The sequence below is a fragment of the Lates calcarifer genome, linkage group LG7_2, assembly GCF_001640805.2.
Source record: "Lates calcarifer isolate ASB-BC8 linkage group LG7_2, TLL_Latcal_v3, whole genome shotgun sequence".
Classification (NCBI taxonomy): domain Eukaryota; kingdom Metazoa; phylum Chordata; class Actinopteri; family Centropomidae; genus Lates; species Lates calcarifer.
In genome coordinates this window covers 8,098,871-8,215,188 of record NC_066854.1, presented here as the reverse complement: position 1 = coordinate 8,215,188, position 116,318 = coordinate 8,098,871, and the positions used below count along the sequence as shown (strand labels likewise).

Below are 116,318 nucleotides of genomic sequence, written 5' to 3'. Positions count from 1 at the left end.
GTTTGTGTTTGTGTTTGAGGGGGGAGGGGAAGAGGAGTTGATTGAGTCTGTGAGAAGCTGCCACAGGGAGGTTACAGTCAAGAGAGCCAAGAGCTGTCACAGATGATGAGCTCTGAAAAATATTATCACAGAAAATAATTAGCGTAAAAGCTTTTATTTAAAATTTTTACATCTGGGAAGTGTGAACTGTTACGCCAGCGTGTGCCCTGCGACCTGCGTTGACCCCGCGGTTGCCGGGGTCCCGCGGTCGCCGCTCCCCCGACGGGCGCCGGGTGCGAGGGCCCGTTCAACGCTGCTCGCAGCTTTAATTTCCATTGTTTTTCTTTTCCCTCGTGTAAATAAACTACATTTTGAATGCAAAAAAAGAAGTGTAAAAATGAGAGACATAGGTCATAAACATTAAAAATAACACAGTAAAGATATGTTGAAAATAAATATGCGGTTACGGCTCCAGTTGTCATCAGCCGATATATATCATTGATTTTTCTTAAATTCCAAAATCAATATCTGCCTCGGCCTCAAAACTGCTCTGTATTGGTCAGGCTATAGAAATAACACCTCTCATACCAAGCAATTGAGAGATTTGTCACAGTGAATACAGCTCAAAGAAATGCTGATGCATCACCGTTCTCAGCGGAGAGTGGAACAACTGAACCTGAGCTGGACAAAATAACAAATATCAGGCTGTACAGTGACAGCTAAACTTACAGTTCTTTGTGGAGATGGGAAGCTTGTCTGCCCACATTGTAATGTAAGAACAGCACCAAGGGAGTCAAGTAACCTACAAAAGGCTTCAGTCTGTTATGACATTAACTTTTAATCTCTCTACCTAAATTGTTGTGGTATTTTATACCAGTTTACCACTGAGGATTTGCAGATTATACACCCATACCAACTTGGAAATCAAAACAATTTTCAGGATATTGATTGAGTTTCACCCTGATTTGGCCAGTGCAATATGATATGGTCTAACAGTGCAGTTAGATGGTTGAATTACCCTTTGAGTTCTACAAATTAGCTTCCCCCATAGCTCTGCATTGGGTGCAGTTTTCCAAGACAGTTTGGTGACTGTGATCCAGTTTACTAGACACAATCCTTTCATGGTTTTCCCTCAAGGGCTAATGTGAACTAAAAGTGATCAAATCTCCAGTAAACATCTAATAGGCAGTTACCCTTTGTTCAGACAGCACGCAAATCCTACTATAAAGGCTGACTTGTCCTTTCTGTCATTTCCAAGCTTTCACAATGGATTTGTGTTTGGACAATATAATCTTTTGTTGTCATTATTATATTGGTTGTCGTAGTAACAGAGCATTTGTAAATGCTGACTGGGATTATGCTTTCTGACTGTAAGGCCGGGTGCACCACAGTGTTTGGATTTGTTGGTGGCAGCGCTGTGAGACAGTCATGAAACATCTCAACTTTGTCTCCATTCGTTCGTGTTTGCTGTCTTGTGGTTATCTTAGTTGGATTCATTTATTTTTCTTTCTGAGCTGAACATGTCGGAGCATAGCTTGAATTTTTTTTTTTTTTTTGTTCTCACCCTGCTATATATAGTTTTTAATGAATGAGAGCACACTGGAGTACTCAGAGGTTTTGCTTACAAATCATAACACTGCACCTGGTTAAACCTGCTCTCCATAATTAGTTAGCATCTTTTCCTGGAATCACTTGGGGGGAAGGTGATGTAATACCATGATACAGTGATAAAACTGCACATCCGTAGCCACATTTGTAATGTTGAACCAGACTAGTCTACCAGCTCTGGGACCGGCTCTCCCAACACTACTTTCCCAGTTTATGAATTCTCCACGAGGACACATCGATCCACTTCTGCTTGTAGGCCAGACATTGACTCCGTGCTCCAGCTAATCAAAGAGCCAATTAATGCAGGCAGCAGTATGCAGGCCGAGCCGCAGCGTTAATCAATGGCATACTAAGCCACACGGCCACAAAGACTTTGTAAACTAGATGAGACGAACAGTGTCAGCTGCTGTGATGTGATCTTGTTTGAATTACCTTTGGTTGGTATTCAGGAGGTTTGTTCTTTTGTATCCCATTCTGTTGACAATCGCAAATCAGGCTCTGTTGATTCTAACAACAGCAAAAAAAGATCAATGTTTGTGCTCCTATGGCAGCAATCCAGACACCACTGACCATTCATTCGTGGTCACCTGGGGCAGCAGCCTTTCATGACCAAGAAATGAGCAACTGCAAATGGGCAGTGTTTTTTTAACACTTAGAGTCATTTTTAAAATGTATTGTCGTCTTGTGTATTTAGTAAAGCATCATCTCCACAGGCAACCCTTTAAATCACACTCATCTCCTGTGGTCTATATGCTGTGAACGTATTAACTATATCTATAATGATTGATCAAGGCCCTGGTTTTACTGTGAGTTTTCTGGTTTCCAATATGGGCATATGGAGCTACGGGGGAAATGACTGAATCAATAAACTCCACTTACGGGGCTGTAAAAGTATTTTTGTCCTGTAAATTTCTGCTATCAGTCTTTTATTGCCAGGTAAAGACAATCAGTCATCAGCACCACTGCATTAGCTCAACAGAGAAAAATGGCAAAAATTGGCGAGGGATATCTGACCAGAGAGTTCATTCTGGCTCATCTGTTGCTTAAAAATATTCCCTCTTGTCATTGGGATCATGTTTAACCTTGCTATTGCTAGACCTTCAGCTCATCATTGTCAGCTGGTCCTGGTAGCACCCAAATTAGAATGAATACTGGCACTGGCATTAAGTAGTTTGCAACACCTGTAGCTTCATTAATGCAACTAAGATGTAACTCACTGACTGGAGTATTTCAGTCACAGGTCCATTCAAGATAGCATATCCAATGTATATCTATGTTAATATCTGTCTATTACTTTTTTGTATCTCTATTCTATTCAAGAGTGCTGTCACTTTGAGTGTGAGTTCTCAAAGAGGTAGTGCTATCTGTACAAAGTTCCCAGCACATTTAACTATAGTAAAACCCCACTATTGTCCCATAGAGGCAGGAGCAAATACACAATGTATTGAAAGAAGTTGGATCACCAACACGGCCAAATCCGCAGTCGAGCCAAAGCTGTGTGTTCAGCGGAGACTAAGCAGAACAGGGCACTTGACTAGTTCACGGTCCATCTCATCACCAAGTGTCTTTGGCTCTCTCCAAGCTTTGTCATTGTGCAGATAAACATTCAAGTGCCATGTTTGGTCACCCGTAGAACAAACCAGCTCATTCATACAGTCCAGTACCCCCAGGGTGGATGAAAGGGGGCCACTGCAAATAAAATGCCTTCCATTTCAACCCCACCTTCTTCTCTCCCAAGTCACCCCCTGTCTTTTCTCCCTATTCAGACTCATTTTCTTGAGCTTTGGTGTAAGACAAGGAGGTGGCGAGGAGCCAGGTTTTGGCTGTTGGGGAGCTGAGACTTGAATGCCAAGCTCTCGAGTCCTCGGCAGAGAGATGGGATTTTATAGTTGGAAAGTGGGGGGGTTTGGCTGGGCATGAAAAAGATTGGACACACTGGCAGTTGCTGATGCCAAGGCCTCCAAGCTTGAGACCCTGCTGGGCTCCAAATATGGCAAAGACGGTGTTAAAACCGAAAATAATTTGAGCATAGCACAAATAGTTAAGACATCAAAGGATTTTTTGGGTGTATTAAAGCAATATTTTAATATTTAAATAAAAAAAAAAAAGTCTTTTCACAGCAGAAATGTTTTGTTTTTGGCAGAAGCAGGAGCAGTTTATACGGAATAAAGAAGCAAAAACAAGTGTTACCTCCAGAAACTCAAATATGTCCACTTTTAATTCACTATCTAGTCATCTTTTGCCTTCTCCAACACCCTCATTCTGCACTGTGACTGTCCACAAATTCACATGTGCACTTCGGGTTAGTGTCATGTATCCAAACCATCCTCCACACGCTGTTTCACTTCATTTTAGCTCACCACCAGTAGCTCCAGGTACGCAACTGTCACATCCAGATGCATTCACAGACACCTCCCTCTCCACACATGTCAGCACTGATAAGGGAATTGAGTGTGTGGAATCCATAAGGGGTGAGGGGATGGACTGGGAATGTTATGAACTGTGTGACCACAGCAGTAACGGCAACCTTAAAAGGTTTCTGTTGGCTCAGTCAGAAGTGAATAATGAAACGTTTCGTCCATATTGAAGAGAAAGGTCAGTGTGCTACCAGGATTGCTTAAAACCTAATCTACAACAGATAAGCATCATTTAGAGTGCCTTGGGTCTCATGAATAAAGTAAAAGAATTCCTTAAAGTCAGTATTGCTGCTGTTATTGAGTCCAACTTAGGTGATTCTTTGAAAACATTCTCATGTTTTCTGACCTTTTCAGCTCACAAAACCATTTCAGATTCATACAAAGAGAAACATGAATTGCAGTGAATATCAGTCTGCAAGACAAGGTTGTTTTTCATAGATTTTTTTGGGAAAAAAAGATGTTTCATATAGTTAGTCTTCAGCACAGCTATGTTTTATTTATCTTGCACTTAAGTTGTAGATTAATGCCACTCAATCAGCCACAAAGAAATCCCACTGACTGCACCGGCAGTTGAATGCATTTTATATCATTACTCAATATTTAGAGCTGTGTGTGTTCAAATGCCAGCCTTTAATGAACCAAACACTTTGCAGCAAGCGTCATTACTGTGTCAGCAGTTCGAAAATAAGTCGACAACGATGTTTAAAGCAGGCAATCGCAAATATAACCATCGAAAAAGAGTAGCTTAGGTAAACACACATGTCCACCATAGATCTCTATGTTCAGCATTCAGCTTAGCAAAGTTGTCTATAATTGATAACAGCGTATATACACTATTTGTATTATTCATTGGCCCTGTCAGTTGCAATTTTCTTCAGACACATTGCATTCTAGTGGAGCACGGGAAGGTGTTTAACGCTGGAACCTCACAGAAATTCATACAGACCAGAAGGAATTCAAACAACTTATCATATGGAGTCCAACTGTCTTTTTTTAATCTTTGCTGAAGAGTTAGAGTTAGAGCACATTTACATACATTACAACCCAGCAGAGGGAGAACTGTAATGAAGAATCTTTGGTCTCGAGGCATCTGAGAGCACAAACAGAAGTTAAGGCTGAATAATTTCACAAAAAACATTATTAGGATACAGTTTAATGAGATACACACCCCTGTCAGTCAAGCTGTTGCTTTTTTACAGAAGTTAAGAATCTGCAAATTGTTGCTTACATTATTTAGCATTAGCAAGTTTTTGACAGCTCAAGCTAATAGACCCCTTGGGCTTGTAATTAAAGTGGCCCAATTAATTTTTTTAGACATGAAGACTTAATTTAAACTTTATGTACTATCTTACATTTTATTTTATAACTAAAACCAAAGGTGCATCCTCATAATTCAAATATTCTGAGGTCCTCGCGGCGACTAACAAATGCAAATGCATTATGATGCATCCAGTTCAAATGTAGAACATTGCCATCCATAATATGAACATGAGTCCAAACAAGCAATTTATCCATCAGCTCATGTACGTAGAGAACAAAGAATAAATTGGATGATATTTCGGTCTAAATAAACAAAGGCCTTCCGGGTACTTGCAGCATACAGCTAACAAGCTAGTGGTAAAACATAAACATAACATTCTGTAGATTTGACATGCAAAAGCAGCAGCAGATAGTACTCTGGTTCACTGCTGTAAAATACTCAAACACACCCTGATCAATAGTTAATTAGATATAACCAAAAATCACCATTTAAATTGGTATAAATGTTGAGTTAATGTGGAATCAGTGGACAAATAGCCTTTAGCCCATGAGATGGATGGAAACACATAATTTACCTTTTTGTACTTAACTGTATGTAACCCCATTAAATAAATTAGTAATAAGCCACTCAAGTCCCTAATTTACAGCTATTTTGTTATATTAAAATAACAGATAATTATAATTCTGTTGTTTATATATGAAAAATTGGTCTTTTTGCGATGTTCTTTCCAAAAATCCAGCACACTATTTAAATACAGTTAAGCTAAAGACCATGTAGACCTATAATCAAGAATTTTCAATTCACCAAATACAAACAATACAAAGCCAACCAAAAGTCAGTGAACACCACATGCAGAAATTCAAGCTGTAAACTAAAGACAAAGCTGTGCAAAAGCTGCCTGAGACAATGACAGTAGCATACACGTGCATTAAGCTCCCACGCTTGGACCACATGGAGCAATCAAGCCCCCTAAACGCCCCCACCCCACCCCATCCCGTCCCGACCCACTCCACCCCTCCGATGTATGACATCCCATTGTGCATGTGCTATGAGGAAAAGAAGAAAAAAAAAAGGACTCTAAACCTATTGCCTCTAAAGGAATGGTCCCAATGAAAGTGAATTAAGCAACAAAGGAGGCACTTACATTCAAAAGCCTCACATGGTCCTCCGACAGAAAAGAAGAGAAACGTGCAATGATTCCGGTCTGGAAAAAAACAATAGTGAGTAACCTTGAAGAGTGAGAGAGAGAGAGGGAGAGAGATAGAGAGAGAGAAAGTGCAGGAAAAAGAGAGAGAGTGAGAGAGAGAGTGAGTGAGTTAGAGAGATGGAAAAGCAAGGTGAGAGAGAGAGGACGCAGATTCATGCATCCACACACCCAGCGCACACGCAAATCAAAACACTTAGATTCTTTTCTTGCATCTCCCCTCCTCCTCCTCCTCCTGTTCAGCCAACCCCCCCCACACCCCAACCCCCGGTGCCTTCGGGTTTTACTTGTCATGTGTTCAGGCTCAGGCAAGCGTGAAGCGGGCTGAGGAAACCAGCGTTCCAAGTGCTTTGTCCAGCGGTTGGGAAACTCATGCTTCCATTACGTGGAACACTGAGCTCCTTGGCCCCGTTCTGTGTGTTTGATCCAGAGCAGATGGACAGAGAGGCAGGAGACGATATCCAGCATCTTGGCGCGTCTATCACACCTTTCTGGGATCTCATCCTAAAAATAAAAAAATATATTCATATATTCAAATTAGTGTCTCCTGTGGAAAATGCAGATAAATCTCTCTCAAATGCGTGTATCCAGTTTCCAAAATCAGTTGGCTACAGTTGCACATCTCAGTTAAGTCAGTCCCAACAAGGATAATCAAAGTCCCAAGACTTATTCTGAATGCAGACACATACCCACATTACCCCAATTCAATTAAATGGACGGTTCTTGCTGTGCAGCCAGTTGCTGATTACACAAGATATTACGCTCCATGTATTCCTTTTTCTCTCACTTGAAAAGCTGATGCAAACTGTCTCAATTTTTAGTAATGTTTGCAGTTTTTTCCCAGCTTTGAGTTGCTTTTAACTTTCAGCGGTTGTCACCCAAGGGAACAGAGGCACAGAGCAGCAGATGTTTTTATATTCAAACTCAAACTCCACAGTTTAACTTTGAACGCTCTGGGCTGAAACTGGCTCTTTAAAGACTAATAGACTAAGTATTTGATTTGCCAATAGCTGGTATTTAAACTGCATTCTCAGTCCAGAAAATAATACATGATTATTTTATGACAATGAATTTGGTATTGGAATCAGCTTGGAGACTAACATGCGACACTGAATGCTTTTAATGAAACTCTGCTGCTTATAGTTTCAAACTTTCTGCTCTATTTTTACTTGTTCTAACTTCAGAATGCAGTTTATCACAACCATTGGTCTTAATTTTAATGATATGCTACCTTACCAAACCAAACTCACTGTTTGCCAATGGTATCATCACACACTATCGATGAAGAAGGATCTAAATGAGCTAGAATGGGTTTGAGATTGGGTAACTAGCAAGAATAGGTGTACAACCCTGCTAGTAGTTTGAATGTCATTAGGTATTTGGTTATAAAGAAACTGCAAAGATTAACTGATGCGGGCACCAGAGGAAATGTTAAGGGATTACCAAAGTGTATCGTGTGGAGAACATGGACATCTGTATAAAATTTAATACCTACTCATCCAGTAGTTGTACAGGAATTCCACTCCAAACCACAAATGTCATCCTCGTGGTACCTCGTGGTAGTGCAAGCAGGAAAGTCTGGGGAACCTGGTTGCCTGTTGACTCCTGATAAATGACTTTGACCTCTTCCCAGTCGATGCTGTGGCTGATTTTGGTCTGCTGTGCACAGATGTTAATCCTTGCTCCTGTCAATGGTCCTTACCAAATAGTGTGCCCTACAGTTGTTGCACATGATCGCATACAGCAGCGGCTTGATCTTAAGTAAGCAACCACCATGACTGAATATTGACACTGTTGTAAATGTGTTAAATACAGCTCCGATCATAATGAAATGAAGAAATGAAGTCCAGATGTGAACAGATTAGTGTTTTAGTTCCCAATGTCACTTTTTTTGACATGGCTAATAGAGTTAGTAATTGTTAAGATGTGGCGTGTGGGCATGTTGGCTTGATTGGCAGGTGTCTCAGACTGTCACACTCAGCTGAGATGTTTATCCCCCTTCAGCCTCAGCCAGTGTTTGGATTATTTTGGTATCTCCAGCATCTGACAAAGATAGTGAGAAGAGATGAACTGAAATCCAACCTTCAAAACATTTAAATCTCAAACATGTCAAAAACATTTCTCTGCAATCTGTGGCAGAAGCCTTTTTTTGGCTCACTCTGTACCCTCCCTCTGATGTATCTGATGACAAGAGACCTAAGGCTGGGAAATCAGGCTTCAGGTCAGGCTACAGATTTATCCACATGAACCAGGCCAATGGGATGAAACGAAACTCAGCATAAATGCATGAATGAGGATCCTCTCCTTCTGGTTAGCATCATTTTACGGTCATTATACAGCCAGCACAAACGTGTCTAGAGAGGGCAATTCATATGGCTAAGTCATAGAGATTAACCCATTTGCCCATATTCTGCTTAAGCAAAGCAATTTTGCCCCCCCTCGCTGACGGCAGTTAGGATTTGAATGACCTAAGCTGTTCCAACAGCCCTAACAACATGATCAGCGGCTAAGTCGGGCTCCACCAGGGAGCATAAGACCTGCTGAGGCCAGAGATGCCTAGTCATCTGCTTCAGTGCAGGAGAAAGCAGATTAAAGTGAATACTGAATGTGCCGTGCTTTTGAGTGAGGACTATTTCATAAAGATTACAGAGGATGTAGAGCTGATTTTCATGTCTGTATCTTCTCTCCCTCTTGCTCATGGTCACATAGGGAGATAATCTTAAGATGCATTGGCTTGCCAGGAAAGTGGTTGGTTAATCTTACATGCCACCCAGGAGAAGGCCTTTGGTTTTTCATGTGTATTATCTGCGTCAGATTATGAAAGTGCATCTTTTTTTTTTTTTTTTTTTGTATTTTTACTGAAAGGGTAACTCACCAGAATGGCTCTCTTGCCGCACATTGCTTTGATAAGGGCTGCCGTTGTGCGCTCTGAACAATGCTACAAGAGCGTTAGTGATCGTTGGGGGAGGAATAGACAATGTACAGTGCAGCTCCCATGAGACACTCAAAGACATCTCAAAGCTGTATTGCTTTTGTCTTTTTCCAGGTTGCAGCTGTCTCAGTCTCCCCAGAGCTCAAAGATCAGTTCTAATATGTTCCACTCCAACCTCTGGCACTTTTTAATGCTTTCATCCTTTCTTTGCTACAATGGAACATATTATGAAAGACTTGTTGTGTCTTACATTATTTCAACGGAGAGGTGAGTGGGGCTTGTCTTTTTTTTTACCAGTTTACCAACTGTGGCAAGCTGTTGTTAAACTTTTGTCACTTGTCCAGCTCTGGGTGGATTTTGAGGGTTATAATAGGCAATGAAAAATTGACATAGCATTGTTATTTTTACAGTCTGATTCCAGTATTTTCACAGGAGCATTGTTTTGACAAAGGACCATGAATACTTCCACTAAATTCCATGGCAATCCATCCAAAGGTCATTCAGCTATCTCATAATAATGACTGGCTTCACCCAGAGATGAACCTTTGGCACATGCCACCAGCCTCTAATTAACTTGGAAGGAGAATAGAAGGAAACTGCAGTTTAATTACATGATGTTAAGTGACTTCTGGGTACTGAAGTTTTACAGTTCACTAGCCCGCTGCCTAAAGGTACAAGACTGCCCTCTTACAGCAGGAGTTTGCTTTATACCCTCCATAGTACATGAAAGAGGATAATTAATGGGATCAATATGTTCCAAAGTGAGATGTTAGTTTATTTCAGTGCCAGCACCACTGTGCGCATGTATCCCAGCTGCGTACTGTATACAGTTTGAAAGTGAAACAAACAGGTCAAGGCTGCTTTTAAGTGAGCGTCAGCAGCTTTTTCTCTGCTGAATCTCCACAGGCAGGAGGTCAGCTCTGCACCAGAAGGGAGTCACTGACACACATCCACCGTCTGTTGACCTATTTAGCCCATCTGTAAGGCAGAAAAAGGCAAAAAAAAAAGAGAACGTAATTGATATTCAGAGGCCTCGCAGGTCACTGTTGTCAATGTAACAGTACGTCCCAGTTACTGTTTCATATCCAAATTGACTTGAACGTCATAAAAAAAAGTCGTTCACACATCATCACACTAAGTTAGCACGTGAGCTAAATTACGGGTCAAAGGCCAATGACACAGTAAAATAAGAACATACTTTAGCAGCCTGGCAGTGTTATTATTCTGGATTTTAAAGGGAAGAGTTATGATAGCACTGTCTATAATATGTCATTTCTTACAGCAAAACTAAAAAAAAACAGTCTGTGAATATAACAAAAGCATTCGAATATTGCAATAATGCAAGAGGACAGGGGATATGTCCACTTCTCTCTTTCCTGGGGACAAAGAAAACTGCTATTGTTGTATATATTTACAGTAAACAGGGTTACAGTATGCCCTCCCACTGAGTCATTACATAAATATTTCCCATACTCTATCAGCTGAACCAATAACAACAAATATTCTTTTCTATTTGAAGAGCCAGGACATGGCTGACTGGACAGGGCTGCTCAGTTCAAACCGGAGATTGAATATTTGTTGATACATACATTGTGGGGCCCAAAGACAGACACGCTTTATGTAATGTGTTCTAACAAGCTAGGTGGACCGTGATCAACAACTTGAACAAGGCAGTCCCCCTGTTTGCTCACTCTTTCCCACATGGGTTCTCCTTATATAAGTCAGAGAAATCAGCAGGAGTTAATGGGTATGAAAGCTCAGGGATGATGCAAAGCACAGAAGTCGCGATGTCCTCAGGGACTAATCTTAGGAAGTATATATCATAGACAAGTCGAATTTGACTTTATTTAAGTAATTGTGTTGCCTTCAGCCTATAAAACAGCGCACGGGTGACCTATTTGCTCTTGGTAGTGCAGTATGTCTAAGTTTATTGTATTGTGTTGAAGACGCTGCAATTTCAATGACACAGTATTGTCGCTGCTCTCTATCCAAAGCCTCTGCAGTGTTTCCTGGTGTTTTTATCCTAGGCTCCCCTGCTGTGCTTACCTCCTTGGTCTCCATGTGTGTGTGTGTGTGTGGAGGCGTGGCGCATCTCCACACCTGTGGCTCTATACCTGGGGCTCATGGGGCTATCAGGAGCCCAGTATAGGAACCGAGGCGACATTGTTAAAAAGAAGTCAAACGGTGTCAAATACATGAGCAGTTATGTCATTATAAAAGTTTGAAGCTATTAGAGGATATTTCCTTGAAGTTGAATCTTTCTCAGCCTCTTTAGGTTGCGCTGTTAAGGCTATAAAAGGCGAACCAACTTGTCGTGAATCAAAGTTGTCACTGAGCTTTATAATGCAGTTTTCCCACCATTTTTGAACATGATTGAACATTCCCCATTCCACCTAATGGAAATATTCTAGACATGTTTTGTGGTATTTTATACTAATTTCCCCAAAATTCATACATGTGGCCTTTGGTCGCTACTCATGTAGACTACACTAGCTCCATGTTTGTCATCAGTATTGGTTGATCGGGAAGTGTAATTTCCATGTTTTTGTTGTTTATGGATAATTAAATCCAACCCTGGCCCTCTGGGTAGTTACTCGAATTTTCAGGCTTCCGAAGTAACATCATAGAGCAGGTTGTTTGCATTGCTTATTCAAACAGAGGTTGTGTTGTGTTGTGCCCTGACCTCTCTGTGTCTTGGATGTTTTGGCAGTGTTGCTCTCTCCTCATGTTCATTTTTCCTCCCTTCCACCGTAATGCAACACCACAACAGGAACTGGCACTCACACTCTGCCTCTCCATGCCCAGTCTTCTGTGGCTTTTCCACTTGCCATATTACTCAGTATGCATCTGCCTCCTCACTAAGCCTCTGCACCCTTGAGCGATGCCTCTGGGTTTTGGAACATGTGTGTGTGTGTTTGTGTTTGGGGGGGTGGCAAGCATGTCATGACCGCTTACTCTTCGTGCCAACCTCTCCAACTCCCAAGACCCTTGGACTGCCTTTAATTATCCTATATGTGCTGTGCTAACAGGAGGCAGCAAGACTCAGCTGTGAGAGGCAAACATGCGAGCTGACCTGGAAAAAGCATGCCTTTACTCCAAAGGGCCCGGAGGGTTTAAAGGGCACTATACTGTATAGGAGAGTGGCTGGCAGGGCTGAAAGCATTGGCAATATCTCTCCCATCAGCCCCGGCTGTGTTTGTTCACCGTGAACTTCTGTTTTGAAACCAGTGTGGTTAAAAGCGGATGCTGTCCTTCACATATAAGACATTAGCTGTGCTGCAGTTTTGCTGTCTGCAAAGTCTTTTCGTTTCTTTTTGCTAAATCCTGATATTATAGTACTAAGTGAAGGACTCAGAGGACACTTTAAGACCTTCGAGCATCCCCATGGCTCTCATTCTCATTAGAGAAGGGATTGAACGTTCGCAAGGCTCTGCTTTACAGGGTTATTTCCTACTGCTTCCTCCTCCGAGCGTGCGTGGTAATTTAATTAAGTCCACTGACTTTTCTAAAGGGCAACCGCTAGAACCAACACAATTAATAAAATGGGTGACTCCTCTGCTCTTTGTTGCTCTTTGTTCCCCTTTCCTCATTTGAGTGGCTCAGCACAATCCCCTCACGGCCCCTGGCTCGATTTGCATTTAGAAAAGTCAAATCCGGCCCCTCTCCTGTAATTATTCATAAACTTAAAGTACAAAGTAAACAGAACATGAAGAATTCAGCAATTGGAGTTTTGACAAAATTTCTCTTTTCGGGATTTGGGGCAGAACATGGAAGCTACAAAACTTAAGCTTCATAGTTGTTATATTTTTACAATAGAATGCTGTTTTATGTGTTATTTCCTGTGTTTAATTAGCTCCAAAATTTTTAGCTCAATGACAAGTGATAGTGCGAAATGCTGGCGTGTCAGATTGTGGCTTCAACACATCCGCGGTCCTCGGGGAGCCTACTTATCCTTCTCAGATGTCAGTGTTTAACTGATGATGTGGCTTCCAAAATGGCTGCTTCTCTTTGGGATTTCTCTCTAAAAACTGAGCGTTATTAGCAGGCTGGCTCCAGCTCATAGATGGCTCAGGGGTCCCATAGGACAGTTCAAAGTGTAACGAGGTTAATTAGCAAGAACCACGACCTAGACTAAAGAAAAGTCTTACACTGTACATTATGAGCAGTTGTGGGTAATTTATAACTTGTTAATTGAGGACTTTAGACAAAGAGCTATATAAGTCACACATTATACTTTTGTCAATTTAAAGTGGGGTTGAGTGAAATGGGTTTTTCCAGGCCAGTGTTGCTGGCATCCTCAAACTTTACCATGTTAAATTCCCAAATCAAACCCAGATGTGATCAAAATGACGAATCACAAGCCAGTCTTGCTGAAAAATGTGTAGTTTTCATTACAAATACAATAAATATTCAATTAATCTTTAGGTTATCCATCATATCAGACATGAATGATTGCCCTGCAGGCATTTTCTTTACACTGGAACAAAATGTGAAAGCACATTTGGGTTCAATCCATGGCACACAAGGAGAAAATCACAGTGATGTACAAGGCTACACTTCACACTGGCCACACGTGCCTGACATTAAAGGCATAGTAAAGGTCTTATATGGATATTTGCCGACGCTGAACAACTGTCCAACTTGCCTGTTACACCAAAAGACATTGTTTATATCATGTAAAGTTAAATTTAGAGCATGGAAGACAAAAAATAAAAGATGAAAATCTGGAAATTCCATGAAAACGGATTCAGACCAAGACTAATCTGAATGCCAAGCTGTATGGAAATCTGTGGTAATAACAATCACAAGCTTTAAAGAAATCCTGCAAGGACAGTCAGACAGATAAATCAACAAGCGTAAAAAATCTGGGCTGCTCATTTATTCAGCATAATCCAGCCAGAAATCCCTGCCCACATGCCACACACACACACACATACACACACACACACACACACACACACACACACACATACACATTAGGTTGAGTCCATAAGGGTGCTTTGAGGATACACTGGTCATGCAGCCACAAGCAGAAGGTCAGAGTCGAGAGGACAGTTCCCCACGGCGGTAAAGAGAGAGGTTTTAAGGTCAAATACAAAACAAGCACCCACACAGGGAGAAACCAAGTGTGTGAGAGATTGTGTTTGTGGGTGGGTGGGTCGGTGTATGTGTGTGATCAGCTATTAACACATATTCAAATGATTTGATTTGTGGTCTTGCGGCTTTGTCAGCCCCTGCTTCTTCTGCCCGCCCGAGCTTATGCGCCGCACATGTGTGGCACTGTTGACACATGCGAGACATGTTGAGAGCATTATTGGTCTCTCAACCTCACAGTATACCAACATCTGTTTTCCATTGCATGTTTTGAATTATGTATCTCCTCACCTGCTTTTAGCATACAGTCAGACGCACCGATTTACAGACATGCAGTACGTATGGTGCTTGTGTGTATTTCTGTGCATCTGTGTGTGTTTTTTTTAAGGTTGTAGTGCATGGGGAGGTCACTTGTGTAGACGTCATTTGAATTTCAATTCATTATTTAAAATTATAGCTGTGGTTAACCAGCCTTTAGGAAGTGTATTTTAAATCTAAAGGTTAAGTTCAGAAATTCCAGTAAAAAAAAAATAATATTTAACTCATAATCATTATTTTTTTTATTTTATTTACCCCTTTTTAACTTCCTTTAATTGTGATTTATTACACAACAGCACTTCTACATCTTCTGAATTCAGCTGCACTGGACAGTTGAGCATTTGTTTCTGTAGTAAATTGAAAAAAAACCAAAGGTGCTCTGTTATCCCATAGCATAAAATAGCATTTCTATATTTGCTTTATCAGCCTCCTCTCCTAAATTCCCAATTGAGATCATGTTGAGAGCTTTTCAAATGAAAGGGCAAACCACAGCATCCACTTCCCTACATGTATATTTCATGCTCTCTGATTCTTGTACTGTATTTCTACATCTGTATAAGTCTATATTTTTACTTCTTACCAAGCAGGTCCCCCTGAACAATGCAGCCTTTGGCTCTTAGGAAGCATTAAGGTCTGTCAGATGAATCGGAAAACTCACGCTTCGAGGGGGGAATGAAAGGCTCTCAAAAGCCACATGAAATCTTAAACACTTTTTCAGCACTTTTTTTTCCCCTTTTCCTTTTCATTTGGTGCCGAACAAACTTAAAGGTTTCACTCAGTGGGTGTTTGACTTGTTTTCTGATCGGGTGAGAAATGTCGACTGTCAACAAGAAGCAACCAGAACGTGTGAATTGAGAAAGTGAATGTTTGTCGTCTTTTTTTTTTGTTGTTGAGGCTGGATGGAGCTTGGTCTTGTTTTTGTCACTGAGAAAGTGTGAAACTAGCAAATGTGTTCAGTTTCGTGAATAAGTCAGAGATTGTAGTGCACTCAGTCACTTTGATGCCTTAAAGAAATATGACGTGAAGTTTTTTTTTTCCTTTTAAAAGGGACTTCAGGTATATTGAGGGGTTATGTCTACTGATGTACCAGCCTTGAACTTAGAGATAAAAATCCCATTTCACTGTCATATTATTGTCTACTTAAATTTTCTGCCTAACTTCACTCCTGTACTTAAATATATAACTTTGGGTTGGTTGGGTCTTCCCTACTTTATTTCCACTCAGCAGACATAGAGCAAATTTATGAGGTGGTAGTTAATTCTCTTTAGTTCTGATCGTGCTGTTTCAGCATTGCTCATTGCATTTCGGTTCCTCAGAGCTTGCTAAAACAGAAAACCACAACAGTAAGCTAAAAGAGACTAAAAAGCTCTTTAAAGCTTGAAGGAATTAGAAAATTAGAAGTAGTTGGATGATAATTCTCTGTTTATCCATCACTGTAAGTGACACCTTTCAGATTACACACGATCATCTGTTCCATCGTTGATATAAATATACAGATTAGAGCAGCTTTAAAGTTCCAACACAGTTAACTACTTCCACTTATACTTAGTACTCAGCTGCAAATTAAACTGGACTTAAGAGATGTACAGTGACACTTTAAAGGAAAAGGAAATGCTGCAAACACACTTTTCATAAACTCAAGATTCACACCATCAGCTTGTAACAGTTGAATTCTAAATCTCTTGAAACACCTAAAAATATCTTTGGTCGACAGGTCATTCAAAGGGCAATTTATGCAAACCTGTCCTAAAATTAGTTCCTCTGCAAAGTTTGCTGAAAATCCTCTTGCAAGTGCTGATTTAATGAGCTTACATCTTGCACTGTTGCCCTCGATATGGAAATATCTGACAGATTGTGCACCCTGAACACATTGCAGTTACTCCAGGCATGAAAATTGTGCGCTGCAGCACGATACACTGCCTCCACTGCTCATGAGGATGATACACACATACAAGGGCGTGTTTGCATGTGTATATGCCACAGGACAGAGGTGAGCAGATGCAGCCTGTTTTTAAAGTAAATGCACAACTGAAGTAAATGTGGATTTGATGTTCAGATCTGTTTGTAAGGAGGAAAAACATCTGTTCCTTACAACAAACCAGCAAAATATCAGGATCCTCTGCTTCTCTGAAGCGTATGCACAGAGGATGTCAAGCAAAGTTTTTTTTTCTAAAACACTTTTGTGGAAACAAATATCTGAAACATGAAGAAAAAAATAAAACAAATGATAGAACAACTGAAAGGTCAAATACTTCAGTGAAGTCCTCCCTCAGTGATCAGACCAGGTTTTTACGCTTGTGGGGACTTAATCCTTTTTTTGGGAGTGATCCTAATATGGGATTGAGATCTTTGGTTCTTTGGGCAAGACTGGAACACACACACACACCTTAGTCACTTTTTCCACTGTATTTCCAGGAGCCTGTGGCTATCTTAAGCAGTTTTCTGGCAAGTCTGAAGCCAAACAATCTTCATGTGCTCCAACTTTCCAGTAGTGATCTTCTGTCTACAGATGAAGAGTCTTAAAGATGACGGGAATATCACTAAGTTTCAGTTGCCATTTTTTGGCAACACTCTGTCTTATTACTGTATCTCTACAGCTCATAGATCCAGAAAGTTAGCAGAGTGGCATGACCAGCATAAAAGTGAAATTGCTTTGCATTTTGATACATAGCTGACCTTTACATGACTGGAGCAGAGTTTGCCTGTCTGATACAATGATTCACACAATGGCAAGTGGATAAAATTTATCTTTAGTCATGCTGGTGGCACAGCCGGCTCCAGGGATGGCAACACAGGATGGATAAATGGATTCCAATTCAATTTTGCACATCCCAAAAACTTATCCCTTCTCTTTCCATCAGAAATTTAATTAGTCTGGTATTTTAGTTTGTGGCTATAAATAGTCTCAGAGGGTGAAAAAGGAAAAACATTATTCCTTTTTATCACCAGAACCTTAGTCTTGTCACTGTTCGCATGCAGGTGTTAGCATTTAGCATGTAGCTTGAAGCCACGCTCACAGCGCTGCCAGCATGGCTGCAAATGCTTCTTGTTTCCTCGAGGCTTTACAAATTGTGTTTGTAGCAAAACTGCTACAATGCATTCAGTACTAACACTTAATTTTGGTCTAGTCTGTTGTATCAGAGCTCAGAATAAGCAGCAAAATATGTAATCTGTGTCTGTAATGTTACTTCAATAGTCAGCTTCATGAAGCTGTAATTCACTGAAATTCTATCCAAGGTGGGTTTTTTCAGCATGTATAATTTATAATCACAGAAAAAAAAAAGAAAAAGAAATTTGCATGAAATTGCACAATCTGTGGGAGTCCACAAAGACAGTTTACTTTAAACAGATACAGAATGACACAGCAAACTGAGGTCTTGGGAAAAAGCATGTTGGACTGAAATTGATGGCAGATGTAGCTTGAATTGGGTGGATTCACTCTCTAGAACTCCGACTATAATGATCACTTTGGATTTCCATCAACAATTGACAGAACGAATGTTTGACATATTCAAAGCTACAGCATCGTGTGATCGTGGTCATGGTGAAAACAATAAGACAGTTGCTCTCTGTCAGGGAAATGGAAAGGACTGGATGCTGATGCAGTCATTTCTGACTCGGTGAAAGACCGCAGATGTGGACCGACACACCCTGCTCAAACCACACACTGGATATTTCCACTCACTGAGGACATGAAGAATTTTTACTGGACTACTTCAGGCAAAACAAAAAAAGTAGCAGAGTATGATTTTATTTAACACTGATTTTACAAATTTAGCTTTGATGCATAAGGGGAATAAATAATGCAGCAGTGTTCTAGTAATGCTCTTAAGGTATTACAAGCTGGGTTTTTCTGAAAGCAACTTGGTGCAAAGAGAAGATATCTCTACAGAATGTACCTTTAGCAAATTGTGTTGCTACAGCAGGACAACTTATTTAAATCGACTCTTCCTTCCTGTCATTCATCGTCCAGGGATAAAATGTCCTCTGGAATGGTAAAGAAATGTATTTTTTTTAAAAACCTGTGTGACTGTGAACACCAGGTCATCCTCCATCAGCCTTGAACACACCTTTTTAATTCCTTTTTGGCTGCAAAATTCAGGTATGTTTGCAGTCAACACTTTATCTAGCAGGTGCTTTTGAGATCTGCTATTCAAGGCCAGACAGATTTTATTGAAGCTGTAAAAGAGAATACAAGAAGAGGTGTGAGGTTAGATTCATGAAAAAAAAAAGGTTAGATCAAGCCACAGGTCATATTTGATGATGACTTTAAAGTCCTTTTACCTGAATTTCCAGCAGATATATTCTGTCTCTGTGCTGTTGAAATGCAGAAACCCTCTGCTCCTTCTGCTCACTCCAGCTACAGTGTTGTCTAAGTGATAAAAACCGAGCTGTCCACATAAATTGTCATTTTAATGTCGCTGCGCATAGGATTTTAATGTCAAGACATTAATTCTGAGACATTTGTTAAATTGCTATAAAGGGAAAAACAACTTTGCCCTAAAAGATCAGCAGCTATTAGTCTTCCAGCTGAAATTGTCTGGGTTCATTTATTGCTGAAGGAAGATTGTTATTTTACTATAAAGATGATAAACAACTGGATTTCAGTTGCTCTGCTCAAATAGTAAGCAGTAAAGTTTGACCGGGGGGTGGCCCCAGAGAAGACTGCATGTTTTGACCGAAATCACATGGGTTTTATCCTCTGTACAGTGGCCAGTTTAGGTGATCTATGACTCATCTCTGCATTGTCAGACCTCACGTACCTTTGTTAGCCTCGACCTTTCGATTGTGACGGGATCCAAACTTTGGTTTCTTGCTAGGGAGCAGCCAAGACCTCCTGCACTGGCACTACATGTTTTCATTGTATGGAAAGCGTGCTCTGTAGATTTATTCAATAATCGTGACCTTTTTGTGGCATCAGTTGCGAAGTCAAAGGATCACCTAGGTGTTCTGGGTTCATCCTCATGTTCTGGGAAAATGCAACAAACATGCATGGCATTTGCATCCAGCCGCAGTACTTATATTGTATTTCAGCATGAACCAAAGTGCTAGACAGACTAACCGACTTTGCTGCCTCTGTAGCAACACCACTATCATGGCTAAAAATAACATAGCAAAGGATCATATAAGAGATCATATCCCAGAGGGGAAAACCCCGTATCAAGTTAGATGTACCATAACCTAAAAACTGTACAGTAGAATACAAGCTCCTGTGGCTTCCATGCCTTATATTTTACCAATTCATGAGGGATCCTTTTCTCCTTTCCAGTGAAAAAGTGATGAGGGATACTTGAAAAAAGGAAAATTAAAAGGAAAAGTCAGGCTGGAAAACACAGAGAGAAGATGGAAAAAGTAGAGCACAGGCGACACATAGCTCAGCAATGAAACATTAATATGCCCACTGTTTATGGCATAGGCATCTCTGCAGTTTTCTGTCAGACTCATTTCCTGTTGTAAAAAAAATGGAACCATGCTTATGCTACATTGTATGTATGAATCAGTTAAACACATTCTCACAAAGCCAAATTTTTACTGCAGGCATGTACATTTTTGTACCGTTTCCTCAGGCTTCATAAACACAAGGTGGGCTGGCTGTGGGACAATGAAAATGTCAGTAAGTTTCCCCTCCAAAGAAAAGCAAAAGCAGACCCCCCCCCTCCCCGGAAACCAGCAAGTGAATTCAGCACCCGTGTGCTGGAATGTTAAATGTTTTGCGGCGCTTGATTTTTCTGATATGCTGGGCACAGAGAGTGGGAGGAATTGGCAGGAGTGGATGAGGATGTCATGGAGGAGGATGGTACTGAGCAGAAATAGAAGGCATACAGCGAAGATAAGCACACGCCATACGGTTATTTGATGGGTACAGCTAACTTGGCTTTGTTATCAGCCTCTCTTTATGGTTGTTAGCATTATGAAAGAACTACTTCTGAACATTTCAAAGTCTGATAACAGCAGAATATGTCAGCATTTTGGTCATTGTAGACTACGAAAATTAAGGGGAAGGAGCAAGAGAGGAGAAGCAGGGGAACATGAACAATATGCTACATTTTCCTCAAGAAATAACCTCAAACTAAAAAAGCAAATGTCTTTTGGGGTCTGTAGAGAGCCTGACCAGGATATTTAAAAGCATCCAAAAAGAAGAGAACAGGCTCTGGAGGAGGAGTGAAGAGGTGTAGAGGAACAGAGTAGCACCATGCTAAAAGAGGAGCAGAAGTGACAGCCAGGTTCTCATATCCTATAATTATAGCTGTGCCATCGCTTCTCCTCTCTTCACCTCCTGTTCCGTCAGCCCTCCTTTTTAACCCCCAACCTCTCACTTCCTCAGTCGCCTCCTCACACGTCCTCCCCTGCCTCCTGCTCTCTCTTGCCCTGTCATCTGTCATTTCCATACCACTCTTTCTTTCGCCGTGCCTCGCTCCTCCTGGAGAGATCTGATCTGGGCCACTTTTGTGCTCACGCATGGGAAAGGCTCGCCTGTTAGCTCGCCCAGCAGGGGAAGTCCATATCTGGGCTGCAAGAGGACCGCTGTTTTGTCACACATAACTGCTCTGGCAAGGCAAACATCGAAATAAATTCAGGATGAGAGGGCGGTTAACTTAGAGATAGCTTCATTTAGTTTTGTAGTTTAAAGGTGCTATGTGTCCAATACAAATACTGTTGCTACCCTGGCTGGCTAGGGGAAGGGGAAATAACAAACAACCAGGTGGAAAAGGCTGAAAGCAAAATGATGTACATTTATAAAGAACAAAAAGACTGTAATATCAAGGGCCCAGTGGGTGCTACTCAACTCAAAGTATTAAATAATACAGCTAGATAAAAAGAGGACTCCAACTCAGCTAGTCTACTCATCAGTGATCAAACAAAGGCAGATGCACAAAAACTCTTTATCAACCTAACAAAAAGTACAGCTAGAGTTGCAGGTCTAATCTAAATGTGTTTATACAACAAAACCTAGCAAAGTGTGAGAATGACTACAGCCTGGCCCAGTTCTCCAGCAAATAAAATAAAATAATTTAATTAAGTGATAAATCACTAAGGTGATTTCAGATACACAGATGTACAGGCAAGTGACTGTCAAAAGTTTAACCAGTACAAGAAGAAGCAAAAGCCGGCTAGCAGTTAGCAACCAACCGCTAAACCAACAGCCACAGAGTCACAGCTGTAATGACTGGCCGCTTGACATAAATTTTAAACCGGTGATGAAATTGCTGTGTGGTGCGGGGGGAGGGACACCAGTCCAATCCTGTGCAGAGGCAGTCGACGGAGAAGCAGCAGAGGGGGGCGGGCCATCAGTGGATCAGACCAATCCTGGACAGGGGCCTGCACATCGCACTTTTACATAATTTTATATTATTAAAGTAATAGTATACATATATAGTATTATATAACCAGCCATTATTGTTATAATACAGTAAGGACAATACATTTGACACTATAAAATATCCTCTGGATTCAATTACAATGTCATTTTACCAGTATTTTTCAGTTTTTACTTCCTTGTATTCTCTAGCAACCCTCCAAGTACTCATATGCACATACTTCTGTACTCTCTGCTGCCAGTTTATTAGGCAAACTGAGCTAAAACTAATGCAGTCTAAAAAAGCTGATGTTTCAAAGGTCAAGATGGAACCTAAGCTCAACATCATGGTTATTTTGAAAACACACAATATTCCCACCTCAAATATTTGCCCCATGTGCTGTAGGAATGTTTTCTTGTATCTGCCCCCTTATTCAATGCACAACTATTTTGCCAAGTTCTGAAAACCAGTCTTCAAATAAAGGGCCCTCTTGTGATTTGGCTGTTTCTCTAGCATAATATCCAATCTGATGCAGCAGTCTGGGCCACCTCCTTAGAGTCCTCAAGTACGTGCAACTTGAGGCTGAAACCAAACTAACTTAGATAAAGTCATGAATCCGCTGCCAGTAATTGTTAAGTGTTGGGTACTTTCACTTTATATGTATGAAAGTGCCTAAAACTGAATAAATATTACATTTTTCTGTAACAGTTTTTCAATCAATTATACATTTATATGACCCATATTATTATTAGGAAAGATGTTCAGTAGCTGTTCATCAGCAAATGGATTTCCCACTTGTTAGTTTAGGTGATTGCTAGACTCAACATCAGCTCTGTCAGCATACTTTTCACCTTTATTTTGTGCCATTAGCAATTCCATTAAATGCAGCAAAGTCTGACCAAGGCTGAATGATAAGTATCAAATTTGTTCCATCTGTAACAAATTCTATTTCAAATGTCTCAGTCCATGTAGTGTTGAGCAACCTTTGGCAAAAAATGTGGCAAAAATCAGACCTGAAGCTTGCTCATGTGACCTGAGGAGTGTCTTTTATCTTCCTGGGCATCCTCAGTTCATCCAGAAAAGCAAAGGAAAAACCAAGGAAACTCTCCATTCACATCCTAGAAGTCAGGCAACATCTACACAACAACTTTTAAGTGGTGAATCAATATTTCACAAAGTCTCCTGTGCTGTGCCTGGGGGCCACGGAGGGCCTTCACCAAACAATAGGATCCTGACCTGCATTATTCATCCCTCACTCGTTCACTCCTCTCTGACTCAGACACAGAGCACACAGGGGAATCAACTTTCCCAAACTAAACTTCAGATAAGAAAACCTTTCAAAACATCTGCCTCTCCATCCTTGAGTCTCTGTGGTATTTTGAGTCACTTCATACCATCCCTAATAATGTTAACCACCATGAATAATGCAGTTGCTGATTCATATCGCACAGTTGGGTCATGCCAGAAATCCCTCAGTTTGACCAAATGTCAATGAGCAAAGCAAACAAAAATTTATTGGGAATTTTTACGATCTTTCAGTGATTTCAGTGATTTTACTACCAGATGGTGAAAAAAAAACAATCACCACATGAACCGAAGTTACATCATAATTGTATCAGAACTGCATAAAATCATCCATCTAATAGACACAGATCTATATTTAGAAGTGCTCCAATCACCATTAAATCTAACTTTGGGAACCCAATAAGCGTAACACAGTTATTACAAAATGGCTCAAATACTGGCAGCAGATTTTTAATGAACTTGACATTCAATGCTTCATGGCTTTTAGTAGGTTTCCCTTAATGTCTTTTCATAACGTGTAATTAGGCACGGACTTTAAATAATGTGTGCGTGCAAAGGTTCCTAACAGAGGAGATGAGGATCACTCAGCCTCAATCAGTGTATTATCTCCGCACCAGACCATTACTGAGGCTGGCTACATAATAGTCCCTGAATTAGATGTGGATCTGATTGCACATTGATTATAAGTGAATGAGGGCAGTGGATGTCAATCACAACATCTAACATGACTTTAAAGAGCATAGAGAGAGACACAGAGAGAATTTTGTAAATGGACAAATGTGTCAGGGTGAGTTTTATCCCTAAAATCTGTCACTAAACTTAATCTTACAATGCTACTTGTAAAAGTGAGGCCGAGGCAGAATTATAATGTCACTTCTCACTGAAGGCCTCGAACTGAAATTGGTTCAGTCAAAGATAGAAATGCAAGAACGGCCTAATATACACCCTCACACCTTGTGAGTGTTGAGGTCTTTCCACTGATCACCTTTTTCTGAAATAGCACCTTAAATATGTCAAGTTCATTTCCAATGGTATGAAGGTGAAAGAACCATTCACAGTATATGCACTGAATTACTTTAGGTGATTACAGAACTATAATATGACATCAAGAATTTTGGACAGTGAGTTCTGGTTATTGCAATAAAGGGTCTAATGAATGCATTATGGGATATGTATAATACAGTGTTTTTGAAAGAAACTACTTTAAGACTTTACTTAAACATGAATATTCAGGTCTTGTTACATTACTTGCAGTTTCTTAAGAGATTACAACACATTACTACACAGATAGAATTATATAATTTCAGAAATGTAACCTACTATGGCAAGAGCAACACTCATAGAAACTCACTCCATAGCTGGTTAATATTGCCTCGGGCTATGAAGAAGTAGGACTCACGAGAAATCAAACTTCTTCCAGTGCCAAACAACCAAAGGGAAGGGAAGCTATGATACTGCTACAGCAACATGGCACCAGTCCCTGCTTCCTCTCTTTATGACTGCGTCCAGCTTTAAAAGCCAGCAGGTGAACGAGAGGTGAAGTGACCTCAGCGGCGCTCTGTTTGGACGGCCGTATCACATGCAAGCCAAATGGTCAGCTATGATGATGTGCCAGAGACTAACTATAGACAGGATCTTCTCACTGTCACAGCTCTGCACACACCACAGCACTGAGGAGGATTCAACAAAAATCACCTGGCAACCTCACTTAGAAGCTCATCTGTTAAAAGCACACTTGGATATTTTAGTTCAGCAGGATTTTCAAAAGGTCTTTTTTTGGAGATTGTACACTCAAAAATATGCCTGACAAATAAACATTTCCTCAGCAGTAAAAGAAAAGTAGGAATAGATGAGATCACACGTACACACCTCAATGCATTTATTTGGTCACACTATAAATAGCATCACTGCAAGGAGTGTCAGTTTTGCTAACATCAACATACAGCAGCATAATGTTGTATCTTGTTGCCTTCAAGGGCTGTAGGGAATTTGTGACAGCACACAGGGATTTTTGAGCTAGAAATTCTTACAAACATGAACATTGCAGCTGGAGCTGTAATCCTTTAATAGTAAAATGCAAGACTTATAAATGAAGATGCTACACCACTACACATGTAAAGTGTGCTGACTAAGCTGAGTAATTTAACAGCCCTGAAATTGAACTCTTCATCTGCAATTTATAATTCAAATGTTTTACTCAGCTGCAATAATTTATTCAAGTAAATTTATGAATGACTAACAAAGATCTTTCATTTCTCTCCCCCCACACACATACCTACAGTATGAATCACCAGGCACATGGATTTACAGGATATGGAGTGAAATTACAGTCTTCAAAGACAGCAGAGTTTCATTATGATGTCCTTCACATCTGGCGTAAAGTGCTCTCTGCATATGTCCTTATGCTCTGTATCCAAGTAGCACACACACATCTGAAGGCCGATATAAGTATGTACCAGATGAAAGTTTCAGTTTATTTAAGATAATGTAGTCAAACTATCATTTTTGAGTGTGTTTTATAACTTACTGATTCAACTTTTTATTTGTAAGAAGAAGAATACTTCTGTAAATACTTTGATAGTCTGACTTTGATTATAATTTCTATGCCATAACCATTTTTCTGCTCATGGAAAATATTCAGTTTTGACTTGTTTTTTCAACTCATTTCTACTCACATGCAGCATTTGCTATTGCAATCATTCTCTCTGCGCGCGGGGCTGTTGCTTGCCAGCTCAGAAAACAATGAAGCATGACTTTGTTAGCAATCCAGTTGACTGGAAATAACAAACTGACTGCGGCAATTTATCTGTCAGGCTTCTCCTATACAACTGGGCCACGCGGTCAATGGATTGGCCCATTACTTTCTATAAGCATTAGCTGCTGAGAAGGGCTGCATGTTGATATGTGTGGGTGAACATGTGTATAGCATGCCGTGTATTGCCAGTCCTGTGGGCAGATCAGTATAGACCATGTCATGGTTGGCTGGATAGTGCCCTCCAGTCATGTGGTTACAGTAGTCACACTTATCTCTTTACAGTAGCTTTTCTACAGTTACATGTGTGAAGTTAAGTCATGGTGCATTTTGAACTGTCTGTTTTTATTTCCCATCATTTTTCAAGTAGTGACATGGTTTGTTGAGCCACGCTGTTGCACTGGGTGACATGTTCCGTCATAACCACAAACAGGGGCACTATAGTTTGTTTTGAGTTCACATGTACATCATCCTGGTGTATCATCATCCTGTGCATTCATCCACAGCTGAAAATAGTCCTCAACAAAACTCACTGTTTACTCCTGTTTGAGTAACATTTACTAAAAACTACATTGCCTAGTTGCTTTGAGAAATCAGTAAGCCTTTTAAAAAGAATGCAACTATATATTTGTGACCTACTTGTGAAGTATTAGGAGCTGAATGCCTCAGACAGCATAGAGACATAAAAGTACTGCAAGGCTAACACATTATTGATTTTTGTTTTTGTTGTTGTTCAGAATATTTCAGAATATTAGCAATTTTATCATTTAACAGTGTGACAGGAAATTCTTGAACATTTTTGTAACTGTCTGTTCTGAACTACAGCACTTACTTGAACAAAAAAAGGGGCATAGTTTTCAGCAGTCGTCTATCGCTAAGAGCATTTTCATGCTGATCCAGGTATTTGGAACTTTTCTTTTTTGATTTGTGCAGGCTTAGTGGAGGTATGTGAAGTTTTAAGGTGAAATATGATTGGAAAATGGATTTAAAATCCTAGTCATCGATCTGTGCATGAGAGAGAATGTACTGTAGTTGGGCGTAGAGAATGAATATATGATGATGTTTGTGTTTGATTTTCTCAGGCAGTGATGTGATTTATCCAACAATGAATTACAGATGGGTTAATTCAGGTCAGAATCTCTGCTAAATTTCTATCTTCAGGCCAGTTTTTGTACCGAAAGAGGCAACACATGAGAATGAACCAACTGTGCCTGCTAATGAGGACCTTGTGGGTACGAATTCCTTTCAGGATCTGTTTGTGGCCATGTGTTTCTGCATGTGTAGGCAAAAGATAAAGTATTGCACTGCTCAAATTGTTGTGCTCATAAAACATGCACTACCTCACATGCCCCTTTCGAAAAGTGATACAACAAACTGAAATCCACATTTTGTTTACTGCCATGCATGAATTCTTAACTCCCTCCAGGAGTGGGGTTGAACTCTCACACTGGCAATTACAAGTGTCTCTGTGTGGATGAGTTCATGCATACCTACAGTATTTGTGCATGTGTATTTTTCTGGCAAATTGTCTTTTAGCTTGGCCAACTGGAGAACGTTACTCCGGGCCAAGTCATTAGCCACCGAAATAAAGCAGCTTTGTTTTGTTGTCATGGTCCACAAAATTCTATTTAAAATCAGGCTCCCTTCCAGTAACCCACCAAAAAGACAAAAGAAAATAGAAGAAGCGCACTCAGAGGTACAGTATCTGAGACAAACTGCCTCTGCGCCTTCACTGATCACAATTAATCAGAATCTCCTCGAGCGGAACATGACATACTCATTTCAAACACCACAGTATACAGTAAAAGCTTTAATTGCCGTTGTGAGGGATGGACCTTGGAATGAGAGTGCATTTCCTTGGATAAATAGCAGAAGAGCTAAGTGGAAAGAGGTAGCTGATAAAAAGGGAAGAAAAATGCAACTAATAAAAGGTTCCTCAGGTTGTTCTTGTTGATCAAGAAGTGCGTGTATCTGATTGGGGGACACAAGAAAAGATTGTAATTACTTTCCAGAGTTGCCAGACTTTGCCAGAGTAGATCAGAACTCTCAATTAGCTGCTGGTAAGAGAATGGTTAAATTGACTCTATTCTTATTATTCCAGAGTCCATTAAGAGAAATGAGAGAAAGTAAGTTAGAGACAGTGTGTAGTTCCCACTACACACTGTCTCTATTTCAATTATTAGCTCACTCCCATTGTCAGTCGCATACTCTCAGTCTCTGTCCCCTCACACACTGAGGTAGACACCCAAATGCTCATCTATTACCTTTTCCAATATGTCTAATGGTCTGCTAGCAGTTAATTTCACTTCTCTGGAGGTCCACAAGGTGATTTAATATGCTATCAGGCAGGACTGAGGAGAACTGAAACCAAAAACCATGAAATCTTTTTAATCTCTTTTTTTTTTTTTTTTTACTTTTCCCTTCTCTCTCCATCACAAAACCATTAAACAATTGGCCTCACCGTTTTTCCTCTTCTTTTTCGTCTTTTTTTTTAGCATAGACCTGTCTTCATTTGTCACCTTCAGAAACTAATTTTGTTCATCATCAATTGCACTTTGGGAGATATACAGTGAAGGAGGAGAAAAATTGGTTCAATTGCCTTTAAGAGATACAGTATCTCAAACTTGTACACGCTTACAAAAAGCTATTCAAGGCTCTTGGCTGACCTCTAGTGGCGTAATCAGGACATTACATTACATACAACACCCCACTCTTTGTGCTGTGTAGTTCCAGATCATTTTTTCCAGTGTTGCAGACAAATTTAATTACGAACAGCTGCTCAAGGAATGAAAAAGATACTCCGTTAAGATGCCGAAAATTAAGAAAACACAGATATTAATTGGGTTAATAGCATATTAGGCAACTGTGGGGCAACAAAACAGTTACAGGAGGCCTTGGATTGCTATTTCTGGTGTTCCCCCTGCAGGAATGTGACATCATTTATCCATGAAAAGGATTATTATTTGGTGTTTTTGAGACAGCCATGGGAAATGCCACCCCAGGCACAGCTACATAATTTCCCATGAATGCTGAGCTGGCTTCAGATCTGCTGACTTATGGTCATATTTGCATCAGCTTCACGCTTAAGGCAGTAAGTGGTCAAGTGAATAGAGGTGTTTCCATCCCGGAGGACACATGAATACCAGAGTAACTTATTAGCCTGCACCTTTCCTATTAAGGGGTTAATAGAACAGTCAGACATCTCCTCCATGGGAAATAACCTCCCAGACTTGTTGACTCGCTTTGGCCTGAGCCCTGCATATACTTTCCTGCCTTTTCGGGAGATGACTCATCTGACCATCTGACATTTTTCCATTGCTCACTAGATGGCTGCCTCTATTCTTTGCACCACTTCACTCACAGGCGTGTATATTTCAGGTGTAATAAGGGGTTTACGCACTATAGCCCAACTACTGTACCTTGGTCTGTCAGGTTTTTGAAGGAGAGACTGTGAAAGTGCCTGCTCATGCCACACTTGACATTTACAGTCGAGTGACTCAGAGTTGCTTTTTTTTGTGTGTGTGCATTCGTCCCTGCATCTAAAGCCAGAAGCACAGCTGTCAGGGTAAAGGGGTGAGGATGACATCTTTCTGGCTCTTGCCGCTTTAGTCGCTGTTCTGCTGTCTGGTTGAGGAGCCGTCATGGCTGATTTTTACCTTCTATCTCCTACCTCCTCCTAACTATCAGCCATCCCTATATGTTGCTTTGATCTCACCTTGAAGCCTAAAGGCATACATACAGAAACTTTATGGCCTCTCTTTTCCAAGTGCAACTCAACACTTTTCAACGCTGTGTAGCTATTTCAAATATAAAAGTTTTTGTTTCCCCTCAATTCTGGGATAGGAAATAGAATTTTCCCTGCAGAACATTTTTAATTTTTCAAAATGAAAAATGGCTCTTCATCACATAATGAAAAACACTGTGAAAAGTAATGTTCAATTTATCTTTCATGAAAGCAAAACCTGATTAGTTAGTGTACTCTGTGTGAGTCAGGGAGTAGAGATCTGTGAATCCTTGAGTGGACCACTAAAGGGGAAAAATTACACAGCGGAAACCGCACCACCACACAAACAGCCACCCACCAGGAAAAAAAACATCCCAGCTGTTTGGAGGGTGTTTGCACTGCTGGCAGACACACCCAGGACATGTGGTAATTTGGGGCTCTGTGGGGACCTTAAAAAAGTAACTAATGTGTGATCTGACTCAAAAAGCAATGGTGTTATGTGGCCTTAGAGAAAATATAAACATCAGGCTGCAGTCTACAGTGCCATACTATTACATAATATTCCATTATAACATATTTTACTCCAGCACTGTGTGACATAATGAATATAGCACTCTGCATATTATTAATGTGCATATAGTACTATGAAATAATGCACTGCAATGTACAAATAAGTAATTATTATATTAAGAAATACTCTATTTGTAATTTTTTAGTGTAGCATCATAAATATTATAGTGTAGTATCATGAAGCACTGACTCGAACAGCAGGTGTAAACTTTATCATATTTAATTCCATAGTAGCATATTGATGATGACACGCAGTACAAAAGCAATTACCAGATATTCCATTACAACTTGGACCCAGTAAACCCCACCAAAATATCAACAACAACAACAACAACAAAAATGTTTCTCTTAGTTTCATAGTGAAGTCAACAAGACATGTTCTTGGTTTGGGGACACAAAGCTAGGACCATTAGGATGAATCGGTTTTTCTTCTTCTTGAATAAAAATTGTTATATTGTATTTATATATTACAACACTCAAAAAAAAAAAAAAAAAAAAAGTAATACAAAAAAATTCACAATATGAACCTTGAGCAACGCATGGAGAAACTTTTAAGAGTGAGATCTATGGCACGTTTATTTCCTCACACAGATCTGTACATTTTCACAAAAGGTGCTTTTAATCACAAGCTTTGATTCTAAATTGAGAGCAGATGGATGCCATGGAAACTCTGTACCAGGGAAGCAGCAGCAGCAGCAGCATACTGGTGCACATGTTCTGACAATAGATGGCGCCATAACACCTCGCAGTAGTCCTTCCACTTCTTGCACTTGCAGGGCTCACTTCAATTGTCTCCTCAAAGTTACTTACAAGTGACAAGCAGTTAAAGGACGACATGAGAAGATGTCGAATTAAATACAGTGTGTTTCCAGACTTAATGCGGTGAAGTAGCAAATATTACACCAAAACTTGAGAAAATGTGAAATATTTGCCAGCAAATACCCACTTGACTGTGACATGTGAGAGGATCTGGACCTGTTGGTTGTGGGTCTATTCAGAAAGCATATTTCCAGCTGGATTTGTAGCAACACTGCATTTGAAGTTTCTTTTCTAAGCTCCTTAGTTAAATTTTTTAGACTTTTAATGAGGAAAAATTCATCAAGCCTTTTAGACAGGTCATGAGTCTACACCCAGTTGGAATATTCAGTCTTAGATGAGAGATATAATAAAAAAAGGATCAGTCAGAGTGTCATTCATAAACGTTTTACTGTTGTTATGTTTGAGCATCTTGATTTAGTCATTTTATAAATAGTTGGAAATATGATCCTCACACCAACCTGATGACGAAATATGTGTTGTAAATGTTTTTATGTTGAAATTCCTGCCAATGTCCCAAGCTCTTGAGTCTCCTTAGAAATGAGCAACTGGACGAAATTAACTGTATGATAAATATCCTGAAGTAAAAAAAAAAAAAACAGACTTTGGCACATTGTTCCTGCAGTGCAGCAGGTGGCAGGAGCACATATAAGCAAACTTACAGCCAAGTGCTTTATAATTAGGTCTAAGCATTTTGCCATAAGTGAAGCATTTTACATTCAATATTAAAGACAGAAAACAGCAGTCTGACAAACACCAACATTCAGACTGCCTGTTAAAGGGCTGACTTACTTTTAGGTAGATTGGCAAATTATATACTTTACATGTCAATTTACATATATATTGTATAAGTATGTTTGTCAACAGTTTGTGTGTGTGTATATATATATACAGTCAAACATAATCTGACACTGAAAAGTAATTTAACATTTGATCTTTTTAGACAGATGTGGCTGAACTACATGGAGAGTACGCACACACAAAGTCTACATTTAGCAGCAATTACTAATGCATACATCTTAGTGTCTTATGCTGAAACCTTAAAAAAATGTAACAAACTAAACAAATGGTGCTTTCCTATTGTTCTCAATTGAGATATGAAGACTGAACTCTCTCAGAATAGAAAATGTGGTCGTGGTAACATTCTGACGAATAGTTTTTTGAGGTATTTCTTTTGGGCATTTTTTAATGCTCCCAACTCGTCATTATGGACAAAAACATATGGGCTAGGAACAGAAGCAACATTTGAATATCCATACAAAACAAGGAATACTAGTGGCTCTTGGATGTAAAAGTCTGTATAAGGCAGCAGCTGCACACGTAAACAACAACGCCATGGCGCTAAGATGCAGGAGAAGCACAGAAGGTTCAGGGAAAGGATGGAATCCGTGGATAAAAGGCAGGTCAAGAGGAAAAATGGGGGGTAAGGGTGAAGAGGGATTGTCAATAGGAGGGGTTTGATTATGCCACTGGTTGGCTAGCAGAGCAGAATCGCTACAGAGATTAAGCTGGAGTCTGTGGTCTGAGATCACACCAGCGTTTCAGGGAGTGTGTCAGCATTGTCTGAGGACAGCAGTTGCCAGATCTGCCACCGGTCCCTCTGCCAGTCCTGCCACTCTGGGCTCTGCGGCACCATTTGGGCCTCCGTCGTTGAGGCTGAATTACTCTGCGCTGCACCGGGCCTCCCGTGCTGCAGAGGGGGCCGCTGACCCGCCGCAAGCTGAGGTGAACTTTGAGAACTAGCCAGTCGATGGTGGGCGTTGTAAGGGGGTGGTGAGCGGGCATCGTTGAGCGTGGCTGGGCCACCATCGCTTGAAGCGTTCACCCCGCCTTGAGGTCTGGGGGTCGTGTTAATTCCGCTCGCCTGCTGGAGGCCCTGCGTGCTGTTGTGGTGCGTCATCGCAGGGGGGTTGATGTTTAGCTGCAGGCGCGGTCGCCCCGACTCGACGTGAGGGCCTGTGCACACTCTGGTGACCGGGGGGTGGGGTCTGCACTCGGTGACGCTGGGCACTGTCTGGGTCCGTTGTAGCGTTGCCTGATGCCTCCCATCACCATGGAGTCCGTCGAGACCTTCCTGTGAGCTGCGGGAGCTTCCCTCTGACATGTTGCCATGGGAACCTAGAAACAGAACATCAACAAGGGATACACTCATCACAAATAGGTGCTTGGCATACAAACATACAAGGAAATACTCCAACAGAACTTTGTGCTTTATTAACTATCTGTTCATTCCTGTATCAAAGCACTGCTGGTTTTCAGTCCTCCCAGCTTCTTAATTAGTTGAACATATTCACCTGGCAGCACAGGTGGAAACGGGCAACTAATCAGGTGATTGAAAAGGCTGCGATTTCAAGGCTTAGTGGCTTAGTTTCCCTCCTGCTTGAACCAAACACCATGTGTCAGGCATATGCTGCTCTGGCTCATTAACTACTAGCACCTGAAATGAGTGAAAACTGTTTACCTGTGTATGGTTGGTCCTTGAGTGTTGGTTTCAGAGTGCTGTGCCACGTCCCCCAAATGTTTGCGTGCTCCTCTGATATAGTGTCTGAAGGGAGAAAAGAAGGTCAAATACGTCGTCATCCAAAAAGCACATGTAGCATAAAAGCTATCTACGGACCACTTACCTTTAGCACCCCACATGTCAGCTGCCCCGGGGTCTCTGCTCCAACCAGCTACCTGCCCCACCACCGTGTACTGCTCGGGGACACTGAAAAGCTGTTCGCTGCCCGGGCTCCCCAGCTCCCCCCTCCGCTCACTCAGTACCGGGGAGTTGTTGTCGTAGGGGGACACCTCGCCACTGGACGCTTTGTTAGAGTCACTGGATGAACGGCGCTCGCTCAGGGTGAAGGGCTCCTCAGACTGCAACAAGTCAGGACTCCTGTCAGGGGGGAGAAAATGTGAATGAAAAGGAGAAAAAAAGCAAAGAGAAACAAGACCACATGCTATATGCGTGTGTGTGTAACTCACTGTGATGCTTTTCTCCTCAGAAGGTAGTCCACTACATCTGGATCTGTCTCCAAAAGACTCATCAGCACCTCATTTTGCAGATCCGGAGGCACCTAAAACAACAGCAACTTGAGCGAAATGAATAAAGAACCTAATTTAACATTAACATCACAAATAAAACTCCACTTGTTCCATCTAATAAAACAAGAATCCAGCTTGGCCTTCATCAAGCATGGATTTCATTCAGCATTTCTGCTCTCGTTTATCCTGATTTTATTAAAAGATCTCAGAATGTCTCAGATCCGTCTTGTCTGTCAGTCTGATCTTTGGGTAATTAGCTGGATTTTATGCTTATGCTCCTCCAATGCTTTGAAAGTAAAGGCTGCCAGATCTCTAACAAATTCAGACATAAGCAGGTTACGAAACAGCTTTCAGATGTCACTCATAGAACTTGAGCTTCCTACAAATCTGTTTTTACTCACCGAGACTGAGCAACTCAGTCCCAATTCACTATATGCGATTAATAGCTCTTCATTGGCTTACTGCAGGAATGTAAGCCTCGAGGGGAACAGTGGTGGCAGGTTACAAAACATTACGGTTTAAGGTTTCGGACCCGAAATGACCCATAGTGCCTGTCTGCGCTGTTTTGAGAACAGAAGGGGGAACAAAAGCAAGCGATGAGGCGGCAATCCGTACAAAATTGTGACCCCTCCTGACACCACTGCAGAGGATTTCATGCCTGAATTTTCTGCTTTTATTTTGGAAAGAACAAGTTCAAGTATCTGGATGAAAGGTTTTTTGATGTTGTTGTCAGCTAACTGGCAAGAATTTACTTTCTTGTTACAGTTTCATGAATTCAGGCGTGATTCTGACCAAAAACACTTCCCATTCATTTGTTATCCTCCACTCTCTTTCCTGTCTTTATTCAGTTTATTTCTGTCCCTTCTTTCTCTCTATCCACTGAGCTCTGTTTTGATTAACTAAGACACAACCATTGTGTGTCTTACTTTAAGTCTACACAGGAATGTACGAGGGAAAGTGTGCATAAGCGAAGTGAGTGTGTTTCCATGAAGGGTAAAAGAATGAAAGGAGGAAGTGAGGAGAGCTCAGTGACTGACCATGAAGAGGGTCTGGTAGCTGGCGATCATCCTCTGCAGCACGGCGATGACGGCCGTGCTCTCCTCGGCCCTGGCTGAGCTCTGGACACTGAACTCTTTGTCTGAGCTCTTCTGCTTGTGAAGTAGGTTGGGGCCAAAGATGGTGGCCAGGTTTAAAGACGTCATCTTGTTCCCTGTGATCTGGAATTGGGAGGGAAAAAAACAAATAGTTTTTAGTCAGATACACAAAAGTACAGCCCTGTTAATGCTACATCATCAGGTACTGACTCCTCCACCACTGAGGAGGCTTTAAAAATTAAAGTCCCACCCAATGTTGAAGCCACCAGAATACAGTTTCAAAATAAAAGCATGAAAAGTGTACTTGAAGCAGTTTCCCATTTAATTTAACTTATCCACAGCGCAAAATGCAGACAGCTAATTAAATCCAGAAAGACATGCAGGCTGGTTATGACAGTATTTCATAACTGAGTAGACTGCACCACAATTTGAATGAAGTAACGAGCAGAATGATGAAGGGAGAGCGGAGCAAAGCCGACCAGATTATGGTGCTAGACGTGTGTGCAGGCCAAAGAAATATTTAAATCCTTCAGCGTTCAGTTTACAAGCAGTTTTACATGTGATCTGTTGCATCTAACAAAACTGTTGCTAAATCAGTGCATTTTTTTTATGTTTGCCCTATACCTTTGCACATAAGGTCTGCATTGCTAGAGATATCAGGGACTGTTTTCTTCCTTTTGCAAGAGAAAAATACTTTAAAAAGCTTAAAGTGTTGCAGAAATGACATCATAGTGTTTTTCTGAGATTACACAGTTTTTGGAAACGCTTCCTCTTGTCCTTCCTGACTCCTCTTTTCTTCTCCCTCTCCTCCTGTTCCCACTCATATCTCCATTCTGCATCATCTTTCATGTTGATTTTCTCACCTCCCCCTTCCACATTCTGTACGTCTCGTCCCGCCCCTCCCCTCTGTGTTTTTGTCACTTTGAGTGATAGATGGATAAAGGGTGGCATCATGGGGTTTGTTAACACTAAAAGTGTTGGAGTGTGCGACAGCTGCCTCTGTTTCCACCAGGGTTGGGTGATGATGCACATCCTGTGACACAATTACCATCCAAAGTTACAGGCCCTTCAAAGCTCGGACAACTCTTTTTAGCGGTAAATTAATTTTTTCTGCTTCTTTCCCCACTTTCCTCCCATTCCACTCCCAGTCCCAAAGGAGAGATGGGAGTCACAAGTAGCCAAAAGTATTGATGTGTTGTTCCAGGCCGAGTGTGAAACGCTCCGACTTCCTGTCACGATCTCAGATACAGATACTGGAGCCATGAAGTCGTGAAGGGAAAAAACACACACACATCAGTGTTTGAGTCCATTCTCATGTGTATACGCAAGGAGACAACAAAACATGCTTCCATCTGCGCATACACATGCCAAAATACACTCTTTTTCACACATATAGTACACACACACTTTGCACAAAGGGGTGAGACTCATACCCACGCACATGCAGAAAGTTTCTCTCAAAAACACACGCACACATGCCAGAGTCCACAATTTGGGAATTAGAGAGGGCTGAAGGGCTTGTGGGACTGGGAAAGAAGAGATATTTTAAACCATGACGGGTCTTGATAACAGATCATGATGTCCCTCGTCTATCTTGACCTCAGCTTCCCTCATGGCTGCTATCACAGGATCAAAATGCACAGTTTCTAAATAATATGTAAGGGCACAGTAGGATTTGATTTGATAAGAGTTCCCAAGAATTGTTCAAAATCACTTGGCTGAAAAGTAGTGGTTTCAAACTTGCATTTGTACAGTTACTTTTTGTCACATTTACACTTTATTGCTCAAATTATGTAGACACTGGAACACAGTACACAGTATGTGGGCACCTGAATTTTACACCCTTATGTGATTTTGTAAACACCACATACCAAATCCATGGGCATCACTGTGCTGTTATAACAGCAATTCTGGGAAGGCTTTGTGCAAGATTTAGGAACCTGGCTGCAGGTATTTGCTCCATTTCAGCCACAAGAGCATCAATGAGGTTGTGCACTCATTTTGGGCTATACAGCTCACAGTCTGTGTTCAAGTTCCTAACAAACTCATTATTTATGAACCTTATTTTGTGCATGTGGCCATTGTTGTGTTGAAACAGGAAAGGTCCTTCCCCAGTTGTTACCATAAAGTTCTAGACTGTAGGTTTGAGATTCCCTTAAATTGGAACTAAGGGGTCCAAAACAAACCATGAAAAACAGCCTCTGACCAAAAGTGTGTAGATTTTTGGCCATATAGTGTATCATGCAAAAGGAAATCTTGACCCTTATCACTGTCTTAGGGAATCCTTAGTAACATAAACCTTACATTCCAGTCCTGACCAATAGTTTCGTTGTGACTATATCCTTCAAAAATTTGTTATAGATTACAATCATTCTGAGCAGCACCAAAGAATATTTTGAAGTAAAACACCCTTACACAAGCTAATCCTGTTGCTTGAGGAAGTTAGAGAAATATTTACTTTGACCTGACTGCCCCAAGTTAAGGTAGGAATTTATTCTCTGGCCTTCAGACTTGTTGTTTCCTTGTACATGTTACAGCCAGTAGCAGTAGAAAAGCTGAATGTCACCCCCAGTCTTGCAGAGTGCAGCTTTGGAGTAAATGCAGCCATTCACATCATGAGGGTTGTGATAATCAACACGAGGCTATTTAGCAATCTTACATCAACGCTCGTGCTGCTTCAGGCCTGACGGGCAAAGAGAAATATGTGCACATACCAACCACACGAACTGATTCCTATCACTTCTTTGGTAATTTCCTCCCAATGAGGTGGAAACAGACGGCAAACACAAGCTGCCCATAAGTTGTTGGCACGTGTTGCATGCAACTAAAAGCAACTGCATTTGAACATTTTGGACATGAATGTTTTCTGTCATGTTTGTATTTTTTGCTACTACAGTCATGGGACTGACAAAGGACTTTTTAAAAGTTTTATGTCCTGTTCATAAAAACCGGAGCTCACCTCCTGTCCGTGTTTGTCTTGTCGGTCGTGGGCGTGATCAGCCACAGTGGACAGAAACTCCAAAAGGCGATGAAGCGTGTCGCTGTTGCATGCTGGGAGCAGGTAGACCAGAAGCTGGGCAACATTCTGCTGCTCATCTGGGTCCAACACTGCATAGATATGGATGGTTTGGGTGAGAAAAAGGATCGAGGACAGGCAGAAAGGAGGGCGAAAAGGATGGTTAAGCTTACATGTGGTGTTGATGAAGGCAGTGTAGAGCTCCTTGGTCAGTAGAGGGTCGGGCATGTCCCTGAGGAACTCCTTCAGCAGAGCGGCCACATCGTGAACGCTGTGCTCTTCATCCAGCTGGACGTCAACACCACGATCAAACTCCTCACGTAGCTGAAGGAGGGACAAAGAGAAAAGAGAGGACAAAGGAGAAAGAGAGGAAGAAGGGGGGTATTCAGAAACATCCTCTGCACATAACAATGGACATTATATTCTAGGTAGCGCACACTCCCACACACGCTCACTTCCTGTTGGTCCTCCAAGTGACCTGGTAGACTCGCGGTTCAAACTAGTTTTACCAGTAGGGATTTCTAATCTCTACCATCTGACCTTTGGATGACTTCCAGAAAAATAGAAAGTCTATTGTCAGCCATGATGATGGATGCACATAGGTCATCTGGGTGCAGCATATATATACCCGTGTTCACATTACATTTATAGTAACTCAAGCCAATAAGCTGACAATAGTAGCAAATGCATAAGCGCTGACATTAGATTGTATCAACACAGACTAGTATAGATTCCAAAATGAATATTTATACTTGTCACATATACAGATGTGTGAATACAAGCTGTTTCACATAGTGAGTTTATAATTAAGAGGTGTTATAAACATAGAGAGGGGTAGAGTGGTCCATCTAACCACAGTAAAAACATTACTATTATATTTATTGGAACCAAATCTTAGCATGTAAATGGTTCAAAACAAAAGCTAATTTTTAAGGAGTAATTTGTACATCTGCTTCCCATTCTTTAAATAAAAATAAATAAATAAAAAATGCAACTGAAGACACTAGCGTATTTTATGAGCAGAATCCAGCAGGTCAATCTATTAAAAAGAACAAAGACACATTTTGGTGACTAACAAGAACCAGAACATGAAAGACAATCTCTAAATTCCTCTTCAGAGTAATAAAAGGAAAACAAAACACTGCCTTCCATAACCAGAATAGCCTTTTGTGAATGCTGCTGCTGCTAAATGAGTGACAGTTGACTTCAACTTTGAATGTGTAAAGTCTATATAAACTGAACTTCTTACACTAAGAAGTGCAAACATGTTTGTGCCTCCCTCAATAGCCGATACATGTACTCTAGTACTCTAACTGCTACAAGCTGAAATCAATGTTATAAAGACACGAAACTGAAAATATTATGTAAAAAAAAAAAAAAAAAAAATGCTACCCACAGTGATTGACCCACAAAGCTTAACCCTGTAAATGTATTCTTTGACTGTTTATCCACTGGTGTCAAAGGTAACAGATAATGAAAGGTGTAGGAGTGAGGAGAATAACTTATTTTAATTGTGTGTATTGAGGTTGGTGAGAATATATTTGCTTGAATAACAAATACAGCATTAGGACCAGCTCTGTTGGATTACTCTGTGTTTTTTTTTATCCTCTGGAATATTCAGCAAGCGTGTCTTTGTATATGTGAGCAAGGCTGTTGACGAAGCTTCAGTAGCATGAACGGCACATTTTGGTGCAATGTGTTGGTTATCACACGATCTATTCTTAGAGAGGAGGTTTTGTTTGTTGGTGTCGTTGGGAAAGAATGTGTGAGGAGGGTTTCGCACAAGCAATTTCACTTTCTGCAAAACTGGACTTTGATTTGTTGGTGGGAAACATGGTATGGTGCTATGTGGCCTATCTGTGGGTACAAATGATACATAATGGCGTGATACTTGATTTCAAGGGCTCACTAAATGAGGTTTGATGAGCATCCAAATGATATGAGTCATGTGCTAAGGCCCTCCCAGTCAGTAGCTCTCAACCAAATTGAGCACTAATACCCTAGAACTCTCACCTGTCGGACTCTCTTCTTGGAGCTGCCCACTCTAAAGATCCCCACAGTCTGCAAACCTGAGTGGAGAAGGGAGAAAAATCTGTCTCTTGCAGCTGTCATTGCAGTAACAGATGACAGGTAAAGGGGTGGATGTACATACATGATGGCTACACTGGTAAAGTAGCTACTCACCATATTTCTCAATGTGCTGACAGCAGCTGTCGACCACCCGCGGCACCTGACGGTAGATGGGATTGAGGCTCAGCCTTTTGTCCCGGTGCTTCTCCTTTTTACTCGGCGTTTCAGCCGGCAGGGAGAGCTGGAGCGCCTCGAGCAGCCGTGACTGGTTGTCATCCAAGTCGGTGATGGAGTCCACTGACATGCCTCCCTGGAGGTACAATTAAAGCATTTGATTCAAACAGGGAGTGGTTTAGCCATGCAGTTCAGCCCGCAATGAACTTTATTATCCAGTCTCACCCTCCTGCGTGTTCGGGGTGCAGCTTCGGGGGTGTTGGGCGATGTTGACTCATTGGCAGTCTCCGATGTAGAACTCAGTGAGGAGTTACTGCTGGATAACTCCTTATTGGACGGCCGCTTGGTGGCAAACTGCAGGACACATGATCCAAGAGTTACAACTGGCTTTTTCTTCATATAGTGCAAATGGGACAATTAGCCTTAGTCTATGTAGTCCAAGATAATATTTGTCCCCATTAGCCCCTTGTAGATGAATTTACAGATGAATCTATACCTGTAAAATGGACGAGACGAGGTCAGAGGAGTCCTTGTGCTCCTCTCGCTGTGGAGGGTCCTGACGATAGCCGTCCTGACGCTGCCTGTGTGTTCGGTCATTGGCGATGACCTGGGAGAGCGGTATACTGAAGGCCTGCGGTATGCATTCTGGAAGAAGAAAGGGAGATAGTGTTGGAAAAGATGGTAGAAGAGGAAAAAGGCAGAAATATGTAGAGAGAAGAAGAGAAATAAAAGAAAAACAGGACTCTATTAGAAGCATCCAAAAATAGCTGTGGACTTGAAAGAAGATCAAACACATCTCCAATTAAACTCTTTATTACTTCTGTTGGAGCTCATTTTACATGTGATTAAAGCATAACAACACATGTTTACTATGTCAGTTAAAACTCTTATAGCACTACTACAGCTGTTTTCCAAAATAAGACTTCACAGAAAAAAAATCTGGCTACAACAGACCAATAATTCCAGTGCCTTTGACCAAAATAGCATAACTTTGATGACTCTCAGCCACAAGCAATGTCATGTTCTCCGTGTAGGTCTTTTCTAGAAGCAGCTCAGCACTGACACATGTTAATAACAGCTAACATGTTTTCTAGCTTACGCCTTTGTTCCATTTTCCCTCCTTTTAAAGTATGACGAGATGGAATGGAGTTTGTTTTGGCCAAAAGTTGCAAATGAAGCAAAACCATGGCAATTAATTGGGGACTTGTCTCAGATGCAAATTTGAAGCACTTGAAGATATGCACAGGACATTATACACAATCCCAAAGCCTGAGCCAATAGCTGAGAAAAAAAACAGCCCAGCTGTTCAGTGTAGAAAAGAGAGAGAGAGAGAGAGAGAAGGCGAAATGCATTCCGCAACCACAAGTGGAGGGCTGTGGTTCATGAACAACATGACCACTAACACTGTGACACAACAAATTTGCTCTGCAGCCTCACAGCGTTAACAGGGCTTATGTAACCTGCACACACACATATGCACAGAAAGGACATGCACATGTACACAATCTGGATCGCGTAATGTACAGGGGCTTTGCCAACGTAATGCACAGCGCGTCCACAGCCAGACCACATTTATCAAGACATGTCAGATTTTCATAAATCTACATTTTCCAGGCCTACAGCGTCTCAGGAACAACAGTCTTAGTTTTCAGCACTCTCGCTATTTCTTATTCATGTCCATGTAGTGTGTTTATATTAGCTGGATTTGTTCTCAGTCCGTGCAGAGAGCACCTCAGAGCCTCAGGAAAGTTCTAAATAACATGAAACTTTTGTTTTAATGTGCACAGATGGGCGCAGTTTACCTCCCAAGACAAAACAGTGAAAAAGCTGAAAAGTATTTAAAAGACCAATTAGTAAATCCCTGCTTTGACTGACAGCTTGATCGATATTATCTGAAGTAAAAACTCACCCTCAGGGAACTCAAGCAGATTGTAATGGCTCTTAAACCTTATTTGCAAATATAGTTTGACTGAGGTCTGGTCACAACACATGCAGCTCACATTACTGTGGCTGCATCAACAGAGAGAAAAGAGTTTTCCTTTTCTCTCTTACAGAGAGACAGCTGAGCCCCGCTTCAAGAGTGAAATGCAGGGCTGGTATTCAGGGACCCCAGGAGAAAATTAAACTTTGAATCCGTTTGGCAGTTTGGACCACAGATACATCTGAGCCATCTGGGTTCTGAAGGGGCTAGAGGCAGGCATGTAGTGGAGGCAAAACCAAGCTACACTCAGTTTCTATTCACAGTTTTACCCTGACATAAATCTTACATAACATATATCCTAAAGTATTTGTTCCCAAATGGATTTTTTTCTCATCAACTGGAGGTCATAGGCAACCTGCCAATGTATGTATTTACAGTTGCCACAGCTGTCACCAAAAGTGCTTGGTTGTGATTGGCCAAAGCATGGGCAGTATTTTCAGACCACACAGCTGTAACATAGCATCACCATTCTAATATAAAACCCAGAGCTCAACAGCTGTTTCTTCCACTTGTTGGAGCAATAAATTAAACTTTGACACAGCTCTGGCAAAAAGTTACATTTTAATGGTTTATATATAAACAACATACATACATACAGCAAAATGCATGTCTTATATGATTTCTAGGTATTTTGGTTATTTTTGCCTCCTTGGCACAGTCAGAGGATGTTTTTATGGATGAATAATCTCAACTTTGACCCTCAGTTTATCTTACATTAGCTCAATCGTTAAAGTCTACAAAATCCAGTGGCTGCTCTCCAAAAATAATCCAATAAAATCATTACATCCTGTATAATACTCAGAAATTATTATAGTAATGGTTTTTAAAGAGGTTGTTAGTTTGTCATTTCCATAAAGTTGGGAGGTTTCTGAGAGGCAGATTACAAAAAAGAATGGTCAGATATGCTGATTTGTAGATCCTACATTTCCCATGATGCAACTGGACAGCATCTTTCATTCCTGGCAAACAGCTGTGTCTTTAAAAACCCCACACTTTATGCATATATTATCGCATTAATGCTGACCAATGCAAAAATCGGCGCTGGTTTAAGCATAGCAGCTTTTCAGAATTAGTGGATGTGTCAGGTGTGTGTATTTATAGTAAACAAAACCTGGGGTCATCACCCTTTTTTATTTTATCTCTTTCCCCTCTTTCCATCTGGGCTCCTCTGACTAAGATCCCTTTCCCTTTCTGCCAAATATGCTTTCCTCAGTACAGCAGAGTGGCTGCTTCTCAGTCCCCTTACAAGGAGTCCCTCCACTTAAGCTAAATATAAACTGTCAAAGCCCTCGCTGTTCACCTGCCTGCAGATTATCCCTCTGTCTTACTGTCGTGAAAAAGAGAGACCGAAAGAGATGAGATACAGAGAGAGAGAGAAACCCTGTGAACTGGCACCGTGTCAGAGCGCATGTTAAAAAGAACTTGGCGTACCTTTGTCTTTACTCTTCTCTTTTGCTAGAGAGTCCAACTTCCTCCTCAGCGACTTTTTCCTCTTCTGTCCATCTGTGCCGGAAAAAAACAAGAAAATAAATCATCTGAAACAAATGGTCTCTATAACGGCCGTATCTTATCTCGCTTATTATATCTAATAAGCGTATGTCAGGAATGCAGACATAAATTAATCATGGGGGGCTGTCTGTGAACTTAAATCAATTTAACTCAAACATCAGACAGGGTTGGCTACGGTATTAGTCAGCAGAAAAAATATCAATCAAAACACATTAAATCACTAATATTTATTGTCTACACTGGCATGAATGTGTTTGCAAAGTATATTTCCCAGTATGCAATGGGTCATCCATAGATTTTGGATCATAACATCTCAGCTTTACCCTGATTATGTAAAGATGACTTGAAAAATGTAAAGAAAGCAAGAAGTTGTAATTCCATCTATACAGAGCTTATGGTGCAGTAAAAATGAAAATAATTATTGTAAACCTGAGCCTGATGTTGGTTTGGAGGGTTATTAGTGTGCCTTGCATATTACAAATAGACATATCCAATGTGTTACAATTGCCAAAAATGTAAGGAAAAACAGCCATTGCAAACAATCGTATCAGTTCCTTTGAAAAATATGTTTCTGCGTGCGTACGTGAGTGCTTTACATCCAGGTTTTGGGGCTTTTGTGAAAGGAGGAAAGCCACTTTGTCAGCTGTCGACATGATGAATGACTCCTGAATTTGCTGATTGATGATCAGGAAACTCTGGAAAAATGCGGCACACGCAACTTTAAAGCCTCGGAATTCTCGTCTCAAGGCCAGGATGTCAGTTGGTGGAAACCTCAGCAACTTTTTATGCGATCATTCGGTCACTCTGCTGTTTGCTTTACGGGCTATCCAAAACCAACTCTTTTACACATCAGATCGTTTTAGACTCGTTCGGAGTGTTTTGACTCGATCTGCTGCTTTAGCAACCTCGTTTTGAACCCCAGATGTTCCCCTCAGCTGTATCGAATGAGTGACTTGTGGAGCTCAGGAAATTTTATCCAGCTCCCACAAAACCCCTGACAGTAACGATAGCTTCTTACGTCAGGGAGCAGGTTCAGTTTCCCCATGTGTCCAACCATTTCTGACAAATCTGAACAAGTTGCTGTTCTTTGATAATAAATTTATTGCCACTGTGGTGATATATGAGAAACCTGCATGTCCTTTAAAGCTTGAAAAGTGAGAAGGACAAGAGGTGAAATCTTAAGGTGTAGGAGAGAAAAATAAGTAGGAAACAGCGAGGACGGGGTGTGAGATAGAAGGAGAAAGAAAGCAGATGTTGTGATGGAGAGCAAAGGCAGTGTGAGAGTGAGAGAGAGAGAGAGAGAGAGAGAGAGAGAGAGCGCAAGGCGGGAGAAGCAGAGATAGGAAATGGTTTGGATTTTTGACAGATGGCTCCCAAAGCCATACGGAAATCCCCCGAACCTCCAAACCTCCCCAGTTCAACTCCCAACCAGTTGTGAAACTGTCCGATGAACCTTTTTGCTGCTTTTCCGTCTCATCACGCCCTCAACCCATCCCTCTTCGCCCCTCTCGGTTCTATCCTTCTTTAATCTGCTTTTTGTTCTTGAAGAAACACTAGAAACATGACCCCTGGCACTCAGATAAATATGAAGAACAGCGAGGCTGAAAAGCCCACATTAGCGGTGCTGAAACAGCACTCACACACACACATTCTTACACACAAGTTGAAATATTTCCCTCACTAGCACATGGCGGCCGTCAGGGGCTCTGGAATTCATAAGCAACAGAGACAAGTACGTATTAAATCATGGTGGGGAGAGGTTTAACCTTCAGCTGGAATGCAAGGCCCTGGATAATCCACTATACTGCTGCTATGGCAGCCACTCCACTCCTATACAGTGCAGAGAGGGAGTGTTGTGCATAATGTGCATCCATGTGTAAACACGGACTGAGCATTCTAATAACTTGACTAGATCTTGAGTAGAGAGTTATGGTAAAATTCAGCAGTTTAGCCAGATTAGCTAAACCAGTGGCTTCCAACCTAGGGGTCAGGAACCTCGAGGAGTCACTAGAGGCATGTGAGGGGTCATGGACAGAAAAGCAGAAAAAGTTTCTTTTTTTTCATCTGAATCACAGGATAATTTTACCCTCTCTGGCCTTGAAAAATCATTCAAATAAATAAACTTTGATAGGAAAATTGACTTATTGGCTAACTGTGCACAACTAGAATCTGTGATAAGAGGCCACAAATAGACAGTATTTAATCACAAACCAAAAACATTGGGGAACTCTGACATGGGCACTTTATTGGGTGGTGAAACCTTAAGTCAGCATGAGTTACTGGGTAATAATTTTACTTTTCTTTGACTAACCTGAGATTTTATTAATTACATGTCTGACTGCTCATGTTTCTTGTTGTCTTCATAGCTGTTTCCAGATATTAGCTATTGCCCTGTTGGGTGTCATGTTAATTTTACTGGGAGGAATGATGGGAAAAATAAGACCACAGTTCCCACTATCCCAACATGTTATTCATTCATGTATTAGTATTCAGTGTACTGTGTGCTTTGCTTAACTTATTATGGTTTGCCCACTTCTTTGCTATAAACTGAGTGGGGCTGTGCGTGTATATATCTATGTATATTTTTAGTATGGGCGGGCCTAGTGGGAAACAAACCACCAACTCCAGCAGTTTCAGCTCAGTGCTCTGCCTATTTCTGCTATATCTGGCTTAATATGTCTAATTCTGTCATTTTCCAAACCCATATTCACTTTAATTGTTTGGTTTACGAGACCAAACTTTCAGATAGGACCACACAGATGAATACAGCCTGCTTTTTGCAACATTTAGAAGTTTTTAAAAGTCTGAGTGTACGTGGTGACTAGTGGGTTGACTGCACTCCGCCTCAGCTGCAGCAGGAAAGGGAGACGTGTGTCGTTATGGCGTGGGGGGTGGTGGTTTCAAACAGGAAGCGCCCGATCCTGATGTGAAGTATGGTTTACATCTAAACTTGCGTGTTGTCACAACTTCCCCAAACATAGTCCATACATGACTTCCCTTAAATACACTTGAGGGATGACAAGAGGATGTGGTCAAAGACTTCTACTTTATGGGACACTTGAAAGTATCTGCACAGGCTTACACGGCAAACCTGGATTAAGAATGAGTGGTGTTTGCAGTTCCGGAGTCAGTAACAGATGCATTTTGCCACAGTTAACAGTCACATAAACGTCAGGGTCTTGAAAACCTGATGCTATCTGAGGTATGTTGAAGCAGTAAATTCCACCCATCCGGAACTCACAAGCATAAAAATTATGTAACACTGTTTAACTCAGGTCTGCAACATGCATAAAAACACACACGCTCCCACCTTTTGGCATGGTAATCTGACATCCCAGGTCGTAGTCCTGATGTAAACGGGTGTAGGCCACTTCCTGCAGCCTGGCCCTCTCCAGCTCTGACAGGCTCTGGATGGCAACTGGCGTCAGGCGCACACTCCGTCCCGACAGGCTGCTCCAGGTGAAATCACCCTGGGGTAGACAAAACATAACACATTAGCAGGTAGAATACACAGTGTAGTGGGTTTTCATGCCATGTTCTGAGTTTTGACCTCACAGGATATATTCATCTCGGTAATAAAAATTTAAAGTGAAAAAAAAAATCTATGGCACATTAAGGTTTGCTGGACTTAATGCCTGTGAAACTGAGTAAACTCATGGCCTCTGCATTCTTTCCATAATAGAAGAAGCCTTTTTTATGTGATTCTTTAAAGAGAGAGATGATAGACTTGGCAATATAGATAAAATGCAGTGTAACCAACAATTACCATTCCATAAAATGTTTAACAAAAATGGAAAACCTAATGTTACTTTTACAACCGTACAATATAAGACAAACTAAATGTATAAAATTGATGTAGCCTGCACAGAAAGATAAACACAGACAGCATGTACCTAGGAAAAAAGTCCTGCATTTCTCTGAGGAGCAACTGAGGACATCTTCCAGCACTAAAGTGGCCTTCCACTGATGGATTTCCAATATGCTCTCCACTCATATAACACATTACGAATGCATAGCATATGTGGAGGAGGAGATGTGGTTAGCATAGAGCCAGAGCATATAGAAAACACTCTGAGTCATCACACCTATTTTGTCTGCAGCAGACAGGTTTACTTTGCAGCTTTGGCTTAATCTGTGCTCAAGGTGGAATTGAACTGAAGTGAATGGTAATGAATTGCTGGAAACCTGCAGACGGCTTTGGCCTTTGATGAACATTTGAGTCATCTGAATCTCTGGTCATGCATTCCTCCGTGTCTACAGAGAGAAGAGGTCAGGAAGAGGTAGAGGTTAAGATAGAGGGGGAAGAGAAAGAGAGGAGACATAGCTCCAATTTATCTAATGCTTTATCCAGACAGAGGGCTTACAAGTGGACTCTAATGTGTCTGTGTTTATATGGTCTTATTTTGTGCTCCTGCAAGGAGAGAGAGACCATTTACATCAGTTTATATCTTAAAATTTCATCACGTTACCCATTGAATGATGTTTATTCTTCAAATCTTCTAGAAAAGTGGGTTTCTCAGAGACACACTGAAGACTTAATGTCAAGAAAATCACTTTGCTTTTCAAAATTAGACCTCTATCAACAATATTTTGAGGTCGTTCCACCCGCTGTTGACTCAACTTGCTTGTTATTTGACCCCACTTAGTGCAGTGAAGCAACAGAGCCGTCGTTCAGCCATGGGAGCAAAAACAAGATGTGGACACAGGCAGCCTGGAGAGCCACCTGAGTATGTGTGCAAGTGTGTGTGAATGATCCTGTCACGAGTCCAGCGAAAAAGAAGTTGCATGTGCCCCCCACCCCTTAATAGAGCATTTTATCCAGCCAAGCTGTATGTGTGTGTGTGTGTGTGTGTGTACGTGGTCGCTGGTGGAGGAAACCCTTTTCCCTCCCGCTTGACCTCACACACAGCTTGAGGGGCACACACATGCACATGCCCGTACACACCCACGCTGCAAAAGAAAAGACAAACAGTTGGAAAAGTTAAATAAGAGGCCTCTCCTCGGTTGAGCTGGTTCTGCCCAGCGGGATTTCTGAAGGGGATGGATGAGCTTCAGTCCTTAAGTGTCAACCTATGAAAACTGTGGAATGCCACAATGACACAAGAGCGAAGGGGGCAGACTAAATCCTGGTATCACTGCTGAAAGCTTGTGTGACCTGCAGGGGCAACCATTCAGATTTACAAACCGAGATGTTCCAAAGCCAACCTGCATTGTATAATTGAAAGAAGCACATTTTGAATTGATTTTAAACTGTGGTAAATGATTGTCGTGCAATTACTATCTCTTATTTAGATTTTTTCTTCACTGAAAGTTCATTTTAAGATAAGTTCTTAACCTTTTTTAGTTAAAATGTTATAATAGTTTGTCATCTGCATAGAGGAGTGTTGTAAGATAATAAGATTGCACATTTATTATAGTTGGACTTGTGGTCGAGGTCGGTCTTATTACTCTGTGTAATGGCTCTCTGACTAACAGTGCAGCTCCATTTTGAGCAAACCATACCAGATTTGACAAAAAGATTTGAGAAAATTTGAAGAGCATAAATTTTAAGCATCATGCAGAATGTGTTACAGATCTCAGCTTTGAACAAGCCTCTTTTCCACATCAGCACTCCACTTAATGGAGCAAAAAACACTGATTTAAGGATCCACTTTGGCCTCCGAGCCACTGAAGAGTCGTTGGCCAAGTTTACCCAGTCAGACATCCAAGCCTGGCCTTAACAGCGGCAGACACAAACACAGAAGCCGATCGCCATGGTGAAAAGTCACTCAGAGTTCATGGTTCAATTTTCAAGAGGAGAGATGTTTGGATTTATTCTGTTATCTACCCTCCCCAATTTGAAACACGTTCAGTAACACTCATCATATCAAGAGCTCGTTTTCTCACTCCTGAGATCACGTCTGTCAGCTACAATTACACACCACAGCTAGCGCTAATTTGCTCGGCTGTATTGGTGGAGTTAATAAGCTACAGAGCACGCATGGATGATATGAGCGTAACTAGTCTCCTCACCCACAGAGGTTAATGGGGTCACATGCTACTGCACCACAAATCACATTCAAAATCCATTCAGGCATCCCACAAATGCCAAGCCGCAGCATACTGTAACACCAAATGCCTTTAAAACATAAGATTTCATTATCTCAGATCTCAGTATGACGTGAATGCTTTAGTGAGATGTTTGAATTGCCTGTATAGAAACAAATCTACCATGCAGTCGCTGTCACAATCATTTAACTCCAAATGTTTATCTCCAAAATATTGTTGGTTGCTAAGCCTTTACACAGCTGCCATCATCTGTTTTCCTCCTGTATTTCTTAGAGCTATTGAACCCCCCACAGATGATACTCGCTGGAATGGTCGCACAGATCTAATCAGATAATCCCACCTTTAACAAATGGTATTTTCTGCCTGTTTGCTACACTTGATCCAATTTTGCATAAGCAGAAATAAATCACTATAAATCATGAATATGCTTTGCAAGGAAGAAGGAATGAAAAGTATTAGACACACGGGGGTAGAAGAATGCAAGGTGATTTATGTGTGCAGATGAAAGAGCTTGGTGAGATGTGTATGTTATATAAAAAGTTATGTGAAGCCTTGTGCAAAGCTTCTGTTAAGCCTGGGATTCAGCACTGGTTGTGTTGTCATTGTTGCTGTTGCTTTGTGTTCCCATCTGACAGATGTTACCCTGGAAAAGATTAATGACTCTAGACTGGCACCATGCAGTTAGATGACTAATGCCGTTTCTTTTTTTTTCTTCTTCTTTTTTTTTACAGTGAACTGCAGTGTGTGGTTTCTGTTGTGTTTCAGAAAGGGACAAATGGCGCAAAAAAAGCCACGGGCAAAAAAGAATATGTCAGTTTCCGTGGCAACGCATACACAGAAAATCAAAAAGGCCAGGAAGTGAGAGAAATATTACTATGGTAACGCACCTGGAAGACACATACACATACACATGCACAGGCAGTGGGACACTTGTTGCTGTGATGCACTGCGTAAATCAATTCCAATTCAAGGTGAATAACATCACTGTGACGATGGAAAGCCACTTAGGGGTTTTACGTCAGGCTGACTTTTAAAAAGTAATGGCATCCTTGAACATGTGCACTCATAAAACAACATCTTAATATCCATTCTTCCAGTCATTCAGCATATATATTTATGTTTTTCTACAAAAAAAAAGTTCTGTGCCACTTTATTTGACTCTCCCCCTGCATCATCATTGTCCCCAATACATTATTGACAGCTCCATACAGTAATGTAGCCAATACTAAACAACCCAGCTCAATATTCCATGCACCATTAATAGCCTGGGACACATTGACAGTACTTATTGATCCCCATCTGGTCATACAAATGTGTCTGTATGACTGTGCATGTATATGTGTGCATATGCGTTTGATGTGGAATAGAGAGGAAGGAAATATATGCATAGGCACACGCTGCCTTCAAGTGCTGTTGGAAATATCCTAAGTACAACTGTAAATGGAGACAATGAAGCAAATCCTCTTTTCAGGGAAAAGAAAAAAAAATCTGCTTTAAAGCCTTTAATCCGCTGGTTTGAGCAATGAACTGGGCAAAAATCTTGCAATGAGTTTTGACCCTAAAGGAAAGCCCATATGACACATGCCAAGGCTGAAGGCGGTGAATTAAGGCTTTTCAATGTGTTCCATGGAGAGCCTTGTTTTTCATTGTGATAGACTGCGATAGCTTTTTAAATACCAGATTAATGTGGTATGGTAAAATATAATAATTATAGGACATTTAATGCAACCACAGTGTCAGATTTTTAAATTCTCTAATATTTTGGTTTATGACCTAGTAGACTTACAAACAAAACATTTTTTATGGCCTTATTAAGATGTGTGGTTAACTACAATTAAAGCATCACGTTACATCATCATTTCCTGTAAAACTGCATCAATACAGTGACAAGAAGTTATGTAATTGCAGTCATAGATCTTCCAGTGGATGCTACATTGTCTCAATTACAGCTGTTTTATATTTTTTATTAGCACCACATCCACACTCACATAATCGTCATCTATGACAAAACCATGCTGGTCGGCTTTGTATGAGCCACAATCAAGAATGACATGTAGTGATATTCCAGGAAGAGACCACTTAAGGTGAATACAGACACTTAAAGGAGCATTCCTAAATTCTCCACAGTGTGTTTTTGTGTTGCACCCAGCTTCAAATGACCCTTGAGCAGAGTTTCTGTGCCACAACACTGAACCAGTGGAATGCACAAGTCTTTTTTTTTTTTTAAACAAGTTGGCTTCATGCATGTAATAGATTGCTTTCTCTGACCTGGAACCTCCTCTTTGGTTCACATCTGCTTGTAATTACTGACCACCCTCACTTGTCAGCCACGCTGTGCCGTTGGTGTGTCTAAGTGTGTGTGTGTTTGTATGTATACCTGTCACACACGAACGATTAATAGGCTTCCCCGCCTGTTTTGGGTCATCCTTGATGTTACCTGAGGCGACACAACCGCCAAATTATGGATCCCTGTTATTCGCTCTTACATAACAAAATGTTAGAGTAATATAGCAGCATCAGGCTTATCTTTGCTTGTAAAATGTGGGGTTATCAACATGCAGTATGGCAGGTCATGCAGATGGAGTATTATGTGAGGAAAACAACCTGTTAAGGCTGTAAATACGATTAGCATAGCATCCATTCCAACACAAAGAACAAGGCAGCTTATGTTTGGACATAACTGGTTGTGTCTATATGCAGCTATACCAGTGATCAGTACATGAATCAGTGCTGAAATGTTAAGAAAGCTATCTCAACACTTTTAGGGGGATGCCATGATCAAGGGTGCGGGAGAATTGGGTAAAATTGCCTGCTATTGTTAACGATTCATGGTACATACTGTACAGAAATTCAAACAAAATGTACATTACGGTTACATAACCCAGGAGTAGGGGTGAGTATACTGTAATAAAATACACCTCAGGAACAAAATGCACTCACTCACAAACTTCTACAACATTAAGCCAGATTTGTCCTTCCCAGCATCAGTAGAACAATGTGTCCAACATATTCCTCTGAGAATCACATCGTGACAACAAAAGTGATGTTTACTTCAGCATAGTGTGGTGATGATTTATTCTTCTTCTTGCTTCAAAAGGAACCAAAACACAAAACTTGGCCGGGCACAACTGTCAAAACAGCTTTTGGTGTTGACTTCCACATTTGATGCGCTTGACTTCATTGAAGAATTACACAACTTATTCCAACAATGCACAGCTTGATTCAGTTTGAGCCCTGCGTAAAGTATATTTCACAGTTTTATATGCACGTTGGGGAATTATTTTATTACTTTTTTAATCTATTTCTTCATGTGGATACAAGAATCGTGACATTTTTAAGATTTCAAAATCCCCTGCCAGCAAAAGTTTTCACTTTGGTTCAGTGTCAGTGTTGCATCTCCTAGTTGTATTTCAAATCATATATGACTTTATGTATGTTAGCTGGAGAGAAAAGTGCAGTTTTAATTCTTATTTTATTGACAGGTTGAGCAATGAGCGATGCATTTAAATTACATTTTTCTGGCTGTGGGAGGCCACCACTCATTAACGAGGAAAAACAGGCACTAATGTGGACATCAGTTTCACCATATACTGTTTTTTGTCTGCCTTTGCATTTAATGAGGCTCAGTCGCAAGAGTGAGCAACTTGGAGTGTGCGCTCCAAATACCCCCCCACCCCAGAAAAATCATTGGCAAGCACATCTAAAGCCTCGGGCGAACTTCAAACATTTTTAAAGACAGATTAATATGAAGGGCCTGCAGCAATTATGAGGCCCGACCTTGAAGACTTGGGTTCTTGCATAATGGTTACGTAAGCTGCAAAAGCAAAGAAAATCAGGTATTGTATCAACACCACAGTTGATAGTGGAAGGAGAAGTTGAAGTAATGTGTGTGTGGTTTGTATGTGTGTGTGTGGTATTGGCTCAGAACAATCTGTAGAAGGCAGGGCGTCCACAGATTACATCCAAAAATCTGTCAGGGTATTTCTCTATCAGCTGTCATTGGCAGGCGGGGTTTATGTCAGAGACATTATACTCCTGTTTGCAACACTGAACTTTATGTATAATAACTACCCAAGCATTTAAACTGTGTGTGTGTGTGTGTGTGTGTGTGTGTGTGTGTGTGTGTGTGCGCTGGAAAAGAAACTTGAGACATTTGCAGTCTGTACACAAGCTTCTAACCCTTTCCCCATTTCTGGCCAAGACTACGACGAGTATTATTTGTCTCTCAGAAACCGTCACAACTTTTTTTTAACCATTAATGTAACATTTTTGTCATAGTTCTTGGTCTTTTGTCTGTTTCAGAACTTGTCTTTCTACATCGTGATGCTACCCAGTTCTTTCTGCATACATGAGAATTGTGGGAGGTGAAACATCACAGCTTAAGTGTGAAGATCCACATTCAAATTTTCTATAATAATTTAGCTCCTGCTGCATATTATGAGCTAATACCTCAGTACGGAATGTCTTTAAAAGACACTGTACATTTAATAGTGCTGTCGATAGGGAGTGACGTGTTCACAATGACGTTGTCTGTCAAGGGAAACCAGGGCGAGGTAGAGTGCAGCTGTGTTTAACATGCTAGGAATTGGTCCTCACCCCTACTTTGCCTTGCAAAGAAAACCCCAATGATTTGTTTGCAAGGCGCGCTGGGAAACCTTTAAGTTGCTTAAGAGGGTTCAGGATCCAGACTATAAACAATGGGTAACTTCACTGTTTTAGTTCCTCTCCGCATCCTGCTTTGTCTCCTTTCTGCACTTTTTTTATCCCGTATCCAATTTCCACAGAGGATGGGGATTTTCAAAATTCCATTTTGTTCCTCCCATTTTTACAGTTTCAATGTGATGTACTCACTAATATCTCTGAACAGTGTCCACTATCTGATGTCGATACCCTCATTTTCAGTTATTACCATGCACACAGACCATGGTAATAATAACTCTGTAATTTCTTTTTGACTCTCAGGCAGTAAAAACGCTACTATGCAAATACAGTCATCTATGATAAAGTCTCAGGTGTTAAGTCAGGTGAACTATATGTTTTGAGTGGTGTTACCACATTACTTTACTTAATGTCTATCTGCATAGCAATTGTTTTTTTGTTTTTTTTGATAGACTACTAGTGTTATTAAAAGTATGATAACTAATTTAAATATAGTGTCTAATGAATGAAAAATGAAAGGAATAATATGAATATAATTTCAGTAATTTTTCCACTTCTGCATCCTTGTCCATATCTATTACCCCCCACTCTTTCTCCTCTGCTAATATCTTGTCTGCCAGCGTTTCATTTCCCTCTCCTTGTTAGACACACACACACACTGACCCTATCCAAGGAATGTGTGTAATCTCAATGCGTGTAATCTCGACTGTATACAAGACAGTAAATTCTCCTCCTCTGTCGCTAACCAGACTGCCCAGCTGAGCTAATGAAGTTAAGGTTAATCATTACTAATCCTGCATGGAGAGAGTAGAACACTTTTAGAGATTGTTGTGAGTGTGTGTGTGTGTGTGTGTGTGTGTGTGTGTGTGTGGAGAGCTGTGGATCATGTGCATCCTTGCATAAACAAGTGGAAAAATGCGATGCTTGCTCCACTTGAACTGAGACAAACTGATTGTGGCCTGATGGCACCGGTGGGGACTGAGATGGTTTGAGCAATCGGCACTCGGTCCGGCGTGCATGTGTGTGTGTGTGTGTCTGTGTTTGTTCATGTGAGTTCCTCCATGTGTGTGTTATGGAGTGATGTGAAACTCAAATTAAGGTCACAACTCAGCGGTAGTCTAACCACTGCCAAACAGAACTGAGCAGATGGTAACTGAGGTTTTTCAACCAGCAGAGGTGAGCACGATTTTAGTCAAAGAACACTTAGCTGCAGAAATTACAGACTAATGTGGCATTTTATATTCAGGCAAAACTTGTTCTTATTCTCTTATTTTCTGTTTGTTTGTTTCTGATACTAGCTTGTGGCTTCAGCTTTACTGTTGTATTTTACTGGTCAGAGTAGAATCTCCATCTCACAGCCCTGTGCCTAGCTTCGTGTTTGCTAAGTGAAGGTGTCTATTTTATATTTCTGGACAAAATGTTCAATTCCAACTTCCCCATTCTTGGTTGATTTCCTAGCCTTGCATCATTTTGCCTGCATATTTGTGACATTGTGCTGACTTTGCTAAATCCATTATCCATGATACATTTCTCCTTTTTATCTAAACAACCATAAATGAGTGCATTACACAGTTTTCATCTGCTCACTGTGAATCAGCAACAGTGCAGCTGGATATAAAGTATACTGTTATGGTATATAGTGAAATAGAATTGTTTCAATTCATTCATATTATCACAGATTGACATTCAATACATGTATTGTACAGTACGGAGTGTGTCTGTGTATGTGTGTGTGTGCAATTTATCTGTCAATCAGTCAAAATGGTTGTGTAAGTAGCCCCATGGGCATTATGTTCCCATCGAACCCTTTGCAGTCTGAGCGCTCCACAATGTCAGCACCGTGAGAACGGGATCTCACACACACACACATACGCACACACACATGCACAGACTTCAGAGAAACCACTCCCAGAGAAATAATGCACCACTCCATCAATCCTGGAATGTTCTAAAAAATAGATTCAGAGATTAGAACTGGCATCTGCGCCAAAGAGCCGTAACCCGCCGGGCCTCAGATGTAAAGCTGGAATTTGGTTTACGCTGTCATGGATTCACCTTCTCTTATTCTCCACAACATGTTTCCTCTTATACACACTCACTCACACACATACACTTAACAGCTCCTAGACCTCCAACAACTTTTAGACAATGAGATGTTGAACTGTTTCAATCGGAAAACTGATGAGGTAACACACAAGAATGTACACAAAGACCCACGTGAAGATACACTGAGCTGTCACATAGCGATACCAGAGACCCAGACAACTTTGTCCCACTACTTCCTGCTGCCCAGACAGACACGACAGCTATGACGCTGATTTTAACACGAGCAAACAACCAGGGTTCCACTGTTTTCCAGACGCGTCCCAAAGCACGTCATAAATTCAAGAATTTCTGGCGATTGATTTCTCATTCCAAACGACTACTCGTTAATCTGTCATTTCTGTAACAGCTGCTGTCCTCTGAACACTTTTTTTTTTCCCTGTCAAGAGCCTGACATTTTTCTCAGCTTGTTGAATTTCACGACAAAGTTGATTTCACACAGCAGAAGTTTCAGTTAAAGGGCGGTTTTGCAACCGTGGACGGGGGCCTCCTCCTCGCCTAAGTAGATTTCCTCACTGAGAACGTCCATGCAACTAAGCCTCGCATGTAGGATGTGCTAGACTTTTTTTTTTTGAGGAAGTGGGGTGACAAGTGGGGTTTAAGATAAGTCTAACATCTGACTGAAGCTTCATAAGCACATTCCTTTGAGTTGATAAATGTAGTTTCTTCTGTGCCCTTTCTTCTCATCTTTCTATGTAGATCCAAACACCTTGCATTATAACAGATCAGTGGGGGCGTATTTACTTAACACCTCTTTATTTTTCATGGATGTAAGCGTGTGCAAGCTTATAAACTGATCCTATTAAGTAATAGTTAGTTTATTTTTCACGCCAGTGGCGAGAGCATGAGCCGACGAAAGTACAGGACATTCCCTTGGTTTTCCCTCGCTGTGCTTCTTCTACCGTATCCATTTAACACAGTAGGATCAGAGTAAAGTCTCCATAAGACTCTTTATTTTCCACATGGGTGCCAGTTACCACCCCCCGCCCCCTTCCTGCCTCTTAATCCTGCGAGGTAGTTAAAGAGCAGGGATTATAACATGCTGGTCTGCTCCTCAGGATCCGGATGATGTTGGTGATGAAGATGACAGAGTTAAGATGGCAGAGCCGCGGTCACTTTTTACGAGGCACATGGCGGCGCTTACGCACAGCTTAAACGCAATGCATGCGCACATGCTGCACATATGTTCAGAGGATTGCACACGTATGCTCCACGTGAAAAAAAAACAAAGGGGGGGGGGGGGGGTGTATGTGCAGAGGAAATAGCTGCTTGGAGAGAAAGAGTTTGATGTATTAAACCAACTGGTTATCAAAGGAATAAAAGGAGAGAAATGCCAGGGTCAGGTTTTCGGAATGTAGAAGAATCCACCATGCAAAATCTAAAGCGTTAAAATAGTAACTGTGGCGACATGAATCCTTCACCGTGTCCGGCCCGAAGCTGCCTTGTTGTTGTTTTTCAGTCAGTATCCCTGTATTTTCAATGACACATGACAATGTGACTGACGCGTTCCACTTTATTTTTGACCCACAACTTAAAAGGCCCCAAGGCTCTTCCTGCAGGAGAGGGTGGAGTCTGGTCTGAGTTTGTAGCTTCTGATGGAGACAGAGAGACATCCATGACTGGACTGGAATGTATGACCAGGCTGAGGCATGGCAGATTTCAGCCCCTGTGGCTGTAACACTGACAACTGAACAACTGGAGAGCAAGTCCTTCATGCTCAATGCTTTCATTTACACTATAAATGTTACACAAGTAATTCCACAAACTGCCTATTCTCAGCCAAACATGACCAATAAGAATGTGTCAAACAATTGAAAAACAAAGAACCACTGAATAATGGAGAAAATACGTCAAAACTAATTAAATTGACGTTTCAAACCATCAGCCTTGTTTCAGTCCAGGAAGTTTTAGCCAAGTGTAACTTCCTGGAGACCCACGCCACGCCCGCCACTGCCCAGCGGTGCTTTGTTCTCTCCGGACAGTGGATGTGACAGTGTGTATTTGTGTGTGTGTGTGTGTGTGAGTGTGCATGCTTCATGCATGTGTAACACAGGTCATAACTGGGTCAGCTGGTCTATTATTGATTTCCTAACGGAAAGTGAACGAACACAGCGCTCCATAGTGCCACTGTCCTGCCGAGCACACCAAGCAACCTTCAACCAACTGAAACGTGTATGTGTCTGTGTCTGTGTGTGTGTGTGTGTGTGAGAGAGAGAGAGAATTTGTGCCAGTAAAAAACGCTATAAAGTGTTAACAATAATGACTAGGTGTAGAATGCTTTAAGCAGATGCTGATAAGTGCTAATGGGGTGTTTAATGAACACGGTAAACTACTTATCAGCTCCCCACTGGCACTGCTCTGTGTGAGCCATCAAAAGTCAACCAATGTCTCCTTGGGTCTGTTTAGTGTAAGTTTGATTAGCGGTGAGAGTTGGGAAACTAGATCAACAAAGCACCTACCACAAGGTTTAAACAAGATCCAGCACTGAAACATGATGACGATGAAATGGTCCAAATTTACTCCACAGTCTCTTGCTTAAACTTTGAAATACAGTGAGTGGAAAGGACTGTGTTAAAATTACTGGGGTGGGAAGGGGGGATGACTCTTAGCGTTTTCCCTCCTGAGATTTATCAACATTTGCTTTGAACACTACCCCGAAAAATAAATGCAACATCCTCCCCACTGATGCCCCAGCTCCTCCCCAATTTCAGACTTAATGTGTCAACAATGAAACACTAAGCTTTACAGCAAACTGCACATTAGGAGTGGAATCAGCGACTGGAATTGCTGGGAAGCCAATGAGGGATCATGTTTTTGGAATTGTGTGGTTAGCACTGTCGCCTCACAGCGAGAAGATTCTGGGTTCGAGCCCGGGGCTTTACTGTGTGGAGTTTGCATGTTCTCCCTGTGCCTGCGTGGGTTCTCCCGTTTCCTCCCACAGTCCAAAGACATGCAGCTTAGGTTAATTGGTGACTCTTAATTGCCCGTGTGAATGTGATTGTGACTGGTGTACCCTGCCTCTTGCCCAATGTCAGCTGGGATAGGAGACCCAGGGATAGGCTCCTTAACGATAAGCGGTATAATGGATGGAGTGATAGTGCATAGTGCTCTTTATTTCTGAACCAAGAGCTACTAAATAATTGTAACAGTTGTTACCACTGTCACTGACTAACTGAATGCTGCAGATGCAGCAACTCTGTGGCTGCTAAGGGAACATAATATTTCCACTTCAAATTTCCACACCCATTAGCAGAATATGGTGGTTGGTGCGGAACATAATGTAAATCACAGGTTAACTTAATATGATACATTTAACTTCACTATAGCTCTGTTATGGTGTAGAATAAAGGCAACTCATTGCTCATGAGAAAATAATTCCGACCCATTTCTGACCCCTCCCTCCCCCTAATAATTTTCATACACTCCCTTACTTGAAGTAGCTCTAAATCTGCGAGTCATTACCTCCATCATGCAGGTTACATTTTTGATCTTGTTGCCTGTTCTTTATCAGACTATCTCAGAGCCCCCACTGGAAGATTTCAATGAAATCAGGTGAAATGTTAGGCTAAAGGCCAAGGAGCAAGTGCTTTGTTTTTTATGTGGATCCAGATCCAGATGTAGATGCTGGAATGTTTAAAAAGGTTTTATTAACTTTGTAACATTCCCCCCCACCACCCTAAAAAAAAAAGAAAGGAAAAAAAATCTGGCCCAAGCGATAGTGAAATTTACACAAAACATCTCAGCACTTTCCAGGAATTACTTTTGCTGTTTTCACTGTTTTTTTATCAGAGCTGCAGAGTGGATTTTCTTCCCTGATTTGGACTGCAAAGTAAACACTAACACTTTTGACAAACTGGGCTTGTGAAAATAATTTTTCAAACAACATAAGTCCATTAATAAAACTAAAATAGTGTTACTTTGGACAATGCTAGTTGTAGACGCCAACTATCAGTCAACACAGTGTTTGAGTTAACATGAAAAACTGTTAAAATGTTCCTACTCTCTTCCACCTGTTTTAAGAAATGAACAAATAGGGCCTTGTGTGATTACTTCAGCCACTTAGAGGAGACTAAAACCCATTCTTTAAAACATTAAAAAAAAAACCTTTTTACACATTGGAAATGGCCCAAATAAAAGGAAACTGTCTACTTTGTTTCCTCATCCAGCGTAACTTTGACCTTCTAACAAAGTCTGTCAAAGATTGTGAGGAGATTAAGGAAGAAACCTAAAACCTTTAAGAGCCTGTTTGTTCTGTTCTTTTCTGCAACACAAACATGAGGGTTCTGTTTTCCAAAAATGCCACCAGGAAGACGAACAATGGCTGTGTTTTCAATCCAATTTCAGTTGGACTTACAGTTGACTTTAGTATTTGAGCAAGAGGTTGTGACCTGTCACTGTTGCAAAATGATGGTGAGGCTGATGTAAGAAATGATGAGGATGCAGCCCATCTTGTGTTGAACGTTAGAAAACAACGCTGCTTGATGGATGGGCACATCCTCTCATCCATCAATCAGCACGTGCACACCCTCCTGACTTTTCTTGTTTGCAAACTCTCATCATTTTACTATAAACAAGCGTCTACCAGGATGATAACACGCCCTAAGGATTCCTCATTTATTCTTCTTACTCATTTGTTCATTCTTTTATGTATTTATTTGTCTTTTTTTCTGATTTGGTGCATGAGAAAATGAAAACTTTTTCTAAAATAAACTGGGCATTAAGCTGAATTGACAATTTTTTAGAAGTTAGTGCTGTAGTTACAGAGCTCTCTGTAATGTCCACACAGAGTCATACACTGATGTATAAAATGGTAAAAATAGCCGCCTATTTCCTCCTGCTGTTAGTGCTGGTTTCCTGAAATCCAATTTATGATATTCCCAGTGAGAAAAGAGAGAGAACTAAGGGAGAAGAGGAGCAGAGGAATATTAATAGACTGTAATAGACTGGAAGGTAAATGGTGAGCGTGCCAGGATGGAAATGTGTGTGTGTGTGTATATGTGTTTCTTAGTGCACATTCCAGTGGCAACCTTGAGAGCAGCTAATCCACCCGTAGTCAAAGGCCTCTTGAACTCCAGGGTCGCATTTCTTAACAGTCCACACACTCATATGCACATAAGTTGCAAGTTAAATGCATGGGCACACATGTTACATACCAGGCACATGAATGCATACATCCGCTGCAAGCCTAAACTGCGCCTGATATATCTGATGTGTTATTCCTGTCGCATAAATGTGTGTTATTCCTGGCATCATTTGTGTTATTCCTTCGTCTGGGTTGGATTATTTCTCCTTATCAAGGCTCTCTGAGATGTCACCAGACTGGAAACTTGACTTCCGCCTTCCCGCCTGTCAGATCATCTGTCTCTATCTGTCTGGGCTCGACTCTGTCAGTCCATCCGTCTGCATCTATTTATCTGTCTCTTCGAGGGGTTCTTTACTCTCTCCAAACAAAATCACGAATGATCAATGGAAGGAGCACCTCAGGGCAGGTCAGGTGGACGTGCTCGGCAGTGACTATCAGATAATCTCAGACAGGCGACCGTCACCGTTGTGACACTGACTGAGAATGCGGCAGTTTATTTAAAACCACATGCTTGTTCACACTTGTTGGTAAAAATACCTCCATGAGCCATCTTGTGAAAACTGAAACAACATTCTATTCTGATGCAGAGGTTGCCAACATCTGCATTTGCTGTATCGCGTTATCTGAATTAACTCGACTGTAAGTTATGCTTTGAGACTTTGACACAACTTGCTGTGCCAAAACAGTACAGCAAGTTGTGCACACAGCATTAGCGTAAATGGAAAACGGTGTGTGGTTTTCTGGGGTAATTTGCATGTTGTTTTCTGAAGGATTAGAATGTTTTTGTCTCCTGAACTATGCAGAGAGCATTGTGAGATAAATACTGCTAATAGTAAGCATGGAGAAACAGCTTACTAAGAATGTTCCCTAAGGTGAGAATTGATGAACATTGATGTCTGTACTAATGCAACCATTAAGAGATACATTCTTGGAGCATGTACTCACCTCCCACAGAGACAGAGTATGGATGCTGTTCTCTGTAGTTTTTGGATGCAAATGAATGCTGTAGTACATAATAATTTGTCCTAGAGTATGGTTAATAAACAGCTGGAATAAGTTTTATTTTTTTCAGAAAGACAGATGAAAGTAACTCTAAATGAGAAATTGCATTTGTACTTTGGCTCCCATCAGTAAACATGATCCTGAGCCGGATCTCTATCATGTGGACGGTAATTAACTCCTCCTCAATCAATCTGCTGGATGTCTGTCTCATGGATTATTCTGTTATTTGATACAAAGACATCCACTGTGAGGTTATACAGTATGTGGCACAGATTAGTACATGAGCAACCCCCACCCCCAACAAAAAAGAAAAACACATGCACCTTGTTAGAGAAAAGCACTCCCAGACGCACTTTGCTGTATGCCCTTCGACCTTCGGTGACACGCCGAAGCAGTAAAACAGATGACTTGATGCTTGATGCCAGCCTGACGCTTCTGACTTGTTGACCTTGTTGCGCCCCCCCATATGTGGGTAATTCTTTTTTGTGGACAAGTCTGCGAGAGTTACCATCCTTCTGAAGACTGGTATGAGATCCAAACACACTGCTGCAAGGCCGTGAAATGTATTCTGCTGAGATTTTACAGCTTTGGCTAGTTTTGGCATAGCTGCGTTGCTAAGGTCACCCAGAGAGCAACAGCTGTCTGAGGTGTTGAAAATATAAGCAGGGATTTCTCCACCAGACAGCACAGTCTGTTCTTACAGTTTAGCATCTAATTCTGCTTTGTGTGCATGACTCATGTGTATGCATGCATCCATGTGTGGCTGTGCTGGTAGAGTGCAAACGCCAGTGTGTGTGGAGCAGTGGATTGCAAAACTCTTAAAGCCGAGGATGGTAGCTTTGATTAGGTCTGTCTTGGTTCCAGTTCATTATACTGTTCTGCAGCACAGGCAAATCAAGGACAACATGTTGTTATGGTCCTTTAAAGTTGCCAAACAGTGATGTAATGCTTCTGCACTTCACACGGCAACATGGAGATTGACATCATGCCCTCATGTGCTGCGGCAGAAACAGCCAGGAAACATTTCTAACCTTTTCTTGAACCCGCTGACCAACTCCCTTAAATTGCCCCCCGAAGAAAGAAACACCTCTGGATGAAGTCATGAAGAAACCAGGGCAAGAGCCTCAGCTGTAAATCAAACTCCTTAAAACATCTAGAGTGCATATTTTCTTCAGGCCCAGAGAAAAGACTCCCGCCTCTGGAAGCACAGCTCCCACGGCAACAACACTGGATCAGATCCTGCCAGAACTCTCTCTTCTGCGTTTCCTCGACTCTGTCCCCCCCCCCACCCCCTCAGCCTTCGTCCGTCTCCATAAAAAGACAAGTCTTGAGGAGGGGCGGACTTCTCTTTCGCTGTTGATAATAAAAGTGCCTATCCCTGACAGGGTCTAGAAGGAGGAAAAAAAATTAAAAATGAGGGACGAACGGTGTTGTCATGACAAGCCAGAGGTGACGGCTGGGGAACGCGACAAGGCCACCTTTCGACTGTGTCGCTTCCTTTTTCCTGCCGTACTGGAGTGGTGCTACACATACAACAACAGAGCAAGAATCATGTCAAGTGCCAGGTTAATAAATGTACAGGAACATGTCAAGAGTGGCAGCGCATGACCTACATGATAAGGGGTCAACAAGCCCTACAGCTAACCTGAAAACCTGCAATGATTTTCCCCCCAGAATTGGACTGACAGGCTTTTGTAGTGACACCAAAAATTTTAATTCATTCAGCATCTACATGCATTCCTAGTAACAGCACTCCCTTGCGGACAAAATGTCCACTCCTGCTAAGTTCTCCCTCTGGGTCAGAGTGTGCTTAGAAAACTTGTGATCACTGTAAATAAACTCACTGAGCTGATGACTATGGAGCCGTATGGATGGTTGATGCCATCCGCCCACACAGGCAAACACACACTTCGTTTGAGCACCAAGGATGGGCATTCAGGAAAATTCCCTACTGGGTAACACTTAGAATCAATAAAGGTTAATTCTGTCTGTAAACTGACACAATTTGCCACAAGACTGAAGGCTCTGTGGCCTGTTCTGCTAGAGCTGTTTGTACTGGGAGTGGCAGGGGAGTAAAACAAACACACCAACTGCAGTAGAACAAGGTCACACATCAGCAGGTAAAGAGACGCAGGTAGAGAAGGAAAGGAGGAAAGAGGAGGGTTTTTTTAAGTTTCTGAGAATAATTGAGTGCAGCAAAGTCAAAAGTCAAGGGAAACAGCAAAGAGGAGACAAAAGGAGGGAATCTGGCGCTTGTCTAAACAGGTAGCTCCTCTCAGGATGACGAGGGTTCCTGCACGGCTAGAGGAGTACAGAGCATTTACTATTTGGTCATTGGTGAGCGACAGACTCAAACAAAGAGAGACAGAGTCGAAGATGAAACAAATGATAGCGGAGAAGGGCAATCAATCATTTCATCAATACTTCCTTTGTGTCGCCTCAGTGTCAGCCATCGCAAGGGCACCTTTTGATCCAGTGTAGTCTGAGCTGATTAAAAAATCAATTTGACATCTTTTCGCACTCTGTGAGCCTCTTGGGAGAGAACTTTTAGACATTACAGCTCTAAATGCACCTTCTGCAAAAGGATGTAGCATTGCATTCTTAAAAAGTCTATAAGTGTAAGAGTTGGCCTAACACTTGTAAGCACAAAACGAGGTTTCAGGACAAAGACGATCATTATTTGACTACTGGCAAAAGCCTCAGCGCTGGCTGGCTCCTCTCCAGGGTTAGCTCACTCAAATCAAACTCGTACTCTAAAACTTCCTTGTTCTGTCATTTCTCTGTTGTCATTACGTGTCACCCAGACAGCATATTCCTTCACGGCGCACATGACCTTTGACCCAACTTCACTAATCGCAGAGCAAAAGCCATTGTTGTTCTTGCTGGGGCAGATCGGGTTGCATGAATCCAATATTTGCAGGACAAACTCAGAGCGGGCCCTCCAGAAAAAACAGAACCTATGAGTCATATATTACTGCGATATGAAATATTTAATGTTACAGGGTAAACCCTTTAAAAACAGATTAAACAAACCACCTTGTTTAAAGAATCAAATGTTATTAGTGCCTGTTTGGATCAACTGACAATCCCCTGATGTGGAGTACATGACTTAAATTTCCTGCTTCGTCCAATGCTTCATTCATAATTTGTTCAGTCGCTAAATAAATTAGTTAATGGCTTATCTGCTGAATCTAAATCAATCTACTGGACTGAACGAACAGTTTAGTTGTTCAACTGATACAGACAAGATTGATTCATTTGTCCAATTGGTTCGATTACAGTGTTAGTGTGTGAGGCAGTAGCCACAAAATCCATGAATGCGATACATGATGATACGATGCACTTCAGCACACACATCAACAATCAGTTGCTTCCTGTTTATAACGCTGTGATGTTACATCACACCGTGATGCTCTTGACTTTATTTTTAAATTTAGGTTGTTGCTAGCTGCTAGCTCAAACCATTCACCGTTCTTTCAAAGTTATGTTTCATGTCATTTAGCAATTCATTAATCCTGTTCTTGTGTGCACCACAAACTCGACCAACAGAATTTTACACCAGCTTCTCTTAGATAACAAGTTTGGCTCCAATACTTCTGTGTTTACTGATGCTACATGGGCAAGATAGCAAGTTAGCAATGGCGTTTAGTGGACTTACTGGAAAAAACAGTCTCTCACTGACTGTAAAAGCTAGCAAGCATGAATTTAAAGCCAGCTCAGCTTGGTATTATTATTGCTGATAAACCATTCCATTAGGAATGATTTATTCCTCTTGGCATTTTCATTGCCGTTGCAGGTGATGAATCTTCCTTCTGTTGACTAAAAAGGTTGCCCGTGTATTATTCTCGTAATCCTTGTAATACCATGTAAACCTGTAATCTGCAATACTGGAGAACAAATTCCATCAAAGACAAGAGCTGAGTGATCAATCCCAAACTGTTAAATGTTATCCCTGATGGTATTCCATCAGTACAATGCCCTGACGCCATAAGCAGAATACATCACACGTCACTACAAGTGGAACAAATGCACGGCTGCCTCAAGGGGGGGATTAAACGTTTATGCACTGGCAACCACAAGGTGCTGTTACACATTTCTCTCACTTGCTTTCTGGGCTCTCTGTCTCAGTCTTCTGCATCCCTGTGTGTCTCCAGTCTGGTAACCTAGAATCTGAAATATTTATCTGCCCTGGCAGGAATGATGACAGCCCGCATTTGTTTATCATCGGCAGCCGAAGGGCTTCTTGAAGGGGCATAATCCTCCATTAACACCAATGCAATTTTATTTGGAACTCCTTCTTTGTTGTATTTTAACTGCATTCTTGTACCCAGTTCAACTGAGTGTTGGGGATTTATGAGATGGCAATGAGCAGCCTGGCTGAAAGAACACTAGTGTGACATACTGTCAGGACATAACTCTTATTCCTTTACCTGCTGTTTTCTGTAATAAAGTGGTGGTTTAAGGTTTCCTGAGTAGAGATTTCATACGTTTACAATCAATAGATGTTGTCTGAATGAATTTCTTACCTTATAAAGCCTGCACAAAGTAGATTACCATGCCTGCCTTCTGTTTAGACACATTTTCCAGTGCAAACTATTCACTTTTACAGCTTGGCAAAGTCATAGTGCCACACTACAGACTTACTTTGCTAGATAACTTACTAACTAGATCTTTACTGCTTGCTCATGAAACATAGAGCATCAATAGAATAGGTATTTCACTAATGGGGTACCACTACCTACTTTTTGGAGTTGCCTGCCATAATCATAAGAATGCTGATTAACCATCACACTGACTGAGATTACTGATCTTAAGGTGAAAGGTCAATTAACTGATTACTCCAAAATTAATCAGCAACTATATGATCATTGAAGTCATTTTTCATTTTAAAAATAACTAGTTTCAGCTTCAAAAATTAAAATACTTGGTGGTCTTCTCTTCACAGAAGACAAAGAACATATTAGCTGCACTCATAACTTTCATCCATTTGTCCATTTTCTGTTGCTTATTGTGGTTCAGACCTCAGTGGTTAGGATAAAGTAAGCAAAGTAACCCAGACACCCCTTCACATAGCCATTTCCTCTTACTCTTCTTGCAGGATCCTGAGGTATTCCAAAGCCAAGAAGGATATATAATCCCTCTAGTGTATTCTAGGTCTACCCCTGGGGTCTTCTCCCAACTGGGCTTAACTGGAATACCTCCAAAGGGTAGCATCCAGTAGGAACCACAACCAATTAGATGCCATTACCTCAGCTGGCTCTGCTCTGTCTGTATGTCTGAGCTCTCCACCCTGACCCTAAGGCTGAGCCTAGACATCCAGTGAGGGAAACTCATTTTGGATGCTTGTCTCTGTGTTCTCGTTGTGTTGGTCACTCCCCAAAGCTCATGACCGCAGGTGGGTCTAGTAACATAAACTTTAGCCATTTGAGAAGTGCTATAATAGTGGCTTTAACATTATTATTAAATCCTATTAGTTTCACTCTTAAGTCCAGTCAGATCACCCACTCTGAAAGCTATGACTTTCCATTGTCATTGTCAAGCCAGAATTTGAATCAACGAATAAGTCTAGTCTAGATTCATAAAACTTAATTTCTTTAGAAAGATGACATGTGGTAGTGGAGGAGTACATCATGTACAATTTGGTCAGTGCACTGAAGCCTCATCAGTCTGTATTGACTGAATTTTGGACCCTCTACTATGGTCCATGTGGCGACTGCTTTCACACCGCATAGCCCCTTTACAAAGCTTTAATCCAGACCACAGCATGCTGCCAGCCCAGCCAAAGAAAATTGTATTGTTTTCCAATCAATTCTTGTAGGTTTATGAGGGCTTCCAGCCACAGAAACATTGCTCATAAAGAGGAGACAGACCGCTGGAGCAGTCAGCAGAGGATTCCTCACCACAGGAGAGGAGAAAAGGGGGGAGAGATGGAAAGAGAAGGAGGGCACAGAGGAGAGAGGGCGGATGATAAAATACTAGCATCTGTGCATATTTAAATCTGTCTGCTTCTCCAACTGACTCGTTTCCCACATTTGCATGAACCTGTTCTGCAAGCAACCTGTTGCTTCTCCAGACTTCGACAGCTTTGTGATATTTGTCAGGGGAAAAAAAGCCACATAATCAAATGCCAGCTACAAAAATGCTGAGGCTTTCTTTTTGAAGGCGAAGTTCTCATCAAAGCTCGTCTGCCAGTCCTCACGGCCTTGACCCATATCTGCATGTTTTGCCCTCATCTGGCCAGCGAGCTGTGAGGTGTAGAGTGTCAAACACAACACCTGTGGCTCCGGAGCTGCAGTCAGCTGCCAGTTTTCTGCGTCTTTGCTGAGCTGCTCTCAGAGCAAAAGTCTCCTCTGAGAACCAGGAAACATGTGTGGTCTTGTGTGCCAGCATGTGTACTTGTTCTATACACCACATGTCACTGAAAACGTTCCATCACAGGAAGTTTTTGCATGTTGAGGCCCCTTTGCTCTGCTCAGTTTCATATTTCTGTTTCAGAGGTGCTGACATTTTAAAGGGAAAGAATTTTCTAAAATCTTATGAGTCATATTTATTTATTAAATACTTTAAACTTCATGCAAGATCAGAGTATAAAGAGGGTTGTGACTGCTTGATGAATTGTTGAATAAAACACAGGAAATAATAGAAATTCTGCAATGGCCCTTTTACTGCATATACACAGAGACAAGCTCTCTATATAGCCTACATTATATATGCAAATATTGACTTAAAGTCATATTAATGCAGGAAATAAACATCTCTTCCTCTTTGTTCTTTAGATAAGCTCACACACTATGCGTGCACGAGAGGAAGCACAGCAGAAGATGTGAGCCCCAAAACCCTTATCACTGCACGTCCGAGTCAGTGTAATTAATTTATGGCCAATAAATTGAGTACTTACAAGATAGGAATTTTGCCTGTCGAGGAACACGGAGTCTCCCATGGTTCCGAATAAGTATCCACATATAGTAAACAACCAAAAAAAATGTAGATGCAGCAAATGATATCCTGTTAGAAAAGAAAAATAAGTCCAAAGAAAGAGTGTGTGTGCGCGTCGGGAGGGAGCGTAAAAGACTCTCCACGAATCACTTGTGTCTTCTCCCTCTTCTACATTAAAGACAGAGACAGACCTTGATTTTTTTTTTTTCTTTTAAATGCAAGTCACCGCAGAGCTTGCGTTTAAGAGCTGATGTCTCTGCACCAGTCAGAAGCGCGTGTCAGAAAAGCATCCGTGCCAGAAAGGACACCATAGCGCGTAATGCGTAACGGATCCATACTGCGCGCTCCTCGGACTCTGGTGAAGACAGATGCTGACCCAAGCTGAGGGGAGGCTGAGAGACCGCTGTCAAGCTAGAGAGAGAATGGCGAGGAGCTTCCGGTATAGATTTTCAAAATATCATCAGCTTTTGGTTAGGGCTGAATTTACGCACAGATATCGGGAAAGAACATAGAAACTGCCTTTGCTGAAACAATATATCGAGGCAAACATGTTATTATGAGTTTAAAACTATTCTCACTACATATAATGACTAATGCCTCATGTACAACACGTCATGACAGCTGGTTTCCTCTGTGCAAATTAGAAAAAATCTTCCAAACAATGCTTTTGATACTTCAAAATGCTAATAAATACACCACATCTGGTCATGTGCATCATAATCACTACATTTTGTTTCTGCCTTTGAGCAGGCAAGAAATATGGCCGCCATTCACCATAAAATGCTTGAAACTCAAGAGACCAATCCTTTCTGTTCTAATCAGCCTGAATTTTATGCATGCATACTGCACTTTAACTACATACATGGCCATAATATGTAACACAATTCAGTCAGCATATCCCACAGCAGCTTCAAGCTTTTCATTATTTTCGAAAGAAAAAAACCTGTGCTTTTATTTTGAAGGCATCGCCATCTATCCCCGGTCTCGTTTTAGGTTTCTCTGGGTGTTTGACGCTGAAAAAACGGAGGCAAAGAGGGAGGGGCGGGGCACCAGAGGAGGAGGACTGGCAGCTTTTGATTATCAACAGCAGGGCTGCTTAAATGTTTTCATGTCAGTGACCCACAAATGGAGCTCCACAGTTGATAAGATTTGACTGAGGAAACCCCATATAGGGAGGTTTTAGTTTTTGGATAGTTTACAGTGCAGAGCTACAACTGTTCCTGAGGCGAAAGCAGTGCTTAGAGTGACATATCTGTGTTATTCTGCCAGTCACAACTTTAAGATTAAATCTCTGTTGCTTTAAGTTTGAGCTAATTCATGCAGATCTAAAATTTATCAAGACAAAAGCTTGTATTATGGGGACTCTGAGTCTTCCCCTGTCAGATGAGTAATCTCTGCCACCCTTACTGGAAATATCCAGAAACACACAGTAGTCAAGCTAAAAACGAGCCTGTTTGTCTTAGCTTGTGGAAAGTTGTTATTGCAGAGATACAAGTTTGTTCCAGCAGTGACAAATCGCTCGCTGCAGGCCCTAATTAATGCAGCAAATAAATCACAGCTGAGAGAATTTACCGGACAAACCGCAGAACCAAAACTGTGATCGATTGCTTCCATTGTAAGCAAAAAAAAAAACATATCTGTAGTAATTTTAATTTATGAGCATTCCCCTTTTCAAATATGCGCTTAGCCATGAAAGGTCAGTCCAGCACTGGAAGATTCTAAAGGGAGGAGGAGAGGGAGGCTTGTCTGGGTTTGTGTAATACTTGATGTGGAACCAGCGTTGGGCAATCTGTGTCAAAAGACTCAGCTTGTATCTTAACCACATAAAAAACAGAAGTATGCAAAACAAATGGAGCGCAACCTGGTTTTATCAAGGACACAGTGGATGAAGAATATGAGCTGGCCTCACACACACACACACACACACACACAATATGAGGGTTAATGAAAACCATTTGCTTTGCTCTGCAGGAGTGGGTTTATTGAGAAAGACACAAGGCAACCTCATTCTTTTCTTTAATTTCATACACAGTATGTGTGAATGAGTGAGGGAGCGCATGACAGAGGAAGACCATGGATTCCTCCCTGCTTATCAGATAGTGCCGTAACCATTTAAAGAATGCTGCAAAGTTAAGAGGAACACTTACTTTACTCTGAAATCTGGAGATAACAGATAAACCACCATAGACTGACTCAGCCATAAACCACATGATGGTTATGTGGCACAGAAAACCAGTTTTCACAGAGAATAGCTTTCAGATAGGCCGGATGTTTATCAGATCTTGTCAAAATGAGGTTTGGATTTTGCTCAAACATTTGAGGTGTTGTTGCTCAATACAGAAAAAAAAATCCTCTTTGGATTGAATGGAATTGGGGCCGAAGGTGGAGTTGTGTTCAGATTCATTTATCGTATTTATCGACTTACTTGGAGTCAGACAGGTGCTGGTGCCTATCCCAGCATGCATAGCGCAGGCAGACACTCTTGTGCAAACGCCACAGCAGTGAGTCATTTTTGACCATGCAAAACAAAACGTACACATGTTTATATGTAGTTTTGGTTACAGTTTTGTTATGTGATCAGCCCTCATGTGAGTCATTTAGGATGAAAATGACTTCTGATGAGAGGATATGAAGAAATAAATGACAAAACGTGACTGAAAAGAAAGAAGGATCTTAATCCAGTCGCAACTTAAGGTCACCTTCTTGGCTTTTTCCTGTGCTTTCATCTCTGTCACATCAGAGGATGGAGTTTGCTCAGTTGCCTTGGAGATGGAGCTGTTGACATGTGAGCTCGGAAGCTGTTCCAATTTCATCTATGGCACTTTCAGGGCTTCTTGTAACATTTTGTGAAATACATGGCTGAAAGCACCAGAAAAAGCAAGTAAGTGGACCTTGAGGCAGGTTTGTTTAATCAGAAATGACCATTTCCAAGGTTAAGGATTAACCTTCTCACTTAATGGTTTTAATATACTTCGAATGGGGATTTGTTTCCACAGTATTTTAGTAGACAGTTACATAATTGGTTGTTCAAAACAGAACAGAAATTTTGGGTCATAGTCAAGAGCAATATTTATTATGTTTCTGAACAGAAGCCTAATTGTCTTTTGCTTGTATGACAGTGTGGAGGGTATATTATATAGAGGGGAGAAGAAGGACTGATGCAAGCTGTTTTTTCCCCCTTAAAAACACTGACTGAAGTTCAGTCATTAGGCTAGGAGCTGTGTTTTATGGTCCTGTAGGAGGAGCCCATTGTCTCCTAAAATGGTGTTTCAATGGTTCCACTGTGACCATGGCTCTCTCTCACACACACACACACAATACACAGAGCCTGTGGGAGAAGGAGGGAAGGCTGGAGGAGAGGAGGAAGAAGAGGAGAACAATAATGTATGGATATGCAGTTCTATGAGCAGTATGTGCAGTAGGAATCGGCTACGACAGCATGTTAGAGCATGATTAAGTTGCTTGTGTTAGCCCCTGCAAAGCGAGCCCTAAATCTACACATCCCCTCAGCCAGTCATCACTTCTCATATCATCTTGAAATTGTTAAAATGATGCTGAAATGAGGCCGCCTATGACCATATATCAATTTCAAAGCGTGCTCAGGATTTTCCATTGTTGAATTTGGCACGGCCTGTTTGTGCTGATATATCACATCCCTGCTATTAAGTGTCGATCTAGAGAAGAAGCAGGTTGGAGTTTGTGCACGAAAAGTGACAGTGAGGAATATTTATAGTGATTTAAATCTGCATCTTGCATCTTGCTTTTTAATTGCACTTTAATATACCTATTCTCAAATAAAAACACACCAAAATATGAATGCTTTGGAGCCACGCTGATTAAATCACCCCCTAAAAATGCACATATTGAGAGTTCCAATATTATTTTACAGGGAACGTATGAGGCCAACCTATAATTTCACTGCTATATGGTAAAGGCAGGCTGCAAAATTCTAATGTTTACATCCTCCAGCCTGGGAGGTGCAGCACCCTCCTTCTAAAGGCTGGATGCCTGAGTTGTGAAATCACTCCATCGAGTGGAAAGTATTCTGTTAAAGTGCCTTAAGACGATCCAGTAAATGACAGAGAAAAATCCTGCGAGGCTTTCGAGCTGTTTAATAAACACTTGCAGAATAGATGTTGCAAGACTGAGATCGAAGTATTTGCACGTGTTGCATCACACACAACCTCACTTTCAGTGGACGCTGGATGAAAACTGTGAGCAAAAGGTCAAAAATGATAGCTCATAATTCATATGACAATTGGAAATGTTATTCTCAATATGTAATCTATTAGCGGCTGAAATGAATTGACAACATTGTGCAATTGCTCCCATTTACTTTTCATCTTTCATACATTTTTAGATTATACAGCCTTTAATCAATCTAACATTAAAAAAATAAAGAAACAGATTACTAAAGTTTCTTGTTTTGTCATGCACATGATAACTGTTCTACTATATTATTTTACTCTATTCTTTTCCTATGTGCAAAGATAGCCAATAGTTAGTTACAAAATATTAGCATGCTAACATGCTATATTGGCATTTTGCTCAAAAAAGTACAGCTTCACAGAGTTGCTAGCATGACTGACTCTTACGGCATGGCTATACCAGCGTTGAAAAATGAACTGAAATCCAACCTATGCTTGCTTAATGAAAGGCAGCCTGCTATAACCAGAAGTTAGCGAAAGCACTTAGCATTTTTGTCCCACTTCAGGGAAGACTCTTGTAAATTAAATGACATAAAATCCCCCTAAAAAACATCAGGAGGAGTTCTCATAGCTCAAGGAGTTTTTGTGACTGTGATATGTGACGCTAGCATGTTCCTAGCTGCTAGCTTGTTAGGAGTTATGCTACAGTAGCTAGATTCCTCGCTACATAGCTTTTAGAGACAGATATTTTGCTACAAGGCCTTTAGTGTTGTTTCTACAATCTTCAGAAATATGTTGCTTAAACAGATTTTTGACCACTGTAAAAAAATAACATTTTTGACTAAGGTATGACAGTCTAGCCTGTGCCTAAACTAAATAAGAAAGTCAGCATTAATTTTTGACAACTGAACAGCTGATAAAGAACCAAACAGTGAAACTATGGAGTTGTTCTCAATAGCCACATGTTTGCCTGCTCATTAGCTTGTGCTCTTCAAGTTTTATCTCTCTTTCTCTCAGACGTTGAACTTTGACCTTGATTTCACACAACAGACCAAAGAACGAGTGTAAGAGAAAGAAAATGAGAGAAAGGGGAGAGGGTGGAGGGCGATGCTAAAAACTGGGCACACATAAACGAATTTACAGCAGGAGCAGCACAAAGCAGCTCAGGGGGATGACCTCAGAACTGGGGAATGTGTGTGTGTGTGTGTGTGTGTGTGTGTGTGTGTGTGAGTGAGTAAAAGAGAGAGAGAGAGAGAGAAAGATGGCGCTTTGCCACAAATGTGGACTCACTCCTTAACTTGGGGGGTGGATAGAGAAGTCACACACACCCAAACAAACATTAATAACAAATTATGTCTCATCTCACTCCAGAGATGACCCCGAACCAGCAAAAGAGATTTTTTTATTTTTTTTTGGAAACCGATACACACACACACACACACACACACACACACGCACACGCACAAAGTGACGACAGCATGGATCTGGATTCAATCAGGATGCTTCTATCAACAGGCCGGCCCACTTGTCCTAAATCTACCAATAGGGGGGGGGGGGGTTGTGGCTATATGGCTTTCATCTCCATACCACCTCCATTAGACCGTGCGTAAAGAGACTGACAGGTCAAAGCAGTGGAAATGCTTCGGCCTAACCTGCAGGCCACAAGATTTTACAGGAGAAAGAAACGTTTTATGCAGGAGGATACGTTAAGTAAATCAAGGTAGAGAGGTGCACTCTGGTGAATTTCTAGTTGCGGTTTTAGAGATCCAGCACCTGCACTCTTTAAGTGGAATATTTGATTATGAGGGTTTTATGATGCTTGTATTGTGCACTTTACTCCAAACCCGGGCAGGCAGATAGAGGTATCACAGAGGTGTAAACATTGATCTAGGCAGGATGTTAAATTCACTAGCAACAAGAAAAACCTCTAGTAGATTTCCTATGATGGTTTTTGGAATCACCTGGAGTCAGGCTTGGAGGTGTGTGCCAGTCCAATTAGTTGTAGCCACACCCATGGGTGGGACTAAGGCTATTTATTCAATGACACACACCTGAATCTGTTTGATACCTGACAAAGAACCATGCTGGTGTTTTCCTTTGTGTTATCAGAAGACATTTTATGGCAGATAGAAAGCATAGTTTGAGTTTTTTGGACTCAAACCCTTCTCATGATCAGTGTGTGTGTCACACTAATTGTTTCTCAAACAACATCAGATAGAAGTTTGCATCATGAGGCACCATAGAGGTACCACCACACTATGACTAAAATGAGCTGTTTTCAAAGGAAGCATTTGAACTCCACTGATTCATAACTGCACTCAACTGCCTCATTTAAGGAACCTGATAAAGAAACAATAACTCTGCGTTGAACAGCGAGGATGAGCTATTCACTCTCAACACTATTCATTACGATCAATCTCACATCTTCATTTAACTGCTGATAAATAATTTATTTGAATTTTGTGGTATGTTCAGGCTTAGGTTTGGCACAGAAAAAAACTTTCCAGCTCTCTCCATACTTTCTTGCTAGTTTGCCTCTTGTTTGCCCATAGTTAATTTTGTTGCACCAAGCTCTCCAAACATGAGGAACCACTTGCTGCCTTGTCAGCATTCATTGTCTTACACAAATGCTTTTGTTTCTTTCTCAGCGGCCATTTCCTGTAGTTGGTTTGGTGTTTGTTTTATTTATTTTAGTTTATTTTCCGAGCAATTACAGCCAGAAAATGAGTTCTTGGTCCAGATCCAGTTGAAACGTACTCTTTTTGACTGTCACCTGCTAAGTGTTCTGCATGAAGTGCTAGGTATAAACAGCCTCTCAAAAACTGATTATGAGGGCAGCACTTCAAACTGAGTGTTGCCAGTCACACTGGATTAAAGTAGCAGATGCAAATATATGTCTAGTCATGTCTAAGGTAGAAATAAGGAGACACACTATAGTGCTAACATTTTATGCTCACAAGAAAAATGAAACCCAGTGCCAGCATGTTTTTCTTAGAGTTTCAGAGTGTGTGTGTGTGTGTGTGTGTGTGTGCAGGTGTTATTCATGTCAGCGTGAGTCTGTGTGTTTTCATCACCCGACTTTTTCGTGACGTCATCCCCATCCGTGGAAGAAAAGACATCAGGTCTTTGTTAGTGTGAAGTCAGTCTTTCCACTCATCTGTGTATGTGTTTATCTGAGCCTGGTCTCATCTGTCTGTCTCTGCACTCATGTAAATATCTGCCAATCTGACCTTCCACCCTTCTCTTCATCTATCCATCTCTCTGTCTGCTGCTCTGTCAGCGTGTTTTCCTGCCTGGTTGGCTGGCAGCTTTCCCCCCTGTGAATCCCTAAGTAATGCTGGGTAGGTTTTCCATTGGAGTCAGGTGCTTTGAAGGCATAAATGGAGCATGCAATACGTGTGTGTGTGTGTGGGGTGGTGTCTACGAGTTCCCTATGTCATATTGTGTCATGTTATGGGTATTTGTGTTTGTGGATGGCTCAGTATAGATGTCATTTTCTGAGTGGGCGTTGTGTACGTGGTACGATGTGATTAAAATCTGACATGTGGTTGATGTTTGCAAGCATGAAGATAAAACTACTTGTGATTTTGATTAGCATCGCAAAAATGTAGTAGGGCGCTATGGTGTCTGACACCATCAATGTTTGATGTCTGCTCTTTTTTCCTCTCTCTTACAATTGGCACAGACACAAAATGAACAAAACTTTAAAAATAAATGTAGCAATGTCCAAGATGTAGTCATTTGACTTGGGCCCTCATGCAGCTAAACACCTGCTTCCCAAATCTTGAACAATAAACTATAACATGAACAGACTAATAGAAGCAATTGTCCCTTATTGGACAACGTGCAGGATTTGATAGCTAGACGCCGCACCATACGGCGCCTCACGGTCTCCATCCAGTCCCGTTACGCCACCAAGTCCCCTGCACTTACAATGTGAATTATGGAAAGTTGGCTCCAATATTTTGTGAAGGGATATAATTATCCTCAATAGAGACGAAACAGATGAATGTTTGATGTAATTAAATAATCCATGGTTAGATGGCATGCACGGAAATCAATCATAAACTGCCAATCACGTCGCAGGAACTGGGGTATGCATTGTGTTTTAGATTAGTTAGGTAAAATTTTGGCATTATAGTAGTATTGTTTTGAATGTTCTAACCTTAGATTTGTAAAACACACAGTTAACCATTTTCAAAGACATTTTTAAAGAAACTAAGGGTGCAAAGTGCGTCACAAGGTGCAAATGAAATGACAAAAGCATATAGGAGCATAATTGCATAATTGCATTCCCTTCTTGTGGTGATGTGTGTTTGTCTTTTACCTGCTTGTTAATGAGCAGTGGCATCGTTCATATGGAACTCCTGTGCTTGACAACCAAGTGTGACTGAATGGACTCGTTGTCTGTATATAAAAGCTGTGTTTTACATACAGATACCTTGTCTTTCAGCTCCAACTCCTCCACCTTAATGCACGCTCTCTCTCTCTCTCTCTCTCACACACACACACACACACACACACACACTGTCCTCCACCTCCCACGCCTCCTTAATGTTTTCTGCCACAACAGTTGCCATGGTGTCTCAGCTTGCCAGCTGTGCCGGACAGCACAATAACAAGGACGTGTGTATTTCTCTGATAGTGTGTGTGTATGCGTGTGTTTGTGTATGTCAGCATGTAATAAGATGCGCTAATGTTGTCCGATAGTGGATTTTAAGCCCAGTAATGAGCTATGATCCCTGACATGTCATTGAATATTTGCGCAGTGTCAAGTCTGACAAATCTCACTCTGCTTGTTATAGTTTTGAACAAGTGCCGCCTCCGTTCCTGCCGTTCAGAATTATTTTCACATCAAGCTAAACTGTTGAGAAAACACTGCAGAACACCGTGGGAAAATAATTGCGGAGATTTCTGTATTTTTATGCCGTGTGATGCATTCGCTGGCAGCAGGAATGACGAAAACAGCCTTCACTTGTTGCCATAGCACCACAGTAAAAGCGTCCCGAGCATTATGGGAAACGGGGAGAGTGATGTGAGATCTGCATGCTCACATGAGCTCAGATTTGGGATACAAAGTCACAGAAGTGTCTGGGGTTCTTAAATATTTCTTAAAAATATCAACCTCCAAATTTGAGTTATGAAGTCTAGACATGATGCCAGACATATTCTAGTGAAAGAAAAGACCAAAAATAAAGCACAGGTCGTAAGTCTAAGAGGAAAAACTTTGAGTGCGAAATTCACTTAGTGCCTGTACTGTAACTCATACTTATTTTCTCTCTCCTACAAACTCAAAAAAACATGGAGGCGTTCCTGCAAATTCCAGCAATTTCCCTTAATGAAAGGTGGCAGCACTTAAAACACCAGCTCCACGCCTGCTATAATACGTCAAGTGATCCACACTTTTAAAAACAACAACAAAAAACCCCTTTTCACTTTGTCCTCTCTCTTTTGTCACTGACACAGTTCTGCCTGACCTGGAGGGTTTAAACCAACTCTTGAGTAAACTAAAGGAACAGCCGTTGAGGAGTCTCTCTCCAGTGAGCAAATCTCCAGAGACGCCTGAGTGGAGGGTTTGGAATAGCTTGAATAATAGAATAAAATGTCCGCTGAGTGATGTGACGTGAGTGTGTTGGCTCAGCCTCCTTCAGCTAAAGAATAGCATCTCTCTCAGCACATTTGTCCAAACACTTTGTGTGCCTGTGTGTGTGTGTGTGTGTGTATTAGTGCACAAGCTTTTGTGGATATGAATCTGCTATCATGGATGTCTGAGATATTAATGACCATTCCAGGACATTCTGGAGACTCTTTTTATGCTTAGTGTTTGGCTCTGAAATGGAGTTTAAACTCACACGTATTAGACCTTCCTTTCCATGTCAAAGATGTAGACCCATTAATGGGAGCAAATGTCCAAGACCCCCAGGGTGCCTACAAGCTCCACATCTTTATATTTTTAGTTTATATACCAGACTATTTCTTGGCCTGGAGCGGCAACTTCCTGGAGTTTTCATTGGTCGCTTGGCAACTACCCAAAGCCAAGAAATAGTCAGAGCTGTAACCCTTTTTTTAAAAAAAAAAAAAAAAAAAAAGCAAATTATCATTTTCAAACTTTGGCTTACGTTATGCTTTTTGGGGAATCTGTCTACCTTTGGACAGAGCCAGGCTAGCTGTTTACCCCTATTTCCAATCTTTGTGCTAAGCTAAGCTAACCATACACACACCATGCACACATGCTGAGACCTGACAATAGGGGCCCAATAACATGTTTTTGCCCCCTGGCCCCCCTCAGCCATGATCGTGACTTCTAGGACCTTGGAGCAAAATGTGATGACAGTATGACAGATGACTTGAATCACACAAGTATACCACAAACATGGTTATCTTATGTCTGGCTATTTTCCTGTATTTTCCTTGGCCTTAACTGAGCTTTCTAAATTGGTGGCATGGGCCTTTTCCCCACTGATGTTAGTGTAGTTAAAGGTCATTTATTTTTATTTACTCTTCATTTATTGATTGATTTTTTTCATTATTTGACTCTGGCAGTCAGTCAGTCATATATTGTGGACAGAGACTCACCCATGCACACAGGGTGATGGGTGAGTTCACGTCCAATCACTTGCTTGCATGTAAATTGGTTCTCTCAGTGTTGCCGAGCGCTTTGTTTAATCACATGTTTGTTTATGCAAATCCGGTTTAAATGAAATCACAGAGACAATGACCTGTGGAAAATATGGAACTGAGTGGCTGAGTGTAACATACAGGACATGGCTGGAACTGCCCTTATTGTTCTGCTTTCTATGATAATCAGCTCAATCTGGCAGCAGTTTCACTTGTTTTCAATGCAAATCAACTTGTCTCATGAATTTTCAGATGTCAGGTGTTTCCCTGAGCTAGTGCTGGACATATGTTTCTGTGCTTATGATGATGCACTTGTTTAAAAATTATTCAGAAATACAAGATCTGAGGGTTTGTTGGGATGGACGTTTTTTCCTCAACCCCGGCCCCTCTCCTCCTCTTCCTCCCTGGAGTCGTATCTCTTTCCCTGCCCCACCTTCCTTTTTCTTTCTTTGTATTTTAAACTCATTTCTCTTCCTTCTGTGTCATCTTTCTTTAGTGGTTGTGTTTTTGGTACAGTCCGTCCCACCTTCTACCCCATTTCACCCCATCTCTTCTGACAATTGTTGCTTTCATTTGCACAAGGGGAAAACATAGAATATATTTTCAGATATTGGAGCAGAATATCTTAAGGAATACTGTGAATGTAAATCAGTTATTTTGGAAAACATATAATTTTGCTCAGTACCTCCTATGTACTGTGAACTCAGTTGAACCCTTACAGACATACCAAATGAGCACGAGACATTGCTTTGACATCTTCATTTGTGTTTATCAGTGTGTGTGTGTATATTTGGATTCCCCAGATTTTTTCCAATAGTCATTTTTTACTAGTATGCATTTAGACTATGTACTGTATGCATGTACTCAGTACATGCCCTGCATGTGCTTGTGCATCCGCAGAGCTGCAGCTACACTGGGTAGAGTATGTTTGAATAGCTGTATACACAGTGTGTGAATGTGCTAGTGAGCAATCTCTACAGCTTTTAAGTCACCTGGCCTAAGGCATATCAAACCTTTATCAAAGTCAAACCGAGCAGCCTCAATTCCTCTCAGCTCATGGTATAAATATTTAGTCTGCAGTATAAACACACCGGCCTTCTAGGAATGCTCTGTTCACAAATGACAGCAACGCTTTTATCCTTCTACTGATAATAAGGGTTGGAGACAAAACTGTTGATTCATCTGAATATGCAACCAGAAGTTAAGCCACTCTGCTGTACTGTTATAGGCCTGAAGCAGCTCTTTGAAATACTCGGGCTTTCCAGAGATATGATTCTTACTTTGTTTCTTTGAGAGATGCAGGGAGCATTCATATATCTATCGCTATCATTATCTTCTACACTCCATACTAAAACCTCAATCGTATGATTCATAGGAGATGGCTCATATGTGCTTCAGTGTAATACTAAGGGATTACTATTATCTTTTAACGTGATAAAATGTGAATTTATAGCAGCTTTAAAGCTAAATGGTAGGAAATCTTAAATAACGTGTGGCTAAGTCTGGCTGATTTGTTAAGTTAAGTGAAGTGAATCTGCATAATCTATATGAAAAATAGTCTGCTGCTCTGAACTCCCCCAAAACTACTTTTCTATATCCACAGATACAGTATGTACTGTAGGAGTTATGGACAGTGGTAGACTCTTCAAATATCAGTGCAGTACGTGTACATGACAAAGCTGGTGTTATTCTATATTTTTATGACTGTCCCGGTGAAAATGTCAAAACAAACAGTCCTATTACTATTTTCAGCGGTGGATGAATACACATTTAGAGCTCTAGTGAGTATTTAAAGCAGCAGGATGGTGGATGTTCTGACTAACAACAAAATGCAATGGCTGTGTTCATGATAGTGAGGGAGAGTGTGGCTCACTGTGTTTAGAAGTACAAAGAACAAGATCCCAGAGGTCTTGCTAAAGACTGAATAATGCAAAAGAACTACGGCACTCCATCTTCAGGTGAAAAAACTTTTTAAAGTATTTGGACAACAGTGGCACAGAGGAATAAGATCTGTCAGGCTTTGGCTACACAGACAATACTTAATAATAAGATCAATCCATCTTTCGTTTCAGTCCTTTCATGGCATTTGTTTATGATAAAAATGTGGAATATCGGCAGCCCCCCTCCATCAACAAGCTGACCGACCAGCCATCCACCCAAAAAAAGGCACTGCTCCTTTACACTATCAGGGTTTCTTCCCATTATTCATGCAATGCTTTGGTATGCTCCACTTGTAAATTGTTCAGCTGCTTCAACAATTTGTCCTAACAGAACTCTTCCAATCGAACTTGTCCACAGTTAGTTTAAACATTTACTTTGTCTGATTTGGACTTGACCACTGAAACATCTAAATTTGGAAAAGCAGAATAAACTCAAGATTTTTGTGCGCACACACACACACACACACACACACACACACGCGCATACGCACAGTCGTGCACAAGGGTTTTCTGTTCTGAGGAGGGTTTTAATTTCCCAGACAGTATTGTCATGTGGTTTAACATGAGCTTCACCAGGCAAACTCAGTTTGTGTGTATGCATGTGTGCGTTTGGGTGGAGGTGTAGAATGAGGAGAAGAAGAAAGACAGGAGGTGGGGGTTGACAGATCCATCCCATCTCTTTTTCTCTCTCTGGAATGCAGCTGGAATCCAAGCTTGACTCCCCTGTTGACTCCGCCCACACTCCCACCACCTCATATCATGCTACACACGCACACACACACACACACACACACACACACAAGCTGTGTTTGCACTAGTTACTCCTTCTGTTGGGTCATTTTAACCATGAAATAAGTGGTTGCCTGTTCGAACCTGTCCAGCTGATATGTAGTCTTACGCATGGTCCTTTTGTTTTGCATACGTGTGTGTGTGAAAATGTGTGTGTGTGTGTGTTGGAGGCAGAGTACACTCACAGAAGAACGCCTTTACAGTTTTCAGTAGGTCGTCCATTTTTCATGTTTTTTACGTAAAGGCACGATGAAATCGTGATATGTAAAATGTAAAAGATATTTCGTACATATTTCTTTTTTAAAAATGAATACTGACAAACCAACATTTGCAACATGTACATTTGATGGCGATAAGGTAACATGTTCACAGTAAATTACATAGACTAATAGTAATGAGCCACAGAGATGTACTGAAAGAGGTTGTAATTTGGAGGATGAATATGGCTGCTCTTTTCTTTTCCTTTATTCCTTATACAATGATAATAATGATAATGATCCATATCTGATTCTCTGTAACTGTTTCATCTTGCAACATGCCACTACTTAGATTCAGCTACATTTGAAATCAATTTTCCCACAGCTATCATTAAGTCTATAATATGCATTTGTAACATAGAATTTTGAAATTATAATGTGCTCAAAAATCTGTTACAGGAGTGAAAAAGAAGTAGGGTTTAAGCTCTTTTAGTCCTTCTACACTGTTGGCATGAACTTAATTTCCTTGTTTTTTCTATGGAGTTCAGTGCTGATCCTTGATATATAAGATCTTTGTTACACTTGCTGCAATTGCCCATATAAACGCAGTAAATAAAAAGGAGGGAAAGCCATGATCTTTAGATGATTTAGGCTTTTTCCAGTAAAACCTAACACAGTTTGAGTTACTACAATATGAGACCTACAGAGGTCACACATTTTGCACAGACATCACTGCTGAACTTCTGCTGCTGATAACTCAGAATCATAAATGTTCCCTCTGAGTGCCACTCTCAATCACATTACACGGCCATAATGTCAGTTAAGGTATGAAGGATGTTTAAGTAGATGACGTTTTCCACCTTTCAACATCTTTAGTGCTATTTTCAAATCTATTTATAATTTAAGTCAATGTTCCTTGTGTCAGATTTTTTTTTTCCGTTGCCGAGAACTTGCACTAAACTGCGTCAGAGCCTTTGAACATATAAACTATCTCTTAATGCTTATGTTCAGGAGGGATGCTGTCTTTGTTCTCACTCCTACAGCCAGGGTCAGCGGCGTGTTTACATCACTGAGTTGTTGCCGCGGCAACAGACAGAACCTCACAGTCAGAAAGAGGAGAGTGTGCAGAGTTAGATTCAGAAATCCTAGACTATATTGTGTCATTTGTTTATAGCGAAAAACTCAACATCATCCGACTATCTATTGTCAGATGGGAAAACTCTGAAACATGCAACAGTATCAGCCTCAAAAATCCAGCACCAGTCAGGCTCTAGAAACCACACTGGTACATTATACTAGCATCCTTCACCCATGCGTAGATTCCCCAACTAAATCCTTCTAAACACAAGCAACGAAGCAAATCTAAACATCTATTTTCTGTTGTTATGATTGCCCAGCATGTCGGCTTTTTCAATAGCCGACTGCCTCCACTGTCAGCAGAAAGCAAAATGGAAAGATTTAATAACTTCATAAAGCCAAAAAGCACGCAGACATGCAGGTAAACATTCAAAAATACACACAATCCACATCGGCACACACACACACACACACACACACACACACACACACAGTGTATGACTTCAGTAAGTCATTTCAGAGCCTATTAAATCTCCATTAACACACAGCCTCCCTGCTAGCCCGAGCTAATCCAAGCCAGGTGTGTGTATATGCGTGTGTTTTTTTTTTTTTTTTTTTTTGCTCCATCCCTCCACTGCTCCTCCATTCTCTTGACCTCTATTTCTCTTTTCTTTCATTCGCTCTACTCTCTCTCCATCTTTCGCTCTTCCTCATATCTCCCAGTTTCATATCTCTGCTCCCTTTTCCCATGCTCTCCCTTCAAACCTGGCAACAGCGAACCTCCTCTAATTAGGTCAAATTAAGGCAAATTGCAGCTCTCAGCGGGAAACCAGACTGACACACCTCACTGTTAATCTTATTAGGCCCAGTCGTCTCTGTAGTCACCTGCAGTCACTCCTCTTTGAATCAATCCACCTCTCGTCATCTAATTTCGGGGCTTTCATCGATTCATTAAGTGTGTATCCCATATGCTAATCGACCTGTCCATCCATCTTTTTTTCCCCCATCCCTTTATCTTTATTTAAAATGTCTGAGCATGACAGACAAAAACAGAATGAGATGAGATGAGAAACTCTAAAAAGACAAAGCATCTGTTTTCTATTGATCTGAGTGCCTGAATAATGAGGCTGAAAGATGATGCACAGTGACACCAGGGGTTATAAAATAGGCAGAGATGAACCGAGTAGAGGCAGAGGATGGAAAGATGAAAAGATGGATGATGTCTTTATCTTTAGAAAATTAGTCCCACTTTCTTTGGGTTGTCTTAAAGCCACAGCGTCTGCCTGAGCCAGCCGCCCGCTTCTTCTTCTTCTTCTTCTTCTTCTTCTATTTAGTGCAAACAAAGCGCTGGAAACGTAAAACGCATCACTTCCTGAGCTGGTGGAATTTTTCCAGGAAAGACCTAGTTGATGCAAGGTGTTTAGAAAGGTAAAACCCTTCCTGAGCTGGCATTAGCCTGAATTGCTCATGTGCTATAGCAATCATCCATATCGAGTAGCAAAAAGAGCTTTTTATTTACCAAAAATGTCATTTAAAAAATCACTTAATCGCATGTTTAATCTCTTACTCGAATCCAAACCCAAACTCAGACTCCTCCTTCAAACTTTTTAAAACGAAAACATCTTTTCCCCACCAACTCTGAATCCAAAAAGTAGGCCAATAACGCTGGAGTTTTGAATCTTGCGGGCACTACTGGATCTCAAAAACTAATATCTCATGCAAACACACTCACAAATACACACACACACACATTAATGTTCTGGGAAGGTACTCTGCAGGAGAGAATATGATCTCTGCTTGGAAGTGACGCTGTTCCCTACGAAAGCAGTACAAACACACATTGTTATGTTTGTGAGTGTGTGTGTGTGGGTTTGGAGGGGGGCATATGTGTGTGTGTGGATATGTGGGTGTTGGTGACAGTACAAACAACTCCACTCCACTGGAGATCACTTATGAGAATACCTCGCAAGTGTGTAATAATAACACTCAAACCCGCATTTACCAGAAGGTTTTATTGGTTAAATGTCTTTAACGGTAAGGAGGGACACTATTTATAGGACAAGCTCAGTAATTCAATTGTATAACACAGACCTAGTCAGGTTTATATGTAAATATCTGAGGTCTAACATATTGTCAGCCTGTAAAAGATGCTTATGAAGTTGACACATTTCAGGAGCTGGGTTCAAATTGTTTGGTTTGTCTCCCCATCCAATGCATTTTAAACAGTTTTATTTGGCCCCCAGTGCTGTGAAATATGCTCTGACTGCAGCTGGTATCAGCTATTGTAATGTTTTTGTAAGATACTTATGACACAGAGAGGCTGAGGAGACAGATGTGCGCAGCTGTGACTGGCCACAATGCAGCCCACCCACATTTTTACTGAGATTCATCATTCCTGTCAGTGCGAGTGTGAGTTTAAGTGTGCTTGTGTGTCCAGATACTGCTGAACGTCCCCCACGTCCATCCTGTGATATTTATTTAAAGCTGACTGGCGCCCTCTGTTGGCTGAAACAACTCTTTACATTTGCTTTAAATCTGCAGTTTGACAAAAAACTTTGCCTGCATTTCCCTTAAATGTCCACTAGGTGACATAAAAACACCATTATCACCAAAAACTGCAGCTGCAGGTGTCAAATAATATAAATATATAACTGGCTTATATCTCACTTTGCCTTGAAGCTTGCCTCAGAAACTATATGGCTTGTCACTTTGATAATTATGTTGTTGTATAAAGGATGAGGTTAGAAAATTAGTTCTCTCTTATACCTTCTGAATCTTAATTTGAGAGACAAAAAAGTATATGTTTTGCTAAAAATAAATACATAAATAAAATACAAATAGGACACATTTATTTGAAAAAATAGTACACATTTACACACTTTGAGTGTCAAACTGAGGATATAAATAGAAATCTGGAGCCCATCTAGACTGTGGTTAACATTGGGAAGCTTAACATGTGATGCAAAGATGTCACATTCAAAGATTCTGAATTGTAAGGCATTATAATCAGTTTGTGGTTCTGCCTGAAATTGTTAGTGAAAGTTTCTATCAGCTGACATTTCTACTGCTGTCCCTGCATGCCCACATAGGTAAACACACTTTTCTTCACTTTAGTCTACTGTTTATAAAGTTAATTACAAGTGAGGGAGTAAAATGAGGCCTCATTTTGTTGTTTATAATTAGTTGGAAGATATAGAAAAGAGATTGTCTAAATAAAAATGTCCACTAGATGGCATTACCACATTCTGATCCTCATTCCCATAATAATGCCTTTCTGATAAGCTAATGCCTCAGATTTGTGAGTGTGAGTTTCCTCACAGTTTGCACTATGAAGTCGCGCTGGCTTTGAATCAGTCACACATCACAGTTTAATTGGGGGGGTATATGCATGAGCTGCACGATCCTCAACACGCTCACACCTGCAACCAATACTCGTCTCCCCGCTTCACTTCTGGAACTTGAGTGTGTGTCGACCCATTCCTCCGCTGAGCTATTTTTCTATTTATAGCCCCAGAGCTCCGGCTGTGTCTAAAATGCCTGCTGTCTCATTCTGTTTTGCTTCCTTACTGTCTGACAGATTTGGTAGGGGAGGGGTGGTGGTGAGAGGTCCTCCGGTTTAAATCACTTTGCTTTTCAGGGCCTGGAGTCATATTTATATGTATCCCTGGATGATGAGGATTTGCTTTCAGGAAAGCTAGAGAGATGGACAGTCACAAAAGAGATGCTCTTGATGAGAAGAGTTTGTCATTTGTCTGATTCTATGCCTAACAGATGTTTAAATTGTGATAAATTCATTAGTAAGTATAGAGTATCTGTAGAAGTGTCACTCGAGTATTAACCTTAACACGACTTCAATTCTAATCTTTACCACCCTACTGACCGTTTGACCCTTAAAAAAACTAGCAGCTAACTGACTGCCTCTTTAACCAGCTTGCAATATGGATGTTTCTCCTCTGCATTTCCAGGCTGCACAAAAACAGAACAAGCCAGTGTTTATGTTGCACTTCACTACACAGCTGAGTTACAACTCAAAGCTGTTATGGATACACTCCCAAAGATGAGGCCAACTGAATTCAGTCAGTGTTGGCCAATTGTTTGAGCCCAAGTTTACTCCCAGCAGATAATGGTGACTCTTGCTAAGAGGAGCGAGGAGAGAGCAGGGGAGATAAGACACGGGGGAAGGAGATGGCTCACTCTGAAGTGTGTGTGTGTGAGAGAGAGAGAGACATTCTGGAAAACCAAAGGAGATATCATACTTAGTTCAATGCAAATTTCTTGTCCAATTGTGTCTCTGCCCTTCTCCCCTCTCTTAAAGAAAATTATTTTTAGAGTTGCAATCACAGGTTCTATGTTAGTGCACGTATGCATTTGCTGTCTGTGTCCACTCTGTCATATCAACAGAGCATATTGATAGTTGGCTACTCCTTACTGGTAGCCTATGAGAGAAAATGAGAAGCTAAACTATGTAATCAAGAGGCTTTTTCCTCTAAAAGTGCTCTGAAAATTTCATGGAAATGACATGTAATGGACATTGTCCTGAGAGTAGCAACAAAGGGAGTCAAAAAGAGAAGCGATTCATAGGCCCAGTCAGTCTTAAAATGTTTCAATGTACAAATAGATTCTGGTGGTTTTGGCCTGATTGTAAAGCTAGATTAAAGGTTAGGAGGTCATCAGAAACATTAAGATTCACCCTCTGGGAACCAGGAATAGCCACACACTAACCCGTGGCAATCTGACTACTACTTTTTGAGACAAGAAAGTGAGGTCAGGGAGGAAAAGAAGTGGAAACTACAGAAACAATGGTCCATAAAAGGAGAGTTTTACACAGCAGCTTGAAAGATGACACTCATTTAGCTGCCCTCAGCTCCTCAGGCAGGTCAGTTCAAAGGAACCTTCATATCCGAGAACAAATTGCAGCATGCTTTCAGTGTACTCTTTGGAAGGGCAAAGCCGGACCTGTCCAACAAACTCAGGCTTTGATCCCAGATTGATTCTTGTTTCCTATAAGGTAAACTCAAGCTTGTGTGATTTCATGTTTTTGCTTCAGTTGCTGCATTTAGCATAAGAATGGACAGGAGTGAGGTTCTGTGGGGAAAAAAAATTAAACTAGGCAGAAAAGGGATGGGTGGGTGAAGAGGAGAGGAGAGGAAGTCGGGGGTCACTCTGTCAGTAGCCACCCCTCTTTCAGTAGGAGCCCCGGGGCCTCGGCATGCAGTGCTGACCTGGAATTCCAAATAAATAATTCCCTAAACCTCCCCGCTGAAAGAGACTGGAGTAACACACACATGCACACAAGGAAGGGAGTGCACCAAGAAAAACGCACAATTTCTCCCAAAACCATGGCTTATTGAAACAGGTTTTCCAAGTATTTGAAGGTATATTTGATCAGGAGACGCTTGGTAAGTGAGGTGAGGTAAAATCGCACACATGCATGCACAAAAGCGCACACACTCACAGGTATTAATTCTCAAAGCTTAGCTCTCAGAGTAGCCTAAATCCTGCATGTGTGAGCAGGAACATTCGGTTAATCCTCACTAAATACAGCATGAAACAGTTTTACACTTCAGTAATAAATAGGCATGCAAAGGGAGGCATGACACTGAGGTCAAATGCTTGGGAGTATATACAAGTAATTAATATACACAAACCAAAGAGAGAAAGAGCGAAGTAAAACCCACGTAAAACTGAGTAGACAAAAAAATAAATAAATAAAGATCTAGGATCTAATACATCTGTGAGGGCTGTAAGCAAGATGTCCTAAGCTGAACTCAGATGTACCAATTTTACAAACCAACATTCAGATAAAAACCGTAGCTTGATAAAATCAAAAACAAAATTGGATTTTATTCCTTTGGGCTCATATTTTAGTGAAGGGACAGGATATGAACATGCCGTATCCTCTTGATGTTCCTTATGAAGATTGGTGCACGCATGTACACACACCAGCTGAAACAAGAGCACTCAACCTATTGTATATCCATAACCCTAAGCAAAACATCAAGGTAGATGATTATGATTTATTAAAACTTATGTTAGTTGCTCTGGCCATTTGACCTATCAGTAGATCGTGCTCACCAAAGTGAGTGCTGAACTCTGGGAACAGGCTGACAACGTCAGGCGGACCAAGGAACACAAGTACCCAAAAGATCACACCGGTTGTAAACAAGCCGTGGCAAAAAAGAGGGCAAAAAAATCAACCCTGTCTCATGGCAGTTCCTGAAATAGTACCGAAATTGAATCTATTGATTTCATTCATTTACATTCATTAATGGCAACATAGTCGCTAAGATGTGGTTGGGGTAGATGGTGGGCATACAAAGTTAAAGCAGAAAGACTGTGGTTTTGGTTACATTTTAATCAACTTGTTGTGTCTGAAGTCACTGTGAACTTTTGCTATTTTAAATCAGACCACAGTCTTTTCACGAACTTCCATGAGACAGGTTTGAAAATTTAATGGATGAATGCAGTCCAATGCAATGCATTATCAAAGAGTAAGGCACTACTTTGGTCAATCAAATTCTACTCCCAATTTTTTTAAATGTATCTGCTTTAAAAATCCATCCAAAGAAATTCAAAACCAAAGTTTAAAAAAAACTTTGCGATAATTCTGGGATAACTAAATATACTCAACCACTATTTTTTCATTGTCTATATAAATGTTAGTTTTTCAACATTAGACAAAGAGCAGGTGTTTTATGAGATGATGTGAAATTCACCCAGTGTGAGCATCACATCACCAGAGTTGACACTGATTGAGATGAATACAAAGATAGGAAGTTGTAAACTTAACACACCATGGCATATGTGAGAGGATCTTATTCATGCTTTCCCTCTGGCTCATGACAAACCACATTAGAGAGATCATTAGTGGACATAGGGGTCACTGTAATACACACACACACACACACACAAATACACAAGGGGATGGACATATTTGCCTTCAAGACTCTAAAAGTGCACAATTAGATCATCCACCCACTGCCTTTGGATTCTCTCCCACACACACCAAAACACATTGAAGCGCACAAAAAGTAACTCAACACTGCTGCTTTCTCACTGGAGGAGCGGTTTAATCTGGAACAGACAGAGAGAGATTCTGGCTGCGGAAATTAATGTTTACTTTTCAGCCGTCTCTATTTCAAGCTGCTCTCTTTTTCCTTTATTGTTGAGAAAACATCCCAAAGGAGATGTGAGATTGCTAAAGCAAAACACTCCCAAACAAAGCCCGCTGTTTCATATGGTTCTTTTCAAGAGAATATCATGCAAACTTGTCAGAAATTTGCCCTGTGAGGTATCATGTTTCTGCGCACAAATGAGAGGTGGCTTTGAATAATTTTTTTCACACACATTACACAGTGTGTTGAGGTCTCTCTCAGACACTAGTAACATCTGGAATCAAATGTTGGTGTCATATCCTTTTGGCCTCTTTATTGCATTTTATACAGTGTGCTCTGCTGTCTTAGTTTGTCTGATCAATTTAAGGCACAAAGGGATATTGCTTTACAGTACAAGACACGGGCTTGAGTGAATTGCACTACAAGCAGAAGCACACCAAAGATGCCAGTACAAAATATGTTTTGTATATATATATATGTATATATGTAAAGTCCTCTTTCACTGTATATAGTGAAAGAGGAGTGGCTAGCTTATGCACAGAGCTACAATAGCCATGCATGGCTGTTAGGGTTGGGGTTAGAATATGACTGGTCAGCTTTGGCTGCAGCCACTGATGTTGTCTTCTACAAGTTTCTGATGCTAGTAGAGATTGTTGACAGTGAAGCATTAAAGCTTACAGAATGTAACTTCACAGTTCATTTTTAGTTGAAACATGCTGTCTTAATGTGAGGAGGTGAGAGGTCAAAGGTTTCTGTGACCCAGGCTCACTGTGCAGAGATATTCCTTTCAGAGAAGGTCAAAGTCGGTATATGTACAAGCTTCTGGTCTGCTACTCCTCCCACACTGAGGCTTCGAGCTAGTATTGGCTGGCGTCAGTATGACTGATTCATAGGCTGGAAAGCTCCCGATTCCTGCATTAGCTGAGACAGCGAACACGAGGATGTACGATAGGTCAAGGTCTGCGGTGGAGCGTACAGAGGGGGGGTGGAGAGGGAAGAGCTGAGTGGTGGCACCAGCTTGATTTCCAGAACTTGCATACTGTAGCTTTAAGCAGTACTGTTAAAACTGTATATATCGCCAGTGAGATTGCTGCGTACCCATCACTGCAACCTTTGCATCAAGTACTGTATAAATCCAGCTTAGCATGGGATAGACTCTTCCAACTGTCTCAACAGGTATTTTGCTGAGTAAGAGTAATCATACCAAGCAATTACAATTACTCAGACAATAAAAAGCAATATATTTTTATTGTTCCACTGTATACTCATATGGAGAGCAATCTACCAATACTGACCAGAAAATATCATTTAACTACAGCAATATATAATGAAAGCTTACATAGGAAGCAGACAGCATTCTGGTCTGTCAGTAGGTTGTACATGTTAACAACCAGGCTCATTAAACTTAATAAGGACCATAATCAAACTATAGGCCCTTGCAGACCCACATACATAAATCCAGAGCTTTTCCCAGGAGGGGACCTGTACAAGAACATGCTGCTGAGGTCATCTTTGCCATAAGCAGGAATGTTTAGCAACAAGAAACAGCAGGTTCAGAGGTGTTTTTTAAGCGGCGTCTTAGTTCATTCTGCTAAAACTGTTGAACACACGCAACAAGAAAATCCATGCTATATAATAAAAGCTGACCCAGAAGGCCTTTAAGTGAGGATGCCATGAGATCAGACTACAACTTTAAGACAACTGTGAACAGATCCAAGTCAGAAACTTCTTCCGTAAGCCAAGAAAATCAACCTGTGTTCCATCACAGTTTCGGTGTTTTGACGGAGGCTCTTGCAACAGCGTGATGACATCCTATATTTGACTCCTTGATCTGCATTATAATCCACCAGGTCTGCACTCTTGCTACAGTGATACTAGTGGGCTAAAAGACTGTACTGCCCGAGGTAATGTGTGAATTTGTTTTTAATGTGTATTTTGGTGCGAGCATTCCACAAATGCTCAAACCATCGGGTCTTGTTCCTCCAGCGCAGCCTCCTCACTTAGGGAGGAAATCAGGGAGGAAAGGCAAAATGGATAGCAGTCGGGTTCACAAGTTCAAGCCTCTCAGTTCCCTAGAGCATGTCCAAGAGAAAATATAATGACACAGAGTATCAAATACACAGTATCAGCTGCTAATAAAGTCATTTATATATCTTGCCTGCATTGCTTTTAATGTTGTGTATTTAGTTTTGATTTTCATTAGAGTTATTAAACCTGTTAGATGATTAAACTTGATGAGCAACTGAGAGAACCTTAGAGAGAGCATGTTTTCTTAAGTACAGCAATGGCAAGAGCAAGTGTTAGTATGAACTATATGTGTATATGCGACTCATTTTATTCCAATGACAGGAATATGAATTATGTAGACTTCTGTTTCTGTGTTGGTTGCCTCCTGTGATTAAAGAAAGAAAATAGATAAATTAATAATGACAATGATTGATAGTTGCAGCCTTCAAAATAAAGTTACAAAGCAAACAGTGATGAGAAAAATGTTGAATTAGTTTCAAGCAGGGAGTTAAAGGAATGTTCCGCTAAAGTTTTTTTGATCATCAAACACTGTTTCTGCCAGAAAATATGATTTTGAAATATGCGGAGCATAGAGATGGAGACTTTTTTCACCATAAAATGATAAATTGTAACTGATTTGAATCTGAGCTTAGTGTTGCCGACGTCCTCCATGAAACTTCAGAATCAACAGCAGGCGGATATGGATAGCTTGATGTCGTTGGGCAGGCTCAGGGTGCTGACAGCAAAGGCATGCTTGCTTTTTAGTCTTCCACTTGGACCTTAGAATTGCCAGAAAGGTCCTGCAAGAGAATCTGGCAGTGCGGTCCAAATGTAACAAAATCTAAAAATCCTTTTTGAACAGTTAAGCAGTGAAAAGATGCTAAATCTGTCCTCCTATTTTGATTAGGGGCTTCAACTGCATCATTTCTTTCCAACACTCCTGCCACGTGTTACTGTTGCTAGAAACACTTCAATGTGGACCACTTTTGGTAAAAGAAAAAAAAAAGTTGGCTCATTGACAGAGAGCACTGACCTGAATCAATGCCCCCACTTGGATGGTTCACATCATAAACAATGGCAAACATGTGGATCAGATCAAATACTGCAGAAAGCGTGGAGGCTGAATCAGAATGCATGACTTCTGATAAATGAAACATCACACTAGCAGCTGTGTTGTTTTTACAAGATGAATAAGCTTGCAACACAAATGTTTTGTTAATTAGATATTTCACATACCATGCGGGGGATTCTATCAAAATATATCACAGTAATGTTACACAGGACATTTTACCCAGCAGCCAACTAACTGTCTTAAATGGATTTGAGCAGCTAATTATGGTTGTGTTTAATTATTAACACTGGAGAATTTTGTAAATGTTACCTTTAAAGGAAACATTTTCAATCTTTCTCCACCAAATGACTTTTACTGAAAGAGCAGGTGAATTTAGTTCAGACGACTGTTAACTGAACCATCTCCCTCAGTACTGTGTAAGTGAAGTGCATCCTCGCACATCATGGGAAGTGATTCTTTCTGTACATTCAACAAGATAGCACACAGTTCACAATGACAGTGCTAACATGCTGATAGCTAGTGTAATGTCTGTTGTAATGTTAGTTTAGTGCGTCAGCATGCTAACATTAGCCAATTAACACTACAAAGTATAGCTGAGGTTGATGGGAGTGTCATTAGTTAAAAATGGAGGTGCTAGAGGAAAAGTTAGAGGATCACAAAGTCATTAGGATGCATCCTCTTGGAACCATGAATATCTATACCAAATTTTGTGCCAATCCATCTACTGGGTGTTGAGATATTTCCCAGGATAAGCATAATGTTTGACCTGAAGTAGAATACCAGATTCACAGGGATTCATCCTTTGGGGCCCTTGAATGTCTGTTTAGAATTTCATAGCAATTGGTCAAATAGTTGTTGACATATTTCTGTCTGAACTGAGGTTGGTGCACCAACTGACTGGCCAATATTACTCTATAGAATTGTGGTGTTTGCGTGACTGAGAATTACATATTTATTGATCCTGACAAGCACGGTTAACACTTTATCAAAGTGTTTCTTTACTTCCTCTCCCATCTCTGAGCATGCTGACGTAGTTCAGTAATGATGCATAAACATAAATTAACATGAGGGCATTTAGAGAATTTTAAGAATGGTAACAATTACATGCAAGCAGCTGTGTAGTCTAAATGTTAGATGGTCAAGTGCTGACACTTCAGTAAACACTGTGTTTTATGTGGTTTTTCCCCTCTTCACATCCTTTTGCAGTGATTCAGAAAGTTTTACTGCATCTCAGAAAACAACCAAACAAGACAGCGTCCATATTTCCAACTCCTAGAGGTAGGATATTCTAGATTTTAAACCTTCCAGCTGTCATGACCATACATTAGATTATATATTAGCAATAGGAAACTGGGATTTGTTTTGTGCAAACACACAATAGTACCAATCTGTCTTCATAGGTGTCACTAAAATAAAAGTTCGGGATCAACTGTTATACACTAATAGCACCTCTTTAGCCTTTACAGCTAGCATTACCTTTTATTGACTTACTAGATTAGATTACTCATGAGGCTGAGGAAAGCAGACCTGCAGATTCCCCCCTCCCTTTTCCATTAAGTCTACTAGTGTTAGTCTGTGGGTCTAACATTTTGATTGTGGTTGTAAATGCATGCAGATTACAGTGTCAGAGGACAAAACGCAGACCTCAAAGAACCACTGCTAAATTGCCTCAAATCATGTGTTATCAATCATTTAGTAGCAATAGCTGCAGCTTATTTTAACTGTGGGGATCTCATTTTGGAATGATTTTCTTCACTTAGTCACTTTTTTCTAAAGTATTAGGGGTTAGTGGGTCTAAAAATAGACTGTACAATGTCAACATTCTGGCGCCCCATAAACAAGCAGGATTAAATTAGCCGACCACTGTTTCCTCCGTGAGCCTTTGTGTGTGTGTGTGTGTGTGTACATCTGAATGAGGTATGAAACACTGTGTAGGTTCAGCGTACGAGCTAAAGTTATAAATTCCAGTGTGTCAGCGTTCCTGTAAAAACCTACACTGTTTTTAAACCTGTGCTATTTTGCGAGGCCGTGTTGATACGATACCTGACTTTAGAGCCAATCACTTCGCAAGAAGGACCACTTCCAGTCACTGACCCGTCCTACTGTAATAACACAGAGGGTACTTTCTGATGATTTCTTCTGCGTCATTGTTCTTTCAACATCAACAAACCTGGCTGTGGAAAAAAGACTATTAAGCAATCACGGGCAATATAACTGTCATGCGTTGCTTTTTGTGTAAACCATTACATCTGCCACTTTGTCTCCGCTTCTCCCCTTCACTCTGTCTCTCTCAGCCTCCCTGTCTGTCTCCCTCCTTAAAAAGGCATACACTAATCTGCAAAGGTTGCCCTTCGAGCACACACACAAACACACATGGACACACAGTTTAATCACTCGCTGCTCCAGAATGTGAAACAATTGTGGGTTTTGGGAAGTTTTGGTGATGAAGTACCCTGATTTTTCAGGTATTTAAATCATGGTGCAAGCCAAAAAAGACAATCCCATGGTTATTTAAAGGGGCACGCCGCTGATTTTAGACATCAGTCTAATGCGTCTGTCATTCAGGGCTCGGCTCGGCTTGTGAAAACACTTCTTCTGTGGCTCTGGTGGTACTTGGGAAAGTAACACTGGACGTGTCACAGTGAAGTCATCAGGGTTGTCTCAGCTTGGACTTTTTACTGAGTGTGGAATATGGCTGTTTACCAGTCAGGAAGTTTGTAGTGAACACTATTGCATTATGGGAAATGTAGAGTGAATCTAGAGTGACCCATACTAAGTCCCCCAACTGAAATACCCTTTTTGGTACTGAATTTATTTATATTACATTTACTTCACTTGTCATTTCACCACCTTTGTTTTTTGGTCAGAGTTATATCATCAGCATGTGGTAATGGAGCTGCAAACTGGGACCATTTTAACAGCTAGATCATGAGCAGAACCATTATGCAGACAGGGCCTGTGCACAAGGCTTTGGAGCAGAGTGTAAGGAGTGTATGCGTACATGTTTGCCCACTTGTAAATTACTTGTTTGGGTGCATTGTTAAGTATCCAAATGTCAATACCAATATCAATTGTCAACTGCAATCTCAGCATGGAAAAACACACTCCCAAACTCTGGCAAATTGTAAACCTTAAGAGGAAACAGAAGCTGGAGATGCAGGCTACAGACAGTTAAATAGAGGTGTAATTGAACTGAGCAAACACTTGTTCCCTTGCTGTCGCCCTAACTTGGACAAAAGGCCTGTGTTGAACAGACACTTCTTGTTTTCTTTTTCGTCACAGCCAACAGACAGGGTGCACTTCCTACTAAAACCAGTATCAGATTGTCGATTACAGCCATATCTGACACCTCCTGTCAGTAACTGCCAGAGAAAACTGTCTTTTTCTTATGTAACTCAACTAAATATGCATTTGCCACAAATGGAAGCATATGGAAGATGCATGTTTAGTTTATGTTCAATTTTCAGATTTGTTTTGGACAAAAAAGTGCATTGCAACTACACCAATCTCACCTTCGCCACATTCAGTACATGCCCAATGTAAGGCCATTGTTTACACTTCATTTTACTTCACACCCAGCTCTGTGTGAAACATCCCAGCAGACCTGCAACACTTCTTGGCTCTGTATTTTTACGAACACTCAGAGGTGCAATAACTTCATGGTCCAGATTGTACTAATGACTCCAAACTGATGGCCTCATGTTATCCTCACTGGGCCGTGGTGAGGGGGGTGGGGGTAAAAACACCATGGAAAATAGAGCTACAGTTGTGGGAAACTCGAGTGAGAGCTTCTTGACATCTCGGAGAGGAAGAGAGGGAGGAAAAGAGAGTGTGGATGCGTGCCTCTGTACGAGTGTGTGTGTGTGTGTGTGTGTGTGTGTGTGAGAAAGAAAGAAAGAAAGAAAGAGAGGCATGCTGCAAGAGACAGAGAGAGTGAAGCTGGAGCTGTTCTTTGTAATAGGAAATGATGGGAGAACTGTTTGAGGGCCGCGTGGTTTTGACCCTGTGACCGCTCCCAGTCGTGAGAACCGAATCCCGGGCCATGTGTCCTTAAGACCCCTCACATCAGCACACACACACGCGCTCCTCTGCTGCTGCTGCTGCTGCATGTACACACCCACACACTCAGCTAGACAAGCAAAATACATATCAACTAAGGAAGAGTAAGAGAGAGTACGTCCACAAAAGAAGCCGGAAAATCATCCACCACTGCATGTGGACTTGTGCCAACTATGCAGCCTATAAACCCCCCCCTGCTAAAACATAAGTCACCCAAGTATGTTTTGGTAAGGATTTAATACGCTACCTTCACCTTATTCACACTCAGTTTAAAGCCTATATGAAGACAAAAGCTGAACTGGTTACAGTAGGAGAAAAATAAAGGATTATGAGAGAAAAGGTATCTGTGCACTTCATTGCACCTTTTGTTAGAATTATTTAATCCTTAAAAGCTCCATAAGAGCTTCTTTAGCTTTCCCAGAAGCACCTCTGTGTAAGGTGTGACTCTCACAAGGACTGAAAACACACAGCAATGACCAACCACGAAAAAAAAAAAAAAAAATCCAGGTGGAATTAGTGGCCTAACTCCTCCTTCCCTACATAATTACCCATGTGCCCTTGGGCAAGACAATTGCTCTAGTTGTAGGCTGTGGTGTACTGGTTTAATACTGGATGGCTTCCAGGTGCAGATGTCAGACTCAGGTCAACAACTCCCCTCCTTGAAAACCCATAAATCTTCCAGTTGGGCTCCAACATCTTCCACTCAAGTCATGATGTCTTGAGTCTGTTAATGCCCGCTTTTTTTTTTTTTTAGCATGTACAGACTAAAGTTTCTGGGTCCAAGAGTCAAAGATGTGCAATTTGGAAAGCCTGGCTTTCCTGAAAGAGATTTTCAGCAGATGTGTCCTCTGGCATAGCAGAAATAAACAGTGTGTGAAGTCTGCTGATTGCTTTTTCTAATTATTCCAGGAGCTGTCATATGGAATTGGAGAGCACCTAAATTCCGTTAAGCCACTTTTCTGTACTGTACAGCTTAGTTTAGTGAGCATGTACAGAGAGGAACTCAGTGAGGAAATAAAGGGGAAAAGGCTGAGTTTGTGCAGATTGTTGACTTCCTTATGATGGTCATTTATAAATCATTCCACCGACCACAAACTCTTTACTGTAAAAGCTGTGACTCAGTTACACAAATGAAAAAAAGCGTATTTTACTGTGATGGAAACTTTACCTCTGATTTCCACACAACGTAAGCGTGAGAGCTGGACGGCTGCACTTTCCTCTGGAGCCACCTCCGCGGGGAGAAGAGCGTGCCGGTGCTCCCGGACGGCGCGGCACCGGGTCCCCTCACCAGAAACGGTAAATCCCCGGCGGTATTCCTTTTGGCACGCTTCACCACGTCGTAGTCGAAGTGGAAGTTGGAGGATGGAGAAACATCCAGAGGTATGGAGGGGGAAGATAAGGACGGGGTTATGGGCTCTTTAAGTGTCGGGATCTTGGTGCGTAAAGACGGCTTCGCAGCCGAGCTCTCCGGAGACGCACCTGCGTCCGTAACCGCCGCCGCCGCCGTTGGCGCTCCAGAAGTTGGTGCCCCACTTGCTCCTTCAGTACCGGTGCCACAGTGTCTTATAATTGCAGGGTCCAGGCTGCGGGTCTGGCGGAGCCTCCGCTTGGTCATGGCTTTGGACGCAGGAGAAGAGCAGGAGAAGACGCTGTTGAGAAGTCCTTGAGCGGCAGACATGTCTCCTTATTTCGGATCTCACATCAGCGCTGCTCTCTCTAAAACCTCCCAACTACAAAAGAGGACTTCGGTGTTGCCCCATCAAATGGAAGCTCCAAGTACAAGCTGGAGAGCTGGAATGCAACGCATTTGGCTGCAGATGCTGCGCAGTGTGGAGAAGGAGCGAGTCAAATCTTCTTTCCCTCCGCTGCGTTCTTCTGCACGTTGGGCACTGCAAAACTAGAGTGGAGTGAGGAGACTGTGTGAGAGAGAGAGTGTGTGTGTGTGTGTGTGTGTGTGTGTGTGTGTGTGTGTGTGTTGGGGGGGGTCACAACACTTGGGGTGAATGCTTGCATACTGTAATTTCCTGTCATTTCTGCTTAAAAACCAGTTTAACTTCAGAGTATCACATTATTAAGAAGATGCAGATGTTCTTTTTAAACTCTCCAAGTGAATTTGCATTAAGATTAAACTTTTTCCTCCATTGATAAAGTGTAAATTACACCCAGATTATGACTAATCTCATCCACCAAAGTCCATTCAGAAAAGCATCATTTTTATTCACTTTCTCCTGAAACAATTCAGCACCACTTTGATGCTGCTAACTTTAACTTTCTGCTGTCTCTGCAGTTAAAAATGTGGGGAGAGATGAGCTTCTATAATTAAAAAGCTCATTTTCATGAGGGTAATTAGGTGAATAGACTGCCACAATAATCAGACAGGCAGAAGGTCATACATACAGACAGACATGATTTAGCCAGGGATGAAAATAGGCATATTAATCCTTGTCTCACATTAATCCACCTCGCTGTCTGGGTATAATAGGCCTATCAGTGAAGCCTGCTGTGTGCTATTATTAGCTAAACAATAAATGAGCTATAGGATTAATAGCCAATGTCTTTCTTTATACACCTGTGTATGAGGCTATATGACAGACATTTGTTGACACAGATGCTTGTGGGAGAGCTCATTTCAGCCCATTAAGATGGCTGTGTGCATTTGTTTAAAGGAGAGAGTGTGTGAGTGTGTGTGTGTGAGAGAGAGAGAGAGAGAGAGAGAGAGAGAGAGAAAGCGAGGGAGCGGGACTATGTGTGGCCCAGTGTGTGAAAGTATGGGAAAAATGAAAAGAGACAGCAGGAGTCTGGAGAGGAGGGTGCCGGGTCGGCTGATAAAGGAGCTTATGAAGCTGCGCTGCATGACACACTCGCACACATACACACAACGCAGCATGACATGACACTGATAACAGCTGAGATAGATTCGACCCTTCTAAAAACAATCCGTGGGGGCAAAGAATGAGACGCAGACTGAGTGAAAACACAGAAGCAGAAATTATAGAATGAAAACATGGTGTTTTGCATTAGTTTATAGAAAAAAACTAATGGAGAGAGGCCAGCACTTGGGGCACTATTGCCCTGAACTGTGCCCATACTGCTTCTAAAAGCCAAAAATAACAGTAATGTGGATGAAAAGTGCATAATTGAGTAACAGATATGTTCCCATACCACAGATTTAAAGTAGCCTATAGACCCTTGCAGCATCCTTGACTTTCCATTTTGCTGCCTTCGAACTCTTCATCATACGTTAAAGACAAACTGGCCATCCAGGGTCTCAGGTTACTAATGTGTAACCATGGAAAACATTTAATGTGAAACAGTGATCATTTGACATGACTGTCAAAATATATCAGATGCGGTCAGGGTCGAAGGGAAGGAGAGTAAATCAACAGGGCTACACTTCAGCCAGTCACGTTTAGTGCTATATACACACTGTCCATATTTGGTATACAATAGTAGAGCTGCACTGCCTGAAACCATTTTAAGCAAAATGAGGCTAGATTCAGCCACAGCTGCAGAGACACGGTTTCCTGTGCTGGGGATCATTGTGCATTTCATTGTCCAAGGCTTTAAGACAGATATGAATGAAAAGGTTACAAGGTCAGGAACAAAAGGAATCAAATGACTGGTATGAAATATGAAACAATAAACCAGTGATATAGGGTCTATTTTTATCTGTTAAAAACAATTAACATTATTTATGGTGCAAAGAGGAAAGATCAGTATTAATCCTGATTTATTACTCCTATACATGAATAATCTGATCTTTTTTTAAGTGATTAAAGTCTGAGATTGGACACGCACACATGCAGTTTGTACCCTAGAGCAAATTCTGAGCAAAGATTTCACGTGTTCCTGGCTGCTCATGTGCACATCCCCATACTATATATGTTTAAGAGCCCCCATATTGTTCCAATAGAGGAAGATTAGATTATTGAGACATGGTGAATTTTCTTTTACTGTATTTTGCCTCAAGGAAAAGGGTCTTTCCCAAAACTGTGAATACCAAAAACAACATGTTTTGGTCCTCTAAAGTATAGAATGTATGATACCCAGGTTGCTTGATTTGTATAGGCAGGTTTAATCTTTGAGTTTGATCAGCAGGTTTGTAGTTGGGGCTGTTTGCAATAGGGTTATGTATTGCCCAGAGGTTATTAATAATTTTCATGTTATGGATACCAAAACGAACACAGATGGCTTTCCTTTTCTGTGAGAGGACCCTTTTAGTGCCTTTTTTGTGTGGGTGTGCAGATTACAGAGGTGTGTATGTGAAGTGTCCATCCACATCAGTTTGGAAACCTAATGATGTCTTATGTTGCTTCAGTAGTGTTACATGCTACAAGCTAATGTTTCCTGCAAACATACACTGAAGTTAAGTAAACAAACAGAACAAAATCAGTTTGGTGGTGATTTAACAAATGTGGCACTCACCTCATGTAGACTTGTTGTGCTCTTATACTGACATCTGCTTGCCGCAATTTGAAATTGCACTACCAGTACGGTGTCCGTGAGAGATCATTTCAACTGATCAAATCGCGGGTTTTTTGTGTTGCCTTCATATCTATTGGAAATGTGGTGATTGTATGTGCTGTGGCGTATTTCTTTGGTCAAAAGCAACGCTATAAAGAATAGTGCACAATTAAGAATATAGATACAGATTTGTTCCCAGATCGCAGAGAATGATCCTCATACAGCGTCCTCTGGTTTTCATTTTGCTGCCTCCAAGTTCTTACAAATGTATAGTTTCATGCTTGGTTTCGTAATGAATGTGTATGGCAAACACTCTCCTATTCTTTTACTGCACTCACTTAGCCTTTGGTTTCGTCTGTGTGCAAACATAAACAATTTAGACCTACTGTGTATTACACGACCCATCGCTATTACCGCGGGGCCTATAGAGGGAGAAATTACGAGTAGTCATTGAAGGCAGCGGCATGTATCCCACAACAGCGCCATCCTTCCACAGTCTGTTTTGGTGGGAGACCCCTCACGGAAAAAAAGTGTTTGGCAAGGAAAGGGTTAAGGAGTTTATAGGGTCCAGATCGATGCCTCCTCTCCCACACGTCGCCATGAACAAATGAATTCGCGGGGAATTAAATATCAATTTCACAAAGGAGAAAGAGTCCTGTGCTTTGAACCCGACCCTACCAAGGCTAAAGTGTTGTATGACGCTAAGGTAACATTTTATGCAAACTGATGTAGCTCCACGACGTTTCGACTTTGTTCAAACGAATAATTTATACTTGAAAAGTAGCGTTGTTCCTGAAAGGTGCAGGATGTAAGAGCCGACTGTAAATACCACCCAGGCCTCAGAAAAATAGCACTAGCTTCTCAGTTTAACGCTAAGCGTTACGGTTTCTCGCATGGTTTCCGGGTACGTTTGATTGCATGTTTGTTGTTGAAGCGCATGATTTAGGCAATAACTTAAAGACAATTATGATATTTTTTGGCTCTTTGCTAATTTCAAAGAGGACTATTGAATGAGGCATTGCAGCCAAAGCTGTTACCAATGCATGTATAAGGTAATGCAAGCAAACGTTTGATATCATTGTCGAAACAGTAAAGTAACGTTATTGATAGCTGGGTGGCTATTACCCAAAGCAGTTTAATGTCAAGACCTAATAAACAAACGCACCAACATCTTCCCTGCTAACTCGGCCAACACTGACCGTTGTAATGCACCAGTTACTGCTGTCTGGCTATTTTAATACCATTGCGTGCAACTTCAGAATATAATGTTGCTCTGTTTCAAACAGGCAGAAATGCTCCAGCCAAGTTACGAATATTATGTTAAGTGCGCAACGTCGTTTTAGCTGGCTGGTTAGCTAGCTAGCTAACGCTAATAGAGGGTAATTCAGGGCATGTCCACAGCAACTCATTATAGCTTGGCTTTTGCTAACCAACACTAGCTAACAGTTGGTTTCAACTGTTGTTTAGCTGCTTGTTTGAGGGTGTTATTGTAGTAAGAAGCTTCAGGGTTTGTACTTAAGTAGGAACACATCAAAGTGAAATAGTAATTTATATGTAGTCCTGCGTTTAACATTTTTGCAGCTAAATGTGGCTACTTAAAGTGCTGAGAAAGATGAGAAGTGTTGTAGTTATGTAGCTGGTGTATTTGATGCTAGGTGACATATTGTGTAATTTAAAGGGCATATTTCATTCTGATAAATAATTGAATGGCCATTTTGCACATTATGTACATTCTAAAAATCTTGATTTGCAAAGGCATGATAAAACACAGCTGAGTAAAAAGTACAAGATATCCTTTTGAAATATAAGGAACTGAACGTGTAATAACTCAAAAACTGTAAATATTTAAATTATAAGTAAATAATGATAAATTTACATTTTGCATCTGCTAACTTGACTTAAATATTTGACTTAATGTTGTGTGTTCTCATTACAGGTCCTTGATATCTTAATAGGTACAGATGAACATGGAAGAAGAATCCCAAAGTACCTGATTCACTTCAACGGCTGGAACAGAAGGTGATATTACACTGGCTCTCTTTTATTAATGGTAGATGAACACATCATCTACTCTAATCTGCCTACTTCAAGCATGATTTATTTTTTGTATTTTTTTATGTTTGTGTTTGTGTAGCTGGGATCGTTGGGCTGCAGAGGATCATGTCCTAAGGGACACTGAGGAAAATCGTAAATTGCAACGTAAACTGGCTCGCAAAGCTCTAGGTCGCATGTAAGTTCATATTATGTTTGTTGAATCAGTCTTGAAAGTAAAGATAAAATATGCAATGTGAAAACTACTCATGGATTTTATTACTTGTTGAACAGGCTATAGAGAAGATTTCTTAAAGATTTTACATACATATTATACCTGAGTTTAATATAGTGTGTGTGTTTTGTTTCCTTTCCTCATGGTAGGAAGAGAAAAGGATGGGCGAAGAGGCGTCGTCGTCAGTCTGGTACTAAATCCTCTCTGAAGACTCTCCCTAAGGAGGACGACAGTGATGACGCATGTGAGAAATCTCTCTCTGTCTTTTGCTCCCAGTCTCGCCTCGGCAATCAAATTAATCTGTCTGTGTTTTGTCTCATTCTCCAGGTTTGATTTCGTCTTCAGAGAGCAGTGACGGCGACGATTCTGACCCTGAATCTTCAAATAGTGGGGACAGCACCTTCTCTGAGGATATCAACAAAATGGTGACGTGGATCCTTTTAATCCTGTATCTGTATCTGAATATACAGACCAGCATTAACATTTTAGGCTTTCAGGACAATATTTTTGTGCTAACTGGCTGATGGATCCTAATCTTGCTTGTTTCAGAGGGTTGAACCAGACATTAATGTCAAGAGGGAGTGTGAGGAGAAGGTTGTCCATGTTGACATCAGCATCCCTGATGTTCTGAAGAAGAAACTGGAGGATGACTGTTTCTACATCAACAAGAGGAAAAAGGTATGTGCAGCAGATATTAGGCAATGAGTGGCTGAGTGGTTTGCATTTCATGTTGATTCCATCCATCATTTAAAGTTCGATTAGGTCAATATTGGTGCTTCTGTTGGGTATACTGAGATATTGAAGCTTACTTACATGGAAGTGGCTTGAGGCTCCTTTGTAATCAGCTGTTACTTTCTCTCCTAGCTGGTGATGGTTCCCTGTCAGACGAATGTCGTGCACATCCTGGAGTCCTATGTGAAACACTTTGCCCTCAACAAAGCATTCATGGCCAATGACAGGTACCGGCGGCAGCAGAGCACCACACAGAGCAGCAGCCCACAACCAGTGCCACCAGAGAAGAGGTGAGTGCAATGGAAATAGATGTGCTTATATGTTATATGATTATGAACATTAACTTTAAAAATTTTTATTTGCATTAAGCGAGGAGCTGTGTAAGGAGATGGTTGACGGCCTGAGGATCACCTTTGACTTCACCTTACCCATGATCCTCCTCTACCCCTGTGAACAAGCTCAGTTCAAAAAGGTCAGCTCCTCAAGGCTCTTTCTGGCCATGAATGAAAGCTCCCCCTGCTCCAGCAAGTAAGTGTGTCATGATGAGTTAAGTCATGTGTGCTGTATCAGATGCCACGGCTTGTTTGTGATATACTGCATATTAAGTTTGTTCACCCCTTTTGTTTCTGAAGCACCCAACGTGAGCGCAGCCCGAGCCCGTTGGGACACAACCCCCCTACTCCTCAGTCCACAGACAGCCAGCCGGCGCTTAGCGACGTCTCTGCCACCACCCCCACCGCCCCAGCCCCCACCCCGAAGCGCCGGCGCCACCCTGACATGGACTGTATCTCATACCAGTCCCAGTCTCTCAGGCGCTCTACCAGGAACACGTCTGGAGGTGACAGGCCAGCTGAAGGAAGTAGTGGAGGTAATGCACTTTTACAGAAATTGGAATTTGATCTGTTCTTGTATGGTTTAGTAGTCATTTACGATCTCTTTGCAAAGCTATAAGTGTGATTTATGTAATCATCCAGGTGGAGGCAGTGCCACAGCATCCCCGCAGCTCAAACGACGTCTGGTTGACACGTCATCGCAGCCCAAGTTCTTCCTCAATCTCGAAAGAAGTAAGCTCACACTCACTAAAAAACACTAAGAAATGATATAACAGCATATTGTGAATGACATGACTCGACATCAACATTATTTTTTTAAAATCTAAATAATATAATATCTAAAAAGGGTTGTTTGTGGTGTCATGTTGATTTCAGCTTGTAGTCTGTGAAGCTCATCCTTATTAATGACCGAATACTGTTTATGTGAGGTTTATATTCATCAGAGTATAGACTTTTTTAACAACACATTTTGCGCACAAATTTCAAAATACAGGCATATTTAACAGGAACAGCACCTTTGTCAAGATGTACACAGTCAGACAGATCTATCGACCTGATCAGATTAATATCAAAATAATGCATTTCATGACAACATTCAGTGTCAATGAATGTTCAACTCGCTCTGTTTGTAATAACCAGTTTCGGCCAGTAGATGGCATTATCCTCCTTCTTTCCTCTCACATTCATCCCCTCTCAAGTGTTTCAGAACTTATTGTCACCTGCATTAATTTTTGCTGTCATTGGTTTATCAGTGATAAGGCACATAGCAAGATGGTCATTGTTATGAATGTGTTGCTTTTTCTTCTGTTCTTCCTCTTTACCCAGAAACCCCAGTACACAGTGGCTCATCTTCCCCATTGCCCTTGACGCCAAGCAAAGAGCGAAGCGGGCCATTCTATGGCCTGGAGAGCCGGAGAAACAATGAGCTTAATGAGGTGATGCAACTGTGTGTGATGAACGTACTGTTACCTGGAAGGGAAACAATGTCTTGCTCAAGGACTCCAGGATAGTCATATAAATGGCCTGCATCATTGCAGGAAGAGAATTTACCCATGCATGAATTGAAATTGTCAGTCCTAGTAACATACCCTGTGTATGAACCAGTTTGGATCACATCAGCTGCAGTCAATCCAGAGCTGCATTTTGAATGTACTGTAGGAGCCTGTGATTTATGTTTGGCTTTATGAAACCTAGCTAAATGTTTTTTTTTCTTTGCTTTGTCGAGCAGGTCCTAAGCTGGAAGCTGACCCCTGATAACTACCCTCTGAGTGACCAGCCCCCTCCACCTTCCTACCTGTACGGATCACAGCACCTGTTGCGGCTTTTTGGTTGGTGTCTCAATTTACTCTGACTAGCTCCCTTGTTATATAGGATTTCAGTGGTTTGGTTGTTGTTATTATTTTGATGGTAATTTATTTTTTTTCTCCCATTGTGCAACTTGCTAACATTCCCCTGCTTGCTGCCTTTTCATCCAGTGAAGCTTCCTGAGATCCTGGGAAAGATGCAGATCCCTGAGAGGAATCTCCGAGCCCTGATCAAACATCTGGAACTTTTTCTCAGGTAACTGATCAGTGTATTTAAATGTATTACCTTCATCTATAAGAGGTAAGTGCTTTACAAACCAAGAAGAGGGGGACAGACACTGTATAATTAAAATGGAGACAGAGGGTTTTAAGTTTCTTCAGTGTAGAGATACAGGGTTATCAATCTTTGACACAGACCTAAGCGCTTAGTTTCTTCACCAAAACACTGAGTCATAATATTGAAATCTCACCCCCTCTGGAAAAACAAATTGTGCTGTCAGGTGGACAGGAACTGTGTGAAATCATCTATAATTTCCTCTGAGATTGAATCATTCAAAAGATGTAGTGCTGCGATGAATTAATGGGACATTAAATGGCACTTTGAGTTAAAAGGCACCTTGCTAATAACCAGCCCGGTTCATTAACCAAGGTTTGACCTAGCTAAGCATTAAAGCTCCATAGTAAGTGCCAGGGTTGAGCTGCAGGAAGTTCTCATTTCACAAGGAGAGTGGAGCAGAACCTGAGAGCTATCAGCACACCCTTGACAAATACATTTTATGCCTTATGCACAGTATCCTACTGCACTGAAGTGTTTGGTAGTCTGCTTCACAGTTAAAGCAGTAGATTAAAAGATGGAGGACAATCGGATTCATAAAAAGACAAAAATAGTGATTGTCAGGAAACAATCAATACACCAAAATAACCCAGGGACACCAAAACAAAAAGGCAAGAAAGAGTAAGTAAATGAGAACATGGGGATTGGGGGGGTGGAGTGAGAAAGAGCATGTGTTAGAGGGAGGGAGATGAGTGGGCGTTACACAAGCACGGGAGTCTAATCTTTAAATCCTCCCTAGCGATCTTCAGTTCAGCTGGTCCCAAACCTGGGGGATTTAGGTCCTCTCATTCTCTAATCAAACACTCGCAGTACTGCCCTCTGCCACCAAGCAGCGCTGTGGAGTAACACCTGAACGCAGCAGGGAGTGGGCACAGGAACAAACCTGCGTCTCAGAGCCAAAACTGCCTCTCTTCTACCACTCAACCAAAATACATGTATATAAATAAATAAACTAGACCTCAGTACTTGGTGCCACAGAAAGCTTGAGGTGGTCTTCTGAAAATAGCTAGGGCTGGCATTCATGTCAGATTGTGGGAGGAGAGTGGTGTGCGGCATGAAAGGATTACAGCATTCAACTTAGATGCAGAATGTGATGCATCACCTTCACCAGATTTTTCTCACGGCAGGACATGACCGTAACACTCAGTAGAAAATAAAATACAGATACCTCATTCTTTTCAGCAGCATTAGCAGTTCCTCTGGGCACAGCATCTCGTGCAGTGTCATCACTAGTAGGGGGAAACATGGGTTGGAAAGTCCTTTAATTCACTTCAGCAGCACTGGACTGTAAATCACTGGTGCATCTCTTTTCATAGAGCATTATTCTGCAGAATGGCAGAATTGGATGCAAAGAGTGAAGTGCTTAAAAGTAAATTACTTTTGCAGTTTCAATCTCCTCTGTAGCTCTGTGATGAACTATAAGTCGTTAAGACAGGATTGATAGTATTCAGTGCAGGAAACACTCCCCATTTTTTTCCCCCTGTAACTAATTAATATGTTCACTGTGTTGGAGACTCTGCAGGACACTGGACACAAACTAAAACACTTGCGCCTTGTGGGAAAGCCTTCATGCTTTTTTTTTTTTTTTTAACTCTGAATTCAGCCCCATGGCAGATTGTGCCGAGCAGGCAAAAACTGATTGATGTCGCGGAGACTGAAGTGCGTTGCATTCTGGGATTTGGCCACAGTTGATCTCTCACTCTCCCTTTCTCTGCAAGAATGATTATGATTAAGTGTGGGTGTGTGTGCACATGTGTACGCACACGTTACGCTGATTTACAATGTGTATGCCTAAAGCAGCTTGCCTTGTGTTATTACTGATCTAACAGCAATAGAGATTAGCACAAGCCTGAATTTCTGGCACCAAAGAGCCAAAAAATAATTTTCTGATTAATAATTATATATTGAAACCTGTTTATTGCCTTGCAATGAATATCTTTAAATCAGGTTTTTTTGTTTGTAGCCAAGAATTTGCTTAAACTTCTTTAGACCTGCTCACAGTGAGTTCACTGTGGGGTATTTCCTTTATTGTCCCATCAGGTTGTCTTGTTTGTTATTCGTTGTCAAAGCGTTCTTAAGTTCTCCTCTGATGAGGATAATTTGTTTGCATTGAGATTAGGAAGGCCGGTGGAGCTAAGATGAGATGGCAAGATTTAGAGGATTTGGCCGAGTAGCGGATACTAAGAAGATTCCGGATTAGTTTTCCCCGCTACTGATTAGATGGAAGGGGGATGGGGGGGTTCACTCTTCTCCCTCCCTGACTGTTAGTATGTCATTCTCATGTTCTCGGTCTTTCTGACATAGTGATTGGTTCTCTGGTGGTGGTATAGGGATGGATAACTGTAGTATAGGGATCTCTGACATATACCGACAGGCAGAGGGCAAGGGGTCGAGGATTTACTTGGAATGAGCCAGGGATATCTAGGAAAACCAGAAGTCAAAGTGAACTGGGACGTGACATTTGAGATGCTTTCGTGTCACTGCTTTTTGCTTCATGTAAGCCTTTTATGTCTGTGCTGTTTGTCATCTGACAAGGAGCTTATGTGGAAAGTTGACTGTGAACAGAGGGATGCTGAACATTTTTGAAGTCAGACTATCTCACTAGATCTCCTTCTCTTGTACTTCCCACTTCCCACCCTCCCTCTCTCTCAGGTTTCTGGCAGAGTTCCATGAGGATTTTTTTCCTGAGTCCGCATATGTGTCAGCATCAGAGGCCCACTACAGCATGAAACAACCGAGGCCCGTTTACTGAAGGAGACACTGGCCATTGTGTTTCCTTCCTTTGCCGTTTTTTCCCTGACCTGCCCCTTCAGCTTGTCAAGACTGACCTGTGCTGGGCTCCTGTACAGAGGGATAATAGCAGCTTTCTCTGGAGTTAAGCTGCATTGTGCTTTCCTGGACCTCTCTTTTTTCTCCTCTGGCCTAACATTAGTTTTCCTCCTGTTGCCTCGTGGAACCAGTTGCTTATACCATGCCACTAACCCCTCGCCTGCGCTCTATTTGTAGTACTGTTGTGCATGCGAGGCCACCCTGCGCTGCTTTGCTTCAGTGTACTGCTCCAAGGCATGTCGAGTGCTGTGTGTTGGCTGCCTTTTTGTAGGCCCCATGTGAGATTTAATTCTTAGGAGAGAGCTACTACCAACCCAGCTTTCCAAGCCTTTCTTCATTGTCATCTGCTTTTTTGTTACCTGGCTTCTTAAGACTGAGCCAAGGCTGGAGGGTGTCTTCTGATGATCTGATATTGTCTCAGATATTAGAAGCTAGCTAAAACAAAACACATGTGGAACCAGACACAATCACTGCTATTTGGCAGGCCCCTTTTTTCTCCTGCCATGACTTTGCCATTCTTCATAGCCACAGTTTTTGAATATTGTGGTTTATTCATAGAAGGGACACAGATTGAAAAGCTCTGTGTTCAGCCTCCCCAGTAAACTAACCTTGGAGGCACTGTATGCTGTTTTGGAAGCTTGGCCCCTCTTAATGTTAGTGACTTCCTTTAAGTGCTTCCTGTGCAGTGCCGCCAGTGACCCTCCTCTGGAAATGATTCCTGTAAAGCTACAGTAGGACTTGCTTTTCCTATCCTGGAGATGGTTTGCTGCTTTCACTGAGCAATTCTTATTTGCTGACGCTCAAAAAACTTTTTATCAGGAATGTTGTCTTCCCTCCAGATTTTCCTCTAGTACTACACTTTTTGGATGTGTAATGTCCTCTAAGTGTCCATTAGAGACTCTTATTTCCTGCTTTGTCTTGCTTTTGATGTTGTCCTGTGCATGTCTGATAAATGTCTGTATGCTTTTTATTTGACTTTGTTTTGTCTGTTTCTCTGACAATAGCTTCCTTTTAACAGGAAGGATAAGTTGCAATGGTGCTGTGTACCACATGTCACAGCAATGTAGTTATATACTATATAAGTTCTATCTTGTTGTGAAGCTAATCGTAATCTACAGTTAAAGACCAGAGGCTGTTAGTATATGCAAATATTACTTGAGTTGCTTTCTTACATGCACTGCAAACCTGAAATTTTTCAGTGATTACCTGATGAAGTTGTATGTGTGAACACAAATGTCTACATCAGTCAGATCGGACATCAAGCAGATTTTATCCCGCCCATGTGTGAATAAAGCAGGTAATTGTCTGGGGAATTCACACCAAGTGGAAGGGAGTGGCTTTACCTGCAGGTGCCACCCCTCGCCTAAACCATTAGTATTTAGTATTTACAGTAGTAGTAGAACACATCTCATGCAGCCATTCTCCGACTATGTGCTGCATCTGCGATAGGGCAACACCAGCGGATGTCCACACCTGATACTCCAGACATTATCTGGAGTGCATGTGAAAACGGCTTTAAAGATAGTTTTAGACCAGCTCAGTTTAGTGAATATCACAGAGATTAGACAATCACCTAAATGTGTCAAAAACAAAGATATGATACATTTATGTGATTTACACCATAATGACTGAATAACCATTTTATAAGGAAAAATGAACAACAAATGCTAGGAATTATTTAAAATGCAACAAAAGCGATCAGTTTGGTTCCTTGTTATGCCATTGTGAAAATGTAAATACAAACCACCTGTTGGATCAGTTAGTTATTTATTTTTCTTTACATATCACTGGATCACTCTGTTTGTGTTGTTTCCTGAGTTGGTTATGAAACACTTGACAAAGGCCAATACAGACTTGTTGCTAATACACAGTTAGTTTGTCTCACCTGTTTCTCGAACAAATATATCTGTAGATACAGTGTAAATTTCTGCATAATAACAGACTTGTAGGTTTAATACAGTGGTTCTATGTTCTCAGTGTTGTGTACAGAGGTATCGTTTGCATAGCCTGTTGGACTTTTATATTGTGTGTCATTTCAGCGTTCTACCCATATCGTCTTCATAGCGTAGACGATATTAAATAAAGACTTTTACTAAAACTTGTTACCTTATTTATATATATATACACATACATAATACACTCTCATTACTCTCATTAGTATGCATATACTGTACTGCCCCGATGGCAGAGTTTTAAATATGTTTTAAAATCCTGATTGATACCTGCTTTTTCCTGTGCCTTTTCTTGCCTTTATACTTATCACTCTGAGATGAATTAGCTTGGAGCATGCAAATGGATTTGTAGCGAGTGCTCTAGTAAAAGTTAAACGTGGACAGGAGAATTTTATCAGCTACCCTGACCTTACATGTCACTGGACTGTAGCTGATTAAAACGTCAACCCTGAATATGCTGCTGCCACAGCTTGACATTTTGAATCTACTGTCCTTGTCAGCATGGCTCTTCTGTTTGTGTTTTAGCCACTTAAAATCAATCCATGTCTAATCTAGTTCTCATTTATATGAAAACCTGACATTACTCTTGACTCCATTTAATCAACCGTAGTAAAAACTGCCAGAGTGACAGGACAGATTTGTCACTGATGTGGTATGATACTGCCACTGTTGCCGTGATGAGCATTAGTGAACATGTTGAAATTTTGATCTAATCGGTGTACCCTTGTCTGCTGAAGATGGATGGGAGGCTAAGCAGAGGTGGGCATGTTTTTGGCAGTGATGAAAGTTCGATTTGTTCCAAATCAGGTACTTTTGGAACATAAAAAAACACTGAGGGAGAGACTCTGTTCGCAGAGTTATACAGCATTTTTTCCACAAGACTGCAGCTAAATCTAAAATATTGTCATACTTCAATGATAATTGTTTAGTGGACTATAAGAGTTTGGGGTCACAGGTTTGTCTGTGACTAATTTGTAGGTCATTAGTCCCCCCTGCTGCAGCCAGCGTTACGCCCATCAAAAGTGAGTTGCGTGAGAAGGTGAGACACAAATAAAGCTTAGTACGCAAACTTTTCACTCTGTCTGAGTATCACCATTCGGAACAAGTAAAAAATTTTTTGCCCTTTGACATGATCAGATGTCACTAGTTGATTTTAAGCATGCTGAATCCTTTCCTTGTCCTTTGTGCTTTCTCTGAGCAAGACTGTTGGACGAGTGATGAATTATAATCCTAATAAAATGAGCTTTGGAAGATATGTCATGAAATCATAATACCTGACTCGCGCAGGTATTTATGTGTGCCAGTTAGGGGCATAACGATTCTATTTATTTGCTGTTAGGAAATATACATTAGAATGCAGATGATTTGAAGTCATTTTTTGTAGTCCTTTTGGAGAGGTTGGATTCAACAAAGTCTCTTCTTCTATACCTCTATACTGTATTTTTACTGTCTGCAGAACAATGCTCTTAGCCCATTCCCAGTGTACCTATGGGAGGATGGCAAACCTGGCCTCCCCATCAGGGTCCTAATGGGTTTTAGTGGTGAACCTTAATTGTATTTGGACTGGGTCAGACTTCTTGTAATGAACCGCTTATCAGTGCAACCCAATACAGCACTCTCTTGCCTGCTGCTATCATGTAGCCGCAGAAGCCACCAGTCCAAGCCTCTCCATGCATCTCAAATCGATTTCCCGTCCCACACCGTCTCTATCCACTTACCACATGATTCAATCGTTGGGGGGAAAATGGGATGTAATGAGATGTGAGCTATCACCTGGTAAGTGCTGCTGCCCGCACCTTTCACCTGATTCCACTGCTTCTTTTGTTTGTGTTCACCCCTTCCATCTGCAGCGGGTGCAGTCATATCTTTCCATCCCAGTCTCCAGTCTCCATGTCTCACTTCTTCTTTAGTCCCTGAGTGGTTTTCTTTTCCTGCCCTTACATCCATATCACCATCTCTTTTGTCTAATGCGCCCTCTGATTGGTCTTTTGTTTTTCCGTTCCTCTTCTCATTCTTCGGTACTTTAGTGAGACAGAGGAGATAAGAGTGAGAAGCTTTTGGCCAGTAGGAGTGTGCAGACATATTTTTTTCCATCCATTTATGGAAGTGTTCTCTGCTTTCCTTCCTCTTTTCATCCACTCCAAGCTTTTGCCTCATCAAGACATCCTTTGACACATTCATCTCCTCACCCATCCTCACCCAAGTCGCTGTCATTTTGTCTCTTCATCACTCATCTCCATTCTCTTGTTTTTTACCTTCCATTATCCCGTTCTCTCATTTTCATTCCTCTACCATGGACCTAGGAGATGGATTGCAAGAGAAGAGAGTGGACACCAGCCCCTCTATCTCCACTGATTCCTCTTGGACATCATGCGACCTTAGCACTGACCTCACATCAATCAGTTCTGACCAGAACTTGACTCCAGTGACAGTTCACTGTGGCTTTACACTGTTCGTGGACCAGCAGCCAAAGAAGTCGTCTCCAGTCAAGGTCTCTTCTGAAGTACGAATCTTGAAGGTTGCTTGGAGGGAGACATCTTTTCTTGGAGACGATGAGTAAGTACATAATCGAAATAACGTAAGAAAACTTTTTTTCAGCATC

The 116,318-nt window shown here is 41.2% G+C and overlaps 3 protein-coding genes and 1 long non-coding RNA gene across 8 annotated transcripts in view; 1 reads left to right on the top strand and 3 right to left on the bottom strand.

The window, feature by feature from the left end:
• Positions 1–6,645, bottom strand: part of LOC108891883 (E3 ubiquitin-protein ligase Midline-1) — an 81,572-nt gene extending 74,927 nt beyond the window's left edge. Inside the window, exon 1 of the mRNA XM_051066045.1 lies at positions 6,410–6,645. The gene's annotated coding sequence lies outside the window, so the exon portion shown is untranslated. The remainder of the gene's footprint in view (positions 1–6,409) is intronic.
• An 11,460-nt stretch (positions 6,646–18,105) lies between these two features.
• LOC108872951 (uncharacterized) lies at positions 18,106–20,187 on the bottom strand. Its single transcript, XR_001959309.1, has 3 exons — positions 19,577–20,187; positions 19,098–19,185; positions 18,106–18,992 (listed from the first exon to the last, which is right to left on the bottom strand). It is a non-coding gene; the product is annotated as an uncharacterized LOC108872951 (long non-coding RNA).
• Positions 20,188–30,666: 10,479 nt separating this feature from the next.
• On the bottom strand, positions 30,667–101,561 carry LOC108872978 (rho GTPase-activating protein 6). 2 transcript variants are annotated; one of them, XM_018660941.2, is made up of 14 exons: positions 100,171–101,561; positions 47,460–47,619; positions 44,072–44,143; positions 41,156–41,304; positions 40,885–41,013; positions 40,600–40,795; positions 40,429–40,484; positions 38,589–38,739; positions 38,359–38,507; positions 35,343–35,522; positions 34,246–34,337; positions 33,903–34,156; positions 33,740–33,823; positions 30,667–33,396 (listed from the first exon to the last, which is right to left on the bottom strand). In XM_018660941.2, the coding sequence occupies exons 1-14, from the start codon at positions 100,678–100,680 to the stop codon at positions 32,807–32,809; spliced, it is 2,772 nt and encodes a 923-aa protein (XP_018516457.1). In that variant the 5' UTR covers positions 100,681–101,561; the 3' UTR covers positions 30,667–32,806. The 2 variants fall into 2 exon arrangements, with proteins under 2 accessions (XP_018516457.1, XP_018516458.1); XM_018660942.2 differs by lacking the exon at positions 100,171–101,561 and adding an exon at positions 69,943–70,375.
• On the top strand, positions 100,255–113,862 carry LOC108872979 (MSL complex subunit 3). Of its 4 annotated transcripts, none has more exons than XM_051065890.1 (14): positions 100,255–100,382; positions 105,403–105,485; positions 105,601–105,696; positions 105,882–105,976; positions 106,060–106,157; positions 106,282–106,410; positions 106,597–106,754; positions 106,834–106,992; positions 107,097–107,332; positions 107,439–107,528; positions 108,123–108,232; positions 108,526–108,625; positions 108,773–108,857; positions 111,588–113,862. In XM_051065890.1, the coding sequence occupies exons 1-14, from the start codon at positions 100,365–100,367 to the stop codon at positions 111,685–111,687; spliced, it is 1,557 nt and encodes a 518-aa protein (XP_050921847.1). In that variant the 5' UTR covers positions 100,255–100,364; the 3' UTR covers positions 111,688–113,862. The 4 variants fall into 4 exon arrangements, 3 of the variants coding, with proteins under 3 accessions (XP_050921847.1, XP_018516460.1, XP_050921849.1); XR_001959314.2 differs by lacking the exon at positions 100,255–100,382 and adding an exon at positions 103,918–104,172 and having other exon boundaries at positions 108,778–108,857; positions 111,588–111,657; XM_018660944.2 differs by lacking the exon at positions 100,255–100,382 and adding an exon at positions 103,918–104,172.
• Positions 113,863–116,318: the final 2,456 nt, after the last annotated feature.

Bases quoted from the DNA above. Each gene is read 5' to 3' on its own strand.
- LOC108872978 (XM_018660941.2), bottom strand. From the start codon at position 100,680: ATGTCTGCCGCTCAAGGACTTCTCAACAGCGTCTTCTCCTGCTCTTCT. The intron at 38,740-40,428 runs GTGAGAGTTCTA...TCCCTCCTTCAG, and splicing joins CCAAGAAGAGAGTCCGACAG to CTACGTGAGGAGTTTGATCG. The intron at 33,824-33,902 runs GTAAGTGGTCCG...TTCTCCCTTCAG, and splicing joins TGACATGTGGGGTGCTAAAG to ACACTATATCAGAGGAGCAC.
- LOC108872979 (XM_018660944.2), top strand. From the start codon at position 104,074: ATGAATTCGCGGGGAATTAAATATCAATTTCACAAAGGAGAAAGAGTC. The intron at 106,755-106,833 runs GTGAGTGCAATG...ATTTGCATTAAG, and splicing joins CCAGTGCCACCAGAGAAGAG to CGAGGAGCTGTGTAAGGAGA. The intron at 106,993-107,096 runs GTAAGTGTGTCA...TTGTTTCTGAAG, and splicing joins AGCTCCCCCTGCTCCAGCAA to CACCCAACGTGAGCGCAGCC.